This window comes from Chelonia mydas, chromosome 9 (genome assembly GCF_015237465.2).
Source record: "Chelonia mydas isolate rCheMyd1 chromosome 9, rCheMyd1.pri.v2, whole genome shotgun sequence".
In the NCBI taxonomy this organism is placed as follows: domain Eukaryota; kingdom Metazoa; phylum Chordata; order Testudines; family Cheloniidae; genus Chelonia; species Chelonia mydas.
Genome location: NC_057855.1, coordinates 62200320 through 62344498, shown reverse-complemented (window position 1 = coordinate 62344498; position 144179 = coordinate 62200320). Strand labels below are relative to the sequence as shown.

General features: G+C 44.8%; 1 protein-coding gene and 2 long non-coding RNA genes across 5 annotated transcripts; 2 read left to right on the top strand and 1 right to left on the bottom strand.

Annotated features, from left to right (window-relative positions):
- Window positions 1-60908: 60908 nt before the first annotated feature.
- Window positions 60909-103909, bottom strand: LOC114020396. Of its 3 annotated transcripts, none has more exons than XM_043522115.1 (12): window positions 103817-103909; window positions 91359-91445; window positions 87112-87456; window positions 85718-85987; window positions 82996-83124; window positions 80668-80769; window positions 79196-79318; window positions 77867-77962; window positions 77242-77334; window positions 75971-76026; window positions 64680-64804; window positions 60909-63664 (listed from the first exon to the last, which is right to left on the bottom strand). In XM_043522115.1, exons 2-11 carry the CDS (start codon window positions 91387-91389, stop codon window positions 64709-64711), a joined length of 1341 nt encoding a protein of 446 aa, XP_043378050.1. In that variant the 5' UTR covers window positions 91390-91445; window positions 103817-103909; the 3' UTR covers window positions 60909-63664; window positions 64680-64708. The 3 variants fall into 3 exon arrangements, with proteins under 3 accessions (XP_043378050.1, XP_037764879.1, XP_043378049.1); XM_037908951.2 differs by lacking the exon at window positions 60909-63664 and adding an exon at window positions 92336-92491 and having other exon boundaries at window positions 64679-64804; window positions 103817-103904; XM_043522114.1 differs by lacking the exon at window positions 60909-63664 and having other exon boundaries at window positions 64679-64804.
- Window positions 103910-110071: 6162 nt separating this feature from the next.
- On the top strand, window positions 110072-118921 carry LOC122461622. Its single transcript, XR_006283634.1, has 3 exons — window positions 110072-110487; window positions 115892-115969; window positions 118830-118921. It is a non-coding gene; the product is annotated as an uncharacterized LOC122461622 (long non-coding RNA).
- A 13443-nt stretch (window positions 118922-132364) lies between these two features.
- On the top strand, window positions 132365-140743 carry LOC122461620. Its single transcript, XR_006283632.1, has 3 exons — window positions 132365-132472; window positions 133453-133499; window positions 139915-140743. It is a non-coding gene; the product is annotated as an uncharacterized LOC122461620 (long non-coding RNA).
- The last annotated feature ends 3436 nt before the right edge of the window (window positions 140744-144179 follow it).

Here is a 144179-nt window from a genome sequence, read left to right as displayed (position 1 = left end):
AAGGAGCGGTGAGCAGAACAGGGAATGCAAGGACCCTGATTCTGCAGTAATTAGAACTCGGCAGCATTGTCACCACATTACTCATGCCCAGTTTGTTGGAATGCTAAAACTGTACTATAATGTTCAGCCAATAGGTGCCACCATGCATAACATATATTACCCAAGCTGGTAACAGCCATACCTGGGGTGCATTAACGTATCTTAGAGAACACATCTCTTGTATCTCTCTCCATGATGGAAGCTCTGTAGACTGACCTGCAACCTACCGTGTAAAAGGAGTACATGACACCCGGCAGCAGAGGGAAGCTACATGCCTGTTTTGCATGCTGAGGACCACATGGAGGTCCATGTCTCTCAGAGAGACCCATCCTTTCCCAGCACCCTTTCCTTTTTTCCACCATGCTCTCAAGAATGAGGGCACAGGCACAGAGGGGCTTGAAATTGACTTCCACACAGGGGTTGCTTATGCTCCCATTCATGTCAGTGGGAAAACATAAGAATAGCCATACTGGGTCAGACTAATGGTCCATCTAGCCCAGTATCCTATCTCTGACAATAGCCAGTGCCACGTGCAGGGACTGACAGAACAAGACAATTTCAAGTGATCCATCCCCTGTACTTGAGTCCCAACTTTTGGCAGCTGGAGGTGTAGGGACACCTGAAATGTGGGGTTGTGTCCCTGACCATCTTGGCTAACCACCATTGAGGGACCTCTCCTCCATGAACTTACGTAGTTCTTTTTGAACCCAGTTATACTTCTGGCTTTCATAACGTCTCCTGGCAATGAGTGCCACAGGCTGACTGTGTTGCATGAAGAAGTACTTTCTTTTGTTTGCTTTAAACGTGCAGCCTATTCATTTCATCGGGTGATCCCCTAGTTCTTGTGTTATGTAAAAAGGCAAATAACACTTCCTTATTCATTATCTCCATACCAGTCATGATTTTATAGACCTCCATCATATCCCTCTTCATTGTCTCTTTTCTAAGCTTTGTTATCTCTGTCTCCTCATACAGAAGTTGTTACATCCCCCTAATCATTGCTGTTGCTGATCTCTTCACCTTTTCCAATTCTAATATATCTTTTATGAGATGGGATGACCAGAACTGCATGCAGTATTCAAGGTGTGGCAGCACCATAAATCTATATAGTGGCATTATGATATTTTCTGTCTTATTATCTATCCTTTTCCTAATGGTTCCTAACAGTCTGTTGAATGCTGCTACACACTGAGCAGATACTTTCAAAGAAGTAGCCATGATAACTCCAAGATCTCTTTCTTGAGTGGTAACAGCTAATTTAGACCCCTTCATTCTGTATGATTTCCTACTGCTTTCCATGGCAGCAGGATCGTCTCCTCCATGTGTAGGGCTATGCTTTGTGTTTAATCTTATCTGTTCCCACGTGTAGCTGTCACTCAGGGTTGCACTGGAGCATGACAGCCATGTGCTCTCTGCTTCATGCTGTGCAAGGACTTACAGGATTAAGGCCACATGCAGACATGATCATTAAAGCCTAATTGTTAATGCACCTGACTAGGAGCCTCCGTGCACTGGTTCCATGAGCTCCTCAATAACTGTGGCTGGACAATCCTGGATTGGTGCAGTGCCTCAGAGACCAGCGAAGGAGACCTGACAGCTTCTGTGCTATCACGTACAAGCCACATTGCATCATCTGCCTTGTCCACTTTCCCACTGAGTACTAACGGGGTCTGCAGGGGGAATGCAAACCCCACACCACATAGGAAGGTGTAAAGAGCAGCTATGGGCTCAAGCAGCCCTGCCCCCCTGCACCTGCGAGGCATGTCAAGGAGTTCAATCTATTTGGCTTAACAAAGGGAAGGTTAAGGGGTGACTTCATCACACTCAATGAAGTGTTTGCTCCCCATGTAGATATTTAAAAATGGGCTCTTCAGTCTAGCAGAGGAAGGTCTAACATGATTCAATGGCTGGAAGCTGAAGCTAGACAAATTCAGACTGCAGATAAGGTGTACATTTTTAACTGTGGGATTAACCTTTGGAACAACCTCCCAAGAGTTTTGAGCAGAATCTTTCATGAGCTACAGCATCACTTCATCGGATGCATTCAGGGTTTTGGTGGATTCTCCATCACTGACTCTTTTAAAATCAAGACTGGATGTTTTTCTAAGAGATCTGCTCTGGGAATTATTGTCGGGCAGTTCTCTGGCCTGTGTTATACAGGAGGTCAGACTAGATGTTCACAGTGGTCCCTTCTGGTCTTGGAATCTATGAATCTATGTCAGGACTGGAGGAAGGGTCTTAAAAGGGGGAGGCCCAGAGCAGAAGAAAGCAGCACTGGGCGGAGAGGAGACTTCTCATCCATAGCTCCCAGAGAGGAATGTAGCAGAGGAAAAAGACTGCTCACATGACCATGGCCAGTTTGAGTCTCCTGAATGGAAGGTGGCCCAGGTCACAAGCGTCTGCTCTACAACTCCTAGGAGTGACTTGCCTGAGGGTGCTGAACTGTATGACTGCTGCCGGGGGCTCCTTCCCAGGAGACTGGTCCAGAGCCAGCTTCCATTAATTAGTTTGTTTTCTTTCTTTTGCCACTTTTGGAAATGTCAACTACAGATGGTCCAAGGCCACTGAGAGGAAAGTGGGCTACAAGCTCAACAATTAACTCAAGATGTTTTCTAGTAGCTCACTGAGGATGTGAAGCAGGCTGTGGCTCACTGGGGGCTCCCCAAAGGAAGGGAGGCCTGGGGTACATTTGGGACTGTTTGTTTTCCTTTCCTTTGTTTTTTCTCCTGAACCGTGGAAGGAGGAAGTTCCAGTGGAAACCAGCCAGAGGGCTGAGTTTCCATCTCCAGACCAGTATAGTGGACTGCCCGGACCTGGGTGACAAGGAACGGAGTGAGTATAGGACTCTGTCGTGCCCCAATGCAGTTCTGGGGAGGGACTAGACCCAGGTCATGGGGCCACAAACATTACCTGTCTGGGATCTACAATCAGTATCAAACCATAGTAGTGAAGGTGCCACTGACACAGTTAATCTGTCTTTATGGGTGTTAATACCTGTTGCCAGTTAATGGCTGGATCCTGGCCACATGAACATATGCAAGTCCCTTTGCAATCAGTGGATGTTGCCCGTGATTAGCTGGGGCAATGATTAACCCTATGTGGATTCAAATGAGTCCCTCATATCTTGTCAGAGAGGAGGGGACAATCAGAGCAAATCCAGGTGTGACAGTGTGAGATTATCCTTATCAAAGACAGGGCTGTAATAGTCCCAGCACCCGATCCTGCAAACACACATGCAAGCAGTTATTCTTACTGCTTACATGCCTAAGGGTTTTTCATGCCAGTTGCAGGATTATGCCCCAAAATGCTAGAGCTTACACAAGGATTCTGCAGTGATAGTCTGAAAATGGGAACCATTTTTTTTAGATTAGGCCAGACTGAAGGGCTTGGGAAGTTTCTGGCCAGCACGCTAGAGGGGTGTTGTCTGAGAGAGGTCTGGACAATTCCCAGCTGGTGATTTCATTCTCCCCAATGCCCAGCTCTGGGTTAGAAGGTGCTGTCAAAAGACAGTGCCGGGTTTACAATGGTGCTAGGCTGACCAGACAGCAAATGTGAAAAATCGGGATAGGGGGTGGGGGGTAATAGGAGCCTATATAAGAAAAAGACCAAAAATCAGGACTGTCCCTATAAAATCAGGACATCTGGTCACTCTAAATGGTGCCAGTGGCTCCATGGAGCCGGGCCCATGCTCAGAAGGGGTCCCGGGCTGCTCCCCTTGCACTGCACCCCCAGCCCACCACTTGCTTCTCTCAGCCTGCCTGCCAGCTGGCTGAGAGCTCCTCTCCGCCCCCTGGCCCCATTCCCCTGCTCCTCTCTTCCCCCTGGGAAGGCCCCAGTGCACCTCCGGCTCTGGGCAGTCTCTGCTTCCCACCTCCTGTGGGGCCCCGCCTGTCTCCCCAGAGCTGAGTCACCTGGGACTGGTGCAGAAGCCTGGCCAGTCTCAGCCAGTTGTGGGGGGCAGTGTGGGGGGCTTTGCTGGGCCTCTCCAGGCAAGTGCATCTTGAGGGAGCCAGGCTGGGGCAGGCCCTGGCCTGGCTGATCGCGCCCCTCCTGAGGGTCCGGAACGATTCCCTGCCCTGGCTGCGCTGCTTGCTCAGCCCAGCAGACACAGTTGCCTTCCAGCAGGGCTGGTGAGTGCGGCCGACTGGGAGGCAGAGTGTAGGGGAGTGGGTCTCTGAGGGGTCGGGGGTGGAGATGGGCTGTGAGGGGGTGGGGAAGATCTGGGTGTGTTGGGGCTCTAAGGACTGGGGTTCTGTGGGGGGTGCTGGGCAGTTGTGGTGGGGCTGTGGGCAGGGGTGGTGTTGCGCAGGGTGCTGTGCATTTGCGGGGCGGGGAGTCAGGGGGGCGCTGGGCATAGTGGGTCCAAGGGGGTTCTGGCCATAAGGAGTCGAGGTGGGGTCGGGCGGGGTTGGGTGACATGGCATGGGCCTGCCCCCAAGGGGAAGGGGCATGCTGGTAGCACAGGGCCGGGTGGGCCACTGTGCTTCTGGCAACTGCCGGTTTGTAAATAGTGCCCTCGCACTGGGCTGAACGGAGTGGGGATGCCCCTGCCATGACATGCCCCATTGCCTCTGGCTGGCCCCTCGGTCTTGGGACTGACGTCCTGGTGCCATGCTCCATTGCCTACATGCGGGCCCACAAATATGTTTGGCGCCGGGCCTATTAAAGGTTAATCCAGCCCTGTCAAAAGATAAGATGTCATTAACTAAGTGTCTCAGCCAATAGCTGTTGGGAAGTAGAGGCCTTAGGCCTAGGGCAGTGAGTGCGTCTGCAGATCTGTAGGAGAACTATCTTTCTGGAGACTACCTGGGGGTGGGCCACAATCCAGGAACAGGCCATGGCCTGTAAGGCCCCAGACTCCAGATCCTCCAGAGCAGAGAGAAAGGACTAGAACACAACCCGCTCCAGCTAAGCACATCAGTGGTTTAGGACGCGGGAGACGTCTGGTTAAGAGGCACCTGCTGCCCTCTGCACTGCAAGTAATGCTCAGCTCTGGCAAAGTCACCAAGACTCAGCAATTCATTTTTAAACCATAAGGTTGGGCAGGGTGGCACTAAAAGCTGTGGTAGAGAGACCCCAGGCTAGCACTTACCAGCCGCTGGCCAAGCTCTCCTGCTGAATAAAGACACTCTTGTTTCCAGCTGTACCCACGGCTGGCTGGCTGGGCAGAGATACCCTGCTCTAGTTTAGCCCAGCAGCTGGCCAGCGTCCCTGGCTGGGCAGCAGTGCCAAAGCTGAGGTTCTCTTGCAGCAGAGAGAACCTGCCCAGAGTGAGCTCAGAAATCCAGTATGAAGGCAGGATGCTCAACTGGCTCATTTAGCAAATCATCAGTGAGGCCTTTTTTATAGCATCCTGCCTCACAGGAAGAAATCGGGGCTTCGGATTAAGAGTTTACAGCATCTGGGTGCAGCTGGAATTAATCCCGGACTGAAGCTGTAAGGGAAGGGCACCCAGGAACCAACCCTGGAGAAGACACTCAGCTACACAGACCGGTGAGGAAGAGGAGGGTGGAGTGAGGGAGACAGCCCCTGGGAGGCAGGAGGCATGGTCACTGTAGTAATAAGATAAGGTGTGGGACGCTTTGGGGTTCAACCCAGACCAGTAAGGGGCTGTGTCACCATCTGCCTTGCAACTCAGGGTACCTTAAATGCTGGGCTACTGTGGCTCACAGCCCTGTCACCAACAGCCCATGTCCAACGCTGGCTTCCACCACCCAGTTATCTTTTTGCAGAGTGACACCAACAACTTCCCAGTCTTGAATTTCCCCTAAAACGTCTGCCCTGCAGTGTCCAGACCTTTCGCTGAACACTTACAGAAGCTATTATGTTTTTTGCCCTTTAAAGAGACAGTATCCAGCAGCTTGTTACTTTCACTGGTTAACAAACATCTGTTGTAATCAAAACCCTGAATTGGTTTCTAGTAAATGGAAAACAAGTTTATTAATCCAAAAGTCATAGGTTTAAGAGATACTGCATGTAAGGAATAAAGATAGAAAGGTTGACAAGCAAACCCAAGTAAAAATACGCTTCTAAGACTAAAACTTAATTTCAGCAAGTTACAATTGTAGCCTGAGCCAGTTTCTCCCCTATACTCACTTCCCAGAGACTTCAACTCCCTTGGCTGAAAGATCATCATTCTGTGATTTCCAGGGCTCTGGACCCTTTAACACCTTACGTGATGGATGCAAAAATGGCTTTTTCTCTCTCATTACGTCTTCCCAATCAATGTTCACTGACCCTGCTGTAAGAGAAAGGAAGGTTCCCTGGGGCTGCAGCTTCCACCTCCCCTGCCCCCCAACGATAGTGTCAAGTAGTTGTCTTTTCCCACTTACTCTCTTGATGGCTTTGTTTACCTTGCATGTAAACGTGCTTTTCTTTTTCTTTGGTCATACCTTGCATAATTTATAATGGAGACACATTCGAGCATAGACATACATTTTAGGAACATTATTGCAGCACATATCTCTAAAGTCCTTTGTAGGTTTGCCATCCATACATCATGCATGAATATTAATAAGTGAGTTAGTAGCTGTCCAGTGATATACGACATGCCACCTTTTGGGTATCTATCATGACAACAGTGTGCCAGCGGGCACTGCAGTGCTCCTAGGGTAAGTGAAATAGATGCCTTTGTTGATGAAGGAGATTTGGCTACTCACTGTAGTAATGAGAGAAGATGAGGCGGGTGGAGTGAGAGAGACTCCCCTGAGATGAAGGTGAAGCCACTAGGAATGAAGGAATGGAAGGGAACCAAATACCTTTCTTCTCCAGGTTAATAGAGACTGGTGTGAACCAATACACAGACGGACAGACAGTCAGACACACACTTTATAGAACATAAGCCCATTGATGCACTCATTTGCATCAAGTTTGGGGTGCATCCCAAGAAACATCTCACTGTGCCTCCTCCAGGCCAGCCTTGTGCACAGTGGTGCGATTGTAGTGGGCGGGGATCTGCTATGCTCTGGAGATGAATGCAGCAAACAGTTGTTTCACAGCCTGCCCAAACATGCCAAGGCCTGAAGGGGAAAGCACAGCCACCAGACTACATTCTGGACTCAGTTACATGAATGCAAAGCTGCAGTGTCTCCAATACCTTTCGTTCCTTTGGATTTACACTAGTGTAAAGGTTGGAGAATGTAGCCCACTGCCTCTGAGAAGTTACCCAGCCTTCCACTCCTGCAGACGGACAGCCCAGCCAGGGGCACAGACTTATAAAGGATTCCAAATGTCCTCGGAACTGCTACTGAGATGCCAGAGAGAGCTGAAAGCTCCCTGAAGCCTCCCTAGGCCCTGACATAGTAGATGCTCTGCAGCTTCCCTCCCTTCCCCCAACCCTGTTTCCCACATATCCCCATTTCCAGTTCAGCTGATCTTGAAACGAACAAGTCGTTGCAACTCCACTGCTCTTCACTAAAGTTCCTTCTGCCACTCCCTCCAGTTCATCCCAACGCTTCCTCTCCACTTGTCATCGCTGACAGGGGAACAGCTGCTGCCAGCCAAATCCTTACTTTAAAAACAAAATTAAAAATTGCTGCAAGAGGCACTTTTATGAAAATCAGTGGAAAGAAAACAAGCTTTTCCCATCGTCAATCTTCTTTTTCTTTTTACGTCTCAAAGACTCAGGTTAACCCTTTAAAGCTCAGAGCATGCATATGGAGCTGCATACCCTTACGGAGTGGTATGAATAGTGAACATTCATGACCAGCCCCTTAAAAGTTGGATGTCCAGCACATGGATCTACTAGAAGCAGGAGGGAGGGTATGATTAGGTTTCTTATTGCTCTGAGATGAGAGAAGTCAGATAATCGTTGTGGATGTTGGAGAATAGTCAAGGAGGTCAAGCTCCCAAGGAGCAGCTCTGTGTGGCAGCAGATCTGCAGCTGGAGTTCAGTCCATAGACTGAGGAGCAGGTAGATCTGATGAGGCCACCCCAGAACATTAGGGCAGAGGGAGTAGTGGGAGGAAGCCCAGGCATGAATTAGCATGGAAAGTGGACCCTTTTCCTTATCCCCAGGAGAGAGAGAGTAGTCACCAGTGGAGCAATGCTGGAAAACCTAGGACTGAATGAACATGGAGCCAACTACCCCTTCACCAGGAAATGGAGGGCTCGCCAGGGCAGAGTCCATTGGTGGATCAGTGCAGGGAGGTCACAGAATTAGCACAGAGAGGAATTCTCCATCTTACTGCAGTTAATAGTGATAGGCCCTCCAAAGCCGGGCTGGGGCCTATTGGTGGAGAAGAACAAACCTCTCAGCTGCTGATGGAGTGGTGGTCCCCCAGAAGAGATCAAGGTGCATAGACAGGTATGGACTTCTTTTGTATTCCCTCCGCACTGGCATCGCCCCTCCTGCTTCCTCAGCAATGCCTCATTCAGAACCTGGTGCAAATTCACGTTCTTGTTATTCATAGATTCCAAGGCCCAACGGGAACATTGTGATCATCCAATCTGACCTTCTGTATGACACAGGCCAGAGAACTTCCCCCAAAAGAATTCACAGAGCAGAGCTTTGAGAAAAACATCCAAACTTGATTTAAAAATCAGCAGTGACGGAAAATGTACTGTGACCCTTGGTTGATAATGTGTGGCTTATTTCCCTTCTGAATTTGTCTAGCTTCAACTTCCAGCCATTGGATAATGTTAGACCTTTCTCTGCTAGATTGAAGAACCCATTATTAAATATTTGTTCTCCATCTAGGTACTCATAGACTGTAATCAAGTCACCCCTTAACCTTCCTTTTGTTAATCTAAATAGCTTGGGTGCCTGGAGTCTATCATTATAAGGTGTGTTTTCTAATCCTTTAATCAGTCTCATGACTCTTCTCTGAGCCTTCTCCAATTCTATCAACATCCTTCTAGAAGTGTGGGCACCAGCAGAGGACACAGGATTTCAGCAGCAGCCGCACCAGTGCCAAATACAGAGGTAAAATATCCTCCCTACTCCTACTTGACATTCCCCTGTTTATGCATCCCAGGATTCATTCATCTCTGTGAAGCCCAACTAACTGCTAAAGCAGCAGAAACCCCTGAGCTGTGATGGCCGTGTGCTCCTGCGGAGGCGGTGCCTGCTTGCTGCCGCTGAAGACGAAGGATGGGTGCAGAGCAAAGCAGCCAGCGAAGGAGTGGCTGCTGCTGCTACTTCATGCCCAACTATTCCCAACCAGCCGGGAGCAGAGGAAAATGCTGCTGCTAACATCCCTTTGGTCTGTTTGCTGTAGTTAGGAAAGATAAAACTGCCCAGCTGCAAGCTGCCTGGGGAAAATCTCATCACAACTGTCTGGAGCTGGAGCTGGGCTCCGGCAATTTCAGGGCTGGATTTCAAATCACACCCTGAGGCAAGGGGTGTTCAGAGCTGGGGATTTGGTTCAGCTTGTTCTGCACAGAAGTAACAAATATTCACAGGGCAATGCAGAGCAAAAGGACAGGCGGAGATTTCTGAGAGCTGCTTTTGTTCATTGTGCCATCAGACATGCCCTGGTGTTTCTCCCTCCCTGGGAAAGTTATGGGGCCTGCAGGACATTTCCATTCCCCCCTGTGCATCTTCTGCTGGCACCAGTGAGATGTTTCCATTCAGCTCTGCATGCTCCTCTGCTTCCACTGTGCTGCAAGAGGGCAACTGCTGTCCCTTCCCCTCCTTTGGGCGCAGAAGGCCCTGAATGCTCCAGTAATGGGGCCATCCTGCTACATGATGGAGGAAGGTGTGGGGAGCCCATGCAGGGAGTCGTCACCCCCAGTGCACTGTGGAATACTGCTTTGTGGGGGCTTGACCAGTGCTAGCATGGAGGAGGGGTGGAGATAGGGCAGGCAAGGACAGGAGCTTAGCCGATGGGTCAGCAATGAGGCAAATCTACTGCAGGACCTCTCCATGCAGGAAATGGGGGGGTGGCGATTGCATCTCAGGGAGGCTCTGGGAGCCCTAAGGCAACAGTAGCAGCTGTGGAGCTGTTCCACGCCTGTTCAGCTGCAGGGTTGGGAAGATCCCATCTCCCTTCAGCCCCTGTGTACATCCCACTAAGGTGGTGCACGGGTCCCAGGATCTGGGCCTAAGCTCAGCTCACTGTTGCCCCAGAGAGGGATTTAGCAGCAAGATCCTGACACCCTCCATGCTGTATCCTTGGAATGCCTTGCCTCTCTCCCTAGGCACCATCACTAAACTGCCTCAACTCTGCCTAGCCAATGCACTCGCTCTCCCTGAGAGCAGGGAGACATTCGATTTCCATTCTCTGCACACAGTCCCCAGGATTCCTCTTTCCCCCTGCTGACAGTGCGTCTCGCCATGCAAATGGTGACTACGCCATCTGTCGAGAGAAGGGAAAGCTTCCCTCAGCCTTGGGAATCCTGCTGTGCTCTCAGGGTGCCATTTCCCAAAACTGCGCAGAGAGCATCCCCTGCTGGTACCAGTCACACACTTCAATTCTCCTTCAGACACAGGGATTCCACTGTCACTGCAGAAAGAGAGATTCCTTTCTTAATCTTTTCCTGAGAGAGGTGAATTAATGGCCGGGGTTTGTCTCCCGTTGGAGGAACAGTATGATTTCTTCCAAAATTTGGAGACCAGTCCTGTGGGAAAATATGTTCAGGCTTCCTCATCATAGTACAGGAGTGGGACCAGTACACAGCTGTGTAGATTTTCATAGTTGTCATTGACAGGCGCTTTAGATATGCTGAAATCAAAAAGCAGATCATTGTTTATTCCATAATAACAATAAACATCAATGGTAAAAATTGTATTTAGATACAGATATTCTCCACATGCACATGGCTGGGCAGATCATCAGCTGCTGTAAATCATCATCGCTCTCTTGAACTCTCCTGCCACCCAGAGCAAACCCAAGGTCTGAGTATCCCTAAACCTCTGACTGCCAGAAGCTGGAGCTGGACAACCGGGGGATGGATCACTCAATAAATTTCCCTGCTCTGTTCATTCCTTCTGAAGCATCTGGCACAGGCCACTGTTGGAAGACAGAAGACTGGGTTAGATAGACCATTGGTCTGATCTAATAGGGCCATTCTTATGTTCTTAAGTCTATGGAGCTACCTCATAATTTACCAGCTGAGAATCTCCCTCTGTGTTTTTTCTGGACTCCTCTACCTATGCACCATTGAAATCATGGGAGTTTTGCCAGTGATGTCAATGGAAGCCAAATCAGACCCAGGAAGTATATGTTTTTCACACTGTGTGTGTCACTTTTTTAGCCACTTACACAAGCCGCGTGCGATGTGAGGCTCTTCCAGTCCACCCTGTCCTGGTGATGCAAGTTGCTTAAAGGCAGTGATCTGTACGCTGCAGAAGGTGAGGGATCACCTGGGATGGTTTGCGTCATACTCCCAAGTGTGTGGTTTTCAGGGGATTTGGCTATGTAGCAGACTATTTTCTTTTAATTTCCCAGCTTTGGTTGTTGCCAAAAGTTATCCCTTCTGGAGATGTTTGCTAACTTCATCGCAAGGCAGGGCTGAAGACATGAGTCTTTCTCTTGCTCCTTACATTCTAGCTTCTTTTCCCATAGCTGTCACTGATGTCACCTCTGTGATGGTTATTTTCTCCCTCTTGTTTTGCATTCATCTATTTTTTAACCCTTAGGAACCAGTCTAATTTCCCTGTGTACGTCAGCTTGGGTGCTGGTTATTTCCCTAGGGCCCTGGGGTGCCATGAGGGAACATAATATTGAGAGAAAAGGAGAGATACACGTAGCATCTTAGGAGGGGAGGCTAGGTCAGGACTCTAGGATGAAGCATGTCCTATGCCCCACAACTGCCCTCTATAAGAAACTCCCTGTGACAGGTTGCGTCACAGAGACCCCCTTGGGACTGCCACCTGATGTGCTAAGACTACCTTTGAGTCCGTTTTCTCTGGCAGCTTGGGACTTCAGTGCCCTGTCTTGTTGAGCCAGACACGCCTGTCTGCTCCAGCATAGACCCAGGTCTGAACCATGTCCCCCAAAAGCTACAGACTTAACTGAAAACAGCTTAAGAAGTGCTCCTGTCTCTAGCACCCAGACACCCAGTTCCCAATGGGATCCAAACCCCAAATAAATTTGTTTTACTCTGTATAAAGCTTATACAGGGTAAACTCATAAATTGTCCGCCCTCTATAACACTGATAGAGAGATACGCACAGCTGTTTGCTCCCCCAGGAATTAATTACTTGCTCTGGATCAATTAATAAGCAAAAAGTGATTTTATTAAGTATAAAAAGTAGTATTTAAGTGGTTCCAAGTAGTAACAGACAGAACAAAGTAAATTACCAAGCAAAATAAAACAAAAACACGCAAGTCTAAGCCTCATACAGTAGGAAACTGAATACAGATGAAATCTCACCCTCAGAGATGTTCCAATAAGCTTTTTTCACAGACTAGATTCCTTTCTAGTCTGGGCCCAATCCTTTCCCCTAGTACAGTCCTTGTTCCAGTTCAGGTGGTAGCTAGGGGATTTCTCATGACTGCAGCCCCCTTTGTTCTGTTCCACCCCATTATAGATCTTTTGCCCAAGGTGGGAATCTTTTTTCCCTCTCTGGGTTCCCACCCCTCCTTCTAAATGGAAAAGCACCAGGTTAAAGATGGATTCCAGTTCAGGTGACATGATCACATGTCACTGTAAAACTTCATTACCCACTTGCCAGGACACATGTATACAGGAGACTTACAAGTAAACAGAGCCATTTACAACCAATTGTCCTGGTTAATGGGAGCCATCAAGATTCCAAGCCACCATTAATGGCCCACACTTTGCATAATTACAATAGGACCTCAGAGTTCTATTTCATATTTCTAGTTTCAAATACAAGAATGATACATGTATAGGAATTGGATGACCACACTCAGTAGATCATAAGCTTTGTAATGATACCTTACAAGAGATCTTTTGCATGAAGCATATTCCAGTTACATTATATTCACACTTGTTAGCATATTTTCATAAAATCATATAGAGTGCAACATCACACTCCCCTCCTTTCCCAGCCTCTTCTCTTGGGGCCAGGAACCAGGGGGAGAGATGGGTCACATGGGGAGGTTAGGCTAGGGTTTAGGAGAAAGGCAGGAAAGGAGCAGCATGAAGCCAGCATTGTGCCAGAGCAGAGAGGCACATCAGGCAGCCAAGAGGAGGCAGGATGGAGAATGAGGCTGCAGGCCAGTTGTGGGGAGGGCGGGGGTCACAGTACTTGGGGGGAGGAGTCTAGGGCTACAGAGGAGGGAGACAGGGAGAGTAGGAATGAGGAGGGAGGTGGCCTCCTCAGGTGTGGGGAGGAAGGGAGAGGAGGTAAGAGGCTGATGGTCAGAATGTTGCCCATCCCATGCTAAAGGGCAGCCAAATTTTGCCCTCAAGCAGGGTCTGGCTGAGCTCCCCGAGAAGTCAATAAGAATTTTGCCGTAGGCTTCAGCTGGAGTTGGATAAGCCCCTTGACTGCAGCAGCCCCGCTGGCATCTATGCGATGTGCTGCACAGGGATAACTGAGAACAGGGACTGGCCTGCTGAGTTGCCAGTGTTGTTGGACTTATCATAGAATCATAGAAGATTAGGGTTGGAAGAGACCTAAGGAGGTCATCTAGTCCAACCCCCTGCTCAAAGCAGGACCAACCCCAACTGAATCATCCCAGCCAGGCCTTAAAAACCTCTAAGGATGGAGATTCCACCCCTCCCTAGGTAACCCGTTCCAGTGCTTCACCACCCTCCTAGTGAAGTAGTTTTTCCTAATATCCAACCCAGACCTCCCCCGCTGCAACTTGAGACCATTGCCCTTTTTTCTGTCATCTGCCACCACTGAGAACAGCCGAACTCCTTCCTCTTTGGGACCCTCCTTCAGGTAGTTGAAGGCTGCTATCAAATTCCGCCTTACTCTTCTCTTCTGCAGACTAAATAAGCCCAGAAAATGGCTGTGGGAAAAGGCCTGCTGACAAGCTGAGGTAGGAAGAAGCCCAGGGAGATACCAGGGCTGAGTTTGACTAGATAGACTTTATCTGTGGGAACCCAGAGAAGAGGGAGTGCCTGGGTTTCCTACCTACCACCAGGTAAGGTAATGTGCAGCCCCTGGTATAAAGGGATAAGGACTTTTGAGAGCCCCGAGATAAGAGGGTGGAAGGATCATGGGCCCAGAGTCAGGGGCTGAAGACCTGACATAGGGACTTTGGACTCTTGTTTTTGGACTCTGTTATCTCAGAAGGGCTGGAATTAAACCATGATCTGGCAGGAAGGCTGAGTCCAAGAAAAGGCAGACTGCTGCAGGACTGGAAAATTAGGACTTGTCATTCACCCCCAGTACAGTTCTACTAGTACCAATGGTGGATGCTGTTGTGTAGACAAGACTCAGGATTAGACAACAGCAGTCAGTAAAAGAAAGAAAACATAAAATCATCACTGATAAAGCATTGGGGGCAGTGGTAAATAATGAAGAGGATTGGCCACTGATTCAGAGTGATCTGCATTGGTTGGTAAACTGGGTGCAAGCAAGCAATATGCATCTCAATACTGCTAAATGTAAATGTGTACATCTAGGAGAAATAATACAGGTAATACTTACAGGATGGGGGACTCTATCCTGGGAAGCAGTGACTCTGAAAAAGATTCGGGGGTTGTGGTGGATAATCAGCTGAACATGAGCTCCCAGCTGAACATGAGCTCCCAGTGTGACTCTGGGGCCAAAAGAACTAATGTGATTCTGGCGGAACCAGGGAATCTTGAGTAGGAGCAGAGAGGTTATTTTACCTCTATATTTGGTATTGATGTTACTGTTGCTGGAATGCTGTGTCTAGTTCTGGTGTCCATAATTCAAAAAGGAAGTATATAATTTGGAGAGGGTTCAGAGAAGAGCCATGAGAATGATCAAAGGATCAGAAAACCTGCCTTATAGTGTTAGACTCAAAATACACAATCTGTTTGGCTTAACAAAGAGAAGGTTAAGGGGTTACTTGATTACAATCTGTAAGTATCTACATGGGGAACAAATATTTAATAATGGGCTCTTCAATCTAGCAGAGAAAGATCTAACAATCCAATTGCTGGAAGCTGAAGCTAGGCAAATTCAGATTGGAAATAAGGTGTAAATTTTTAACTGTGAGAGTAATAAACCATTGGAATAATTTACCAAGGGTCTTGGTGTATCCTCCATCACTGACACTTTTTAAATCAAGGTTGGATGTTTTTTCTAAAAGATCTGCTCTGGGAATTATTTGGGGGCAGTTCTCTGGCCTGTGTTCTGCAGGAGATCAGATGAGGTGATCATAATGGTCCCTTCTGGCCTTGGAATCTATGAAAAATGTCTGAGTACTTAGATAATGTTTTTATTTCACGGTCCAAGAGACACAGACAAGGTTTTCATCTTGGAGCCAAAAGACTAAAAACTTCAAGACACTTGATCACGGCCTTTGATAGACCGAGAGACTACTTACACTTGACCATAGCTCCAAGGAGCCACTACAAGACTCTACCCTAACTTTCACCACTGGAGTTTTACTGGTGATGCATTGTGGGTAATAATTTTTTGAGTCTAGACACAAACTTACTTTTCCTTCCATTTTTTATGCTATTTATGACATCACCTACTTTGCAGGCCTAAACAGCACAGATGCTGTTTTATTAAATTACAGCAATCTTTACTTCTTTAAGCAACAGCTATCGTGTGAAATCTTAGCTAGCCTGGTGTCAAAGAAAGCTTTGCCGTTGACTTCAATGGGGCCAGACTTTCACCCGTAGACTTTCTCTTTTGAAATCCTACAAACATGGTTTTGCTCTTTGGTGGAAATGTCTCCCATATGCCTTTAAGTCTGTTATTAAAAAGTACCAATCTGTTTGAACACAGAAAATAATGTTTAAAATATGACCCGGAGGAGGGGTACTTGGATGGGGAATAAGAAGGTTTGCTCTATATAGAGACTGCTACACACAGAGTTGTAGCCTCAAGTGTATGTCTCTCACAGACAAGCTGATGTTTCATTCACAGGAGTTTATATAGGCTGCCGATAGACCCTTAACTGCAGCAGCACTGGTTAGTGTCTATAATCATGAAAGAGCTGATTGAAGGCGGAGCTATCACCTTAGTCACGGTAGGGGAACTATTACGAGGCAGGGGATCTTGATAAAGGAATAAAGTGCCCCCACTAGAAAATACCTGACCTAATTTTAGGAAGATGCCCAATTTTCTCCCTCTCCTGATGAAAGGAGATGGATACAGGCTTATTAATATTTATGCCCTTCAATCACCATTGGAGAGGAAATTGCTTTTGGGGAACCTCTGGCCTTTCCCATTGACATCTGGGATCCTGCTGTGTGGTGGTGATTTTAATGTAATGTAATTCAGCTGGGGTGGAGGAGGGGCTTCCGCCACAACAGTGAAATTCCCCTCCACATGAAATGTACTTAAACACGATTAGTGAGCAAGCTGCTTTAGGGGATGTATTGAGACAACGCAATCCTCCCAAATCTGGATTTACATGTGGAAAAGACACTTCAGGTAGTGGGGACCAAGGTAAGATCTGTTAAACCCAATTGTTTCTCCACAGTGACGTGAGGTTAGCTCTTGCTGGGTCGTCCGACCACTCTATCCCAAGTGTGATCTTGAATGAAAACAGTGAGTTGAAACCAGGAGACACTGGGCCTAGCAGCAGGAGCATTCCCTTTTGCAAGAGTCAGAAAGCCAGTGGAAATGCAGGGGAGAGGTTTGCTTTAAGAAAGCTGTAATTAGGCCTCTGACATGCATGGGGCTTGTTCATGGAAGAATGGGGTTTTGACTTTTATTATAATGCAGCAGACCACATACATTCACCCTTGCTACAGCACATATGAGAATCCCTCCCTGCTTCACCAAGGGTGCCTCATGTGCACAGAATTTTAGAGACATCTCATATAAATCTGGATGTGCTGTGGCATCCCCTTGGCAGCTTCAAGACCACATTTGGGTCTGCAAGACTGCGGAATAGCCCAGCAACTCCCGAGAGATATGCCCCTGACCCTTGATCATCTCAGCAACATGACACAGATATGAAATAAGGCCTTTCCTGGAAAGAGGAGCTTTCAGACAGGTGGATAAAGGGAACCAAATGCATTTATCTGCAAATCAGATTATATTCTGGGAGACTAGAGGAGCGAGAGAGGCGTTGTCTGGAATTTAAAATGAGATTTAAAAGAGTAATTAAGGGTTCTGCCACTGAACGACAGAGATGAACTGGGTGGGAATAAATCAAATTCCACTAGGAAGCGGGGAGCTGGAATATATTAACGTGCGTCCCTCAAAATCACCTCAGGGTGTCCTTGCATGGAGACAGTGAGGTCACCCTCACTGGAACTGAGACATGATCAACTATAAGATATTAATGGAGCCCAGCACTCAGAGAGCTTTGGAATCACTACGGTAACTCCCACTCCCAGAAAACTCTCTCTGGTTGGGCTAGAACAGCCCTGTTGACACAAATTTCCCTTTTGCTTGAAATCACACCCAAAATCTTTTATTAAAAAGCTCCTTGGATGAGTTAACAGCTGGGAGAAGCCAGAATGTGATTAATGTCTTGTGAATCAGCCCCGGGGGTGCTTTTTGGAACCGGGATTTACTCCATTTTTTTATGCAGCCTTGGCTCTGTTTTACATTTTTACTGAGGGTAGCAAATGTCAGCAGCTCCTCTCCACTCCAGTCCCTGCCCCCCACCTCAGAGGTACCAGCAGAACAGTCCATCTTGGCCAATGCATGAAGGAGACATCTCTGTTTAAAATAGACTTTGGACTGTGCAGCTAATTGAGTGATCTGGCTGGCTATAGCGCTTTATCACACAAAGTCGTAGAATCTGTCCTGACATTCAGGACATTATTACAAGTCATTAACAAAAAACTCACAGACAATGGGAAGGGACAAGACCAATTAGGCCAACCTGCAAATCCCCCCATCAACCAACACAAGATAGTTCCTGACAGGGCATGGTTCAGTACTCTTTGGGGGATTCAGAGCCTGACACCCTTACTCCAGCTATGTAGCCCCTTACTCCAGGAGTTGACTAATTTATTTCAAAATTTAAGTCTTTCTCCATAAGTTTATCCCTCCAGCCCCTTGATCACTGAAGTCTCACTAAATTGACATTATCTTCCTGGCACTGAGGAACCAACAACAGGCATGTGTTATTCTAACCCACATACACCCTTGTGCCAAATAGGCTGTCTCCACACTGCACAGTTAACCCAGGTGATCCACACCTGGGTCTGAGCACCTGGGTTAGCCTGGCCAAGGTGTGACCATTCCCACTGCAAGCCTCTGCCCAGCGTACTGTGTTCTCAGAGCTTTTGCACTCACCCATAGCCCAAGATTCTATGTGCTGAGACTCTCTAGGATTCATCTCCATCAACTGCGGGAGAACTTGTCTGTCCTGCAGGGGAGACTATGGGACGATCTTGGAGGGCTATCGCCACTCAAGTGATTTTTGTCTTGAGTCCTCACTGCCAAGTGGGTAGGTTCCAGCCCAAGTGAAAACAGAGCCTGAGTTCTAACTCAGCCCCCCAGTTGCATAAGTAAACCCTATCTTAAAGCACCTCCAAACCTAGGTAAGAGATTTCCTATGTGAATGGTAGGGTGCGTTGGGCAAAACCCAGGCAAGCACCTGGGTTAACTGTGCAGTGAAGACATGTCCATAATGGGAGGCCAATTTATGGAGACTTTTCAATGGTGGAGAACATTGGGCCATATTCATCCCAGATGGGATCCCATCAGACTCAATGCAGTAGCACCGGCGGTGATTTTATTCTGTTAATAGAAAAATAGCTATAGACTCTGATTTAGCTCAGGGAAAACTCTCCAGTTCTCACAAATTCAGTGTGGGAGGTGTGGTTCCAACTGCAGGAGGAGCACTAGACGATAAAACCAGTCTGAAGAATAAGGGCTGTATCTCCACATTTGCCTTGGTTCTGCAGCGAACATCAGAACAGGACAGTGACTTAGCCATTATGTTCAGTGCTGCCATGTGGGAAACCCAAGGCACATGGCAGGACTGGCTTTCATCCTGCATTATGCCGAGAATGCCTGATCCGGATATGGTAAGATAGGAGCAGTGCTGAAGAGGCTAGTGCTGTATAGACAACCCAGGTCTCTGGCTGGTACTAGCTGTTATTCCTGTGGGTGCAGTGGTGACAGCTGATGAGACTAGGATTCCAAATCTTGGACTTGGCTGGCGGAGTTTTACCTAGAGGTCTGATGCTGCTGTGCTAAGTAACACTTTACTCTATGGAGACTACTAACAAAGTACTCGGCCAGAGTCAGAGTGGCAGAAGCTAGCCCAATATTAATAATTAAGCCCACCAGCTAATTGATAAAATTATTAGTGCTAGGAGGATACTGTCAGACATTTTCTGAGAACATTAGTTTGAATTTGTAAGGAACTTGCTTCATCTGAGTTCACGTCCCTTCTGTGTTTGCTTTCCATGGATAGTCTCCATGTAAGTTTCCTGGCAGAAACAAGCATGGACGCAGTACATGTGGTTAGATAGTTATGCAAAGTAGGGCTGTTGAGGAAATTTGTCCCCACAAAAATTGTTGACAAAACAATTTGTTTTCCACTAAATTCTTCAGCTGCCAAAAAAGATACATTTTCAATGTTCAGGTTTTGGGGTTTTGTGATAAAAAAATGATTTTTTTGTTATGAAAACAACCTTTTTTTTGACAAAACTGTCCATTTTGTCAAAAATCCCATTTTCTTCCTGAAAACCATTTTGACAGCAAATTTCCAACCAACTATAGTGGAATTTTCACATTTGGAATTAAGAGTCTTCACTCCAGAAGCCTGATTCAAAGTTACATTCATCCAATCTTGGAACAGAAACGGTACCCTGTGATCTAAGGGACCAATCAAACCAGCTCACATATCATATACACAGAATGCACTGCTTGCAAACAAGCTACAGAGCAAGGATTACTCACTGGTGTTATGTGTTGAATGGTTTTGCGTGATGATTGAATCTGAGAATATCACATTCTGATTGTGGACAATTCACAAAAAAGGTGAAATTGTCCAATAACTGATTTGGTATAAATTATCCACGCACCTCTATAAACACTAAAGGAGAGTCCATGCAGAGAAAAATAGTGATGATCACACACTGCACTGAGAATATAAAATATATATATATAAAATGCAGACTAACTCCATCCTAGACTAACTGCAAACTGCTAGACTACTTACCATAGATGCTGGAACTAGGGGTGCTGGGGGGTGCTGCTGCATCCCCTGGCTTGAAGTGGTTTCCATCCTACACAGAGTTTACAGTTTGGTTCAATGGATCTCTGCACCCCCACTATAAAAATTGTTCCAGCGCCCTTGCTACTTACAATGTGCAAAGCACCATCTCTTTGCCAGTGTGATGTACCCTTTAGCCTTAATCACTGCTAACTGCTATTCATTGCCACGGACTCAGATACTGTTACTGGCCAAATGGACTTCGATGGTACAAACTGTCTTGTTCATCTGGGCACGGACTCAAATATACACGGACCAGGGCTCCTGCTGTGTCGCATCCCCATTACAATTGTGGCATTTTTCTCAGTGATTTTTTTGTTTTGTTTTGTATGTTAGTTCCATCTAGTGGTGAAAATGTGCATTACAGGTTAAATCGCAGTATCATTTCTTTCACGGGTGACATTTAAAAAAACCCAAATGAGATGAGGTTCTGTTATGCATATTTTCAGAGCTCCATAATATTTTCTGACTCTTGAGGAAGCAGTAAAGTGGCATTGAGGGTTCCTCTGCTCCTTAGGAAATGTAACTGTATTATATTTGCAAAAAGAAAAGGAGGACTTGTGGCACCTTAGAGACTAACCAATTTATTTGAGCATAAGCTTTCGTGAGCTACAGCTCACTTCATCAGATGCTGTAGCTCACGAAAGCTTATGCTCAAATAAATTGGTTAGTCTCTAAGGTGCCACAAGTAGTCCTTTTCTTTTTGCGAATACAGACTAACACGGCTGCTACTCTGAAACCTGTATTATATTTTGATATTTAAATACAGCTCTTTGAAGTAAATAGCAATTTCCAAAACAGGAGTAAATCACTTTATTAAATTTCATTACACCATAAGAAACTTAGAAGTGAAGTAAAACATGATTATTAAAGAGAAATAGCCAATGCCTGAACATAATGACCAAGGTGATCCATAGCATCTAGGAGCCTCATGAACCAGGACTCCATTGTACTCAGCACTGTATAAACAAACAACCAAAAAAACCTCTCCTTGTCCCAAAGAGCTTACAATCCAAGTATAAGAAAAGAGACCACAAATGAATGCAGAAAGGCTGGGGAGTACAAGGAAACACTGAGACAATACTGGCCAGTATTACCATGCATTGGCTGGTACCTGAGCTCAGTTCATAGGCTGAGATATCAGAGGTAACTCCCATCTTCTTTTCTTCCCTTCTTTCCCCTTATGACTGCCCTATGAACAGCTCATTGTTGAGTGGTATCAGAGTGATATGAAGGGTGTGTAATGGGGCGCCTGCCCCACACTGGGCTCTAGGGGGTTAATAGAGCCCTAGGGGAGACTGCACAGGAGGTAATCAATCAGAGAAGGGCTGAAGGGAGCAGCCAATCAGGGCCAAGAAGGCCAATATAAAAAGGAAGCTGCAGGGCAGAGGAGGGAAGGTCTCTGCTGGGACACCAGGGAGGAAGGACTATATCTCTGGACGGCTGAGAGAACTGCCAGCACCCTGCACAGAGCATGCTGTGAGCAGAGACCAGGGGAGCGAGAAACAGCTCCTGTCTGGCTGCTGGGATTTTCAGGCTGCGACAAAGGCAAAGAGGATGCTGGTGCCATGAGGAAGTGGCCAGACAATTTGCTGCAGTAGTCACTAAGGGACTGCAGGTCCCCTGGAAGTGGGGAGCACAGTGTGTGGTACAGCCAGAAGGCTGTGTTGCTGAAGCGGATGCTGCGGGCCTTGGAGAGACTTCTGCTCCCCAGCCCAAAAAAGTTCAACCCCCAAAACTTGAGGATTCACCCCAGAAACATTGAGCTCCATCTGAAAAGCACCAAGTGCCCCCCCCCAAAAGAAACAAAGATAAAAGCCCCTACCTGGGGAGTTTTCTGTACACATCAGCCCCACTAGAGACTCTCCCTCCAGACAAGACCCTTTTCTTCTCCTGCATTCCCACTAAAGTTTCTCTCTCATGTCCCCTATAGTTTCTTCCCTGAGTTCCCACTCAGCTCACCCTCTTTTGGTGTCCTCACACCATCTTCTGAGCTCACACTCCCTTGAGTTCTTTCTATTGTACTGTCCCTGGCTCCCAGTCTGCTTTCTTCATAGCTCTTTCTTTCTTTCACTCCCCACCCACGCTTTCTTTCTTCTAAGCGACCCTCTCTACTCCTGATCATCTCATAGGGAATAAGCCAACCAAGTAAATGAGGTCCCCCAGAAACAATCCCTCTTGCCTGAGGGTCCCAGAAACAAGCAGTTTCAACCTGGAGTAGCTTCCAGTGGCTTAGGAGGAAGGGGCATGCTGCAGAGGCAACATTGCCTAAATTTGTACCCTACCCCCACTCCAAATCTGCAAAAGCAGGCTCCCCTCTGTACAAGAAAACAGAGTGAGTCATGGGAGCCTTAGCTTATTCTATAGATCTCCATGTGATCTAGGTAAGAAGCCAAGTTTGAGTCTGCAGTTTTAAAGCCATATTTAAATGTTTCTCATGCATGTGCAGTAGAATTTCCTATTAGGAGGTTTCACTGATCTGAAGCTAGAGAAATCAGAAAACTGGAGTGCTGTGAAAGGCTTAAATTTGGAGGTGCTGTGAAATGCTGAGCTCCCTCCAGAATGCTTAGGGTACCTCTGCTGGTAGTATAACATTTTTCCACCCCTTGCTATTGTTTGTGCCTATAAGACATTATAGAACCCAGAACAAATATAGGGACAATGTATATTTATTTTTTATGGTGGAGCCAAAATTATAAACAGCCCCCTTTTGCAACAAGCCCTTAATAATGATTCTGAAATGACTTTCTTCCAAGACCAGCTAGTGTTAGAGCTCCCGCTGTGCCTCGTACCTTTCCATGCACACAAACACATTTTTCTCTTTAATTAGAATTCAATATACGTTTGCAAGAGTTGTCCTGATGTTTCCTCCTAATTCTGCCCCCTGCTCAGTCTCCATCCCAGGTGAGAGTGCATCCTGCCAGAGATATTTCATTTAAAAAAGAAGCAATACAGGATAGTGATCTACTGCTGCATAAACCTGTATAACAAAGCCTGGCTTTCCAAGGGTCTTAAGCATTGCAAAGGATCCCCTGTAACCTTGAAGTACATCCCAGAGGCACAGGGATGTGTTACTGAGATTCTATTAGCAGCTGGGCAAATAAATCTATGTAACACTCTGCAGACGTTTGTTGGAGTTACTCACCCAGGAAGCAAACAAGTGCTGACTTAATTAATTAGGTCAGAGAGGGCAAGCTGGACGGGGCTTTTGATGGATAAGTTGAACCATCAAGGTCCTGATGTTGAATTTCTAAAGTGAAATATCACAACATCTGCACGTCACTGCAATAAAGCAGAAGGGTTTAGAATGTTAATGTGCAAGCCTGATTGGCTGGTGCTATTGGAGCCATTGTTCATGTGGGTAAAATCGTCATGAGCTGTAACAGGAAGATGGACCACCCATGATGGAGATGACATACCACAAGTGATTTCTCTGGAGTAGCATTTTCCATTGCCTTGGTGACAATGTGGGTCTTTGATATAAGCCTGAACCAGGCTTCAGAGAGAGTTTTGCTTTGGTGAGGACTGGGCTAGTGGTTAGATAAAGAATTTTTGTATGTTAAAGATATATGAATATTTCAGTTTTTAATGTGACCCCAAATCCATTTCCTTATCTAGCTATTTCTAAGGCTCCTATCTCTCCCATAGAAAAGACTAAACATACTTTTTGATGAAAATAACAAAGGTCACCTGTATTTGCACTCTATTGTCAACACACTTCTGCATGCTGTACATGCCACCTATAAACTCTCCCTACCATCGCCAAGATTAATTTCCCAACTCAGATATTTTCCCAGTCAGACACTGAGATCTTTCAAGCACTGGAAAGAATCCTTTTATCTGTAGAAATATAAATGTGCACCAAGGCAGAGACCTGACCTTCATCCACACAGACAAAAATAGACCCAATCTTGCAAACTCTGACTCATGCAAGTCATTGTTATCTCCAGCTGCTTTCCCACTGAAGTCAATGGGAAAGACTACTTATCTGAGGGAAGGTTTATGGGAATGGTTCCTATATTTTCTTGCCACACTATAGAAGAAAGGAATAGCTTTGACTGTATTGTCAACGCAACTAGAAGGAAACCACGGATCTGTGTCTTTATGTGCATTGGTCTGTATCAATTTGATAAAAATAGGGGATTCCTGGGACAGATTTGCTTCATGTCAGCATGGTAGGCTTCATGTTTTCTTATGACATATGGTTAATTATGGCATAACAGATGTAGACATTAGCAAAATTAATGTGCTGATAGTCCAACTACACTCATATTTATCAAATCACAGCCATCTTGGTCTACACTTCACTAGATCACACCACCTAACAGCAAGCAACCATGCACATGGGGTCCTAGTCCATGTCTCAGCTTCCTAGGTGGTACAATGATACAAATAAAATAATAGTAATTAATAACAACACAAACTCCCAAAGAAATAATAGATGGACACAAAAATCAAAGAAACACCATGTAAACCCCAGACATAGGAAACCTAATTGATATTTTCATGAACAAACATGATGACCAAAGGACATCAACTTGCTGCACAAAGGCCAACACAGACTCTTCAACTGAACAGCAAATCAATTGCTAACCTCAGCACTGATGGAAAGAGGATTGCAGCTCAAAAGGAAAGAGAAGCCAGGAATGATTGTCTGATGCCAACTGAATTGAAAAGACAGGAAACTCTCCAGCTTAGAATACCAAGACTCACTTGACTCTGACCTTTGCTACAGCTGCTATGGTATACCTCAGAACAACAAAGAGAGACCTCCAAGTGCACGTTGCAGAAGCTTTATTATCCAGGCTGGGACCTCAGTTGCACTTTATGTCTTTAATACACGCCAGTTGAGTCAGGATTACTGAGGATGTTGTGGGAGCTAGAAAGAATACAGCTTGATTGTCAGATCCCATGGTGAGTTTGCAGGGCTGGCAGTGACTGAAAACTATAACTGTGGGTCTTCCCATGGGTAGTCGCTGTCCTTACATACGCACTCATGACAATTTGGAATTGAACAGTCCACTCCTGGAGTCTAGTGCCACTTGCTACCACTACAAATTCCAGGAGTCTTTGCACAGCTCTTCAAGAAGAGGCGTATGGGGATTGGGAAGCAGATGGCCATCATGCTCATGAAAAGCTTTGGATGGTGGAAACCCATGTCCCCTGTCTCAGAAATTATCAGTGGTGAGTAGGGCCCCAGGGTGTGTGAGGTTTTCGGGGGGCAGGGTCAGAGTCTGATTTCTGTTTCAGAAGTGGAATTTGTCCTTTTCTGGGTTTTGGATCTAAATCTTGGATGAGGTTCTGCATCTGGTGTTTTGGATCCAATCACCCCCAGAGAGTGGGACTGAGTTCCATTTGGGCCTAAATCCACCAGACATTATCAACGTTATGTAGGAGATGTTTATTCAGTGATTTTTTAATTCTCAAGAAGCAGGAGAGAGTGAGGAATGCTCTTCAGGTGGGGAGGCCTGGGTGAGATCTTGTCGAAGCAGGGAAGAGACAACAAAGACCCACATGGAAAAGCCTGTGGAGAAGGACAGACCCCAGGCAAGAGGTGCTGGGAAGCTGAAAGGCAGGTTCTCAGGGAGGTGAGGCTGTGCCCCGCTGAAAATAGGATGAAAATTGCGTCCCAGGAGGTGACTGTTTGAACCTACCTTTGAACTGAGTGAGTTGCTGAAGGGCTCTGAAGAAGTGGAAGGCAAACAGGGTGCTGTAGCACTACCTCTGGCCATGAAGGGATGGTTAGGAGGTTGCTGCCTGTCCCCCCTCAGGGTACTGATGGGAATTGTGTATTTATTATTATTGGCACTGCAAGGGTGCCTAGAGGCCCCAGTCAGGAACCAGGACTTCATTGTGCTAGGTGTGGACACATTCAGTGAAAGGACTGTCCCTGCCCTAATGACCTTCCTGCTAAGTGCCTTCTGTTTCTGAGGCTCTTTAAACCAAGAGCCTAGACTTAGGTGAGAAGGATCAGCATCAGGGAGCTGTAAAGACTAAAGCCTTCACCGTTTCTTTTAGCCTTTGCCTCAGAAGTCAGCTATTTTCCTCCATAAGATGGAATCTGCCTCATCTGATGGAATATTTTGTCGGATAGTCCAATACCTGCCCCCACCGGTGGCCTGATGCTCCAGAGGAATTTGGAAACCTCATAATGTGCTTGGAGAGCTGTGTAATGCTGTATATTACTCAGGGAAGATTCCTTCCTGACCCACACAGGTGATCATTGTTGAGTTTTCCTAACCCTCCACAATAGCCACTAATCCTTGCAGTGGGACCATTCCAGAGGACAGGTATGGTGCAAGTGATCTGAGCTGGTATCATACCTTACCCATGTAAAAGTATGCTTTTCCTCTGGCTCTGAGGACTGAACAGAGTTGCTTTTGCAAGCTTCCTTATTGCTTCTCCTTGCTGGCTGAGAATGCAGGGTCCATGTTGTACATGGGAGATTAAAGCCTGACCTCCAGCGCTCCCAGCCCTGTAGAATATACCATACACTCTCCACTACTTATTGTGGGAAGTTGGCTTCTTAGGTGCTTGTAGCACAGTGGTTACTGCCTGTTGAGTTCCTATCTTCCTCAGATGCAGCTTCTCACTTCCCACACTGCCCCAGACCCTGAAAGAGTAAGCCATGTGGTAGGAAAGTTGTAGGGTTTGGTTTATAAAGAGACCTTGTAGTTCTGTTCATAATGATCTTGGCTTCAGACTCTGCCACTTTCTATAATGCTCTGGCCACTATGTGAGTGTTGAGGGAATGATACGTGTGGATGTGTGACAGTATGTCAGCTCCTTGGACCAGCACATCTCTTTCTTGGGAGGGAGATTCCTGGTCCCACTGGTGGCCATTGGGTTTGTTTGGTGGATGCTCCTCTGACATGTTAGGGAGAACAGGCCAGAGAGGGCTCCCATTTCCCTGGAAGGATCATGATGTGGTTTGTCATCATGTTGAGGTGTGTGTGTGTACATGTGCTGGGACCAGATATAGTACACTAGGTTTCCTTTTGCTCACAATAGTACCTTGACATGTCTGTCACCATTCCCCTTCTGCCACTCAACTCTCTGCTGGCTGACAAAGGTGGAGTGTCACTAGTCTGTGGTCATATAGCCTTGCCCTGAAGTTATCCTATATGTGCAGGTACATATTGATTCTTCACTCTAGGGTTACTCACGAGTAATTTTATTATCACTTTCCTTAAAGCAAAGGACACTTCCTGTAAGCCAGGCTGAGAATCCTGCTCATTCTCAGAAGACTGAACTCCTCTTCTCCCCAACTCTGGCCATCATTTTCCTTAGGAAACCAGCCGATGGTTAAGGACCATTCATAAAATAACATTTCTCCTCAGAACTGTGGCTGATTGTTCCACAGATGGTCCACTGAAAAAATAAGACACTCCTCTTCAAGAGGTACACCCTACATATTCTAAACCCTAAATATTTTCTCTTCCAAAACTTACCCCTGTTCCCCATAGCTGATCTATATATTGAAACCAAAATTTGTCACTGGGGACTTCAGTTTTATGAAGTCGTCAGGTGTCTAACACCTGAGTGAAATTGGAGTCTACCTGGAGGACTTTTCATCCATGGGTTTAATTTCAAACTGGGTCAGTATCATTAGGCACATCTTTGTACCTTAAGTTAACAACAGGCAGCTAACTTGAGGTACAAAAGTCTTGTGAAGGGGAAACCGAGGCACCGTGGGGAAACCGAGGCACCGTGGTTGTGATTTGTTCAGTGTCACAGCAAGTCAGTGGGACAATTGGGAATAAAACTATGTCTCACCCTGTGCTCAGTTCACTAGTTCAAAGTTGCCCCTCTTAGTCTTAACCAAGACATCAGCAGTGCAAAGCCATGCCTTTCAGTGTAGCAACCAGCCATGTGTCTTGCCTCAATTCGTACCTTCAGCTTAAACACACAGGGAGTCAAGTTGGTGGGTGCTTAATCCAGTCTTTTATTCTTGGTTACCATCTTCCCGCCCCTTCTCCTTCAGCCTTCCCTCCCTTCTCTGGTACACATCCATGGTTCACCAAAGGGGCTGACAGTCTCTCTTGCCCTCTGCCAGCCCTGCGAAGGGGTGGGGGAGTTCAGTACTATTAACCTGCCTGCAGGAACAGTACAAACAATACAAACAGGGCAGTTTGCCAGGCAGCCAAAGCGAGCAGGGAGACTGATTTTTGGCTCCAGACTTCAACATAAACTATACAGAAAATGCAGGACATGATGTGTGGGGGCGGGGGCGGGGGCGGGGGGGGGGGGAGGGAGGAGCAAATCTGAAAGTCTGGCCTGCATTCCTTCATCTAATGCACTGTCATCCACAATAAACAATCTGAAGGCCAAATTAGTCTTGGGGATAACTGCAAACCCTCTTCACTTACAGGTCTTACAGTAGCTGTTGCATCTTCTGGAAAAACAAAAGCAGGCCAGAGATCTGAACAGCAAGTCAACCCCAATGCAAGAGAAAATATCCCATGCTGAGGGAAGGAGCCACCTAATCCTGTTTGGAGGGAGATTAGAACTGCTGAGATAGCAGGAACCTAGGACTCAAATTCTGCTTCCATTCAAGGCAATGGAAAAACTCCCATTCAGTGAAGTGATGCAGGACTATTTCCCAAGCTTGGTCCTCTCTCCCACCAACATAGCTACTGCTACTCGTTGGGGGTGCTTTGGAGTGGTTGCACGGAAGACTGTAGTATAGACATAGCCTTAGTTTAGCAAGGTATTCTCTTCGGAAGTAGTCTTAGGGCTGGGTCCTGCTGAGGATAAATATCAAACATCTTGAGCCAAAGTCTCACTTTAGTTTCACTTACCTCAGAAGAGCTACATCAGTTAATGCTGGCTGAAGGTCCCCTTCCCCCATGTAGTCATTGGTGTTGAAATAGTACACTTTAAAGAAATCTAACTTTATTGCATTGTTTGGAGTGATGCTAGGCCCTGGAGTGATGCCACAACTGAGGAAAACACAGTGGTAGTGGGGTCAACAAACTCTGAGCAGCCTATTTGTGTAAATTAGAGAATTTGCTCTGTATGACTAACACTTCCCAGAGGAAAGGAGTACTTGTGGCACCTTAGAGACTAACCAATTTATTTGAGCATGAGCTTTCATGAGCTACAGCTCACTTCATCGGATGTAGCTCACGAAAGCTCATGCTCAAATAAATTGGTTAGTCTCTAAGGTGCCACAAGCACTCCTTTTCTTTTTGCGAATACAGACTAACACGGCTGTTACTCTGAAACTTCCCAGAGGTGCGGGCTAGACAGCACAGAAACATGCTGTGTTCACTTCATCAGTGCATGCGCACCCAAGGGGAGAATTCAGCCCTGGATGATCTGTTCTCACTTTGCCACTTTCCTATGACGGAACATCCACCAGTTCCAACCACCGCAACTCAAATCACTTCCCAGGAGGCGGCAGAGTGCAGGATGACACACCGCTGGGGGAGGGAGGAAGCACTGTTGTTTTCACATGACAGCTAAATACTGATTGAGAGAGACTAAAATGCAATAGAACTGCCGCTCCAGGCAGGGGTGAAAGTAAGGTGGTAGGGGCCGGTATGGCGTACCGGTGAAAGGTAGCTGCCAGTACCGGCCCGTACCGCAGACTTTAAAGCGCTGCCTCTTTAACGTCGCTGCCCCTTTTGCACCCCCCATCGACGGCCCTGCCGGGTCCCTACCAGCGGGGCCACCAAAGGGGCAGCCACGGCCCGGCAGGGACACCGATGTGGGGCGCCCAAGGGGCAGCGACGTTAAAGCGCGGCCGCAGCTGCCCCTTTGGCGCCCCCGGCCTCCGACAAAAGAAGTAGCTGCCCCGGGGGTTGGGGGGAGCAAAGGGAGCAGCTGCCCCGGGGCCGCGATTTAAAAGGGCCCGGGGCTCCGGCCGCCGCAGCTGTTACCGCGGCAGCACCGACGGGAGCCCCGGGCCCTTTAAATCATTGCTGGAGCCCCACGCGGCGCGGGCCAGGGAGCGCAGACGGACTGGCGGGGGGTGCTGAACCCCAGCCCCGCCCCTTCTGCCTGAAGCCCCGCCCCTCCCGGGGGGTGCCAGAGGGGCCCTGCACCAGTAAGAGCTCCATTTTATTTCCCTCCCCGGTTCCAGGAGACCCCCCCCAATCAGGAGTCATGACTAACAGTATATGAGCTCCCAGAGTTGCCATGCAATGATTTACCTGTGCTTTTATACTAACATGGTTTGTCTACACTTAACATTTTGAAAGTTTAACCAGCCATCAACAGGAAACCTTCTGATCAATGGCTTGCAGGCTTTTCTATCTTCATTGTCCCTGGATCCCATGCTTTGAAGGAACCATTGCAATCCCTCATCCTACAAACAGTTACTAGCAGGTGGCATCCTTATTACCACGAGTACTTCTCTTGACATCAGTGGAACTATTTAGGGTGTGAGGGACTACCGTGGTAGTAAAGATTTGATGGTCAGCATCCCAATTCAGCATAAAATCAACTACACTAGCATACTTCTTGGAAAGGAAGCACACTACCACTGTATCCGGGCAGATTAGGAACAATAAGAAAGTAACATTATAATGAGATACTTATATCCTTTTATTTACTATACTAAAATTTGATTCATAGGACTGTGAAGAAACTTTAATTTGGAAAGATACTGTATGTATAATAGGACTAATAAATCTTCCTTAGACTAACAATGCACAATAGAAAGATACACTACAGAATTCCAAGAAAGTCTTATGGTAATGACGCAGATGGATTATCATACCAAAAGTGAGTTACTGAAGAACAAATGTTAATTATATATCATTAAAAATAAGTAACTCATCTTTTACTTATTTTTGTTTTTAAACTCCTTAAGCTTTGTAGGCTTAAACCAATGTGCCTGCTATCAGGAATGTTCCCATAATCAGACCTAGCGGGAGAGTCCCACGCAATATGTAGGCTACCAAAGACCTGTGAAGAGAATGAGTTAGGGGTGCATGTACATGCAGTTTGATAGAACTTTACCAAAGCAGCCACTTCTATAGCCCCACCTTTTAACAACTAGGCAATTGGTTAGGGTGACATCCAGCCCCATGCAGCAGGCTGTACAAGGTCCATACATCACTTAAAACCAAGCACTCAAAATGGTGGTGGATTTTACTTTTAGTTTACTAGTTTTTATTAAATTGTCCAGTATATTGTTCTCATTTTTATTTAATTTTTAATTCATTATTCAAATTGAACTATTAGTTGTGTATATTCATATTTACTTTATGCTTTTTTCTCTTTGCTATGTAGTGAAGTATCTCCATGTGAAACAAACTTAAAAATAAAGGGCCAAATCCTCAGCTGACTGCATTGAAGTCATGGAGCTAAGCCAATTTAAAACAGCTGAGGATTTGCCACACAACCAACCAAGTGCATTGGGCAATGGCTTCTATTGTTTCCAACTATTAGTACACAAAGTAATAATACATGGTGTCTTTTACTTAGCCTGAAAGTCGGGTAACCAGGTCTCTGATTATCTACAGAGCAAAGACCTGCTTGATGGTTGGTATTAACACTTTGCATCTTAACAGTATGTTCTTGTTCCTCATCAAAATATTTGTGCAGGATGCACTATTAAGCAGCTTTGAAGTGATCTATCCATGGTTATTTTAACAACACCGTAAAGCGTTTGAGGAAATCTTAAGCCAAAAGGCACTATAAAAATATAACGTGATATGAAGAAAAAGGCATTTCTTCACAGAATCACAGGTACTAAATGACAAATACAAGAAGCCCCCAAGACACTGCATTAATTTTCATGATTGTGATCATATCTCACTGCACCAAGCAGCTAGAGTCAGATGATGAGTCCGGTGTTGGCAGGCTGGTTGTGGGGTGAAACTGACATAGCATTTATTAAAAGTTAAACATAATAAAATGTGTAAAACCCCAGGTCTCTCAGATAAGTGTTTATAGCCTAAGAATGCTTAGTTTGCTGGCTATACCAAAACTTTGCCTTGTGTGACTTACTTCCTCAGGCCTTCAATAAAAGTAAGCAGCTTTAGTCTGCTACTTGGCTGCTAATTGTCCACTTGTGGTGCTCTGTCTCAGCTGGGTCTGCCTCTGCCCAAAGGCAGTTGTGTCCAGGCAAGTGCTGTTTGCACATGTAAACTGCTTCAGAATAAGAGTGGGTGGCTCCTGCTTTTCATGCAAGACTGATAGTGAGAAAAGGAGCACATACAAAGCCAAATGAAGAAATATGCCCAAAACAGGGCAGTCTCCTCTCTGCTCAGGGCTAGAGATTGAAAGGGAGCAGGAAATGGGATGGGATGGTGCTGCTATCTTCCTTTTGAGGCCTCTTACTCTCAGGGTTTCCCCTGGACAAAAAGAAAGCAGGGAAGGGAATTCTTTCCATTTTCTAGGTAGCAGCCTGGGAGTCTGGCTGCCTTCTCCAGACCCTAGGTAGGCAAAAAGGGAAACAAAAGAAGCCTAAACTAACAGGTTAATCTGACACATTTCACCAGTAACAGCCATCCCCTGCAAATGAGAAAGTGCTGAGCTCAAGTGTCTGAGGAAGAAACATCAAGAAAGAGCTACACAATAGGTTCAGCTCTCAAGCTGGGCAGGAACAGGATTTTCCATTTTGCAGGAAATGTCACCATTTCAAGCTTTTTTTTAATTTTTATTATTATTTCTGAAATGGACCAAAAATTTCTGAAATTTCCCATAAACCAAAATTCTAATAGCTGGGGTCAATGTTCCGTTTTGATAAAACTGAAATCCTTCATTCTGATTTTTACTATTATGTAATATACAGTTTTACAACGGAGCTATTTGTTTCAAAATGGAAAATCAAAATGCTACCTTTGGAAAGGTCAAAACAGAACACTTTGACCTTATTAAAATACTCTTGTAAATTTTTCTTTTGAAATGATGTTTTGTTGAAATTGTCAAAAGCAAGGAGTTTCACAGAAATGGATCAAGTTGGCACTTTCCAACAGAACAGTGTTCCATCCAAAAATTTCCAACCAGCTCTCGTCAGCACCAACTCTTCAACATAAGGCATCGGTCTCCTTTTTCACAGGGTGCTCTGAGGGTATGTCTTGAATTTATTTGCCCTCAAGCTCCTCCTCTCAAGTTAGCTGAGCCACACTTTGCACCTGAGCTGCTGAGTCCACAGTGGTGCTGGAGTCCCTTGGAATGTGTCCCCAGAAGTCTTAGCAACACACATGATTCCCTGTGCTGCAGTAAGATGAACTGCTCTGACTTCTTTCCCAGTGAACTGTGGGAACGCTTCTCTGTCAGTTCTGGCACATGGGGAATTGTGGGAAGGCCCTGGAGGACCAGTGACACCTAAGAGAGCTAACCTGCATCAACACAAGAGTGGCTGTGTTAGCAGCTGGTGAATTGTGCCAACTCAGGCTTTATCTTATGTAAGCAGAGTTAGGATGAGCTCCACTCTGACATCTGGTGGTGAGGTGTGGCAAGTTGTGGAAAAGAACTTCAGGGGCTGATCTCATTTGCATAGGCACCACCCACTCCACCTAGAATGAGGCCATAGCTGCCCAAGTCACTTTGGCTGCTGTGGGATCCCCAATGTCTCTGTTATTGGGGCAGGAAGAATAAATTGTTATTACCCTGATTATGGGAACTGTGCTTGGAACTGTACTGGGCCTTTTGTTATGATGGAGGGACTCGCCATCAACTAAGTAGCACTCGCTAGGCAAGGGACATGGGTGCCAAAACTCTGTGAATTGAGAGAGGCTGGGGATGGGTATTTATACTTGGTGGCATGGGCCCCCTGGTGAGGGCCTTATGTGCTAATTGCACTTCCTCCTCTCTCCACTGTGGAATATCAGAGCTAATGTTGATTCTATTAGGAGTCTAGTTACAGGCTGCTGAGCTGAATTCACTTTGGGCTAATAGTGCACCAGCGCTAAGGCTCCCCTACTACAAGCTGAAATCACAAAAGAGCTAAAAACTGATTAAGAGCTGAAATCACTGAGTGTTGTGTTAAGTAGTGGGGGAGCCTGACGATATATTGTGGAGTAGTTTGCGGGACGGCTGGAGCGGCTTGTGGACTGGCTGGTGGAGCAGTTCATGGGACGGCAGGAGCTGCTTGTGGGATGCGGAGTGCAGCGGAGCAGTTCATAGTCCGGCTAGTGGAGCCGTTCATGAGACGGTGGGAGCTGCTTATGGGACGCTGAGCGGAGCAGTTTGTGGACTGGCTGGCAGAGCGGAGCGAAGCGAAGCCCTATGGAGCTGTGGGGCAGTCAGCTTCAGATCATGTAAGGTGCCCCCTTACCTCTTCTCCCCCCCAGTCCCCCCATCTCCACCCAGGTTGGGAGGTAAAACTCTGCAGATAAACTTTCGAACTCTGGGGCTGCCCTGACCAGGGACAGAGACTTCTGGGCCGTTGGACTTTTGAGACTTTGGGTGATTTCAGGTTGCTGGATTCAAGAACCCAAGGGAAAGGACACGCCCCAATCTGCTTGGGGTGGGTTTTTTCTCATGGGTTGTGTTATGAATCCTGTTGGTGGTGTTTCCCCAACATAATGCCACATTGTTTATCTTTGTTATTAAAAGGCTTTTTGCTACACTCAGACTCTGTGCTTGCGAGAGGGGAAGTATTGCCTCTTGGAGGCGCCCAGTGGGGGTGGTGTATATTTGTCCCAGGTCACTGGGTGGGGACTCGAGCCGGTTTTGCATTGTGTTATTGGAATGGATCCCCTAGATACTGAGCCCGGCCCTTGTTGCTGCCAAATCTGATGGGCAGAAGGGTTACACTTATCCCCCTTGGTGGGCTAGCTAACTTGAGTTAAAAGCATCATGTGCTGGTTTTAACGGTGTGTGTGGATGGGACTTGAATTAGAGGCAACACTTTCGTTATAACTTGACTTGATTATGACTTTCTGGGCTCACCTTTCCTTGCAAAATCTACCTGCCACTTTCCCTCTGCTTGGGCCAGGAACTACCCTGTGCCCAGTCTATCCTTGATGTAGCATTCTGCTCTGGTGTGCTGGTATAGCTGTACTAGCTGACACAGTGTGAGGAGGGGAGGCAGACCCGCCGACTTGCTTGGTGGGAGAGGTAGCTGCTGCTTTTCCCCCTGCATGGCTGCGCCCAATCCAGGCAACTAGCCCAAGGGAGTAAGGGAAAGCTTTACACCTCAGCTTACTCCTGACACCAGTCACAAGCCAGGCCACAATCTGGCTCTTTGCTAATATCATTTGGTGTGATTCTACCTTTCTCTGCAGCCTGATGAAAATGTCCATGAACAGCAGGGTAGAGAGAGACACTGGCCCTTGAAGGGAGACAGTGAACCACACCCATTCTTCAACCCCTAGCAAAGAATAAAACACGTATCAGGATCCCTCCATGAAAAGAACCAAAAACCTTTAGTGATCATCATGGCTTATAGCACCAGACTGGTGAAGGTGAGCTGGTGTTTTGTAACATAACTTTTATATCAAATCATGGCTAAGCCATAGTGGTACAAAGCTCAGTGAGAAATTGTGACCCCTTTACACACACTGGTGAGCACCTATTTTCACAAGTTGTCCAATGAATAAGGAGATCGCAATCTGGCCCTTAACAGGTAACTTTATTAGACATAGTTCCATTAAGCTGAGCTCATGCCCTACTTAAAATATCTAATTGGTTGGATGTCAAACCATACACGTGCATAATTTGAATGCACATGGAGAATTTGATTCTTCTGATTTACCCCTTTGCAATCAGTGGCCTGAATTCTCAGTTACTGTGGGGTACCACTCTGGCTCTGTAAAAAGAACTTAAAGTGGACACAATTGCCCAAATAAATTGCCAAAGCAGTGTAAAGTTGCTTTGGAGTAACTGAGAATCAGGTTTGGTACCACAAAGTTCTAAACACAAATCCAGACTAAATCCAGTTTAAAAACGCCTTGACTGCTTGGAAACCCATACACAAGAATGTGTGTGTGGACCCTGCTCAGGGAGTGACAGGGTTAGCACTGCCAGGAGAGGAGAGCTGCCTGCACTATGTACTGGAGAGTTATAGATGGAAACATCATAAACTCAGAGCATAGCTACAGTGCAAATCAAATACTTCTTCAGCTGTGTCAGAAAACTAAAGATATGGGGAACTTGTAAGTGCTCCGTTAGCCATCAGAGGGAACCCTGGAATGTCATGACTGATCAAAACAGTGAATTTAGCAAGGAAACTGGAAAAACTCATGGCTGAATAAGAACTAAATACTTTCTCAACTAGCTACCAAACTTAGCATGAAAATGTACTATCTAATTTTCTGTTTCAATAATAATTTCTAGCAAAATGTCTCCCCAACACTACCAAATCTAGTAAAATGATTTTTATGTAGAATTCCAGTGTCTGTCTGTAGGAGGAAAATAGGGCTATTACATTGTAAGGGCTAGGTTGCTTTTTTGTGATAGAGACATGCATTTACATGAGTACTCCCTTTTGACCTGTGAGGAAGGTCACATTTGTAAGAGTAAGAGTTACACAGTTTAGACCCAAGCCTTTATTGGTACTTGGTCTGTAGTCCCAACATTAGCATCAGCCCTGGAGTGATCTGACCTTGCCTGTATCAGCTATTTTGGCTGGAACATAAATATAGCAATTGGCATTGAGTTTTTGATAATGCCTTATTTCTTTGGGGGGTGGATAGCTAAACAAGATTGCCACTTTCCCCCATTATTACATAGAATTTATGAGGAATTGTTGTATTTGATATCATTTAATCAGCCTGAGAACTACACTAATTTGATATCAACCCACTTTATTTTAACTTGATTTGTTTATGTGTATTTTTATATTATTCCCACAACATACAAAGGTGAGGTTTCTCACACGTGGCAGATCTAGGGTGCCTTAATTTCTGAGTGCCTAACTTGATACACCTTAATGGATCCTGGGTTTTAGAAAGCGCTGTTGCTTCTCCTCTAACCGCAGAGGCCAGAGGCAGACTCCTGGTGACAGATTATCCTTCTGTGGCAGCAGCACCAGCAGCCCCTGAATATGTGGGCTCCCAAGCCAGGCTGGGTCTGCCGAGGTTGAGATTTACTCCAGTGCCATCCACTTGAAGTTTCTCATCTGATTCCCTCCACTTGGCCCCGTGACTCCCCATCTTCTGACTTCCCTTGTGCCCCCTCACATCCCGCCCTTGACACTTCACCTCTCACTGTCCTCTGGCTCTTCCCCTCACAATATAAACCTGCTTTAGCGTCTCCCATCTTAAAACCAAACATCTTGACCCCATTTGCTCATTCAACCATCACTCCCTACCTCCCTTCTCCCTTCCATCTCTAAGCTCATTGAGCATGCTGTCTGGGGACCCTCTGTTTCAGTTTTGTTTTGGCTGTGCCCCTTGCACGCCACTGAAACTGTTCTCCCCAAAGTCTTTGATCTCTTCCAAGCCAGTCCTCCATCCTCATCCTCCCTAACCTGTCAGCTACCTTTAACTCTATGGACCATGCTCTTCTTGACATTTTGTCTTGCTGTAGTTTCTGTGACTCTATCCTCTCCTGGTTCTCCTCATACACTGAAGGAGTGATTAGACCGATATCCTTTGAAGGATCCTTCTATCCACCCTCCAACTTTCTGTGTTGACCTTGGTCCCCTCCTCTTCTTCAGCTTATCTCTGGGTAACCTCATCTAGAAACACAAATTCAGCTACCATATCTATGCTGATGGCTCGCAGATCTGCTCTACTCCATATCTGTCTCTGGTCCAAACTAAAATCTCAGCCTGTCTCTTTGACATCTTCTTGTGGATATCTAACCATCTGTTCAACCTCTGCTAAAACAGAGCTCTTAATCTCTCTTCACTCCCCATCCTCCCTGCTACCTCCTTTCTTCATCACTATGGGCACCACCACCATCCTGCATATCACTCAGGCCCATAACCTGGGCATCATCTTTGACTGTCTTTCTCTAGGACTTCTCATCCAGGTTATGTCTAAATCTTGCCAATTCTTTGTGTGACAAATCTAAAAAATGGCATTTCTTATATATCCACACAGCTAAAACTGTCGTCCAGGCTCTCATCTTCCATCTCAATTACTGCAACATCCTTTTCTCTTGCCTTGTTAATTACAGACTTGCCCTCACTCACATCCATTCAGAATGCTGCCGCAAAGACCATTTTCCAAGCCTGTCACTTTGACCACACTACCATGTCTGACTTCCCTTTCTCTATTGCATCAAACAGAAGCTACTGATCTTCACCTTCAAGGCCCTTCATGACCTATCTCCACCCCACCTATCATCTCTCATTCAGTATTGAGATGTCAACTCCCGTCTTTGATCAGCCCATGATGGCAGCCTCTGTCACCCACTTGGTCAAGTTTCAATCACCTTTGTGCTTTCTCCCATGCTGCACCTCATGCTTGGGAGGAGTTCCCCATAAATACTTGCAAAACTACCTCCTTGCCCTCCAAACCACTCCTTACAACTCTCCTTTGGTGCGATATCTACAAAAAACTTGACTTGGGTTAGGCCTCTTGTGTGCCTATCACTGTGACTGTAGGCCTTGCTGGAGCCCTAAGCATAAATACATGTATGAACCAAAGCTATGAACCAGAGTATCCCTGGCCTTTGCAAAATAGCAACACCCCAAATGTCAGCTAACTGAGTAAGCACATTCCTGACCAGAGAGGTCAATACAAAAACACACTGTTCTCTCAAGTAACTGTAAACACATTCCTACGAGGTGGTACAAGAACACATCGACACCTGGTAAGATGAGGGAGTGACAGGATAATGGATGAGGATGTCTTGTTCTAACTTGCAGGTACAAGGATAAGGGTGGTAACTAACAACATCTGACGTGCAATACCTAACTTGTTTGTATCAATGGATAAAAGGAGAAGTCATAGGAGGGGCATCTTTGTATTGGCTGAGGGGACAGGCTCCTGGTGTCCTGACTCAGACGTTACCTTGCCACAGGCATATATGTGTTAGTGTCCCTGTGACCCATTGAACAGACAGTAAACCTGGCTGAGTGCCTTCACCACCCAAACACGCCTGTGGTCTTTCTTTACAAATAACATGGCGGGCTGCTGAATTGCCATGCTGAGCTCTCTGCTACGGCAGCTGACATCCGAGCTCCACAAACAGCAGCACTTAGCAGCCTGGACATTGCAGCAGTAACAATGTTCTGCAGCACTAACAGTGACAAATATCTCCTTGTTTCTGCCTGTTGCCCCACCTGGTGTCTTGTCTTATATTTAAATAGTAAGTTACCTGGGGCAGGAATCACTGTTTGTCTTGTCTGTATATCACCTAGCAAAATGGGGTCAAGTGGCTAGGAGCTATGGTGGTGGTACCTTGAAGGCAGAAGGTCATGCTAGATGATCAAAACGGTCCCTTCGTTCATTAAAATCCATGACTTTAGATATCCTCAGGAAGGTTGCTTTTGAGAGTCACTGTAAAAGGCAGGATGTTGTGTATCATTCACTCCTGTGCGTGAGAGATACTGTTGGACACTCCTAGCTTCCTTGGTAAGGAAGCTTATTTCGTGTTTTGAGAGGGGCTTTCAATAAAAGGTTAAATGGTACGTGGCAGGTCAAACCAAATTTAAAACATACGTGTGTGTGATTACCAAATTCCCTTCCTCCCTCCCCCCGTATTTGTCTGCTTTGCAGGTGGTGTCTGTTTTAATTAGAAACTTCTTTGGCTGGGAATTTGAGACGTCTATTCTTGGCTTTCATTTTCATCTTGAAGTGTTTCTTCATTTTCTTTCCCCTCTCCCTCTGTCTCAGGGCTCTTGTCTTCCTGTCCACATCAGCATCATTAGCCTAAGACTGAACTGTCTTCTGGAGTTCAACTGCTGTAGAGTTGGAGACGTTGTTCATTTTCTTCTTATTTACATTTCTTATTTCCTGTATGAACTTGAACCAGTTCTGACTTCAATTCTTATACAGACATTGAAGCTCACTTGAAGAGTCACGTCTTTTCACTCCTTACTAAGACACAAACGTTGGCCGCTGCCCCAGAAAGGTTGGCTTAGTAACGTTTACTGTAAACGGGCAATCTTTGTTCCTGATCTTGCAAACATGCTCCTGAATCACTTGACTCATGTAGTTTCCGTGAACTCAGTGAGACTATGTACGAGAATAAAGTAACTTACTGCACTTACTGTATGTAAGAGTTCGCAGGAACAGGACTGTAGTTCATTTTTTCTCTTGAAAGAGAGGCCTTCCTCAGGAAGTTCTCTGCTAACATTATTTGGCTGAGATACAAGTATAACTGTCTGTGGGTGGTTTATTTTTGTTTGTTGTTCTTCTTTAAACATGTCATACAACACTTTAGCTATTCTGTGCTAAGTACACTAATGCAAGAGGTGGCTCATGGTCCTGCCCCCAAAGTAGAGCAGCTATAATTAACCCTGTCATAAATATAAAGGGAAGGGTAAAGCCCTTTAAAATCCCTCCTGGCCAGAGGAAATCTCCTCTCACCTGTAAAGGGTTAAGAAGCTAAAGGTAACCTTGCTGGCACCTGACCAAAATGACCAATGGGGAGACAAGATACTTTCAAAAGCTGGGAGGAGGGAGAGAAACAAAAAGGGTATGTGTGTCTGTCTATATTCTGTCTTTGCCGGAGATAGACCAGGAATGAAGCCTTAGAACTTTTAGTAAGTAATCTAGCTAGGTACGTGTTAGATTATGATTTCTTTAAATGGCTGAGAAAAGAACTGTGCTGAATAGAATAACTATTTCTGTCTGTGTATCTTTTTGTAACTTAAGGTTTTGCCTAGAGGGTTTCTCTATGTTTTGAATCTAATTACCCTGTAAGGTATCTACCATCCTGATTTTACAGGGGGGATTTCTTATTTCTAATTACTTCTATTTTTATTAAAAGTCTTCTTGTAAGAAAACTGAATGCTTTTTCATTGTTCTCAGATCCAGGGGTTTGGGTCTGTGGTCACCTATGCAAATTGGTGAGGCTTTTTATCCAACATTTCCCAGGAAAGGGAGGGTGCAAGTGTTGGGAGGATTGTTCATTGTTCTTAGGATCCAAGGGTCTGGGTCTGTAGTCACCTAGGCAAATTGGTGAGGCTTTTTTTTACTAAACCTTGTCCAGGAAGTGGGGGTGCAAGGTTTTGGGAAGTATTTTGGGGGGAAAGACGTGTCCAAACAGCTCTTCCCCAGTAACCAGTATTTGTTTGGTGGTGGTAGCGGCCAATCCAAGGACAAAGGGTGGAATATTTTGTACCTTGGGGAAGTTTTGACCTAAGCTGGTAAAGATAAGCTTAGGAGGTTTTTCATGCAGGTCCCCACATCTGTACCCTAGAGTTCAGAGTGGGGGAGGAACCTTGACAAACCCATAGTTGGGTACTGCCATGAAAATGGGAATGTCGGGGGTAATACCAGGATACACAGCACTGAAATGTATTTTAAATTATTTTGGAGGGTATAAACTCTGCTATGTAGTGAAAGCAAAATCGCTGCCTTGCATGCAACCTGTACTCATTTTACTGTTAACTGCATCCTTCCAGCTCCTGCCTCTACCAGCTGCATCTTGTCATCAGTGCAGATTGTAATCTCTGGCAGAGATTGTTTTACTTGTTTGTGGAGCACCGCTCCTTGGCATAACTGCAGTACTGGTAATCCATGTTAATCCTTATTTAAACTGGTAGGAATAGTGTCGATGGTTTGTATGACTGTGTTCTGACACTTGGTTCTGGCAGGAAGATGGAGCAGAAGACTTATTTAATTCTTTCCATCTCTGACTTTTATGACTCTAGGCAATGTATTATAACAAATCTCTGGCTGCCTAGGATTCTCAGTTATCACTTTGCTTCACATCATGCCATGTGGAACAAGGGACAGCTTTTTAAAAGTGCAGAAAGAACTCCTAACAATGAGACACTGAGCTGAATTACAGAGGAGAGGCATGAAAGCTCCCAGCATAATTCTTGGGTCCTGTAGGTACTTCCCTCTTACCCACAACCTTTTGCACTCTCCTGCATCCTTGAAGCCATATTTGTGAAGAAAATGTACCATCCCTTCACTCTTATTACAGAACTCTGGTTTAAATGGTAACATTTTATGTAACTCATTTGGAGATCAGTAAACTATTATTTTTTCTAACCACCAGTGAGGAGCAGTTAGCAGACTTCCAGTGTGAGCAGTGAGGGCAAGTAACCTAACTGGGTTTGGGATGGAGCTTTGAGTTTATACATGGGAGTGTATGATTAGGCTGCCTACGGTAACAGACCACTAGACTCAATGACCCAGGATGCACTTTCCCTGTCCTGTGTCATCATCTTAAATCTCACACTGAAGAAAATAAAACCACAGTACCGTTGTTCTATTTGGACACAGTTTATACCTGTGCACTCAAACTCGTCCAGTCTTCCAGGGTATAATCCAACCCTAAATCTCTATTTCATTTCCTAAATGGTTCTCTGACTCCATATGCAGAAAATGCTGTCACTTCATTACCCCTTTTCAATTAATTAATAAGGATAATATGCTTGATTCTGCTCTCATGTGCATTCATACAAGCCCACTGTCTAACAAATGAGCTTAATGGGACTTAGCACGTTTCCCCCTCCCCCGCAACATATTTAATGTAGGCATCCATAAATCTCTTCCAATTTCAGCAGTTAAATAGTCATGATGCATTTTTACAACAATTCCCTGAAACTATGTATCTTGCAGAATGGGGGAAACGTCAGAACTCCCCCATCCAAAATATCTGCTTGGTTCTTGGTACCATTTCTCTCCTGTAAATCAAAATAAGAGCTTTTAAAATTCTCTAGAAACCATGGATTATCATAAAGACAGAGAAACTACCTGCACTGTTTTTAGATTGTTTAACATTCCAATAAAGCTCAGAGCTTGCGGTAACAATAGGCTCATGGATAATCCTTTCCATTCTTTCATCAAGAAAAATGAATACATATTAATAAATTACAAAGCTTCACTATACCCTGAGCTAGTGCAGACAAATTAGAAAGAGATCCACCCCAAATCCAGATTGGTAGGGCAAGCTATCTGTCAACATTACCGATGATGACTTGAAACCCAGTTCAATTTTTATTGGGAGCTGCGGGTCTAAATCCCCTAGTAAACTTTGACAAATCTTAGCCCAAGGTATGAAAGCAACACTTATCTGAGAGGGTCAATTCAGTGAGATTTCCTGCCAGCTGACCTACTTGCATTGCAGGAGAAAGATCCATTATCTACTTTCCTTAGAGACAAAACATTGAGGTTTTCAAAAAGGTGGTAACATTTCTCCTGGGTAAGAGGCTTTCCATCCCTCTTCCTGATCCATGTTGCCCTCTAATACCAGACAAGATAACTCAGTGTCTGAACCTGCTGGTATGAGACTCAAATTGCTTTGGAGTTGAGGTTTGGACACAGGTTCTGTAAACAAAAATATTCAGCATGTTAAGATGCTTAATTGTAGACAGAATAAATTCTGCCCCAACTATACCAAGAATGTATGCATTTTTTAAAAACTATCAGATCTGTGGTATTTACAAGGTGACAATCACCTTGGTATCTAATCAACTCTTCTAGTAAGGCATTACACTGAACTATGAATAATTCTTTTGTAGCTTCGTACTGCAGTAAATGCCAAAAGCCATATTTTGGTAGCATGCCTTTAAACTTTTGTAGCCCACTATTTTCATTGTAGAAGTTACGCTGGACACAAGTATGAGGGGAAACGCTTATGGACCTAGGCCAGCACTGTTGTCTTTCTACCTTCCTTCATTTTTTTTATTTGTCTCCTTTCTCCTCCTCTTTCTTCCTAACCTTTTTGTCTCTATCGGTGTCTTTTTCTTACTTAAATTATAACCAGCAGCTGTAGAGGAGCTTGATGCTCCTACAATGAAATGCACTACCCAGAGCACCTTCTACGAATGAAATACTCTGCAATCACAATCATAATCAGTTTCACTCTCAGCATGTGCTACAGGTGAAGGACTCAGTTGTCAGTGGGATACTTTGCCATTCCTTAGGTGCCAGGAAAAACTGCACAGAGATACCTGTCAGAGAAAGAAGTTGGGCCCCATACCAAGAGCATCCTACATAGTGAACTTCTATTACAGCTAGTTAAATATATTTATATATAATAAAGTCAATGCAGGCCCATTGTCTTTTAAGTGTGACCATGCCATGGTGGCAGCTGTACACGTATTTTGCCTCTAACTTTTTTAAAAATCAAGATCTAAGGCCTGCTACAAGGAGGAGGGAGAAAAATTGTTCTCTTTAACCTCAGAGGATAGGACAAGAAGCAATGGGCTTAAATTGCAGCAAGGGAGGTTTAGGTTGGACATCAGCAAAAAACCCTCCTGTTAGGGTGGTTAAGCACTGGAATAAATTGCCAAGGAAGATTGTGAAATCTCTGTCGTTGGAGATTTTTAAGAGTAGGTTAGACAAAAGCCTGTCAGTGATGGTCTAGATAATACTTAGTTCTGCCTTAGGAACAGGGGACTGGACTAGAAGACCTCTTGAGGTCACTTCCAGTCCTATGATTCTGTTTGTTTTCTTAAATTCTATAGAACTTTTCCATAAGGGATTAGGAAAAAGAATGTGGAAACATTGGACCAAAGAGTTGGGTGTGCCCAGCAGTATTTGGCCCACTTGACTGGGGAGCAGGGGCAAAGGTGATATACCACAGCCTTTCAACCCTTCTGGCCCTGGGCAGGCAGATGTGAGAGGTTTCATTGTCTTCTTGCTCCCCATCCCGTGTTTAAGATAGGGTAACTTCTGAGGCTGTTACAAACTGGATCTGCCGCTGAGTGGAACTACACCAACTGGGATTGCCAGAGCACAGTGCACTCCATCCATACCCCTTCATCTCTTTGACATGATCCCACCACATCCTCCTACATTGTAGTAGGCTGAGGAAAAGTGGTATAGAGCTATCTATGCCACCTGAGAATTCCCCCTTGCAGGAGCAAGTCCTAGGACAGCTTTAAGTCTGCTTTATCCTCTTCCCTCCTTTGTCCTACAGAGCCAGCATGGCTGTAGGAAAGTAGCTCAATAGAGTTGCCTAGCCAAAACTGAGGGCAGAATTTGGAGATAGTAGGGTGGTTTAGGAGAAACTGAGGTTAGAGTGTGACCCACACAGTCTTTATTTCTGGTGATGATGTACTGCCCAGAAAAATACCAACTTGACTGACTCAAATTCTCAAACTCTTCAGGTTTGCAGGGCTGGCAGTTAAGAATATATTATAATCTGAGCAAATGTGATTTGGAATCACTGAGAGACAAGGGCCTAACCTCTTTTTACATCTATAATATGCATCTGTCTTGCTTTAGTGTTTGTATGTGCCTGCAATATTGTTGAAAAGTGATAGTTAAATAGAACCCCCTCACTGCTATTGATTTGCTCTTTCCCTTACTTGTGAGCTGCAAAAAGTTGTAGACACTATCTGCTTGCCATGGGCATATAAGCTATTTAGACTCTGGAATTCTCTAGATATACCAATCACCCAAAAGGTGTGTGTTGTGTTTCAGAGTGCCTCCATCTCTCCACACTTGGGGATGGGGAGAAGGTAATGCTTTCTTCAGTTAAAAAGAGTTTTCTGTATTGGGGTTTACTGTGTGTCAAATTGGATGATGAAATAGCAAATATGATGGAAAAATGTAATTTATCTTTGCTAATCAGAAGTCTTACAAGGTAGCTAGCCCTGTCCTCATAAGACGATCTTAGCACCTGCTCTGTACAGGTGTAAACTAAGGGTATGTCTACACTGTGAAATCAGGTCGAATTTATAGAAGTCGGTTTTGTAGAAAGCGTTTTTATACAGGCAATTGTGTGTGTCCCCACATAAATGCTCTAAGTGCATGTAGTCGGCAGAGTGTGTCCACAGTACCGAGGCAACCGTCGACTTCCGGAGTGTTGCACTGTGGGTGGCTATCCTACAGTTCCTGCATTCTCCGCCTCCCATTTGAATTCTGGGCAGAAATCCCAGTGCCTGATGGGGCTAAAACATTGTCGCGGGTGGTTCTGGGTACATATCGTCAGGCTCCCGTTCCCTCCCTCCCTCCCTCCATGAAAGCAAGGGCAGACAATCGTTTTGCGCCTTTTTTCTTGAGTTACCTCTGCAGACGCCATACCACGGCGAGCATGGAGCCCGCTCAGCTAACCATCACCGTATGTCTCCTGGGTGCTGGCAGACACAGTACTGCATGGCTACACAGCGGCAGTTTATTGCCGTTTGGCAGCGGACAGTGCAGTATGACTGGTTGCCGTCGTCGACGTAGTCCTGGGTGTTCTTTTAACCGACCTCGATGAGGTCAGGGGTGCCTGGACAAACATGGGAGTGACTCAGCCAGGTCATTTCCCTTTTAAGTTTCGTCTCATGGCGATTGAGTCCTACCAGCAGTGCACTGTCTTTTAATCAGCAGCCAGCGGAAGATGATGGCCAGCAGTCATACTGCACCGTCTTCTGCCAAGCACCCAGGAGATGACGATGGCTAGCAGTCGTACTGCACAGTTTGCTGCCAGCAAGATGTAAAAAGATAGATGAAGTGGATCAAAACAAGAAATAGACCAGATTTGTTTTGTATTCATTTTCTCCTCCCTCCCTCCATCAAATCAATGGCCTGCTAAACCCAGTTTTGAGTTCTATCCCTGAGGGGGCCATTCTGTTTCTCGCAAAGCCACCCCCTTTGTTGATTTTAATTCCCTGTAAGCCAACCCTGTAAGCCATGTTGTCAGTCGCCCCTCCCTCCATCAGGGCAACGGCAGACAATCGTTCCGCGCCTTTTTTCTGTGCAGACGCCATGCCACGGCAAGCATGGAGCCCGCTCAGATTACTTTGACAATTAGGAGCACATTAAACACCACACACATTATCCAGCAGTATGTGCAGCACCAGAACCTGGCAAAGCAAAACCGGGCGAGTAGGCGACGTCAGTGCAGTGACAAGAGTGATGAGGACATGGACACAGACTTCTCTCAAAGCACGGGCCCTGGCAATGTGGGCATCACAGTGCTAATGGGGCAGGTTCATGCGGTGGAACGCTGATTCTGGGCTCGGGAAACAAGCACAGACTGGTGGGACCGCATAGTGTTGCAGGTCTGGGACGATTCCCAGTGGCTGCGAAACTTTCGCATGCGTAAGAGCACTTTCATGGAACTTTGTGACTTGCTTTCCCCTGCCCTGAGGCACAAGTATACCAAGATGAGAGCAGCCCTCACAGTTGAGAAGCGAGTGGCAATAGCCCTGTGGAAGCTTGCAATGCCAGACAGCTACTGGTCAGTTGGGAATCAATTTGGAGTGGGCAAATCTATTGTGGGGGCTGCTGTGATGCAAGTAGCCAACGCAATCAGAGATCTGCTGATATCAAGGGTAGTGACCCTGGGAAATGTGCAGGTCATAGTGGATGGCTTTGCTGCAATGGGATTCCCTAAATATGGTGGGGCAATAGACTGAACCCATATCCCTATCTTGGCACTGGAGCACCAAGCCGGCGAGTACATAAACCGCAAGGGGTACTTTTCAATAGTGCTGCAAGCACTGGTGGATCACAAGGGACGTTTCATCAACATCAATGTGGGATGACCGGAAAAGGTACATGATGCTCGCATCTTCAGGAACTCTGGTCTGTTTCAAAAGCCGCAGGAAGGGACTTTATTCCCAAACCAGAAAATAACCATTGGGGATGTTGAAATGCCTGTAGCTATCCTTGGGGACCCAGCCTACCTCTTAACACCATGGCTCATGAAGCCGTACACAGGCAGCCTGGACAGTAGTCAGGAGCTGTTCAACTACAGGCTGAGCAAGTGCTGAATGGTGGTAGAATGTGCATTTGGATGTTTAAAAGCACGCTGGCGCAGTTTACTGACTTGGTTAGACCGCAGCGAAACCAATATTCCCACTGTTATTACTGCTTGCTGTGCGCTCCACAATATCTGTGAGCGTAAGGGGAAGATGTTTGTGGTGGGGTGGGAGGTTGAGGCAAATTGCCTGGCTCCTGGTTACGCACAGCCAGACACCAGGGAGGTTAGAAGAGCACAGGAGGGCGCGGTGCGCATCAGAGAAGCTTTGAAAATGAGTTTCGTGACTGCCAGGTTATGGTGTGAAAGTTCTGTTTGTTTCTCCTTGATGAAACCCCCTGCCCCCTGGTTCACTCTACTTCCCTGTAAGCTAAGCACCCTCCCCTCCTCCCTTCGATCACCGCTTGCAGAGGTAATAAAGTCATTGTTGCTTCACATTTGTGCATTCTTTATTAATTCATCACACAAATAGGGGGATAACTACCAAGGTAGCTCAGGAGGGGTGGTGGAGGAGAGAAGCACCAGGAGGGGTGGTGGAGGAGGGAAGGACAAGGCCACACAGCACTTTAAAAGTTTAAAACTTTAAAACTTATTGAATGCCAGCCTTCTGTTGCTTGGGCAATCCTCTGGGGTGGAGTGGCTGGGTGGCCGGAGGCCCCCCCACCGCGTTCTTGGGCATCTGGGTGAGGACGCTATGGAACTTGGGGAGGAGGGTGGTTGGTTACACAGGGGCTGTAGCGGCTGTCTGTGCTCCTGCTACCTTTCCTGCAGCTCAACCATGCACTGGTGCATATTAATTTGATCCTCCAGCAGCCTCAGCATTTAATCCTGCCTCCTCTCATCACGCTGCCACCACCTTTCAGCTTCAACCCGCCACTTACTCTCTTCAGCCCGCCACCTCTCTTCCTGGTCATTTTGTGCTTTCCTGCACTCTGACATTGTCTGCCTCCATGCATTCGTCTGTGCTCTGTCAGTGTGGGAGGACAGCATGAGCTCAGAGAACATTTCATTGCAAGTGCGTTTTTTTCACCTTCTAATCTTCACTAGCCTCTGGGAAGGAGAAGATCCTGTGATCCTTGAAACACATGCAGCTGGTGGAGGAAAAAAAAGGGGACAGTGGTATTTAAAAAGACACATTTTATAGAACAATAGGTACACTCTTTCACAGTAAACCTTGCTGTTAACATTACATACATAGCACATGTGCTTTCATTCCAAGGTCGCATTTTGCCTCCCCCCAGCACGTGGCTGGCCCCTCCACCCTTAAGAAAAGCACCCTATTTCAACCAGGTGACCATGAATGAGATCCCTCTCCTGAGGATAACACAGAGAGATAAAGAACGGATATTATTTGAACGCCAGCAAACATACACTGCAATGCTTTGTTCTACAATGATTCCCGAGTACATGCTGCTGGCCTGGAGTGGTAAAGTGTCCTACCACGGTGGATGGAATAAGGCTTCCCTCCCCAGAAACCTTTTGCAAAGGCTTTGGGAGTACATTCAGGAGAGCCGCGAATGCCAGGGCAAATTAATCATTAAACATGCTTGCTTTTAAACCATGTATAGTATTTTAAAAGATACACTCACCAGAGGTCCCTTCTCCGCCTGGCGGGTCCGGAAGACAGCCTTGGGTGTGTTTGGGGGGTACTGGCTCCAGGTCCAGGGTGAGAAACAGTTCCTGGCTGTCGGGAAAACTGGTTTCTCCGCTTGCTTGCTGTGAGCTATCTACAACTTCATCATCATCACCTTCCTCGTCCCCAAAACCTGCTTCCGTGTTGCCTGCATCTCCATTGAAGGAGTCAAACAAAATGGCTGGGGTAGTGGTGGCTGAACCCCCTAAAATGGCATGCAGCTCATCATAGAAGCGGCATGTTTGGGGCTCTGACCCGGAGCAGCCATTCACCTCTCTGGTTTTCTGGTAGGCTTCCCTCAGCTCCTTAAGTTTCACGCAGCACTACTTCGGGTCCCTGTTATGGCCTCTGTCCTTCATGCCCTGGGAGATTTTGACAAATGTTTTGGCATTTCGAAAACTGGAACGTAGTTCTGATAGCACGGATTCCTCTCCCCATACAGCGATCAGATCCCGTACCTCCCTCTCGGTCCATGCTGGAGCTCTTTTGTGATTCTGGGACTCCATCATGGTCACCTCTGCTGATGAGGGTAGCTTGCCACGCTGGCCAGACAGGAAATTGAAATTCAAAAGTTTGCGGGCCTTTTCCTGTCTACCTGGCCAGTGCATCTGAGTTGAGAGTGCTGTCCAGAGCGGTCACAATGGAGCACTCTGGGATAGCTCCCGGAGGCCAATACCATCTAATTGTGTCCACAGTACCCCAAATTCGACCCGGCAAGGCCAATTTCAGCACTAATCCCCTTGTCGGGGGTGGAGTAAGGAAATCGATTTTAAGAGCCCTTTAAGTCAAAAAAAAAGGGCTTTGTCGTGTGGATGGGTGCAGAGTTAAATCGATTTAATGCTGCTAAATTCGACCTCAACTCCTAGGGTAGACCAAGGCCTAGTCAAGTAATGACCAAAAAGGAAGTCAAAAGGATTACCATAAAGAGTTCTAGTAGCTCTGTGTGCAGAGTCTCCTGGACCAGTCGAAGGCCAGCCGAATGATACTACCTGGAGACCTGTCTAATACCTTACCCACTATGGGAGGTTTGAGAGGGGGAGTCACATGCAAGGCTAAAGCGCCATGGATGTCAGCTCACTGGCCAAGCTGCCCCTGTTCTTACCACTGGTGGTTGTCCACTTGGGAGTTCCCCTCTGTTGTCCTGTCAGGGAGACTGTCCCTCCACTGGGTATTCCTACCAAGCAGGTAAGAGCTATATGGTGGTTTCCCTTGTTTAGATCTCTCTGCGTGAAGGGACCTGATATAGTGCACTAGGTTTCTTTCTTTATTCTATATTACTTGCCCCTGTTCCTCCTGCTTGCTGCTGTAGGCAAGTGTATCTTGTAGTATTGTCAGCGGAAATTAAGGCTGGTTGAAATTTTTCTGACAAAACTTGGGTTTACAACTTATCAAAAATTTTTGTTAAAAGAATCTTTCTGCAAAAACTTACTTTCTCATTAAAAAGGAATGCCTGAAAATTGACATGTTTTGGCCAAAACTTGAAGTATTTTATTCAAAATGGTGGCTCCATGCCTTGTACAAATTTTAGTTTGGGTGCCTTCTGCTCCCATTCTCTTCTTTGGGGTCTCTATCTGGTCTATATATCCAACATTGCACAATGGTCCATGACTCCTATGATGCACCCACACTGCTCACCAAGAGGGGAAAAGGTGGTACATTATGGGAGATGTGATTTGAGATGAGATGTGACAGTCTGGCCCAGAGAAAATAATTGGGAGCATAAGGCCAACCTCCATGATATGGGATAGTGCCATTTTACATTCTAGTTTTACATTCTATATTCAAAACATTCTAGTTTTTGACCAAAATACTTTGATTTTCAATATTTTTGTGAAAAAGTCAACCTTTCCAATGAAAATTTAGATGAAAATGAAAAATGGATTTGCCAAAACCACAGGAGAAAAAGATCTATTTTTCCAAGCAGCTGTAATGTTCATAGAGGTTTGCCCTGAGGGTAGGAAATATTTGTGCTGTGTTACACTCCATTTCCTTCTGTAGGGTTGTTCGTGAATTATTTTACTTACTTGGAAGAAAGGAATGCCTTCTTTGGCCTAACAGCCAGCTGTGCTTCCAGAAGCTCTTAGCACCTCCTTAACTTTCCACTGGTTGTGAGTCAAAATATGAGGGGTTGCTTTAGGTGGAATTCTGTGGGTCTATGTCCCCTCTCTTACTCTTGGTTACTATTCCCTCACTCTCTTTTCTGATGCCCAACCACAATGCATCAAGTGGAAAGGAGCCAAGACACTCTTTCACCACATGCCAGCCAGGTGTGGAAGGGGAAAAGAAGCTCAATTGCACTGACCTACCTGCAGGAACAGTAAGTAACTTCCCAGACAGCCCCTGGAGCAACTTGGATGTCACATTACAACATAAACTAAGAAGAACTAAGGTTGTGATAGGAGCAGAGCATTCGCCCAGATGTTGTGTGGGTACCATGTATGGAACATGGGTAACATATGTTACATGTGCAGCTACTATCTATCATGGAGCAAGAGACTTTGGTTTGATGCCTCAAGGTCAAGCATAAAATCTTACACACAACAGGGATTAATGGTAATAGGTGTGGTCTGCATCTTGGGAAAGGCTCCTATGCTCCATTTTGGCTGGGTGGAGCCAGTTTTTTCCTGCAGTGTTACATGTATTCAAATGGATCTTATTTTAAATCTTTTTCTCAGACATGTTTGTGGTCAGATAGCAGTCGAGATTAATGATATACAAATGAAATAAAAGGCACCAAGTTATAAAAGTGAGAGTTTTTTATTGAGCCCAACTGGCAGTGAATTTATTGAGTCAAATTAGCAACAAATTAACTGAGTCAAACTGGCAAAGTATATTTTTAGTCCTGAGTAGTTCTCCTGAGAAAGGCAAAAACCCAGAGGGAAAATCCCTCTTTTTAAAGAGGGGAAAAATTCTGGGAAATTCCTTTCTGACCCTCTAGGCAGCGATCAGAAAAATGCCCAGGAGATCAAAACAAAAAACTAAAGTATTAAATGAAAAATACACATATAGTTGTGATAAGCAAAAGAGAGAGAGCAGAACAATTTAAAAAAAATGCCTTAGCAATACATAGACTGGGGTCCAGATTCTCAAAGGTGCCTAACTCCCATGACCTAAATGCCTTTGAGGATCTGGGCTTGGGTTACCAAAGATCAGCAGGTGACAAAGCAATGAGCAGTCATGTTTACCAAAATAGAAATTAGCAACCACTGTTTCTATTTATGGCAAGCCACAGTGATATGGCAATGGAAAGCAGGCTAAGGGGAACATATGCACTGCTTAGCTTTGAAAATAAAATCCACGCCAAGTCAGTATCTTTTCAAAAGATAAAAAGCTAAGTAATAAGATATCAAGAAGATTTTATATATAAAATATATATAAAAACCTCTGTATCAGAATTCCTTGGCTCCAGCTTTCGGGCTCTCCAGCTCATCTTCTATTATGCCATTAAGGAGTTTTCCACGCCTTTGTTTAAAATATCACAGAGCATTGTACCAAACAGCCCTACCCCCGCCGCACACACACAGTCACACACCAACATGCACACTCCTCCAACACACCATTGCACCATCCACATCTCTCACACACACCTTTGCACCATCAACACGCCAGCACACTTATAACACACCAACATGTTTTAGATGTTGTTCTAAAAGATGTGCTCCAGGAATTATTCTGGGGAAGTTCTAGGGCCTGTGTCATACAGGTGGTCAGACTAGACGATCACAATGGTCCCTTCTGGCCTTGGAATCTATTAATACACCATCGCACTATGCACCCACAAAAGACCATCTGTATAAGATTTTTTCTACCTTTCTGCCCAGCAAACAGTGAAGTAAGCCCCACCACTATCTCCTCCCTAATCCCTGCACTCAAATCCCCTTTTTCAAGACACACCTCATTCTAGCTGTTCACCTCTGTCCTCCCCTTCTAAATGATATGGGAAAGTTTCATTTTGTTTACTTCTGAATTGCATTTTTCATTTTGTTTTAGTTTTCAGCCACTGAAATAATACACTTGTTTTCAGACTTTTTCCCTCCCATTTCTATCACTTAAAAAACAAACACTTTCCCTACTTCCTCACTGGAAGAAGCGAGAAAAACAACTAAATACAAAATCCACCCCATACCTTTCCCCTTCTCTCTTTTTTCTCAAAAGTAAACTTTTTTAAAATTTGAGACTTCACGGTATCCACCCACTTTCTTTCTTGTTCCTAGGGTTGCCACTGACTGAAACAGAATGAATACCAAGATTTTGTTTTGAGAGGTTGTCGGTTTTTTTCACTTTTTCCATTTTTTTCCCTTTTGACACAACTTTTCTAAACTTCCTCATGGCTCCAATCCTACAAACACGTATGAATGTGCTAAACTTTACTACTCTGAATAGTTCCATTGAAATCATTGGATTACTCTCACTAGTAAAGTTAAGCATGTGAAAGATGTTTGCAGAATCAAGGCTGAAGTTCAGAAAAGTGGCAAAAAGAATAATTAAACTAGACCACTTCGTAACTTTTCACTTTTCCTTCTGCCATGCCATAACTTTTTGTAAAAGTTTGAGAAGTTTTGAAAAGTTACGGACTGGCAAAAGGAAAAAGGAGGGGGAGTAAAAAGAACACCCGCCCCCCCCCCAGCTCTCCTCAGATATTATTTAGTTTCTTGCACTCAGTGACGAGATAAGTGAGAGAAACCCTCCGACAATCAGAAATTTTGAAAGTCTATATAATAGGATTGTCATACCAGAGTCTACTCTGAGTCAGTGTGAAGCCATGGAAACAGCTGCAATCATGACTGAGAGCACGTTGTTCAGAATATCACCAGGATGAATAACCACTGAGTTTTGCAATCTGTCAATATCCCATTTTTAAGTTCTCAGCCATTTTGACTTTACAAATTATACGTGTGCAGTGTACAGCTACAGTATGGAATGTCTGTGCCATGCTAAGAGTCCTAGACCATTGTGATATCAGGGTAATCCAACCAATCACCACCCTTATTCTACAGCTAGTTTGCATGCAGTAATTTCATTGGTTGTATGGGGGAGACTGCACAGAAGATGGACCAACTGCCCAACCTGTGTGCCCAAATGTCATGGGTATAAAATACAAATCTCCCAGCCCAACTCTTTCTACATACAAATCAACACAACTAACACACACAGCCCCTCACCACAGCATACACCCTTCATTTATTACCTGCACAAACTAACACAACTGTTCCAACACAACACACACATTCTCCCACTCTCACTCATACTTACCATAAACTTGAGCAGCAAAGCTGCAGATCCATTTCTAGCTCAAATTGAGATTTTTTTTGGAGAAAACTGGACTATTTCTGACCCTGATCGAGATCAGTTGAGAGAAAGGTGTGAAAAAGATCAGGACTGAATGAATTTGGGGAATGAATTCTTCATTTACCTCAGTAGAGAAAGAATGAAGATGAAAAACTTATTCTGAAGAAAATATTTGGAAAGAAGTCTGAAGAAAACTTTTATATAAGTCTTCTAAACCCATTTGCCAGTGAAGCTGACAGGTAGTTTAGAGGTTTTTCCCACCTGATCTTCCAAATTCTCAAACCGTGAAATCTTGTACCTTCTATCAATCCATTACCAGCCCCTGGGGTACATTAAGCATGGTGAGCAGAACATGATTCTACTCTGAAAAGTCACTTTGACTCTCAGGGTACATCTACACTGCAATAAAAGACCCACAGCATGTCTTCAGCTGGCCCAGCTAAGCTGACTTGGGCTCGTGGGGCTCAGGCTGGAGCCTGGGCTCTGAAACACCATGAGAGGGTTGGGTCTCAGAGCCCAGACTCTCAATGTCTACACAGCTATTTGTAGCCCCGCAAGCTCAAGTCAATTTAGCTGGGCTCTGTGACACAGTACTGGGGGGGGGGGGGGTTATTGCAGTGTAGATGTAACTTCAGTGATTTCCTATCAAATGTGCTCAGTTTATAGGGAAAAAAGGCAAAACTGCTGAATAAAGGTGCTACTTTTATATAGTCTATTTTCAAGGTAGAACTACATTGTAAAGAACAACAAGCACATTGTAAAGGAGTTTAATTAGAATATATAGACTACTGCCTGTGATCAGGAAATTGTGCTTGTTAGGGGGCTTATTCCTTCACCCACTTACTTCCCTGGTCCTTCTCGCATGAACAGAGAGCAACAATACCCGAAGTCCAAAGGTGCAAACAATTCAATGTTTATTGGGGTGAACTTCCAGCAAGCATGATTCCAGTTTCCTTCCTTAGTATCCTCCTTCCCAGCTCTGACACCACAGAGCCTTACACTTGTGTCCCTGTTCCCATTCCTGCCCTTAGCCAAACATGATTCCAATTTCCTTACCTCCATTCCCTGTTCCGATCTCCCCCTTTAGCAAAACATGATTCCAGTTTCCTTACCCACATTCCCTGGTCCCATCTCCCCCACCCATACACCCACCCCCACACCCACTCACTTCCTGACTGACTGCAGACTATATAGTAAAACTTGAGTTCTGCTTTGCTATACCTTAACCAATCATTTTCCTGAAATTTAACTAACCAATCCTAACATATTGTAACATGATTATGTAACCAATTATATCCCACCACCTTAATTAGTTTACACCCAGCAAAATTAATTATACAGCAGACAGGGACAATCACAGAACCAGACAGAGATTATACAGACAAACAATAGCAAAGTGGGAACTATAATGACAAAACAATACAGAAGTGAGGATTTCACATCCCAGCTATTGATAAGTGAGTTCTTGCCAGACAGGATGCTATCAAACTAAGTTTCCTTTTACATTTTCTAGCCACTTCCCTTTCTCTGGAGGTGATAGGCACTATCAGGACAAGATTGTATTCCTAACAGCCCAATAGCACCTTATTTCAATGTGACTAGTTTGGAATGTGAGGATGTGACCATTCACTTCCCAGCTTATGGCTGCCTCTGCTGCTTAGCCAAAGGCCTTAGCCTAAGAACAGGGCCTCAGACTGTCACAGTAAGAGAAGACCCTTACACTGGCAGACAGTGATTTTGATTCTTTCTTTCTTTTATACCTCTATAACTAGCCAAGTGATAAGAATACACCTAAATTCTTAAAGTACAGGCCTTTACAGACAGGCCTGAATATCTATATCCTAACACTCCACCCCTTTTTTTTCCTTTTCTTTTGGGATCCTCCTGCCCAGGTATCCCTGGAAAAGCATAGGACATATGGCGACACATTTCCTGATAGGGCCAGGCATCAAGGTGGAACGTGTCGATATTCCATTTGTCCCACTGCCCCTTGTGTAGTATAGTGCCCTGCACCTTCTGTCGTATGAGCATACCACACCTATTCCAATTAGTGTTCCAGACTTCCCATTAGAGTGGGCCCGAGAAGATTGGGTCCGGGTTGTCTAGTACACTGCAGGGTTTGGAGGGCTTATTACATTACTTATAGGTTATCTCCCTATGCAACGTAACACAAGTACAGTTAACAATACAAAATCCACAGCAACACCGAGTCCTGACCACTGCAGTATGGTCCAACATCCGAGACACCCCCAAAACACTGCCTCTCCTCCTTTGACGGGGTCACGATCTTATGTGTCCAGTTGCTGGCAGTTGCAACAAGCTGCCCCTGCAGGTTTTGCTTGCTTTTGTCCATATCATAAGTCCATTGAATGTTCACAGAGAAATGGGATATTGTCCAAACCAGCTTGACCACTTGGTATGGAATCAGGCAGTAGGCACTGGCTTATTTACAGCAGTAAGATTCACAGATCCATTTGTGCACCAAAGTCCATATAGCAGCATGTAGATGTGTGTAGTTTGGTTATGAGCTGGTGTAATTGTGCCCCCAGTAATATGTACATTCCCAGCAAAACACCTTATACACAGTACACCCAATTGTCCACCCCCTGCATAGGCCATTGATCCTGCTCCTCTATAGTCATAGGAGAGGGGCACATCCAAACATCTTCTGTTGATTTACACTATTTTACACACCCCTCCATTGATTCCCAGTGAGCTCCTCCCCTTCTCATTATTTCCATAGGGCTGGTGGGGGCCACCTTAGTTGCCATTCCATTTCCAGGTACCACGGTAGCTATTACACCTAGCCTCCTAGTTGAGCATTTTGCATTCCCATACACATCTTCCCCCCCAAGGTCAGCCTTTTGAAGCCATTCACCACCCATGTCATGAGGTTTTCTGTTCATTAAAACACAACAATGCTAGCAACAAGACAAACACCACAGACAAACACAAAACACAGATCCATGGTATTCTGGGTTATTTTTTCTGCTGGCGCCAGCTTGCTTGTAGAGTGTCTGAAAAACAAAAGAAACAATTTCCGTCCCCATGGTGGGGACAGACTATTGCTTAATAATAATACCACTTTCTTTTACAAATTTCCTTGCTAATTGCAGGAAAAACAGAAGAATTACCTCCAGGCTGTCCTTATTTTGTTCTATAGTCAGACTAGTGAATTACCCCACTCACTGGTCATTTATGAAATTCATGAGGTGGTGTATCTCAGTTTCCCCTCTTGTACAACAGACCAAGTTTGCAATAGTTTCTCTGCTGTACCAAGCTTTAAGTTTATTCTCAGGTAATAGCTGAGACACAGCTTCAGATTTTAGCACTGTACACACACACACACCCCTTAAGGTTAACCTGTCCCCCTTATTTTCAGGCTTGACTTGTTTTTTTTTTCACCTCCCTTTCCCGGAGGGCCATAATCTGAGTCTTCTAGTAGCTTGTTTGCTGACCAGATGTATTCGTTATTTGCAGCTCCTTTGTGCCCATCAGCTAGGTAATTTGCATTTACACAGAGGCTTACGAGCTTGCTTCTGGATCCAAAGCTGTTGGCAGTTTAGAGAGTGTCTTAAAAGGGAAACATTCCACTTCCACTAGAGTTCTGATTACTTTCCACTTTCATCTCCTGCTCCAAAACACAGAGATCTGAAAAAGAAAGCACAACCTATTGTGGCTCCTTTTGGAGCCCTATTAGGATTTTAATGAAGCACCATGTTTTATTTGCATTTCTTTTACCCCTTCTCCAATATACACTGCACACGTCCCGGGAAAATGCAAATTCCTTCCATATAGTTTAGCCTCCATAACATTATATTAGCCAAATTAATTTTACACGAGGTGTAACTGCCTCCCCCATGCCCACAGAGTTTTCATGCACACCCACCAAAGCAACAATCTGATCCCCCAGAGCCACCCCAAGGCTCAGTGTTCCCATCATTCCTCCCCTTTTCCTTTACCACACAAAATTCTCTTTTGCCTAACATTTCTTGCACCGTGATTACTCTTTTTACACAACTGTACCCCGATTACATCTTGTACAACTATACACAACCAGGAGCAGCCAAGTTAAGTTCCGATAGAAACCCCTTACATCCTTTAGTGATTTTGATTACATTACCCAATAGTCGAATAATTTTGCTCAGATTCTTTCTCCGCCTGCTGCCTGCAGCAGTCCCTTATAGATCATTTCTGTGGGAAAAGGGCCCATTTTCCCTCAGAATAGCTGTAAAGGCTTCTGTGGACAGAAGCATAGTGGTGGTAGTAGCCACTCTACCTGACCCCCTTGGATAATTTAATTACCAAGCTTCCATCCAATGTGACTGCACAGAGTTGCACATACAGGTACATTTATATAATTGGATTTTATCATTAAACAAAAAGTTCCTTCTTGACATCTCACATAAGTATCCAAAGTACCTTCCATTAAAACTTCAGAAAAACAAAAGAGTGTGGAAAGGCAGGTTGCACTCTGAAACTTTTTTTTTTCCCCCTCCACTCCCCCAGGACCAAGTCTCAGATCCAGTCTCTAAAGGTTGTCTGTTAACTCTGCTTTTGACTTTAAACCCTGTTGTGCCAAATCATCTTTCACTACCCCTAACTAATTTACAACTCTTCAGCAGCCCTTGCTGAAGCAGCACCAAACTTGAAAGATTCCCGGCAGCTTCCCATAATGCTGCCCTTACTTCAAACCTCTCACAAGCGGACTGAAGTGCCTCCTTTCCCTGGAAGGCATTCATTCCCTGTGGGCATGGACCTTCTTCCACTACATCCCTCTGGGTCCCCTAACACTTCCGCCATTTCCTTTTTAATCTCATCCCAGGTTGACCCCTGCACCTGGTATGGGCCCTGGTTCTTCCTTATCCATTTATCCAAAAAATCCTTTACCCTGGCTTGCCAGAACCCTCAACTATCATCACGAGAGTTCGCGATACCCACTCCAAGCAGCTGCGTGGACTGTTGGGGAGGGGGACTTACAGGCTGCCACTCACCTATCCAATGCGATGCATCCGAGTCACGGCACCATGATGTTAGGGGGCTTATTCCTTCACCCACTTACTTTCCTGGTCCTTCTCGCATGAACAGAGAGCAACAATACCCGAAGTCCAAAGGTGCAAACAATTCGATGTTTACTGGGGTGAACTTCCAGCAAGCATGATTCCAGTTTCCTTCCTTAGTATCCTCCTTCCCAGCTCTGACACCACAGAGCCTTACACTTGTGTCCCTGTTCCCATTCCTGCCCTTAGCCAAACATGATTCCAATTTCCTTACCCCCATTTCCTGTTCCCATTTCCCCCTTTAGCAAAACATGATTCCAATTTCCTTACCCACATTCCCTGTTCCCATCTCCCCCACCCATACACCCACCCCCACACCCACTCACTTCCTGATTGACTGTAGACTATATAGTAAAACTTGAGTTCTGCTTTGCTATACCTTAACCAATCATTTTCCTGAAATTTAACTAACCAATCCTAACATATTGTAACATGATTATGTAACCAATTATATCCCACCACCTTAATTAGTTTACACCCAGCAAAATTAATTATACAGCAGACATGAACAATCACAGAACCAGACAGAGATTATACAGACAAACAATAGCAAAGTGGGAACTATAATGACAAAACAATACAGAAGTGAGGATTTCACATCCCAGCTATTGATAAGTGAGTTCTTGCCAGACAGGATGCTATCAAACTAAGTTTCCTTTTACATTTTCTAGGCACTTCCCTTTCTCTGGAGGTGATAGGCACTATCAGGACAGGACTGTATTCCTAACAGCCCAATAGCACCTTATTTCAATGTGACTAGTTTGGAATGTGAGGATGTGACCGTTCACTTCCCAGCTTATGGCTGCCTCTGCTGCTTAGCCAAAGGCCTTAGCCTAAGAACAGGGCCTCAGACTGTCACAGTAAGAGAAAGCCCTTACACCGGCAGACAGTGATTTTGATTCTTTCTTTCTTTTATATCTCTATAACTAGCCAAGTGATAAGAATACACCTAAATTCTTAAAGTACAGGCCTTTACAGACAGGCCCGAATATCTATATCCTAACAGTGCTTTGAACAACACATGCATTTCCTTGCCCTTGTTCTCAGCTTAGCAAACTTTTACAATGTAAGGCATGAGATCCCCAAGTGGAAACATGTTGGTTATTCAGTGCAAGCCTCAGCCTTCTACTGAATGACCAGGCCTAGCCACTTTAAATTCTTGAATACTTCTAAATACACAAATGACCCCTACGTATTTTTCTCCTCTTAGTTGTATCATCTCATGACTTACAAACATAGGGTGACCAGATGTCCCGATTTTATAGGGACAGTCCCGATTTTTGGGTCTTTTTCTTATATAGGCTCCTATTACCTTCCACCCCCGTCCCAATTTTTCACATTTGCTGTCTGGTCACCCTATACAGTCACTAATGGAGAATGACCCTCCAAAATTCTGAGCTCTGTCACAGGTACTTGCACCTTTAAGAGGGAGCAGTGACTAGTTCATCTGTGATTGGTCAGTTGATCCCTAGGTAGGTTGAAGAGAAGGCACCTGGGCCATATAAATGGGAAGAGAGTGAGACAGTGGAAGAGTCAGTCATGAAAGGGACAGGTGAGTACTCTGGAGGGAGGAAAAGAGAGGCCTGGAGAGAAACAAGCAACAGAGGAGAGCACCATCGTAAAGAACATTCTTGGTGATGTCTGGCCGGATCTGGGGAACCCCTGTTGACTTACAGGAGAGTTTGTGTAAAGGCCCCTAAGAACAAGCAGGAGAACCAGTGTGGTCAGGGGGAGCTGAGCCTGAACAAAAGGGTTGATGCTGGAGGGCAGATTCCAGCAGTAAGGGTAGGACGTACGAGGAGGAGGCCTGGGGAATGTACACTGCTGGAGTTCTTTCATGGGAGACCTGACATGGGGCTACAGGAGATGTGTCATGGGCAAGAAGTGAATCGGGGTGTGCTCAGGTGGATGGCCTGGATAGCGAAGGCATGGAACAAGGGCAGAAAGTCTGGGGACAGACTGATTAAAGACCCTCTTGGGAAGATGAGCTGGAAATGATGCCCCAGGATGGGGCAAGGAAAACTGCTGTGAACCTGTTGTATTTGGGGAGAATGGTGTGATCAGGAGCATTCTGTCGCCTGTTGAACTTGTACAGGAAGAAGTTATGCCTAGAAGTAGGCTTTTTAATTGGATATTAAGGGAAACTGTGTTCCTTTTATGGCTGGTCCAAAGAGAAAGTATTGCAGGTGCACCTGTCATGGTGCAGCCTGCTGGAGGGGGATCCTTGAGGTTGGGGCTGTGTTCTTCAGCATGCTTTTTCAATTTTTAGTCAAGCAAACTCCCTCTGGCTCCTAAACTCCAAATGAATCTCATAGGATGGGCAGGCCCCTGAAACACCAATATAGCCTACAGATAGGGAAACCGAGGCACTGAGATTAAGAACCAGATTTTCAAGTACGTGGCACCAACAATTGTGGCCAGATTTTCCATGGAGTTCAGCTCACGCTGAGGCACCTAATTTAAGGCCAGACTTGCAAAGTGCTCTGCAGCCAACCCCCTGAGCGCTTTGGAAAATCAGGCCCCACGTGGCTTCATCAAGGTCACTGAACTAGTTTGTGGCAGAGCCCAGAGTTGTACACAGCTCTTTGGAGTCCTAATCCAGTGTCTTAAACACACAGCCATCTTCCTTCCTGAATATCACAGTGATTGTGGGGGCAGGGTAGCTCTCCACACTCACCTCGGGACAGCAACAACTTTCAAAGTGCCGGCTTAACTTCCCCAGCGTCCTATAGAAAACCTGTGATATAGCCCAGAACAGGACCCAGCTCTTGTGGATCCCAGGCCACTGCTCTAACCATCTCTTCCTGCAGGCCTTTGCCTTGTTTGCTGTACTACACATCATATGCAATTATTAGTTTGGCCAATTCAGCTCTGTGTTCTCGGTGCTTTGTTGGTGAGTGTATGCAGTCAAGCACAGTGATTTGGCACATTCTTGAAGTTTTCTAGCTGTGAGAATAATGCTTAGGTGTGTCATAGGGCTGGTCTACACTACTGCTTAAGTTGCTGTAACTTACATTGCTCAGGGGTGTGAAAAAGACACACATCCCCGGACACGCAAGTTAGGGTACTCTAAGCACTGTCCATACCAGCACTGTGTCAGTGGGACATGCTCTCCCACCGACATAGCTTCCGCCTCTCATGGAGGTGGAGTAATTATGCTGATGGAAGAGCGCTCTCCTGTCGGCATAGCGCGTCTTCACCAGATCTGCCGTAGCTGCATCAGTGCAGCTGCACCCATGTAGCACTCTAGTGTAGACTTGCCCCTAGCAGAGACCTAGGGTGAAATCCTGAACCTAGTGGCAAAACTCCCCTTGACTTCAACAGAGCCAGGTTCTCACCTCTAGATTCTATTCCTCCTCCTACAGTAAGTGACTTTGGTCTAGGCAACAAAGTATTCTTGGGGGAGGAGAGATCACCTTCCCTCCAGGTATCTCTTCACATACAAAAACTAGCTTATTTTCATGGGTCCTGTTTTGAGGGTGGCTGTATGTCACAAACACATGGCTACGAGACTCTAAATCTGTATTACAAACTGTACCCTGGGTCTTGAATGAGCATTCCAAATTTCAGGCAGATCATTGTATCTTTGTTTGGAGGGAGCACTAAAAATTCAGTTTTAAACAGAAACCATGGTGCACCCTAAGCTCTGATACACTAAATACTGCCTTGTAATCCCACCTGAGAACCACTGACCTGGAGGATACATACCTTTCATTCCTGGCTTTCAGCTTCTGGAGCCTCATTTAACTCTGTTAGGGGGCTTATTCCTTCACGCACTTACTTCCCTGGTCCTTCTCAGATGAACAGAGAGCAACAATACCCGAAGTCCAAAGGTGCAAACAATTCAATGTTTATTGGGGTGAACTTCCAGCAAGCATGATTCCAGTTTCCTTCCTTAGTATCCTCCTTCCCAGCTCTGACACCACAGAGCCTTACACTTGTGTCCCTGTTCCCATTCCTGCCCTTAACCAAACATGATTCCAATTTCCTTACCCCCATTCCCTGTTCCCATCTCCCCCTTTAGCAAAACATGATTCCAGTTTCCTTACCCACATTCCCTGGTCCCATCTCCCCCACCCATACACCCACACCCACTCACTTCCTGATTGACTGCAGACTATATAGTAAAATTTGAGTTCTGCTTTGCTATACCTTAACCAATCATTTTCCTGAAATTTAACTAACCAATCCTAACATATTGTAACATGATTATGTAACCAATTATATCCCACCACCTTAATTAGTTTACACCCAGCAAAATTAATTATACAGCAGACAGGAACAATCACAGAACCAGACAGAGATTATACAGACAAACAATAGCAAAGTGGGAACTATAATGACAAAACAATACAGAAGTGAGGATTTCACATCCCAGCTATTGATAAGTGAGTTCTTGCCAGACAGGATGCTATCAAACTAAGTTTCCTTTTACATCTTCTAGGCACTTCCCTTTCTCTGGAGGTGATAGGCACTATCAGGACAGGATTGTTTTCCTAACAGCCCAATAGCACCTTATTTCAATGTGACTAGTTTGGAATGTGAGGATATGACCCCTCGCTTCCCAGCTTATGGCTGCCTCTGCTGCTTAGCCAAAGGCCTTAGCCTAAGAACAGGGTCTCAGACTGTCACAGTAAGAGAAGACCCTTACACTGGCAGACAGTGATTTTGATTCTTTTTTTTATACCTCTATAACTAGCCAAGTGATAAGAACACACCTAAATTCTTAAAGTATAGGCCTTTACAGACAGGCCTGAATATCTATATCCTAACATATCCTACATAGGAAAAGCAATGAAAATGTTTGAAATTTATTCTGCTATGTTAACTTTCGCCTCAAATGTCTCTTCAACCATGCTTGCTGGCTGGTCAGTTCTGCAGCTCTGGCCATCCAAGGACTGTAAAACCTAGAATAAGAATAAATAAAATTTGACATCATGATACACATTACAGCCTTTACATGAACACAAAGAAAAACCATGCACTAAAGATACCATAAATAGCTCCCGTTCCACCAATTTGTGGTGTTCAGGCAGCATCCCACATCAGAAATCTGCCCTGAAGTGCCAGGTGGGGCTTCCTCAGATGTAGAAGAATCCTCAGGTCTTTTAAAAGCTGGGATGGCCAGTTCTCTGCCACCTGCTCCACCTAAGGTGATGAAAATGGCAGGAGGGGATGGGGCTGGAGCACCTTGTGCTCCAGTGATCCCTGGCTGACAGAGTGGCTCTAGGGGATAAAGGCCAGATTAAGGCAATTCAGGTCCCTTTGGAGTCCCACCATGCCCCTGACCCTACTTGAGCTAATAGTGGCAGGTGTCACTCACGCAAGAGCAATCTGCTGGGCTGGTAGAGAGCCCACTACATCTCCTTTTCTGGCAGGATACAGCTTCCTCAGTCCCTGGATCACCACTCCCTCTGGGGCCTACCATTGCATGAGGGAAGGTTCATTCCCCACCCACTCAAGCATATATCCTGAGTATGAAGGCCTTGCCATCGCCCCCAGAACCATGCAAGGTGGCAGCAAAAAGGGGCCCCTGCACATCGGAATCCTCGGGTGATGTCAGCACAAGAACAGTGGATCTCAGAGTTAACACTCCACTGAGATGAACGGGGCAGTTCATGCCTGTCAGGTCTTGTCTAGACAAACAGTTTGTGCACAGCAAGCTGGGGTGTGATCCTAGCTTTTGCTAGCTGGCCAAACACTAACGGTCCCTATGGACCCTGTGGTTGCTCACTAACAGTTCCCTGGAGTGCTTTGGTGTACTCTGCTTTGGAACATGAGTAGGTCAATGGGCACCAGGGAAATTTTAGTGTGCAGTAGCACGGTCCGCACAGACACTTGATGGCCAGCAGGCTAGTGTGGGATAGATTTATGCCCTAACTTGCCACTAACTGATTATTCATCTAGACAAGTCCACAGGCCTATGGTTATAGGCTCTCTGCAAACTCAGGCAGGCATCACTGTATCAGTTACACTAGACTCATGTTTCAAGCTCTTCTTCACAACCATGAGGGATAGACATCTGTTTTTTAAAATACAACTGCTAAGATTCTGATGTTATCAGGTGTCTTCAGGAGCTGTGCCCTTCGGCGTGTATCTATTGTGCCAGTATCTTAACCTGCACTTGTAGGGGCATAATTCTTACTGGTATAATTTAAAGCCATCCTTATGCCACTCTAAATTATGCCAAGGACCAAAACATCCCCCAACATCCTACAGGATCAGGGGAGTTGAAAGGGGAATTAGAGCCACTTTTCCTGCCTACTCCCCTCAGTTATTCTGAGCAGAATTTAGCCACTGTCGGGGATCTGGCCATATGATTATATGGGGATGTGGTAATAGGAACAAATTCCTAAGAAGAGAAAGGTAGAGGAAATTTCAAAAGACTGTCTTCACGTTAACTAACACCTCTGCTCTCCAGTGAGTCCTGGGAACAAACAAGGACAGGGAGTAACTCAACAAAACATATTTCACAGAACAGCTCTATGGACCAACTTCTTTCTGAATGATTCTAACACTTCAGCGTTGTTATTCTCTAATACAATATGTACCATTTTCAATGTACCTTTCGCATTTATTTATGTAATAATGCGGTTTGAATGTGAGTCTTTATGATGAGCTAGAATTATTCCAGCAATTTAGGGAGCCCTGGGACTGAGCCACAACTGTATTCATCTCTCATTGGTGCAGTTCTCTGTAATCTGATTGGAAAAAATTGGCTAACATATCAGGAAGTTTGGGATTAGGGGGTGTCCCGTGTTGTAGGAGTACATGAGCAGAGAGTTCAGAGCAGAAGGATTCACAATAGCCACGCTGAGTGCTAGTTTGAGAGGAAAGAGTATAGCTCAGTATAATAAATTGTAATAATTTGAGATTGCTACCTGTTGACTGCATAATATTCAAGTTTGAAATGTATTTAGCCCAAGCCAGGATTCAGTTAATATCTCTCCAACAGGAAGCAATCTCAAGCCCTAAACTTCTAGGTGAATGGAACTTGCAATTTATCCAATGCCTCAGCTATCCTTTGACATTTAATCAAATTTGACACCATAAGCACTATTTCTTAATTCAATAAGTTGTTCGTTCCTTGCTTTAGATTATATTTATATTGCTGTTTTAGAAGTAGTTTTATCTTTTAAATTGAGTTCATATTTTTTAAAAATACTGATATCTTTCAATGCATGGTTTTAAAACCCTTTAGGTTAATTTTGTCACTAACAATATCACAGGAAGGTGACAGCATAGTTTGGCGGCAAATCAAATTAATCTCTTTCTGATAATGCAATATGATTTTTTGTGTGTTAATTGCTCTCCTGTGCTGCACCTTTGATTTCTTCACACCTGACCTCCAGGCCTGGACAACAAAGGGACATCTTCCAGGAGCCTATGTATGACACTTCCTCGGACAGCAGAGGGAACAAGAGTTCTTGATGAGAGCAGCTCCAGGAAGAAAACAGGTGCAGCCAGAACTAGCATTGGTGTTTCTGTATGGGATACAATTCCTTCCAAGACAAAGAGGCTATTACTGAATTGCAGGGGGCTGGGCAAGAAATCGAGTATTACCACCCTCTACAATCTAACCTGATGTCAGAATTGCACTGATGGCCAGGCATGGCATTGGAGACATTGTGTTCTTAGATGCCTTGTCATCCAGAGCAGATGGAAATTCAGAACTCCTCTCTGCCAGGTCATGAAAAATGCAGAGTGCCACTGGAAAAGCAGCAGATCCCACCATCCTGGCTGCAGTCCGTTCTTATTTCATTACATTTTGCTTCCAGAAAGTCTCAGCTTTTCAATAGCATGTGAAATTCTTCCCTTCCTGGCCTAAAGAGATGTGGTGTTTTACTGTGAAATGTTAAACAATAGTCCTGTTTGTGTGTAACTCTATATATTTACACAAGCAGTTGTAAAGTGTTTTGAAGTATTGGAAGCTCAAAAAAGTTCTGGTTGAATTGAGGGATCTCTCAGTTTTTGTTGTACTATGGGGAACCAATGAGAATATTTTCAAAGTCCAGTGAAAATATTTTCTGGAGTAAAGTGTTGGATCATATTAAAGAAGTTCTGTATTAAAATCACAAATGAGTTTGATTCCCCATAGTTTAAATTACAGGGTATTACTAATTAAGAGGTCTCTTGGTTTTTGGTACAGTTTCTCTCCCTCTATGTGTGAAACTTGCAAGCTGCTAATTGTATTACTACATTCTAAGACAGAGTCTGTTCTCAAAGCAATTCTTTGTAACAACAACTACTCACAGAGAGAGAGAGACTCAAAGCAATACGCTGTAACAACAGAAACAGCTCCCAGAGACTCCCCGCCCTTTTGTTGTATTCATCTCACTTTGTTAACAATTGTGATTAAAATAGAGATAGAGGATGTATGTGGATGGATGCTTGGTGTGGATAATAACTGAATGATCAGGGAGGTGCCAGCCTAAGAATCCAGTGTCCATCGGCTGAAGAAGGCATCAAGTGGAAATAACCAGAGGACCCCCGGTGGGCAGACTGGAATCCACCCAACAACCTCAAGAATGGGAGAAGCAAAGAACAAGATAACATCTGGCAGCATGGAGCCATCATCTGCTGATTGATTCAGCAACAGCATGATGAAGCAATTCCCATAGACTGGCATAGGAAGAAATTCCTATAAAAATGGACTCTAGAAAGTGAGAACTTTGGGGTCTGATTCTGCAAACCAACTTCCAGGAGCATCTGATGAGCATCTGACAAGGCCCTGCTCCCTCCTCATGTCCAGGCCACCTGGCCAGTGGCTTGGCATGAGCAACTCTAAGATTGGTAACTATGGTAACAACCTTGCAGAACCTGTGTGTGTGTATATGAATGAATGTGTGAATAAATATGAAATTGAATGGAATGTCATAGCTATAACTAACTGCTTACTATGATTCTTTCTGTATTCACAATAAATGTGGCATTTTGCCTTTTCCCCTTTAATAAGATCCTGCTGGTTTTTATTTTATTGGTATAACATTTTGGTGGAGAATTGCGAAAGGGGGGATACTGGTAAAAATCCTCAGTTATTGTAAATATTGGTGTGCACACCGCCAGCTCTATTGAGCTAGGCATTTCTATTACGTTAACCAGACCTGCTGGCCTCCGGGAAGGTAGCAGGAAAAAGCAGGTTAACCAGACCTGCTGGCCTCCAGGAAGGTAGCAGGGGAAAGCGTATAGATTAAGCTACGATTACTAAACCTAAGTCCTATTGTTCACTGAGGTATCAGGGGCAGCAAGAAGGTCCACGGGCCAGGCTAAGCTACTCGCCGAAATAAGGAGTAGCAGGTTCAGGGAATCTAGGCTGTGTCACCCGCTGAGTAAAACCAGGGGAGACAAAGAAGCCACTCGCTGAACAAAATCAGGAGTGACACAGAAGTTAAAAATTTGTTAGAATGTTAAAAAAAAACAGGGTAAAGCAGGTGCACAGGGAGGAATGAAGCCAAAAGGAGCTCCAGCCTCACCTTTCATTTAAAAAAAAAATTACACCTTTTAAACAAATCCTTCAAAAATTTGGCACAGTCCTTGGACTAAACAAGCCCTAGCTGATGTTTGCACTATTTTGGACCTAGAGGATAGATTGGCTCAGTATATCCTCATATACAAACCTTCTAGTGCTGCCAAAAGAGATGCAGCAGCAATTTGGTTGTTGTGGGAGGCATGTAAGGATTCTTACCTCCGCTTGTCTTCATGTAAAGAGGAAAAGGCACAAGCGGAAAAGGGAGCAGACAATTGGAAGGTGCTGGCTACAAATACCCAAAGTCAGCTGAAAATAGTGAAAGAGGCACTCCAGGAATGCAAAAAGAGAGAAAGATTCCTGGCAGACCAAGCTAAAGCCTCTGAGAAAATTGAAAGAGAGAATCATGTGCTCCAAGGTATGGTAAAGAAATTAACCTTGAAGCAGGGCAGAGCATCTGCAAATCATAGTCGTGAATCACTAATTAAGAGTCTGAGACAAAAATTGGGCTTTGTCCCTAAACAGGTAGCAGCCATTACTGCAGGTGAAGGGGGAGAAGGTCTGATGTACGGCACTCCCAAGCATAATTACAAAGAGAAAAGAGAGTGAAAAAGTTAACTCTGCAGAGGCTGGAGGGAATTAAGCAGCTAAACTTTGTGAAAATGTTAAAAAGGAAAAAAGTGTTAGAGAAAGAGGATTCTTGGTTTCTTTGCAGCCATTCTGAAGGAAAAATGGGCCCTTTTCCAAAGGAATGTCTGTAAATTAGCCAGGCAAAAATAAACTATCTGATTAAAATCATTTGACTGGACAATTTAGTCAAATTTGCTAAAAGAACATAAGGGGGTTCTACTGGAACTTAACTGCCTCAAATGTATAAAGGGAATGTACGATGTAAAAAACAGAGCAGTATGGAAGGGATGTTAAGGAAAAGAAAATGTGTATATATCTATCTGTGTGTGTGTAAAGATGTAAAGTTCTAAGGACCAATTGGTTTTGTTTTTATTTTAAATAATGCCACTAAAAATCCATTTGACTCTTTAATTCAAAGTTGCAAAACTGACAGTCCTTTTTGCTAGACACAGATAATTAGTGTTGTTTGGTTTTGGGATTTGGCATTTAACCCTTAAAAGGTAACTCAATGCTTTACAAAATTTAAAATGTTTTTAAGTTGTGGCTGCAGCAGGGCAGTCAAAATCAGGAGAATAGAAAAAAAATTCTGGATTCTTTTTGTTTGTTTGTTTTGTTTTTGTACCAAAATAGCAGATGAGAGCTGTAGTAAAAATAAATAAATAAGAAATTAAAAAAGACAGTGCCCTTCTGAAGCAAGAGCAGGGGTGAGGTGCACAAAACAAAAAGAAGCAATGTTCGAAACACTGAGTCTTAAAATGACTCTGAGTAATCAGACTGTCACTTTGATAAAGGTACATGAAAACTCTGTAAGCAAACAAAGAAATAGTTACACCTTATGTAAAAATGGATATGGATAATGTTATAGAAGTTAAACTATGGAAGGAATGTGCATTTGCCCCAGAACATGTGCAGGGTATATTGTAGAAGGGGCAAAAGAAATGCAAACATACCATGCTGCTTAATTAAAATGCTATTAGGGCTCCAAAGGGAGCCAGAATAGGTTGGGTTTTCTTTTTCAGATTGCTGTGTGTTTTGGAAGCAGGAGTTAAAAAAGTGATCAAAACTCTGGTGAAAGTTGATTGTGTCCCTTTTAAGACAGAGTCTCTGAGCTGCTGATGGCTTTAAATCCAAAAGCAGGAAGCGTCTGTGAAAATGCAAATTACTTAAATGATAAAGGAAGGAAAGAACTAGCAGCACAAAGGAGCTGCAGGTAAAGGACACACCTGGTCAGCAAACAAATTGTCTAAATAAAAGGCATGGGATAACAAGATAATTTTAAGAAATTTAATGATAATAAGTACCCCTGTAACAATGTATAGTGTGTATGATTTTTGGAAAAATCCTTTAAGGTCATATAGTAATGATGCTTCTCAGCTATTACCTGTAAATAAACTTAAAGCTTAACACAGCAGGAAAAACATTATAAACTTGGTCTGCTGTATAAGAAGGGAAACTGAGGTACCCAACCTCAGGGATTTAATGACTAAACAGTGGGATAATTTCCCCATAACCCTTAAAAGATAAAAGCCATTGAAACCTGACCTGCCTATAGAACAAACACAGGAAAATATGGGGGTAATTCCTCTGTTTTGCCATTCAATCAGCAAGAGTATTTGTAAAAGAAATATTTTAAGCAATAATCTGCCACCCCAAAAGGGGTAGAAACATGTTCTTTTTGTCTTTCAGAAAATCAGGAAAAGCTGATGCCAGCTGAAGAGCAACCCAATACCATGAATCTACTGTCACAATAGAAATTGTTTTCAGAGTAGCAGCCATGTTAGTCTGTATTCGCAAAAAGAACAGGAGTACTTGGGGCACCTTAGAGACTAACAAATTTATTTGAGCATAAGCTTTCGTGAGCTACAGCTCACTTCATCGGATTGAATAGAGACTGGGAGTGGATGGGTCATTACACAAAATAAAACTATTTCCCCATGTTTATTTCTCCCCTGCACCCCACACTGTTCCTCAGACATTCTTGTCAACTGCTGGAAATGGCTCACCTTGATTATCACTACAAAAGGTTCCCCCCCCCCACCCCTGGCGCCCCGCTCTCTTGCTGGTAATCGCTCACCTTAAGTGATCACTCTCCTAACAGTGTGTATGGTAACACCCATTGTTTCATGTTCTCTATGTATATAAATCTCCCCACTGTATTTTCCACTGAATGCATCCAATGAAGTGACCTGTAGCTCACGAAAGCTTATGCTCAAATAAATTTGTTAGTCTCTAGGGTGCCACAAGTCCTCCTTTTCTTTTTGCGAACACAGACTAACATGGCTGCTATTCGGAAACCTTCTTTAATATGATCCAGCATAATCCCCCTTTTGACACTAAGATTTATAATCGTCAGTGTCACTTTCTATGTAGCCTGTTCAAGAGAAGGTACTGCGAGGCAATTTGAGTTTGTGATTCCAATTCATCCCACATACATGATCCTAGTGATGTATCTTTACTACAAGGTTCTGGGGCAACAGGCAAGGTGAGGCACACCCACTTTTGAGGAGTCAATTCGGTACAACCTCTAGTGTCCAATAGCTTCCCTCCCTCCCCAGCCCACTGGCTCGAGGTCCAGGGTAGCCAGAAGGATCCCATGTGTAATATGGGGAGTGGGTTAACCTTCAATACCTTTGCCTCCAGGGACTGTTGGGGTGCAATTTTGACAACAATTTCTCCCATTAACAAGTCTGGTTTTACAATACTGGAAACGTATTGCATCCATTCATATTGATAAGTGTCAAACAATGATCTCTTTCTTTGTTTTAACAAATGCATCAAACCCTTAATATTTCCCAATATGACCCAGAACATTTCGTTTTCCAAAGTAGCTAGGGCAAGTATCTGCATTTCAGTGCATCCCATAGCTATGGCTGTGTAGTTTCCTATTTCTAACTTTTTTCTTATGCATAAGCCATGTGGTAGTATTAAGCCATTGCCAAAGATTCCATCGGCCTTTTAGGTTACCCAGACCAATTTGGACCAAGTCTACGTCGGCATGTACTTGTTTTTGTATCAGGCTGTCCTGTAGCTGGGACAGAGAGCTTAATTTATTTTTAAGTACCTGCAGGTCTGCAGTATTTTTTTTTAAACACACAACAGTGCTAGCAACAAGACAAAACACAACACAAAGCACAATATCTATTAAAAAGAAAAGGAGGACTTGTGGCACCTTAGAGACTAACAAATTTATTTGAGCATAAGCTTTCGTGAGCTACAGCTCACTTCATCGGATGCATTCAGTGGAAAATACAGTGGGGAGATTTATATACAAAGAGAACATGAAACAATGGGTGTTACCATACACACTGTAATGAGAGTGATCACTTAAGGTGAGCTATTACCAGCAGGTGAGCGGGGGGGGGGGGGGGGGGGGGAAACCTTTTGTAGTGATAATCAAGGTGGGCCATTTCCAGCAGTTGACAAGAACGTCTGAGGAACAGTGTGGGGTGGAGGGGGGAAATAAACATGGGGAAATAGTTTTACTTTGTGTAATGAACCATCCACTCCCAGTCTTTATTCAAGCCTAAGTTAATTGTATCCAGTCTGCAAATTAATTCCAATTCAGCAGTCTCTCGTTGGAGTCTGTTTTTGAAGTTTTTTTGTTGAAGAATTGCAACTTTTAGGTCTGTAATCGAGTGACCAGAGAGATTGAAGTGTTCTCCAACTGGTTTTTGAATGCTATAATTCTTGGTGTCTGATTTGTGTCCATTTATTCTTTTACGTAGAGACTGTCCAGTTTGACCAATGTACATGGCAGAGGGGCATTGCTGGCACATGATGGCATATATCACATTGGTAGATGTGCAGGTGAACGAGCCTCTGATAGTGTGGCTGATATGATTAGGCCCTATGATGGTGTCCCCTGAATAGATATGTGGACACAGCTGGCAACGGGCTTTGTTGCAAGGATAGGTTCCTGGTTTAGTGGTTCTGGTGTGTGGTTGCTGGTGAGTATTTGCTTCAGGTTGGGGGGATGTCTGTAAGCAAGGACTGGCCTGTCTCCTAAGACCTGTGAGAGTGATGGGTCGTCCTTCAGGATAGGTTGTAGATCCTTGATGATGCGTTGGAGAGATTTTAGTTGGGGGCTGAAGGTGATGGCTAGTGGCAATCTGTTATTTTCTTTGTTGGGCCTGTCCTGTAGTAGGTGACTTCAGGGTACTCTTTTGGCTCTGTCAATCTGTTTCTTCACTTCAGCAGGTGGGTATTGTAGTTGTAAGAATGCTTGATAGAGATCTTGTAGGTGTTTGTCTCTGTCTGAGGGGTTGGAGCAAATGCGGTTGTATCGTAGAGCTTGGCTGTAGACAATGGATCGTGTGGTGTGGTCTGGATGAAAGCTGGAGGCATGTAGGTAGGAATAGCGGTCAGTAGGTTTCTGGTATAGGCTGGTGTTTATGTGACCATCGCTTATTAGCACCGTAGTGTCCAGGAAGTGGATCTCTTGTGTGGACTGGTCCAGGCTGAGGTTGATGGTGGGATGGAAATTGTTGAAATCATGGTGGAATTCCTCAAGGGCTTCTTTTCCATGGGTTCAGATGATGAAGATGTCATCAATGTAGCGCAAGTAGAGTAGGGGCGTTAGGGGACAAGAGCTGAGGAAGCGTTGTTCTAAGTCAGCCATAAAAATGTTGGCATACTGTGGGGCCATGCAGGTACCCATAGCAGTGCCGCTGATTTGAAGGTATACATTGTCCCCAAATGTGAAATAGTTATGGGTGAGGACAAAGTCACAAAGTTCAGCCACCAGGTTTGCCATGACATTATCAGGGATACTGTTCCTGATGGCTTGTAGTCCATCTTTGTGTGGAATGTTGGTGTAGAGGGCTTCTGCATCCATAGTGGCCAGGATGGTGTTTTCAGGAAGATCACCGTTGGATTGTAGTTTCCTCAGGAAGTCAGTGGTGTCTCGAAGATAGCTGGGAGTGCTGGTAGCGTAGGGCCTGAGGAGGGAGTCTACATAGCCAGACAATCCTGCTGTCAGGGTGCCAATGCCTGAGATGATGGGGCATCCAGGATTTCCAGGTTTATGGATATTAAAGAAATTCTGTATTAAAATCACAAATGAGTTTGATTCCCTATAGTTTAAATTACAGGGTATTACTAATTAAGAGGTCTCTTGGTTTTTGGTACAGTTTCTCTCCCTCTATGTGTGAAACTTGCAAGCTGCTAATTGTGTTACTACATTCTAAGACAGAGTCTGTTCTCAAAGCAATTCTTTGTAACAACAACTACTCACACAGAGAGAGACTCAAAGCAATACGCTGTAACAACAGAAACAGCTCCCAGAGACTCCCCGCCCTTTTGTTGTATTCATCTCGCTTTGTTAACAATTGTGATTAAAATAGAGATAGAGGATGTATGTGGGTGGATGCTTGGTGTGGACAATAACTGAATGATCAGGGAGGTGCCAGCCTAAGAATCCAGTGTCCATCGGCTGAAGAAGGCATCAAGTGGAAATAACCAGAGGACCCCCGGAGGGCAGACTGGAATCCACTCAACAACCTCAAGAATGGGAGAAGCAAAGAACAAGATAACATCTGGCAGCATGGAGCCATCATCTGCTGATTGATTCAGCAACAGCATGATGAAGCAATTCCCATAGACTGGCATAGGAAGAAATTCCTATAAAAATGGACTCTAGAAAGTGAGAACTTTGGGGTCTGATTCTGCAAACCAACTTCCAGGAGCATCAGATGAGCATCTGACAAGGCCCTGCTCCCTCCTCATGTCCAGGCCACCTGGCCAGTGGCTTGGCATGAGCAACTCTAAGGTTGGTAACTATGATAACAACCTTGCAGAACCTGTGTGTGTGTATGAATGAATGTGTGAATAAATATGAAATTGAATGGAATGTTATAGCTATAACTAACTGCTTACTATGATTCTTTCTGTATTCACAATAAATGTGGCATTTTGCCTTTTCCCCTTTAATAAGATTCTGCTGGTTTTTATTTTATTGGTATAACAAGTGCATCCTTACTTCTGCATGCTGTCCTTCTTGCTGATCCTTTCCTGGGCTTTTTTTCTTCCTGTGATCTGGAAAGCATAGACAGATTAACCCCTGCTTAGTGTTTTATTTAAACGTCAAACCCAGTGGAAAGAAAAGATGTTACACTGAGAAAGTCACTGGAGCCTCTATGGTATGAGATTGAAACTAGAACCCTTCAGAAAATGGGATCTGAGCGTGGTTCTCTGATCCAAATTCCAGGAGACTATTGTCTTTCCGCAATACTAGAGAAAACAGTAAAATTTGCAAAACATTTTTGTAAAGAAGAGGTATGGCTGAAGTGATTTGGTTTTGGCATTTTGGTGTAATCAAAGTCATATTTGCCTGCGTCTCCTTTATTATTTCCCTGTTCCGATAAAATGAAGTCTATATGCTTTGAAGCTAGAGGATTTATATCATCATAAAAACATGTATTAGCAGCTCTGGCAATAAAATCATTTTGTGCTGGAAGAGATCCGACCCCTCCCATCACAACAGGATCAACAGCAATCTCTCCTAGTCCCTCCCAAAGGAAATCATAACCAACAGCACCAGCACACCATGTAATTGTCACCAATCTCTTTTTTCCCCTTCGCTATTGCCTCTCTTTGCCCATCAGCTGGCTCTTCCCACCGTGATCCAGTGTTCCCCTCAGTTCTTTCTCTCCCAGAATTGCTTTGTAATTACTGGTTCGATCTCCCTCATGCCATGGCCTCTTCCTGGGGGTGAAATGTGCTGCCTTAGGACTGGGAAGCAGCTGTACTGGCCTCCTACCCCTGCATACTGTGCTGCATTGAGGCATGGGGGAGTGAGGGTGTAAGCAGAAGGAGCTGTAAGGAGGGAAGGTGAAGGAAAAAGCCTGGACTGCCCAGCTCTGGGAATAGTTGGGAGTTAGAGCTACAGGGCCTAAGTGGGACATCAGTGACACATACATAGACCCTGCTGCTAGCTCTGCATGAGGTGAATCTCACTTTAGGGGAGGCCTGAGATATGTATAAAAATATATTTATAATTTTAACCCCAAAGAAGATTCCAAGTTAAAAAGATATTTGCCATCCCACCTCGCACTAAATGATGGTAGATGGGCTGTATAGTTCATCTACTTCCCCTTGCCTTCTAATTTACTTTATAAAGTTATCCTTTTTCTCTATAACTCCCAGAGGAAATAAGGAATATTTAAAATGGATGGTGCAATATGCTGTAACAGTGATATTTGTTCTAAAAATCTTTAAAATATGCATGAAATGAGCAGGGTTGATACTTACACCATACAAAGGACACTAGAAGAATAAGGAGAGAAATTGCAGCAGAGATATGGGTGGCAGCTCTGCTGTCAAAAAATGGTGAGCAGCCTTGTCCTGGAGGTCAAAAGAAGAAAGGAATGAAACACCATGTCACTAGTTTATTTGCTCGGGGGAAGTTTCACAAGGGCCGGGACTCGGGGGCTGTAAAAGCCCTGCAGCTGGCAGAGAAGAATTCTCCTGATGCAGCAGTGCATATGTAACACCAACAGACTCTGGTCGTTAAGATCAAACCAGGGACCTCTGGAGCTTCGTGCATGAGACTCTACCACGTGAGCTAAAAGCCGCCTGGCTTTAACTCTCTCTGAGAGGTCTTGGTGCCACTAGATGGGACAGAACACCACACCCTCTTTGCAAGCCCTGGCATAGAAGGCTGGCTGGGGACAGGGCTGGAGATGGGGAGGACACGCTGTGCCCAAAGTTCCCTGTAGTATTTAGTGCTATGGAGATTCTCAGCCTCTTGGGCTGCAGGGGGAACTTGAAATCTCTATTTTGCACCAAATATAAATAAATTCCCTTTTTTAAAAAAATGCATTTTTGCAAGAAAACACACAGTACAAATTTTAATCCGTGAAGGACGGGGGCTTACTTTGGAGTTGCTGGATGTTCTGTATAAGGAAGATGGCAAACACCACAACCAGAATCACTCCCCCAAGAGCTGCAGTATCCAGAATGACGCGGTACACTTGGAAAGAGAAAAGAAATAATAAAATGCTGCCATATTTGATTGACACAATTGAATGTAGATCGAGATTGTTTTTTTCTTCTCTTTGTATGTAGAATCATTCCTGCTTTCTGTTCAATTGCAAAAGCCTTTGAAACCTGATTCTAGAGGTGACCCATGGTGAGTCTCCGCTCGCTCATGAGACTTCAGTGCAGCAAGTTTCAACAGGAGTTAACAGGTCTGCAATGGTTTATTGAGTTTTATAACATTTTATGTGATGTTAAGCGCTCTGTACATATGTTTTCTTTGTTTAACATTTTAAGGCAAAGCAGTTATGGGCAAACGTTACTAAGTATCAGCCAACAAGGGGGAAAGGTACAAAGTGCACTTCATCTGCTGCCAAATACTAGCAGCTGCTCAGGAAGTGTTATGCTGTAACAGTCAGATTTGTTTTAAAAGTCTTTAAACTATGCATGAAATGAGCGGGTTTATACTTACACCACACAAAGGGTGCTAGAAGAATAAGGAGAGAAATTGCAGCGTCACAGTCCTGCTGGCTATGGGATTCTGCAGGCACGCTAGCCAACTGCACAGCTTATTGCTGGGTCAGTATTGCGTCTGGCTCCTTTAAAGATGAGGGGTTGGGGGAAAATTTTCCTTGTTCCTTCTTCTCTCTTTAGCCGCACTCACGGACAGCCAAAACTTCGCTCTCAACATATAGGCTACATCTACACTCTGAGTTGGAGGTGAGATTCCCAACTTGAGGAGACAGACCTACACTAGCTCTCATTGTGCTACCATGATAAAAGTAGTAACGCAGCCGTGGGAGAGGCAAGTCGGCCGGAGTACGTACCTAGCATCTCTGGCGGGCACGCAGAAGTCTGTTACCTTCCACAGGTAGAGCACAGTGTTAAGCTCATATGAGGACAATTGGAATTGGAAAAAACCAGGCCTAAGGCCACTAACTGGGGGAGTCTAGTTGTCACGCTTCAGGCCAACTGTGCCAACAAAGCTCAGCATTTCAAGAAATGTATCGTGTAACCAATGATAATCACTATAATACATTACAGCTACACCACTCACTCTGAGAATCATAGACGTGTAGGGCTGGAAGAGGCCTTGAGATCCTCTTGTCCATCTGCCCGCACTGAGGCAGGAATAACTACAATTATGCCATCCCGGACAGATGTTGTTCTAACCTTTTCTTAAATGTCACAAATATATAGGTACATGCACAAATAACCTCTTACTTACTTGTTTTCTTTTTAAATATCCCAAGGTGTTGGGGACAAATTGCCAAGACCACACTTATGAGAAGTGTTACCATGATCACCAATGTGAGGAAAAACATATACAATACAAGGGCTGTGGTGAGACCTGTGGAGAAATAGGGAATGAAACTAGAATTGCTGTACCTACAGTTAGGCTCTGCTTCTGCAAATCACTCTGCCTGGGCAGACCCCTGCAACCACAAGGAGTCCCCTTGGAGATCTGCCAAGATGGAGACTGGGTCTTAGTTATGATGACAGAAGGGCTGTTTTGGTTAATTCTGTTTCATTGTGGTTTAATAACTGCCAGCCAAAACATGTTAAGCTGGAGTTAAGGATGAGAATATGTATCATAATAAACATCCCATCCTCAAAAGCTTTATAGACCCAAGAGATTCCTACTTAAAGCTAGATGTAAAACAACCAAACACGATAGAGTGTGGAAACATACAGTTAAAGCACCCAACCAACCTTAATTCCACCCTGCAGGGATGTAATAAGGGAAAAAAAGTTACTGAAAAAATGTTAATCTATCTTTAAAAGTCTGTTTAAGCTAATAAGGGACCGACAGAACCAAAGTTTCTTGTTATTAATTGTGTGGCATGACCACGGTGCAGGTTTAAGGAATGGGGGTCCCAAGCAGGTGTGGTGGTATGGAAGGGGTCAGAGAGATGCCAGTTTACAAAAGGACTTAGGCACATATTTAGCTTTAAATACAAGTTTAAGTCCCGCTTACTTCAGTGGGATTTAAGTACACATTTGAAGTTGTGTTTAAGTGCTGACCAGAATATTGATACTGTCCTGCTTTGGGGCCAGAACGGCAACATGGGAAGGGCTGGAACTGATTTTCTTTCTCTTCCTTCCTTCCTTCTGGTTTTTATTATAAAATTGGAGACCTGGGCACTTATCTTAGGGGCATATCTCTCTACCCCAGCGGGGAAGCCAGGTTTATTTACGAGTGGCTCTTTGACTCTATTTCAGGACATGGGAGGGGCCTATGAGTGCTGTCATTTATACCCTCATGTAGCCCCATCTATGTTACGGAAACAGCTTAGAAAAGTTTGGATCATTGGCTGCAGTAAGATGAAGGAGGCACCTCGGGATGAAAAAGTGGTTGCCATCTTCTGGAAGTAAGTGCTGGTTAGAGCTTTAATTTGTATGGAGCTTTAATTTCAAATCTCCCATCTCGGATATGTACAGTGGCCTCCTGCCTTTTCTGCCCTTTCTCCCCTTTTGCTGATTTTATGATTCTATAGTCCATATAACCCATGCTATAACGACAGGGTGACATCCTGCCTCTGAATCTTCCAGGTATGAGATTAATAAGGTGCTTTTGCTTTTTGTGTCTAGTGCTGAACCTGCTCCTTTGACTAAGAGTATGTTTCCTTCTGCAATCTGTTCCATCTGCTTCGTTCACTGCATGTATACCCTTTAGTATGAGAACCAAGGTGGGCCTACCTTCTTCCCATATCCAGAAGACAGCAGCAGTGAACATCAGGATGGCCGAGACACACACAAGCCCATGGATGAATACGACAGGCCATCTCCACAGCTCTCCCGCTACGAAAGCAACAGATACATTAGTGAGTGACATCACCACCCCCATCGCCAGTGGACCTGCTGTACAACATGGTGTCCTCTATCCAAGATCATGATCCATGATCATGTAGAGCAAAATGGCATCCTCCACACAGCATGACCTTGCATGCACTGTACATGCAAGGTCATGCTGCATGGAAGATGCCATTTTATAGAGCACATATGTCCATATATGGCCCTTGGAGGTGCCCCAAAACTAGCATGTGGCCTCAAGCGCTGAAAAGGTTGGACCAGATTCTAAAATAAGGCAAAACCTTGCAGCTCAGAAGAGATCTCATTTATCAAAGGGATGAATGGAGATAGTTCAGTATACACACACACGCAAGAGGAGAGTGGTGCCAGTTCATATTAAAAAGAACTTCTATTAACACAGCCTAATTAGTTACAGATCTCCCAATCTATTAGTCAGTTATAGGAGAATTAAAGAGGAAAGGACCTTAAAATATTGCTGTGCCCATGCCTCTCACTTTGTAAAGAAGTGAGGACATAGTTATAGCCTAGTATGCGTGTAATTAAAAAGACATCTGGAAGTGGGGCAGGTTTACGGGACCTCCATGCCATACTAGGAATAAGCTCTGTATTTTGTTGAGAGGCCTGGGGTGAAAGTTGCTTCATACCATCATGAGGTGGAGTAGCCCATCCGCTAAAGAGAAACCCAGAGGAGTTTGATACTAAAATGAGCTGGGAAAGAGAGGAAGAGAGAGAAAGGAAAGGCTGATCAGTATTTAACATAAGTTAAAGCAACAGGATCTGGTGGATAGGGCATTGGCATGGGAGTCATAAAGGCCTCATCAGAAGATCTCAAAGGACTACCAAGGAGATCCGTATCATCATCATCATAAGATATCACAAAAACTAAGTGATTGGGCAACAAAATGGCAAATGAAATTTTATGTGGATAAATGTAAAGTAATACACATTGGAAAAAATAACCCCAACTACACATACAATATGAGGGGGGCTAATTTAGCTACAACTAATCAGGAGAAAGATCTTGGAGTCATCATGGACAGTTTTCTGAAGACGTCCATGCAGTGTGCAGCGGGGCAGTCAAAAAAGCAAACAGGATGTTAGGAATCATTAAAAAAGGGATAGAGAATAAGACTGAGAATATCTTATTGCCCTTAAATAAATCCATGGTATGCCCATATCTTGAATACTGCATACAGATGTGGTCCTCTCATCTCAAAAAAGATCTACTGGCATTAGAAAGGTTCAGAAAAGAGCAACTAAAATGATTAGGGGTTTGGAACGGGTCCCATATGAGGAGAGATTAAAGAGGCTATGACTTTTCAGCGTGGGAAAGAGGAGACTAAGGGGGGATATGACAGAGGTATATAAAATCATGAGTGATGTGGAGAAAGTGAATAAGGAAAAGTTATTTACTTGTTCCCATAATATAAGAACGAGGGGCCACCAAATGAAATTAATGGGCTGCAGGTTTAAAACAAATAAAAGGAAATTCTTCTTCATTCAGCACACAGTCAACCTGTGGAACTCCTTGCCTGAGGAGGTTGTGAAGGCTAGGACTATAACAGGGTTTAAAAAGAGAACAGGATAAATTCATGGAGGTTAAGTCCATTAATGGCTATTAGCCAGGATGGGTAAGGAATGGTGTCCCTAGCATCTATTTGTCAGAGGGTGGAGATGGATGGCAGGAGAGAGATCACTTGATCATTACCTGTTAGGTTCACTCCCTCTGGGGCACCTGGCATTGGCCACTGTCGGTAGACAGGATCCTGGGCTGGATGGACCTTTGGTCGGACCCAGTATGGCCATTCTTATGTTCTTATAAGAAAGCAACACAGGTTCTACTGACATCAGTAGGAGCTGCTGGCTGCTCTGCACTAATGACAGAAAATCGGGTCACTCATTTAGGTGCCTCCACATGGATTTCAGACCCTGGGGTTAGGAGCCCAGGTTGGGAAATGTTGGCCTTGGAATACTGAAGATACCCAGGAGCTTTGGAATTTCTCAGAGAAATCTAATCAGATGTGAACATGAAAACTGACATATAGTGAAGATAACTGAAGTATCCTGCTACAGGCGTAAGACCACATACCTTTTTGCCTTCAACTCCACTCCGTCACCTACGTTTTCATACACGGAAGAAATTAAGCACATTTTAGGTTTATTTGCTATTTACATGCTGTCAAAGATTCAAGGGAAATGAGCTGAAATACTTACTAATTTTTTTCTTTTCTGATTGACAGCACAAGATAATGAAGCCCAATCCAGATCCAGCAGCCAATGTTGTTGCAATAACAAGAACAACAGTAGAAATTTTCAGTGCATGCTTCAGTGAAGGCATGATACCTACAATATGGACACACAAATCCAAACCATCACTTGAAAGCTGAGAACAGAAGGGGCTCAGGAGGACTGAAAGCTGTTCTGTTTTCCCTGCTCTTTCTTTCTGCTTGAAGGACAGTGCAAGTATAACACTGATAGACCCTGGTTGTGAGCAGGCAGGACTGAACCTGGGACTTCTGGAGTTTAGTGCATGAGCCTCTACTGCATGAGCTAAAAGCCATACAGCTGTTAACTAAGGCTGTAAAGCAGACTCATTAATCTTTCTGTAAGTGGTCTTGGTGCCACTAGATGGGACAGAACACCACACCCAGAAGGTGTGTGGGTTACCTAAGTACAATTTCCTTTTTGTCTGCAGTTCAGTTCAGTGTCCCAAAGACTAAAATGGGGGTGAATCTTCTAGCCCGGATTTGAGATACAATGAAAAGTAACAGAGTGGTAGCCGTGTTAGTCTGTATCAGCAAAAACAACGAGGAGTCCTTGTGGCGCCTTAGAGACTAACACATTTATTTGGGCATAAGCTTTCGTGGGCTAGAACCCACTTCATCAGATGCATGGAGTGGAAAATATAGGAGCACATATAAATACATGAAAGGGTGGGGGTTGCCTTACCAAGTGTGAGGTCAGTCTAACGAGATAAATCAATTAAGAGCAGGATACCAAGAGAGGAAAAATAACTTTTGAAGTGGTAATGAGTGTGGCACCAGGCCCCCCGCTAACCCTCCAGGCTGCCCTGGACCCCCACATCCCCCTGAAGCATGGAGCCCCCCAAAGTGCGGTGCCCGGGACGGTTGCTCTGGTCTGTCCTATGAACAGGACGGCTCTGCTTGGACCCATTCTGGGCACCACCAAAAATTATACAAACCTGGCACCCATGCTGACAATCAATCACTTGATTTAGGTGTTTAGATATGGATTTAGGGCCTAGATTCACAAAGGTATTAGTTTACTAAATCCCAGATTTAGGGGCCTAAGTCCTATTTTTAGGCTCCCTTACTGCCCACAAAACTCCCACTGAACCTTGTAGACACTTAAATTCACTTGGCACCTACATTTTCATGGTCAAAGTATCCTGGATGCCTAAGTTTCTGCCTCTGGGAACATGCATGGGTGCCGCCTCCTAGTCGTCGAGGTGCCTGTCTTCCACCGCAACTCCAGTGGGATTCATGAGCCAGGGAAGTTAGGTGTTTGCCACCTAACTCACCTGTGGGGCCCAATCATGTAGGCGTGCTCTGAGGCTGCCTACCAGATTGGGTTCTGTTCAAAATCTGTCTGGAGGAAGAGGTGGTGCTACTCAGCTTGTAACTTTTAGCCCAGTGGTTAGAACACATATCTGGGATGTGGGAGACCTAGGTTCAATCCCCCCATCAGGCAGAGAGAGAATTTGAACAGGGATCTCCCACCTCTGAGTGCTCGAACCATTGAGCTACGGGATGTTCTGATGTGGGGCTCTGTCATTCTCTCCTGTTGAAACTGTTCCACTGTGATTAGACAGAGTCACTGGACCAGAGAGAGTGAGAATGACTAACTCTGGAGCCTGATGGTTAGAGGTGGCAGACCCAGGATCCACGCCCCCAGCTCCAATAAGTCCAGGAGAGGGGTTCCCAGCTGGGAATCACAAGCAGGGCTTGGTACCTCCCTGTAGCCTGGACTCAGGTGCTTATGTCTGTGAGAGGGGAGAGACTTGGAGGAGCCTCCTCTTGTTGGCATATTCCATTGGCTAGCTTTGGTGGCTCCCCGCCTACTGTGCTGGCTTTTGTGAACTGGATTCTTGAGTGCACATCTCTCCCCATCCATTGTATAGGGAGATGAGGTGCCTAATGCAGCCTGTGTGTGTCCCGGTGTTTTGTTCCTGTGATTTCACTAGGGGTCTAAAAGTTATCCTTTGTGATGCTGAGTGTTACAACACCTCATCCGTTTGTGAATCTAAGCCTAGGTGCCTCACTTTGGGTACCTAAACTTGTAAATTTCAACCGTAAGTTTTAAATGTATGTAACGCTTTGGAAAACAGTATGAGGTATTGTAGAAAATAGAGCTGGATGTCTCATGCAAACGTTGGAAGCTCTTAAAGATGCCAAGTGCAGGGGTCCACAACAGGTGTGAAGATTAAATCAATTACATGTCTCAGACTTTCATCCTTCCTATGACTGTCTGTATGAGCCCTTGCATAAGTCAGGAAGCATCAACATGTACGTTTCGCTGGGCCTGATTCACCATTGCATTGCTCCAGTTTTGTGTTGAGGTAACTCATTGATTTCAGAGGAGTTACATGCTGTTTCAAAACTGGCATCCTGCAGCAGTGAGTCGGGCCTTCTGTATGCAGTGTTGCTACCACATAGCAAAAGACTTGTAACGTTATCCGAAGAGGATCTTCTAACATCACTTTATGCAATTTTACTTTCTAAGGTTGTGTTATTTGCATGGATGGTTAATAGAATTAAGCCTAGGAACTGTGAAAGGGGGAGAAGAATATGAGAGATTAGCATTTCATTAATCTAATCTGCAACCTGAAGAGGGTAACATGTGGCACCACTAAGCATCAAGTTTGGCACTAGCCATGGCAAGTGTTTGCAGTCGAAGATGCTAATACAACACTTACCTTCAATGGTCAAATTCACTGAGGTTTCCTGCCAGTTTATATCACTGCTGGCATTACAAGAAAAGGATCCACAATCTGATTTCTGTGCTTCTGGTATGTACAAAAGACTGAAGTTTTCAGAGAGCCAGTAACATCTGTTCCTGGGTAGGGGCTTCCCATCTTTCTTCCAATCAATAGCTTGCACTTTGCCAACCAGCACCTTGCAGGATAATTCAATAGATGAACCGGCCACAGTAGAATTTATCTGTAGCTGAGTTTTGGAGATAGGCTCTTGGGGGGGAAAAGAGAGATTATATACACATTTAAAAGTCCTGCTTGAAATGTACAAACTCGGGTATCTAAAGTTAGGCATCTAAATCAAACAATTAAATCTGCTTATCTATATGATAGAAGATGATTTCACAAGTTTTAGGAATACATCTAACATCCAGTGATGTAGGATTGATTAATAGCTCAGTAGACGTCAAAAGCCAAATTCTAGCAGCTCACGTCTAAACTTTCATAGCCTAGGTAATCCTCAGTACAAGAGTTCTGATATAAGGAGTCTTGAGGGTTGTTGTTGTTTTTTTAACACCATTGTCTTTCAACCTTATTAATTTTTGTTTGTCTCCTTGCTCCTTTGCTCGAACCCACTTAGAAATTTCTTGTTCTCAAATGATATCGTCCTTATAGAATCATAAATAACCTTGTCAGTCAATTCTTAGGGACCTGTGTAGGGCTATTCCCTGCAATATATTTCAGTACATTCTCCAGTCTAGTTATATAGTTTACCAGAGATGGCATCTCCACCACTTTTAGAAGACTATTTCTCAGTGTCATATACAAAAATAAAGGACGTTATGACTATATGTTACAGAACCTTAATGTGCAACTCAGTGAAATCAAAATTGGTATTTCTTGCTCAGGTCAAGATGCACACGTGTAGTGTGGCTAGAACCAGAGTCTCTCTGTTCTTCAGCCACACCATCTTGAGTTGTGCTTTCATAAGTTAATCAGGGTCAAGTCAGGATGGCTTTGATGCGAGACCTCCAAGAAAATAATGGTAGTGATATGAGAGTTGGCATTTTGCCTGTAAAGGCAGAATTGACTAAATAGAGTGAACAGATCTCATAATAAAACTTTTTTCCCTCTGATATCCAGCTTATTTTTCATTTTTTAGAAGTTTCCTCCCCCTTGTCAAACGTAATGGATTCTTGTCCAGACTTACAGGGGTAAATGTTTTATAAATGACTTCAGGGCTGTTTTATGTGCTCAACAGGTTGTGCAGCTGCTTCCTTGAAACATGCACACGCACAGCCTCTGTTCACATTAGTGATCTATTCAGTACAAAAAATTTGTGTGCTGCCAGTTGTTTTAATGTACTGTTTTATAAATACTTCTGCTCTTTCACTTACCTAAGACGAGCAGTGTAGTTTCCCTGGCTTCAATTTTGTTCAAATTGATGGTAGCTCTGTAGGTCCCGCTGTCTGTCTCTTGTACGTTTTTCAACAAGAGGGAGCCGTTGGAATAGAAAATGATTCTCTCTTCATATGGTTTATAGATCGTAGGTTTGCTTCCAGTTCTATAGTAATCCACAATATCGGAAACTGTGCTATTTATGTATTCCCACTGTATATGGTCTATGACTGTTTGGTCATCGGTGGGCAATGCAGTCAGCAGCACTGAAGACCCCACACCAACGGTTCTATGTTCGTGGGCTTCTGCTGTTTTTAGAGCCCAATGGAAAACCAGCAGCAGCGCTAGAGAGAAAGGGAAGCTAGGAAGAGTCAGGCTAGACAGTATTATGCAGTATTTATCCCAGATCTACAAAAAAAATGTTCATTTGGGGATCTAGGACAGGGGAATGGTAATGGGGACCTATTCATCAGGGACGTTAATGTGACTCTGGACCAGAAAGGCTGTGATGAAACATTAACCTTTCTGATGGTGGTTGGTTGGCATATGTTTAAGCAGTTGGTGCTCTCTGTGCATTTCCTACTGGACAGGTGGCTGAATCACCTCATCTATGCTGGTGGCGTGTAGGGTATGTGTAGCTACATGCCACAGGGAAAATCAGGCTGCATTCACACTGCGGTGTATAGCTACATGTGGCAGTGAAAGGCTCTGGCAGAGGGGAGGCACCAGGGAAAGATTCTGGCAGCTCTCTGCAGTGGGCGAAAGGCTCTGGCGGTGAGCACGTGGGGAACACTGCAGCATAGATGGGGGAGGCACGGCTTGGGTATGCAGAGACATGCGGGGTACCTACCCACTGGATCTCTTCTCCGCTTGCCTAAGCAGTGCCTAACTATCTACACAGTTATTTACACCTGTACTAGGGTTGTGTGCAGTGAATGTACTCTACACACCGCGGTAAGTGTCAACATATCCTTAGAGAGGCTTGAGCCAGAATCCCAAAGTCAGACGTCCCTGGACTCTGGTGCTGTGGGCAGGGGAGGGAGCTGAAATCTGAACCTGCATCTGAACCTGTGTAGCCTGGGCCCATCGCCATTTGCAATGGACACTCTTGCTCCATAGATTGCTAGGCCAGAGGGGGTCACTACAATCATCTCGGCTGGCCTGGGGTATAGCACAGGGCCCAGGGCTTCTCTGAAATAATTCCTGGTTGAACTAGAGCATCTATTTTTAGAAAAAGACACCCAGTCTTGATTTGAAAATTGCCAGTCCTGGCGAATCTCCCGCAGCCCTTGGTAAATTGTTCCAGTGGTAAAGCAGAAGATTCAGCCCCATACATGCAGAGAACAAGGGATTAGCAGTCCATTGCCTTTACCACTCAGCCACTTCATCTCGGAGGCTGGCAGCCTCAGAAGGGTGGCCAAGAATGGAACAGGCATAGAAGGGGTGCATCCTGACAGGGTTGGGGCATGTTGGAAAGGGCTAACGTAGAAAGTTTTCATTGCTGCTGTTCCCCATTCTATGCTCATTGTAGGCCTCATTTTGAGGGGCCAGTTCAACTTTCAGGGTAGCTTAGAGCAGCTTTGAGGGATACCCTAACTTGTGTCCTGTCTGCCATGGGACTGACTACAAGCTGGAACTAGCCATGGCATAGGGATGCTGCGGCCACACCTCATCTCACTCATTCTTCTGGGAGCTCCACCAAAGGGAGTGGAGAGTTAATAAAGCTACCTCTGCGCCTGGCAGGCCCCTTACCAGAATGGACAGTGGGGAGAGGACTCAGCTGGTCAGCTGCTTTGTGGCCAGTTTTCAGGCCAGAAAGCACTAGTGAATAAGGCCCTCACTGAGCAAACTGAGGACTTCTCTCTCATGTACTCTCCACCCAGCACTTTTCGTGGGCACTCGGGGCTGGCCTTGGGTCAAAATGCACCCTGAGAGAGCCAAAATTTGGGGTCCCAAAGTAAGTGGTGGTAATTATTCACCTACAATTCCAGTGGTGCATTGGCCACTGTCAGAAGACAGGATACTGGGCTAGATGGATCATTGGTCTGACCCAGTGTGGCCGTTCTTATGTTCTTAATACCCAGGTAAGTCTCAACAATGTTATCGCTCAGTAAAACAGAGTGGAATGCCAAAGGCTGGGCTTGAGCTATTGCAGATAATGTAATGCTTACAGAGGCTGCACCAGCAGGTACTGATTCTCACTCACACGTAGGTTAATTTGTGCTGTTCTGGCAACATAAGGTGGCCTTAATGGGGTGGAAATGAGTCCCTGAGGATACTCTTCATGCAGAGGATCTCCACAGCCAAAGAATCATAGAATCATAGAATATCAGGGTTGGAAGTCATCTAGTCTAACCCCCTGCTCAAGCAGGACCAATCCCCAACTAAATCATCCCAGCGAGGGCTTTGTCAAGCCTAACCTTAAAAACTTCTAAGGAAGGAGATTCCACCACCTCCCGAGGTAACGCATTCCAGTGTTTCACCACCCTCCTAGTGAAAAAGTTTTTCCTAATATCCAACCTAAACCTCCCCTACTGCAACTTGAGACCATTACTCCTTGTTCTGTCATCTGCTACCACTGAGAACAGTCTAGAGCCATCCTCTTTGGAACCCCCTTTCAGGTAGTTGAAAGCAGCTATCAAATCCCCCCTCATTCTTCTCTTCCGCAGACTAAACAATCCCAGTTCCCTCAGCCTCTCCTCATAAGTCATGTATTCCAGTCCCCTAATCATTTTTGTTGCCCTCCGCTGGACGTTTTCCAATTTTTCCACATCCTTCTTATAGTGTGGAGCCCAAAATTGGACACAGTACTCCAGATGAGGCCTCACCAGTGTCGAATAGAGAGGAACGATCACGTCCCTCGATCTGCTGGCAATGCCCCTACTTATACATCCCAAAATGCCATTGGCCTTCTTGGCAACAAGGGCACACTGTTGACTCATATCCAGCTTCTCGTCCACTGTAACCCCTAGGTCCTTTTCTGCAGAACTGCTGCCTAGCCATTCGGTCCCTAGTCTGTAGCGGTGCACGGGATTCTTCCATCCTAAGTGCAGGACTCTGCACTTCTCCTTGTTGAACCTCATCAGATTTCTTTTGGCCCAATCCTCTAATTTGTCTAGGTCCCTCTGTATCTTATCCCTACCCTCCAGCGTATCTACCTCTCCTCCCAGTTTAGTGTCATCTGCAAACTTGCTGAGGGTGCAATCCACACCATCCTCCAGATCATTTATGAAGATATTGAACAAAACCAGCCCCAGGACCGATCCTTGGGTCACTCCACTTGATACCGGCTGCCAACTAGACATGGAGCCATTGATCACTAAGAGAAGAGCTGGAGTAAGGGGTCTGCGTATAGCTGCACTGCAATATGAGGGTGCAATTGTAGCACAGATAGGCATTAGAAATCTTGCCTCATAGTGATAGGCTCAAGGAGCTCAATCTAGTCAGCTTATAGAGGAGGTTAAGGTGGGGGCGGGGGGAGCTTGATCATATCTATAGGCAGCTACATGGGAAAAATATTTGATCATGGGCTCTTCAATCTAGCACAGAAAGGTCTAACACAATCCAATGGTTGGAAGTTGAAGCTAGACGAATTCAGATTGGAAATACAGTATAATTTTTTAAATGTGAGGTAATTTAACCCTTGGAACAATGTACCAACCAATGGTTGTGGTGGATTCTCCATCAGTGGCAATTTTAAAATCAAAATTGGATGATGTTTTTCTAAAAGCTCTGCTCTAGGAATTATTTTGGGGCAGTTCTCTGGCCTGTGTTACATTGAAGATCAGACTAGATGAGCAGAATGGTCCCTTCTGGCCATGGACTCTACAAATACCAGTGCTAGCTTTAATGTAGCTAACACGGGTAACAATGGTAGTGAAGACATGGGGGCACAGATTAGCTGCCTGAGTACAAGCTGAAGTGTATACTCATGTTGCTAGTACATGCTGAAGCCTGTGCTACCACATCGACGCTACTACTGTTGGGATTGAAAAGCACCATGGCCAAACTGCCCTGCACTGCTGCTATTTTTAGTTTGCTAAGGCCTTGTGGGCCATGGGAAGCAGAGCATAAGTTGGAGCAGCCCTGAGGTTGATCTAGATTACACAAGGGGTCAGACAGGTCCTGGCTGCTCCAGAACACAGGGGGTGCAAAAAGGGCTTAAAACAGAGATTGACGCACATTTCAGTGTCCAACTAATACTATTCTGAGATATGTTTCAGTAGTGGAAGGAATTTATACATACTCAGGCACTGGCTCATCATTCTGTAACTCATCCTGCCAAGGAAGCCTGCACTAGCAGGTAACGTTTTGGTACAATGCCAGGAGGACCCTGTGGAAACATACAGTAAAAATCAGCAACACGCATGGTAATGACAGGATCAATGCAATCACTACAAGTGACCTGCAGTTCCAGACGAATCCCTCCCATAGGCGAATGCGAAGGCTGCACAGTTAGCATATGGCCCGGTCAGACCTAAGGTCGTATTTGTCCTAGGGCTGACCCAAGGAGAGGCTGTGGTAGGAGCTGCATGTTGCTCTCCTGTCTAGGAGTGTCTTAATGCAACATAGGACATTCGGGGCTGTGAAAGATGTTGGAGAAAGGGGAGGAGAGGAATTGTGGAGCTGCCGGGGATCTGACGACCTCCTGGGGAAATTTTGTTTTGCAGCAGCAATAACTAGTAATTGTCCCCAAAGGTTACCAGTGGTCTGAGCACTGGATTAAAGGCCAGGAACCCCAGGATCTAATTCCAACTAAAACTGACAGCCCCTGAGTTAAGTCACTGAGACAGAGGTGAAATCGAGGGATAATTTCCCTACCTAACTCAGAAGTGTTGTGAGAATCAGTAATGTTTAATGGCATCCTTCATGCCATTCCCGTACCCACCTCAGTCCCCTCCCAAGGGATTCCTGTGTTGGAGAAACACAAGAATTGTTCTCTCCTCTCCTACCCCCCAAAAAGCAGAAATGACACCAAAAGGGGTGGGGAGAAGCATGGCCATGGCTTTATTCCCCAATGCACTTATCTGTGAGGCGGGATGGATTCACAGGGTCCTACGGGGTGGGGGCAGAGTGTATGTGGGTTCACCTTGCATACTGCAAGTGTGTGTGTCCCAAAGCAGCATAACTCCACACTTCCCCCTCCAGATGAGCCAGTGTAATAGTCCCAGACTCTGGCCCTACATATGTGCTAAGAATTATTAGAAACTTATATCCACATACCTGCCCCAACACGAGAGCTTCAGACCCCCTGCCCATGACTGAAATTCCATTTTTAAGTGTTGTATTTAGGGGTCCACTGCAGTCAAGGGAAAGATTCCCATTCATGAACTTTGAATCAGGCCCTTAGTAAACAGATGACTGTGTTTCCCCCATTACCTGAAGGAGAAAGTCAGCTTGAAACTGGATTTAAGGCTGCAACAGCTGCATTTAGAAATTGTATGGATCTGTTCAACAAAACTTTATTACAGTACTACAATAGATATACTTGTGTCTGGCAGGTGGAGTCTAACCTGGAAATACCCTTTTCTTTAGATGCCTGGCACCTGCTTTTTAATCCCCTGTGACCTTGAACTTCAGGCTTTAATTTCTTTAGTATCATCTGTGTTATCTGAAACCTAAACCTGAAGCAATATAAACCACCTGCTGCTAGAATTTCTCCTCAGGGATTTAGTTTGTTAATTCATCATCATCATCCTGGAAAATCCCAAAATGTCATGGCCCCCTCTCAGGCTGAGTGCCACTTGGATTGATATCTGATGAAGTCTTTAAGCTGGTCTGGTTGGATAGTCAGTTTCTGTCAATCACTAGCAATCTTATCGTGCCACAGAACGATAATCTAGGAGGCTGTTTTCAGATTTCCCCATCCTTTTATCCTATCGACACCCCCCTCCTACTTTTGCCCCACCCTCTATTACCAGCAATCACAACCCCTGGCCAGTAGGTTTTCCAGGAATACATCTGCTGGTGAAAGTCTTTCCTTCACTACAGTAAAGAAGGGCAGGCCCTGCACAAGAGAGAAGGAATTGCCAGAATCTATTGGGAATTAAATGATTTTATATGTTACAGTAAATGCCAAGGCAGAAATGTCTAGTCACTGATATTAGTAACTTACCGTGTCACACACAAAAACTCCTAACCTTGGGCCTCATCCAAAGCCCATTGAAGTCAATGAAAAGAGTCCCATTGAACTTAAGAGCGGCCATACTGGGTCAGTCCAAAGGTCCATCTAGCCCAGTATCCTGTCTTCCGACAGCGGCCAATGGCAGGTACCCAAGAGGGAATGAACAGAACAGGTAATCATCAAGTGATCCATCCCCTGTCACCCACTCCCAGCTTCTGGCAAACAGAGGCTAGGGACACCATCCCTGCCCCTCCTGGCTAATAGCCATTGATGGACGTATCCTCCATGAACTTAGCTAGCTTTTTTTTGACCCCTGTTACAGTCTTGGCCTTCACATCAATCTCTGGCAAAGAGTTCCAGAGACTGACTGTGTGTTGTGTGAAGAAATACTTCCTTTTGTTTGTTTTAAACCTGCTGCCTATTAGTTTCATTTGATGATCCCTAGTTTTTGTGTTAAGAGAAGGAGTAAATAACACGTCCTTATTTACTTTCTCCACACCAGTCATGATTTTATAGACTTCAATCATATCCCCCCTTAGTCGTCTCTTTTCCAAGCTGAAAAGTCCTAATCTTATTAATCTCTCCTCATATGGAAGCTGTTCCATACCGCTAATCATTTTGTTGCCCTTTATTGAACCTTTTCCAATTTCAATATATCTTTTTTGAGATGGGGTAACATCTGCATGCAATATTCAAGATGTGGGTGTACCATGGATTTATATAAAGGCAATATGATATTTTCTGTCATTGACTTCAAAGGAGTTGAAAACATGCCCCTAGAGCAAGGGTGGGCAAACTTTTTGGCCTGAGAGCCACATCAGGGCTCCAAAACTGTATGGAGGGCCAGGCCTCCCCAAACAGCCTGGCACCCACGCCCTATTTGCCCCCTCCCACTTCCCACCCCCTGACTGCCCCCCTCAGAACCTCTGACCCATCCAGCTCCTTGTCCGCTGACTGCTCCCTCCCTGGACCCTCCCACACCTAACTGCCCCCCCAGGACCCCACCCACTATCCAAATCCCCCTGCTCCCTGTCCCCTGGCTGCCCCAACCCCTGTCCACACCCCTGCCCACTGATAGGTCCCCCGGGACTCCCACGCCTAACCAACTCCGCCTGTTCCCCATCCCCTGACGCCCCCACAGGATCCTCTGCCCCTTATCCAACGCCCCCCCAACTCCCCGCCCCCTTACCATGTGGCTCAGAGCAGCAGGACTGGCAGCCGCGCTACCCAGCCAGAGCCAGCCACACCGCCACGCTGCCTGGCAGGAGGTCGCAGCCCCACTGCCCAGAGTGCTGGCAGCACAGCAAGCTGAGGCTGCGGGGGAGGGGGGAAAGCAGGGGAGGGCCCAGGGGCTAGCCTCCCCAGCTGGGAGCTCAAGGGCCAGGCAGGACGGTCCCGCGGGCCAGATGTGGCTCACAGGCTGTAGTTTGCCCTCCTCTACCCTAGAGAAAGGCTATTTTAGAAGGTTGGGGTGGGTGGGTGCTGATTAGTCTGGATATGTGTGGAGCTGAAAACGGTAATGGATGGATAAATATGCATGACCCTAGAATGGTCCCTTTACAGTGGCCACTGAGGTACGTCTACCCAGCGAGCAGCAGCAAGTCTCAGAGCCTGGGTTGACAGAAAATAGCTGCCCAGATATTGTGGCTCAGGCAGGAGCTCCGACTCTTAATCCTACGGGGGGGGGGGGGGGGGGGGGGCTCCAGCCCGAGCTGCTATGTCTCTACAGCTAGTTGTTGCTGAAGTCCGTCGACCCAGGCTCTGAGCCTTGCTGCTGTGGGCTTTATAGACGTACTCTGACTTAGCTACATGGCACTGATGAATCACGCACATGACACTTACTTCTAACTTAATTTTAAAAAACAAACCTCATAGTGAATGGCTGAGTATCATCACTATTGGGGCAGGAAAGGTCCTTGGGTGTTATCCGCTCCAGCTCCCTGTATCTAGTGCCTGTTACGCTATTAGTTGCCTCCTTTTGACCTTCTCCATTCCGCCCTCCTATCTCCCCTCCACACGCAGTGTGTCTGCTACTCTCACGAGCTCTTTCTTAGCAGATGTTCCCCTCTCTAATGTCGTTACTGTTTACAGGATGTGCTAGCCGTTTATGATTTAATAGCTTGGAAGCTTTCTCTTGGACATTTTCCATTTAACCCTTTGAGCACTGAGAATTGTACTAACTAAATCATAGCTCTTCAATTCCACAATCCTCAACTGCTAATGCCTGATTTACCCTTCCTGTTAGTGACCCAACTGCACTAAGCCCCCTTATCCATCCCCAAACCTCCTGGAAAGTTCTCCAACCAGCTATACGTGGTTTCCTCATTTTCTCCAGCACGCCTTCGTTTGTTGCCCAACCGCTTTGACATTGCACTCCATACATGTGAATATGATGTAACTGGAATATGCTTTATGCAAAAGGTCTCTTGTAAGGTATCATTACAAAGCTTATAATGTACTGGGTCTGTTCATCCCATTTGTTTGCATGTATTATTTCTATTTCTGAAGTTAGGAGAATAAGATATAAACTTGTATTACTGATGTAAACATATTGAGTAGAAAGAAAAGGAGTACTTGTGGCACCTTAGAGACTAACCAATTTATTTGAGCATGAGCTTTCGTGAGCTACAGCTCTGTGAGCTACATACTGTGGAAACAGTATGCATCCGATGAAGTGAGCTGTAGCTCACGAAAGCTCATGCTCAAATAAATTGGTTAGTCTCTAAGGTGCCACAAGTACTCCTTTTCTTTTTGCGAATACAGACTAACACGGCTGTTACTCTGAAACCTGTCATATTGAGTAGAAGCCATTAAGGGTACTTCAGAATCAATGAACTGTAAATGGCTCTGTTTACTTGCAAACCTTCCTGTGTATGTGTTGGCCAGCCCAGGAAGAATGGAGGCTGACCATGTCACCTGATAATTAAATCCATCTTAAATTTGGTACTTTTCCATTTAGAACGAGGGGTGGGGACCCAGAGAGATAAAAGATGTGCCAAGGCTATAAAAAGGGGTGGAGCAGGACAGAAAGGGCTGCAAGTCATGAGAACACCTCTGCTTACCACCTAAGATGTCTGCCAGAAATAACAAGGACTGTACCAGGGAAAGGATTGGGCCCAGACTAGGAAGGAGTCTAGTCTGTGAAAAGTTTCAGAGTAGCAGCCGTGTTAGTCTGTATCCACAAAAAGAAAAGGAATACTTGTGGCAACTTAGAGACTAAAATTTATTTGAGCAAAAGCTTTCGTAAGCTACAGCTCACTTCATTGGATGCATGCAGTGGAAAATACAGTGGGGAGATTTACATACACAGAGAACATGAAACAATGGGTGTTACCATACACACTGTCACAAGAGTGATCAGGTACATTGGCCAAACTGGACAAGAATAAATGGACACAAATCAAACATCAAGAATTATAACATTCAAAAACCAGACAGAGAACACTTCAATCTCTTTGGTCACTCGATTACAGACCTAAAACTTGCAATTCTTCAACAAAAAAACTTCAAAAACAGACTCCAACGAGAGACTGCTGAATTGGAATTAATTTGCAAACTGGATACAATTAACTTAGGCTTGAATAAAGACTGGGAGTGGATGTGTCATTACACAAAGTAAAACTATTTCCGCATGTTTATTTCCCCCCCTACTGTTCCTCAGACATTCTTGTCAACTGCTGGAAATGGCCCACCTTGATTATCACTACAAAAGGTCCCCCCCACACCCTCCAGCTCTCCTGCTGGTAATAGCTCACCTTAAGTGATCACTCTCCTTACAGTGTTTATGATAACACCCATTTTTTCATGTTCTGTGTGTATATAAATCTCCCCACTGTATTTTCCACCGCATGTATCCGATGAAATGAGCTATAGATCACGAAAGCTTATGCTCAAATAAATTTGTTAGTCTCTAAGGTGCCACAAGTACTCCTTTTCTTTTAGTCTGTGAAAGAAGCTTATTGGAACATCTCTGAGGGTGAGATATTTCCTGTAATCAGTTTCTTAATGTATTAGGTTTAGACTTGTGTGGTTTTGCTTTATTTTGCTTGGTAACTTACTTTGTTCTGTCTGTTATTATTTGAAACCACTTAAATCCTACTTTTTATACTTAATAAAGTCACTTTTATTTATTAATGAATCCAGAGTAAGTGATTAATACAAAGCGAACAGCTGTGCATCTCTCTCTATCAGTGTTATAGAGGGCGGAAAATGTATGAGTTTACCCTGTATAAGCTTTATACAGAGTAAAACGGATTTATTTGGGGTTTGGATCCCATTGGGAACTGGGTGTCTGGATGCAGGAGAGGTAATCTGCTGAGCTGTTTTTGGTTAAAATCTGCAGCTTTGGGAGTGTTGCCCAGGCCCTGAGTCTGTGTTGCAGCAGGCTAGTGTGTCTGGCTGAACAAGGCAGGGTTCTGGAGTTACAAGCTGGCAGGGAAAACGGGCTCAGAAGTAATTTCAGCACATCAGGAGACAGTCCTCAGGGGGCCGCTGTGACACTCCCCACCCCCTGACCCATCACAGTCCTTTTGTTGCTCAACCACTTCCTATCAGCCAGCTTTGGTCTAACTGGTCTTTGCCCTCCTGTGCCCAAATTTCACTATTAGATTCTCTGGCATTGGGAAGAGTTGACTATCTATTTCCATTTCCCTTGCTGTTTACACTCATTATTGTATCTTGTCTTAAATTAGATTTTAAACTCTTTGGGACAGGGGCTGTCCTTTTAACTCTGTTTGTACAGAGCCTATCACAATAGAGTTTTATCTTGCTCCTGCAATATTAATTAATAAATACAGAACAGTGGACAAAAAAGCAAAAGAAATATTAGGTTATATAAAGAACATGATATAAAACAATACTGAAAATGCAATGCCATTATAAATTGCTGGTACTCTCTCACCTGGAATACTGCAGGTTAGAGACTGCATTAGCATGACTCTCACTGACAGCTTTTGTATAACCATCCACACAGGGGACAGAGGCAAGCAGGACCCCTATCTCCTTCATAAAACAGGAACGAAGCATCTCCTTATCATGCACCTGTTGTCAGAAATGACACAGGTAGATATCCCAGAGGGTCAAATGTTTTTGTGTAAAAACTTTTCTGACAAAAGTATCCTTTTTGAATATGAACATCTGCATTTAAAAAATTGAATCATTTTTTTTCCTGATTTCTCACTCAAATTTTAAAAAATCATTTTGATTGAGTGGGACTCAACATTTTTTCCCCATTTTTCTTCTCCCTCCCCCATTCTTACTCCTTCCCTCCCCCCTCCTCTGCAAACAAAAATGATTAGGGGTCTGGAACACATGACTTATGAGGAGAGGCTGAGGGAACTGGGATTGTTTAGTCTGCAGAAGAGAAGAATGAGGGGGGATTTGATAGCTGCTTTCAACTACCTGAGAGGTGGTTCCAGAGAGGATGGTTCTAGACTATTCTCAGTGGTAGAAGAGGACAGGACAAGGAGTAATGGTCTCAAGTTGCAGTGGGGGAGGTTTAGGTTGGATATTAGGAAAAACTTTTTCACTAGGAGGGTGGTGAAACACTGGAATGCATTACCTAGGGAGGTGGTAGAATCTCCTTCCTTGGAAGTTTTTAAGGTCAGGCTTGACAAAGCCTTGGCTGGGATGATTTGATTGGGGATTGGTCCTGCTTTGAGCAGGGGGTTGGACTAGATGACCTCCTGAGGTCCCTTCCAACCCTGATATTCTATGATTCCTCTTGTCCACTGAAAACAAATCATAGACGTGTAGCACTGGAAGGGACCTTGAGAGGTCATCTAGTCCAGTCCTCAGTACTCAAGGAAGGACTAAGTAATAACTAGACCATTCCTGACAGTGGTTTGTCTAACCTGATCTTAAAAACCTCCAATTACAGATTCCACAAACTCCTTAGGCACTTTGATCCAGTGTTTAACTACCCTGACAGTTAGGAAGTTTTTTCCTAATGTTCAACCTAAACCGCCTTTGCTGCAATTTAAGCCCATTACTTCTTATCCTATCCTCAAAGGTTAAAGAGAACAATTCTTTACCCTCCTCGTAACAACCTCTGATGTACTTGAAAACTGTTATCATGTTCCCCCTCAGTCTTCTCTTCTCCAAACTAAACAAACACAATTTTTTCAATCTTCCCTCATAGGTCATGTTTTCTAGACCTTTCATCATTTTTGTTGCTCTTCTCTGGACTTTCTCCAATTTGTCCAAATCTTTCCTGAAATGTGGCGCCTAGAACTGGACACAATACTCCAGCTGGGGCCTTATCAGTGTGGAGTAGAGTGGAAGAATTACTTCTCATGTCTTGCTTACAACACTCCTGCTAATACCGCCCAGAAGGACGTTTGGTTTTTTTGTGGGTTTTTTTTTTTTGCAACATTGTGACACTGACTCATATTTAGCTTGTGATCCACTAGAACCCCCAGATCCCTTTCTGCAGTACTCCATCTTAGGCAGTCATTTACCATTCTGTGTGTGCGCAACTGATTGTTCCTTCTTAAGTGGAGTACTTTATATTTGTCATTGGATTTCATTCTGTTTACTTCAGATAATTTCTTCAGTTGTCCAGATCATTTTGAATTTTAATCCTATCCTCCAAAGCGCTTGCAACCCCTCCCAGCTTGGTATCATCTGCAAACCTTGTAAGTGTACTCTCCATGCCAGGGGTGGGCAAATTACGGTGTACGGGCCACATCCAGCCCACCAGGCGATTTAATCCAGCCCTCGAGCTCCTGCTGGGGAGTGGGGTCTGGGGCTTGCCCCACTCCTGCACTCCAGCTGGGGAGCGGGGTTGGGGGCTGCTCCACACACATGTGCCATGCCTCCCGGAAGCAGCAGCATGTCTCCCTTCCAGCTCCTACATGAAGGGGCAGCCCGGGGGCTCTGCATGCTGCCCCCACCCCAAGCACCGCCCCCGGAGCTCCCATTGGCTGGGAACTGCAGCCAATGGGAGCTGCAGGGGTGGCGCCTGTGGATGGTGGACATGCTGCTGTTTTTGGTTGCTGCTTGAGGTAAGCACTGCCCAGAGCCTGCACCCCTGAACCCCTCCACAACCCCCTGCCCAAGCCCTGATCCCCCTCCCACCCTCCAAACCCCTCAGTCCCAGCCTGGAGCACCCTCTTACATCCCAAACCCCTCATCCCCAGAGCCTGCACCCCCAGATGCCCTCACACACACCCATGCCCCAACCCCCTGCCTCAGCCCTGATCCCCCTCCTGCCCTCCAAACCCTTTGGTCTCAGCCTGGCGCACCCTCCGGCACCCCAAACCCCTCATCCCCAGCCCCATCCCAGAGCCCACACCTCCATCCAGAGCCCTCACCCACCCCCTGACTCAGCCCAGAGCCCCCTCCCGCACCCTAAGCTTCTCATTTCTGGCTGCACCCCCAGTCAGAGCCCTCACCCCCTCCTGGATCCCAACCCCAATTTCATGAGCATTCATGGCCTGTGTCAAGGTTCTTTCCCCACTTTGAACTCTCGGGTACAGATGTGGGGACCTGCATGAAAACCTCCTAAGCTTATTTTTACCAGCTTAGGTTAAAACTTCCCCAAGGTACAAACTATTTTACCTTTTGCCCTTGGACTTTATTCCTGCCACCACCAAGCATCTAACGAATATATAAAAGGGAAAGAGCCTGCTTGGAAACGTCTTTCCCCCCCAAATCCTCCCCAAACCCTAAACCCCCTTTCCTGGGGAAGGCTTGATAAAAATCCTCACCAATTTGCATAGGTGACCACAGACCCAAACCCTTGGATGTTGAGAACAATGAAAAAACAATCAGGTTCTTAAAAGAAGAATTTTAATAGAAGAAAAAGTAAAAGAATCACCTCTGTAAAATCAGGATGGTAAATAGCTTACAGGGTAATCAGATTCAAAACATAGAGAATCCCTCTAGGCAAAACCTTAAGTTACAAAAAGACACAAAAACAGGAATATCCGTTCCATTCAGCACAGCTTATTTTATCAGCCATTTAAACAAAACAAAATCTAATGCATATCTAGCTAGATTACTTACTAAGTTCTAAGACTCCATTCCTGTTCTGTTCCTGGCAAAAGCCTCACACAGACAGAGAGAACCTTTGTTTCTCCCCCCTCCAGCTTTGAAAGTATCTTGTCTCCTCATTGGTCATTTTGGTCAGGTGCCAGCGAGGTTATCCTAGCTTCTTAACCCTTTACAGGTGAAAGGGTTTTTCCTCTGGCCAGGAGGGATTTTAAAGGTGTTTACCCTTCCCTTTATATTCATGACAGCCTGCCATACAATTTCCACACCCAGATGTGGCCGTTGGGCCAAAAAGTTTGCCCATCCCTGCTCTATGCCATTATCTAAACCATTGATGAAGATATTGAAGAGAACTGGAGCAGGACTGATCCCTGCTGGACCCCACTTGATATGCCCTTCCAGCTTGACTGTGAACCACTGATAACTACTCTCTGGGAATGGTTTTCCAACCAGTTATTCACCCATCTTATAGTAGCTCCAACTAGGCTATATTTCCCTAGTTTGTTTATGAATAAGTCATGCAAGACAGTATCAAAAGCAGTGGTGGGCAACCTGGGGCCTGCAGTTTGCGGTTCCTGGCCAATGGGAGCTGTGGGAAGCGGTGCAGGCCACAGGGACATACTGGTTGCCGCTTCCCGCAGCTACCATCGGCCGGGAACGGCGGGCTGCTATGCAAATGTAAACAAACTGTGTGGTGGCCCACCAGCAGATCAAAAGCATTACTAAAGTCAAGATATACCCCGTCTACCACTTCTCCCCTAACCGCAAGGCTTGTTATCCTGTGAAAGAAAGCTAACGGGTTCGTTTGACATGATTTGTTGTTGACAATTCCATGTTGACTGTTACTTATCACCTGATTATCTTCTAGGTGTTTACAAGTTGATTGCTTGATTATTTGCTCCATTATCTTTCTGGCTACTGAACTTTAGCTGACTAGTCTAATTCCTCAGGCTCTCCTTATTCCTTTTTCTATAGATTGGCACAATATTTGCCATCTTCCAGGCCACTGGAATTTCTACAATTTTCCATGTTCACTATGTTAGATGTCTGATCGCTAACCTTTCCGGTGAAAACTGAAACAAAGAAGGCATTTAGCTCATCTGCCGTTTCCACATTTTCTGTTACTGTCTTTCCCCACTCATTGAGTAATGGGCTACTCTATCATTGGTATTCCTCTTGATTCAAATGTATTTGCAGAATGTTTTCCTGTTACCCTTTATGTCTCTAGTTTATTTAATCTCATTTTGTGCTTTGGCCTTTTAAATTTGTCCCTATACGCTTGTGGGTTTGTTTTTTTAATATTCATCCTTCATAATTTGATCTAGTTTCCACCTTTTGTAGGACTCCTTTCCATTTTCAGATCATTGAAGATCTCTGGTTAAGACAGTGTGGTCTCTTGCCATACTTCCTATTTTTCCTATGAAGTAAAATAGTTTGCTCTTGGGCCCTTAATAATGTCTGTCTGAAAAACTGCCAGTTCTCTCAAACTGTTTTTCGCCTTAGACTTGCTTCCCATGGGATCTTCCCTACCAACTCCCTGAGTTTGCTAAAGTCTGCCTTCTTGAAATCCATTATCTTTATTCTGCTATTTTCTCTCCTACCATTCCTTAGAATCAGGAACTCTACCATTTCATGATCATGTTCACCCAAGCTGCCTTCCACTTTCCAATTCTCAATCAGTTCCTTCCTATTTGTCAAAATTAAATCTAGAACCGTCTCTCCCCTAGGTGCTTTCTCCACCTTCTGAAATAAAAAAAATCTCCTATGCATTCCAAGAACTTGTTGGATAATCTGTGCCCTGCTGTACTATCTTCCCAACAGATGTTTGGGTAGCTGAAGTCCACTATCACCGCCAAGTCCTGTGCTTTGGATGATTTTGTTAGTTGTTTAAAACAACCTCATCTGTCTCTGGCGGAGAAAAGGAAAGATACCAGGGGGAGGGGGAATAAATTCCAAACATATTTCATTTCAGTTTGCACCACGGCTTTTTAAAAAGCCTTTTGATAGAAAAACCTGAAACATTTTCTGAGGTATTTTTGAACAAAGTAAAACCAGTTTTGTTTCCTTTAAAAATTTTCACTGAAAAGAACTGCCTTTTTTCACCAGCTCTACTATTGAACTTTAGTTCCATTCTAATATATTTCTCTCCTATACTGCCCAGACCTGAGTCTGCTCAATATTCACACTTCAAATGCAGCTTAAAATTTGTGAAATGCCCCCAGGCTTACATCTGAGCGGTGCCAACACCTTCTCTGCTTATGCTTAAAACAAGGTGATCTATTATGTACTGGGACTACAATTTAAATAATTTTTCCCAGCTATTGAGGAGCAGTAGATCTGCATGTAATACACATGCTTTGATAATGTCTTCAAAAGTGCAGTCAGAGTGTTATTGTGAAGGCATTTATTTTGCACTATTTAGAAAGCAAAAATAATCTAGGCTGAAAATAAAATAAATTTTACAGAAACTAACAATACAGCTTTGCAACAGCATAAACAAAGTAGTAGAATAGTAATGCTAGTAGGAATTTTATGTTACGTAGGAATTTTATGTTACAAAGGAAAAGCAAAGAGGTGGTTTCACTTACCAGCAGTTGCCTGTGACAGCTCACCCAGCTCTCTTTACATCCTGAGCTAACGATGGAGACTGCCATATGACCTTTTACCCTGTCGCTCCTCTCTTTAACGGTCATGTTTGCCTGATTGGTTATTTTGAATAACTTGAATAAATACAAGCCATAACAAGCAGATTCCAAATCCCCTCAGTCAGTGTTTGTGACAGGAAAGCAAAATAAGTGAGCATTCAGTGCAAGGAAACTGACTCATCAACACTCCTTTGTGCATTAACTGCCAGACATTGTATAAAGAAAAGGAGGACTTGTGGCACCTTAGAGACTAACCAATTTATTTGAGCATGAGCTTTCGTGAGCTAACAGCTCATGCTCAAATAAATTGGTTAGTCTCTAAGGTGCCACAAGTACTCCTTTTCTTTTTGCGAATACAGACTAACACGGCTGTTACTCTGAAAGCAGACATTGTATGACATTTTAAGCAAAGTATCCAATACATTAATGTGCATATTAACAAATGTTCAAATTACCCTAAACTTCATTTTAAAAAGCTTTACGGATAGAAACAGAGGTCAATGGAATGGGACAAAGGAAACAAAAGCATAGATCTGGGTAGAGGCAAAGTGTGTGAGTGTCATGTACCCTCCCCCCGATTTTACACCTTCCATTTAGCAACAGCTTCAGAGGTTTTCAAGCTGGGGTGCACTCCACTCAGGGGGCTTGGAGGAATGTTTTTTTCGGGGGGGGCAGGGGAGGAGCAGTGATGTCAGGCGGCTCAAGTCAGTTCCACATGGTGGGGCTCAGGGAGGGAGCACCAGCTCCACCCCCAACTCACCTCAGCGGGCTATCCAGCCTGTCTGGCTTGGGGGAACTTTCTGAGCTGAGCCCCACCCCACACTTGGAGTTACAGTTTTTGGCTGAGTCGGGGGTGGAGGTGGTGCTCTCTCCCCGAGCCCTGTGGCATTGCTGCTTCCCCCCCCCCCACCCACAAACATTCCTCTGTGCCCCTCTTGGGGCATGCCTCACAGTTTGAAAACCTCTGTTCTAGATTCAGAGGCAATGCCTGGGGTTGTCATGACCCCCCCCCCCCCCCCAACCTTTAAATTGTGCCCACCCCCCACTACCAACAGTTACATATTGCCTCTGGGTCTAGGGAGTGGGTCAAGCAGATAACAGAGGTTGCCTGTGCAAGGACACCAAGCAGAGACCCCTGGATGATGCCCCCTGCTCAGAGTCCCGTGCTCCCCAGTGGAATTCCGTCTGGATACAGGAACAACCAATGCAAGGAATTCAAGCAGAGAGAGCCTTGCAATGAATGAGCTTCCTCTTCCTAGCCTCTTACACAGCCAGTTTGGCCAAGGCCAGGAAGAGATTTACATGGATTGCTTGGGACATTGTGGAGTGAACAAAAGGAAAAAAATGGGGAAGGAGTGCAGCCAGAACTTCAACAAGAGGTTCTGGAGGAGCTGAAGTAGGGGCTGCAATCTGCTATGCACCAAGGCCTTTTTCCTCTACAGAGAGGACAGGCCCCAGAACCTTCCAGTCTTGCCAACCCTGTGGAATGGCTGGAATGGAAACAAAGATTTTCTTAGGCATTGTGACAGGGCTTGACTCAACACTGTAGCACCTCCTGCTGGCTGTCCTGGGGATTAGCTCTGTATGCCAGTGCAGTCTCCTCTGGTGAGGTCTTGCCACCATCACTTCTGCTTCAGGGACCCATGTTACTCCCACAACCACAGCATCCTCTTCGTTACACAGCCCACCGGCTGTGCCACACTCCATGTTCCCCCATTCTAGGGGACAGTATTGCCATCCCTCACTCCAGCCACTTCCTCAGTGGCAAGTGGGGGCAGAGGGGAACCTGGGCCCACCCACTACCCTGGTCCCAGCCACTCTAGATGGCCTCCACTTGCTGCATCCCCTCTGACTCTTCTGTAAATCTTTCTGGGCCACTTCCCCACAGTCCCAGCACTCCCCCTTGCTCTTGCCCTTATTTCAGGGCCTCAGCCTACAGATCTCTGCAGCCCGCTAGGAACTGCCATTAGCTCCCCAGGTCTCTGCCTGCACCACTGTTCAGTTGCAGGTGCTTACCGCCCTCTACCTGCAAGGCAGCCAGTCCTCATCCCTCTTCAAGCTCCAGAGAGTGACTGAAGCGACTCTGTACTGCAGCTCTTCTTATATGGGCCTGCCCAGCCTTGATTGGCTACTCCTATAAGCCCTTCTGTGATTGGCTGCCTCCCATCCAGCCTCCCTAGGGCTCTATTAACCCCTTATGAGCCAGTGTGGGTCAGATGCCTCATCACAGGCATCTACACAGCTGAGCAAACAGGTAGGAGACAGCCAAATACGTTCATCATCTATGACATGGGAAGTGAAATGCAGCATGTTTTAGCTCCTTCTCTTTCACCAACTTTGACAACGAGAAGGATTAGGATGAAGTTCTCCAGGAAGACTACTACAGCATGAGTGGTAGCAATAGTATAGTTCAAATTTCACAATAGTTCTGTTACAATCCCATTTTTTCAGTCTTCCCTTCCCAGCGCTGTTGTCCTACCCTCTGTTTTACAGAGCAACTTCCATTCAAACAATGGTAAATGAGCTGGCAGAACTGTATCTTCACATCCTGGAAACCCACTCTCTCTCACTGGCTGGTGTTACCAGCTTTGCCCGTTACTTTGGGGTATGCTAATTTATTAGGGTTACTCTTCTGGGGGGGGGGGTGTTCTGTAATTCTATCCATGTACTGCTTGTGTCACTTGTGTTCTCCTACAGAGCTCGACTTTTCCCTGCTGCAAGTCCCCTCCCAATGGAGCTATCCTGCAGGACCTACTTCACCAGGGCTGGGTTCTTCCAGCCCCAGAATCAGATGAAAACACACACACACACACACACATTGACAGAGCGCGTCTGAGAGGACCGGGTTAATCAGCACTCCCAAGCTGACCCCTTATATGTCCCTGGGCTCAGCAGGCTGGGTCAAGCAGCAGCTCCAAGCTGTCTCCCTCATACGCCACGGGCACCGTATCGGAATAGAGCACGCTGGAGCAGGCTGGATAGAGCAGCACTTCCAAGCTGCCTCCCTCCTATGTCCCAGGTTCAGCACGTCCCTATCCCCACTTTCACATTACAATTGTTCTGGTAGTAACCCACTTGATGAGCAAACCCCACAGGAGTTTTGGGTGCTGCAGGGATCTTTTAGCTTAGGAATGAGGAGCGTTGCTGCGGAGCGAATAAGGAAACCAAAAAACACCCAAGGGGAGGCGGGGGGAAGAGAGAGAGAGAGACAGAGACAGAGACAGAGAGAGAGAGAAGCAACCAGCTTAACCATGAAAGTTATTTATTGCCAGGTAATAGCCACAGGGGAGCCAAACAAACAAAACAGTTATAATATTAAATCTAACTTAAATTTGATTATAAATTTAGAAAACTATAACTGATCACACAAGTCAGGTTTAGAAAACTATAACTGATCACACAAGTCAGGGTCAGAAGGCTACACCTAGAGAGAGAGAGATGAATTCTCACCACTCCGTGAAGCTTGAATCAATCGGGGGTCCCAGGTGGTGGTGGTAGTTGAGGGTCCAGGGTGCAGGAGACAGGCAGAGCCCCCAGCACGATCAGTCAGGAGAAGATGAAGTCCCAATAGAACTGATGCAGATTTTGGATCCAGGCGTCAGAACACTTACTTGAGCGTGGGTAGGGGTTTTTGCAGAGAAACAATAATGGCTCAAGGGAGAACACTAGATTTGTTTATGTGTAAACTGATGGCTCAAGGGAGTAAACCAAAGTTGTTTTGTTCAGGCTAGACAATGGGAGCTGATCATTCCTGGCTATGGGCAGTGTTCCTTCGAGGGAGCTCACAATGCAATTAGGGAGCTTCACTATTTTGGATATCAATAAAGGATTTATTACTAGAATTGGTCTGATAACTACTGAGCTGGGTGTGTGCAGGTGTGGGTTCATTAACATCTGGAGCAGAGATCCCCCATCATGCAGTGCTTCCCTGCTTTTCTGGTCCCAGAGTTCCGTGCGGTTCTTGCCTTGGAATCTCTGTTCTCCATTCTGTATGCTAATGGAGATGCTTCCTTGTCCCATCTTTGATGCAAATAAGGCTAGAGGAGTTTCCTTAATCCTGTCATCCTTATCACAGGGGTTTAGGTGTGTCTCCCACGGCCTTTTCATTGCTTTTTGTAAGTCTTTCTTCTGATCCGTTTTGGTTCAAGCAGAGGCTGCGGGGGGTGGAGGTCTTTCGTGAGTCAGACAGGCTGGGTACTGCACCCTGGTTCCCCAGGAACACAGAGCAGATAGGTAACACTGGGTTTTGTAAAGGTTCAGTAGTTGAATAAACCAGCAAAAGATTCATATTAGATCTTCCATGGCAAAAGCCATTCCACTAGACCTGGGGTACTAAACATATGACCCCCAGGCCAGATCAGGGCATAGTGATGTATTTAGGTGACTTATATGACATATTTAGATTGTGAAGAACCTAAGTTTTCATTTACAAATAAAAGTAAGTGTCTAGTCCTCCTGGCTGCACACAGAACCTTCCAAATGTGACCTGAGCGTAAAGTGACGGCATGTCTGCCTGGGTCTGCAGATAGTCTGAAACAATGACTCAAGAGTTTACCCCTTGATCGCTTTGCAAGTCTCCCTCTTATGTCAGGGGGTAATTCCCTGGGGACAAAGGGTAATATAAAGTCCTGAATTTATATCCTGGCCCATGAACCAAAATTAAACATGGAATCCAGCCTTCTTCCTAGTGAATTTTACATTGCTGCATTAAACCCTGAATGGGCTACCGTAACAGTATTCTCGGACCATAGGAGAGTGGCTGGTCTGCATTCATTTTATGCAACTCTAAAAAATTCTAAGAACAAATAAACTTGGTATTTAGCCAAGTTTGAAGTTGAGATGGGTCGGGGGTGAGGGGCAAGAGAGAGAGACAACCTCAAACCTCTGAACCTTGTGGGTTTCAAAATCCCGATCCCTATTTTGTGGCTTGACCCCATTTCTGCTGTACACAAAATGAAATTTTCTTTGCAAAAATATATGTGCTATGGGTCTTGTCAACTTTTATCCTACCTCCCTGAATAAAACAACATGACTATAGGAAAAGAAACTGATGAAAAAGATTCTCTCATGCCTTGCAGCAGCATTCATTAACCCACAGAGGGAGCTCTTAAACAAGTTACAGATTAAATCTTGCCCCAAGTATTTTATTTCACTGCTATAGATAACTTTAGTGTGGTGACTATATTAATGGCTTTTCACTGCACTATTAACATAAGGATGTTAATATAATGTCTATTAAGCACAACCTCAAATAGGGGATGATGGAGGGCCATGCTGGCCTAGCAGAAGCAATAAATCTGTGAAATGGGAATAATGATTGCGACATCCTTTGTAAAGTTCTTTGAGATCTGATGACATAAAGGGCTAGATAAGAGCTCAGCTAGCTATTATTATTATTATTATGTATTGTTGATGTTTCTATCTAGGAACTTATCTGACCCTGGAATCTGAGTGGTTCCCAAAAATTTAAACTACAAAATAATACTCTCCTTTTCTTTTTCTCCCTTCCCAATGTGTCGGGGAAGTAGCTTGATCACTTTATGGTTTGTGTATGTGTCTGCGTGTGAGCAAGTGAATGGTGGGTGTGAAAAACTTAATCAGGGAAAGCGAAGTGGAAGAGATGAGTTTCTGTTCTGAACATGGTGAGTCCCATGGTTATTCCTTTGTCCTGTGGCAGAGAGTTCCATAGTCTAGATCCAGCTCCTATGAAGCTTCTGCCTCCCTTATTCAAGAGCTTCCCCTATTATTTGACAATATCATGTGTTCCAGTGGAACATATCTGTCATGGGAGCACAGAGGGAGATCCCTCGGGTACCTAAGGCCAATCCTAGGGCTTGGAATAACCTCCTTTTGAAAAGAGCTCTGTGTTCCGTGAGGAGCTAGTGCAGAAACTGGAGTGCTAAGTAGTCGTGCTTGAGCTCAACTGTGTCCTATGCAGATGAGTTGCTACATTTTGTACCAGTTGGAACTTTTCTGAAGAGTTTGGTCTCTTTCCTAGATATAATGATTTGCAATAATTAAGCCTGGAGATCATGAATGCATGGATCTCTGTGGCCAGGTCTGTGTCTTGTAAGCCCTGTGGCCTGAAGCTCTGAAGAGACAGGAACTCACTACTACTATCTGTTGCTGAACAGAGGAAAGAGCAGCCCAGAGCTGCTTGAGAACTTCAGGTGGACAGAGGATCCACAGGGAAGAGAGCTCTCTGCTGACATCTGTTGGTGAGCTGTGGAAAATGACTGACTAGGCCAGGCCTCATTTGCATTTCTGCTATGTGAAGGCTTAGGCAATTTTGTTCAAAATTCAGTTAAGTTTTTTTGCGGGGTGAGGGTAATAAAAAGTTGTTGTTCCTGTTGCGTAACAAAAGAGCAAGAGAACGACACCAAATGTGCCTGGGGTGACAGGTCACCCTGACCAATACTGCAGTCTGGCAAAGTTGGGTAGCAGAGCCTGGCCAAAGTCAAAGAAAGAGATTTTTATTTTTTTTGGTATGAGTGTACTCTAGCTGGTGTGAACTCTGTTCAGGGTCCTATATGCTACTGATAATTCTCTGAAGAGTTTGTGGAGAGGCAACTTTGCTGTGTAGCAGCTGCATTGTGATCTGAAGCAGTATGAAGGTGGTTTTTGGTGAAGCTGTAAAGGACAGCAACAGCATAACTGAGGAACCCCCTGATGTCTACTTAGCATTATTAGAGCTGAAATTGCCATAGCTGTATTAGATGGTGGGGGCCCGAGAGCAGACCAGCCCGTGTTTCACTTAGAGGCTGGAGATGGATGTGCCTGAACTCTGGCCTTCACTAGCTCTAGACAACAAACAGTGAGTGGGGGTGCAGTGGAAGAGAGGGGGTGGACTGGCTATTGAAGGAACATTGCCTGTTTGGGTGTTTAGACCACTCGTGGAACACTGAGTCTAAAGGCTATTACCAAAGACACTGCTGGGCTGGGGGATAGGAGTTTTACCTAATAGTCATATATAGAGATATTTGTGGTTTATTTTTTGCTGGTTTCCTCCAAGGTGTTTCTGTGTCTCCTTTTCCCCTTCTAATACAATGTTCCTTGCGTCATGCACAGACTCAGTGCTTGCAAGTGGGGAATTATTGCCTATGGAGGGTGCCAAGGGGATGTATTTAGTTTTCCCAGGTTTCAGGGAGGGGGGCTTGAGCTGCTGGTGTCTGATAATTGTGAAAGGAAATACCAACGAGATGAACCTGATCCTTGTTGCTGTCAACAAAACCTGTCAGAAGGGTGGCAGTCTGCTAGAACAGCACACAACCTTCTAGCCAGTTGCAGATAGAAATGGTGTCTTCATTTCTGTAGGTATTTGGGTGTTCAACAGCACTGAGTCCAAGAGGACCCCAAGGCTGTGGACTGCCTTAACATTCTGGGGGCACATGCTCTCAATAACGAGGATAGTTATAGAGGAAGAAAGTTCTTCAAAGCACTTCCTTCTTTCTACCAGCATGACCTCAGTCATGTCCATGTTCAGCTTTAACCTGCTGGTTTTCCTCCAGGTGCTTATTTGGCTAACTAACCATTGAGATTACTGGCAGAGGGTGCTGTTTGCAGTTGACATGAAGGAGTTGTAGACCTGGGTGTTTGCAAATTACTGGCTCTGCAACCTGTGTTGCCTTATTTGGTCCCTTGTGGCTTCAGTTAGATGCTGAATAATAAGCTGGGGGTGGACTGCACCGTGTGTAAGCAAGAGACAAGTAGGTGCTATAACAACACTGGGGAGGTCTGATGCAACTCTGAGTTCTCATGGTGCAGAGGGACCATAGTCATTGCTACCCCCTTTAAGAGGGTGCAACCGGCCCCCACAATGACAGGGAATGATTGAGTGAGATATATACAGATAATCCTGGCAAGTGACCTGCACCTACATGCTGCAGAAAAAAGATAAAAACCCTCAAGCTCACTGCCAGTCTGACCCAGGGAAAAATTCCTTCTCCACCCCACACATATGGTGATCAGTTAGAGCACACGGTCATCAACCAGCCAGCCAAATATCTAAGAAAGAGAATGCTTGGTGCCACCTCAGAGTCCTGGACTTCCCTGTCCAGTGTCCCATCTCCAGCTGTGACCATCCCCGATGCTTCAGACAAAGAAGATTTAAAAAATCCTCCCACAATACATTAGGGGGTCCCTTCCTGATCCTTGTCAATGCTGGCTCAAACCCTGAAGAATGAACTTTAGGAACAATTATATATAACCAAAGAGAGCCTCAGGATGGCTGCGCCCTGCCCCCTACCATCACATACAACCCTGTTATACAACTGCACTCAAAAATTTTTGTCCAGCTCTCTCTCCAAACTAATTAAATTGTCTTGTTCCACAACTCCTAGCGGAAGACTGTTCCAGAACTTCACCCTTCTGATGTTTAGAAACCTTCTTCTAATTTCCAGCCTGAATTTGTTCACGGCCATTTTATATCCATTTGTTCTTGTGCCAGCATTGTCCTTAAGCTTAAATAGCTCTTCACTCTCCCTTGTATTTACCCTCCTAATGAATTTATACAAAGGAATATTATCCCCCTCTGCCTTCTTGTTGCTAGACTAAACAGTCCAAGCTCTTAGAGTCTCCTCTCATAAGATATGCCCTCCATTCTCCTGATCATCCTAGTAGCTCATCTCTGCACCTGTTCCAGTTTAAATTAATTTTCCTTGGACCTGAGTGACCAGAACTGTACACAGCATTCCAAGTGAGGTCTTACCAGTGCCTTGTACAGTGGCATTAAAACTGCTGTCTCTACTGGAATGCCTCACCTCATACATCCTAGGATCACATTTGTCTTTTTCACAGCTGCATCACAGTAGTGACTCGTAGTCATCCTGTGATCAACCCACACACCCAGGTAGCTCCTCCTCTGTAATTTCTAATGTGTGTTCTACAGCCTTGCATACTTCTGAGGTTAATTTAACAGGTCTGTAATTGTCCGGATCACTTTCCTCTCCACCCCCTTCTTAAATAGAGGTACCACACTAGCTATTCTCTAGTCATATGGTACAACCCCCAAATAGATTTATTAAAAATTCTTGCTACTGAACTAGCAATGTGCCAGTTCTTTCAATATTCTGGGACAGAAGTTAGCTAGTCCCCCTGATTTTTGAGCACATTAAGCTCTTTACGTTTTTCTTCTACTTCAGATGTGGTAATTTCCACTTCTAAACATGTATTTCCATCAGCCATATTGCCTTCATGCACACGTTCCATATTATTATCCTAATTGAATACCAAGGCAAAATATTCATTTAGTTTTTGGATTATATTTAGATTATTTTTCATCTTCTTCCCAACCACACTGCATAGTGGCCCAACCTCATCCTTCCTTATCTCTTTTCATTTATAGAACTAAAACACCTCTTCAGATTTATTTTAATTTCCTTGAGAAGAGCAAATTCAGCTTGATTTTTAGCAATTCTCATTTATGCCTACATTTTCTAACCTTCACAATGTAGTTTTATTTGCTGATCACCTTTTTTCATTCTCTACAGGCTTTCTAACTTGGGATGCATATTTGATAGGTTTTGTGCAGTTGACCTGAAGAAATTTCAAACCTCCTCTATTTTTAAGTCCTTCCACTCTTCAGTCCAGCTGAATTTTTTAGCTAATTCCCTTAATTTCCCAAAGTCTGCCCTTTTGAAATCATAGATAAACAGATAATGCATGTTCCAAAAGTGGATCAAACAATTTTGGTGCCAAATTCCACCCCCAGTTTTAGTGCAGTTGTTAACGCTGGGTATAAATTGTACAGATAGAACAACTAATACTCAATTGTTTTTATACTTACATTGTAAGTTTTTCAGGGCAGGGACCCTCTCTTTGCACAAGGTCTAGCATAATGGAACCCTTATCAATGGTTGGGGATCTACATGTTACTGTAATCCAAATAATAATAATAAAGAGTTACCTGTTTTGATTTATTTAAGCACAATCTAAACCAGATGCTCAGTACTTTAGAGGAAGTATAATTTTATTTTCATTTCTAAATTGTGGACATAATATTGAAGGATGGAAAAGGACCAATTGCCTAGGAGGCTGTTGCTTTCTAGACATTTCATTCTTAGCAAATACAAGTATAAAGTGACCATTGGTCAAATTACATTGCAGTTGCACACTGATTGAATACAATGCCACTGCGTAGAACAGAGCTTTAAACACATACATACAATTCTCTTCTCATGTGCTACAACAACATGAATTACTACCATTTAGGTTTGCTAACTTTCTACTTGCATAGAACCAAACACCCTTGCTCTGCTCTGCCCCTCCTCTGAGGCCGTGCCCCCACTTTTCTGGGGCTCTGCCCCTGATCTCTCCATCCCCCCCTTCCTCTGTCAATCACTCTCCCCACCCTCACTCACTCGCTCATTTTTGCTGGGCTGTCTCAGGAGGTTGGGGTGTGGGAAGGGGTGAGGAGTGCGGGCTCTGGGGTGGGGCCAGATATGAGGAGTTTACGGTGCAGGAGGGGGCTCCAGCCTGAGGCAGTGGGTTGGAATGCGAGGAGGGATGAGGGCTCTGGCTGGGGGTGCAGACTCTGGGGTGGGACCAGAGATGAGGGGTTTGGGCTGCAGGAGGGGCTCTGGACTGGGAGGTGGAGCCGAGGGGTTCCGCTTATGGGAGGGGACTCTGGGCTGAGGCAGGAGGTTAAGGTGTGGTAGGGAGTATGGTAGGGGGTATGGGCTCTGGGCTGGGGGTAGGGGTTCTGGGGTGGGGCCATAAATGAGGGTTTCAGGGTGCGGGAGGGGGCTCCAGGCTGGGGCAGGGGGTTGGGGTATATGGGTGGGGGTGAGAGCTCCGGTTGGAGGTGCAGGCTCTGGTGTGGGGCCGAGAATGAGGGATTTGGGGTGTAGGAGGGTGCTCCAAGCTGGGACTGAGGGGTTTGGAGGGCAGGAGGGGGATCAGGGCTGGGGCAGGGGGTTGGGGTGTGGGAGGGAGTGACGGGTGCAGGCTCCGGGCAGCACTTACCTCAAGCAGCTCCTGGAAACAGCAGCATGGCCCCCCTCCAACTCTTACACAGAGGTGTTGCCAGGCGGCTCTGCATGCTGCTGCATCTGCAGGTGTCGCCCCCTCTTGGGGTGGGGGCAGCACGCGGAGCCTCTTGGCTGCTCCTACATGTAGGAGGCAGAGGGAGGACATGCAGCTGCTTCCAGGAGCCGCGCAGAGCCACGACAAGCAGAGAGCCTGCCTTAGCCCTGCAGTGCCTCCGACTGGACTCTTAATGGCTTGGTCAGTGGTGCTGACTGGAGCCACCAAGGTCCCTTTTTGACCGGGCATTCCGATCGAAATCCAGACACCTAGCAACCCTACCACCGTTGCACTACACAACTTTTCAGTGATCCAGTTCAACACACTCCTGTCACAATCACTGAACATTTACATTAAATTCTCAAACAGTAGCTAAGCTTCTAATAGTGTAGTAACAGAGAGAACTATACTTACTTCCTAAAATGGTTACCCCCCTCCCCAAAAAAAACCCATCAAAAGTGCTATATTTCTTCCTATTTGGCCCAGTTAACATGGCTATCCACCCTCAGCTGTCCAACAATTAAACCTGAATATGCTGCAAGGGTACTGGTCATTTCAAGAGACCTTAAACTATTAAACCCCAGTGTGCTGAGCAGAGCTGGTTGATCTATTTGCTACAAAGAACATTAGATAAGAATATGACTTCCATTTTGGTTAGCAAATCTATTGAGAACTGTTCCTGATGTCTGCATGCATTTAGCATTCAGCATGGGTGTGGTATGAGTGGTTGCCTAAGTTGCATGGTATTGTTGCTGTGCTCTGACTTGATGGTTTAAAGGTTTTAAATATAACTTTTGTAACAGGTTTTTGGATAAATAATCATGGGGACTAAATTTTGGGAAATTCCTGGCACTTGCAAGCGTTATCAGAAATTCCCAGCAGTCGACTAAATATTTGCAAGTGGTGGATAACAGGACCTCACAAATCACATTGAACTGAACTAGACAAAGCAATTTGCTAATCAGTGTGTTTGGTTTTTATGTCTTTCTGTTTAAGGATTTAACCAGCTTTGCACCCAGTGCACTCAGCAGACACTTCAGACTGGAGAGAATGTTTGCTTCAGAAAATATTAAGGTTAGTCAACAAATATGTTTCTTTATTTTAAAAGGAGAGAATAAAAAAATAAGAGCAAAAAAGTCCGTGTAAACACTCTGCTTGAGCTCATTTCATGCACATATACCCGTATACTATTCTGAAGAGCCGACCCATTACCACATGCGCTCTGTCTACTAGCTGCTACTTGTGCGTGGGCTGAATTTGTGGCATCTATTATGACCACAACATATTTGCCGCTGCTGCTTTGAATGGCTCTCTGCATGTTTGTCACCTTCAGGCTGCTGCCCCAGAAGTTGTATCGGTGTAGCTGAATTTACTGTTTTGTACAACTGTAATTATTTACAGAAATGTGAGGGGGTTTTAAAGGCACAAGGTACAAATTTCAGAGACTCTATTCAAAATGATAAGACCAGAATGAGAGGAATTGAGGGAGAAGTGGAAGTCCCATTTCCATTCTCTCATTTGCTCACTGAAAGCAGCCCTATTTCACTGGCCTAGTCCCTTGCTGGGAAAGAAGGCTCAATCAAGTGTCAGTTTATAGTATGAGGCAGTGTACGCCCCAGAATGAAATTGTGATTATTTTCATGAAGTTTCACAGATTGTTGGGTGTATTTTCCACAAAGCCCTACGGGATGTCCATCTAGCTGGCCTCGGCATGGGATGAGACGGGAAAATGTGACAGAACATGAGTTCTGAAACTCTTAATTATGATAGCTCAGAGTTAATCCCTTTGTTATCTTCAGTACTATTTATTGCATAGCAATATTACAGATGTAATATGTTCTGAGGGAGAGAATATCCATTCTCCTCCCTTCACACGCCTCTTCATCAGAGCCTTGTCTACAGTACATTACTTGTAATGCCCAGTAAGTGCAGCCCCACCACTGGTACCAACGGTGGATGCTACAGCATCAACGATATGCAGGCATTTTTACTACCTTCCCTGAGCAGATCTAGATGACGCAACTGGAAAAAATGCATGTGCCATCTCCAAACCACCCACCTCTGCCATTTCCACCACCAGTCAGTCTGCATCTGTTGGGAATAATTATGGGTAAGACAAAAACTCAAATGCAGACACAACCTAGATGTGAACTAGTGGAGGGATAAAACCCATTCTTCAACCAATACTAAATGTAGGTTTATATTTGGCTTCACTATGCCTGGTGGGATATTTGGAGGTTTAAGGTTATGTTCTGCTCTCAGTACTCTGGAGGAATGCCATGGAAGTCACTGGAATTACTCCAGAGTATGTAAGAGCAGAACCGGACCTGAATCTGTTACTGCAATAATAATGTAGGTTTGTGTGGGGGATAATAGAATACGTCTTTGTAGGCCCCAGTGCAATGTAATACAAATGCATTGTGTAAAAGAACAGGCTTTGTCACATAGCTATGTTCACTGGCCACAGTAGTGACTAAGATTGGGTTAGGTGTTAAGAGGGCTTTCTCTTTAAAACACCTGGTGGTCACAGCTCTGTGAAAACACAAGAAGAGAAAGCCCCACCTTTTCTCAGTCTCAAGACCAGTGAAGCAGGAAACTGGAGTCACTTTAGCTAAAGCAGCGTTATCATTGTGGTTAGCATGAGCTCTTGAAGGGCCGTGTGTCTGACTGAGGGGGCAAACATGTTGTCTACAGGGGGTTGTCTCGTATATACAGAATTCCACAGGAAATATTTATTGTCTTTAATATTCAGTACACTGAATTATATTTAAATTGTTGTGTTGCCTATGTCCCTTTCTGGTGATATGGAGTTTCCTCTTGGAACAACAAGAAGTCTCTGTGCATGGGTTGATGTTGCACCATTTCGTTCACCCCATGCAACTACGAGTTTTTGCTTGAGTCTCGTAGTAACTGGGCCAAATTCCACTGTCAGTTAGAACTTGTAAGCTTGTTGAAGCCTATAGGGTAGCACTCCTTAACTGATAGCAGAATTTACTCCTCTAATTGACCCCTGTCAGTTCTATTTAAAAATGATGTCTCCTTCTCTTTTGAATCAGTTTTGTGTCATCTGATGTGACCAGTTATAGATACCAATGGCCAAGGAAAATTACAAACAGGGTTTCAGCTCCATGGGGATGAGGATATGCCTTGACTGTTAGTTAGATGGGTGGATGGATGGACGGACAGAATATTAATTTATCCCCTACCAAATGTACTCTCATATTTATATATTCTTAATGTATTTATTGGAAGCAGGACTGGTAGAAATTCTTAGAAACCTGGGGTTTGACTGTTTTTTATAGTGCCTTCTCAATATTTATTTGGGCCCAGAGAGACACTGAAGTTAACACCTCACTAACACTGGGAAGTTTACCGGACTTCATGATAGGGTTATTTGAAAAATTTCTATTAAATGTTTTTTGGACAGTTTTGGAACAATTCAATTTTTCACCAAAAATGTCTGCTTTTCTCAGAAAAAAAAGGTTGTTAGAAACATGAAAATGGAAAATATTTTGATTTTCAGTTGAATTGGTTGGGAAGTGAACAATAGTCAGTATCTTTTTGTGTGGAATTAAGAGTAAAATTGAAGGGATTTTTTCATCATGGTTATGGAGAAGGACACTTGAGTAACAGACCCTGAAAATTCCGCGCCTAGTTATGAACAATGTTTTGGCTTTTGGTGAAGTGTGACACATCTCAAGTAACTCGGAGGGGAGATACCCAAGAACAACTTGCGAGAGAGTAAATTTCTTTTGAACTGGTGTTACTGAAAGAAAACAAAATGATAGCATTGATATCTTTTTTCAAAATGGTTGGATGGATTATTGGCATTAGGCAAAGTACATTCATTCAACTTTTGTGATGATTTGACTCTTTGTCAGTAAGTCATCAGCTATGGCACATGACTGATATTAACTACTGGTGTTTCTCCTAGGAACAGAATTCTTGAAGGAGCTATACTGGCTAATATACCAGAATACAGAAGGACTCACATAGGTACTGTAAAGGATGTGTTCTGAGATGTGGGTCTAAATACTGTTGTGCTCTATCCTTCCACACATGTGAAGATCTGGGTATTTAATTTTTTGTGGCTGCTAATTCTATTTGTGTAAAACTGAGGAATTGCTAGAGATACGGACTCCAATATGTTAGATAGGTTTAGTATAACATCGACTAATTTTAGGTTAGGTAATCCTTGTGCTGAAAGTAGCATGGAGGTGTCTCTGCTAAACCATGAGAGATTTGTAAATATGTATTAGGCCCAGAAAATTAAGACCTAAATGAAAGTATTTTCCCATCTGTATAAGCATACGTCCATTAAACACTATTTAGGTACATTTTCCCCGCTTCCTTCCTTTCCCCCCCACCCTCACTTTCTCCCAAGTTTTCTGATTAATTACTGGTCTTATGTAGTCTTTCTCCTGAATTAAGTTTGAGGATCCAGCTATTTTTTTCTTTAAGTACTTTCTCTAATTATTTTGAAATCTATGAAGTGATACATTCTAGAATGGGACCCGAGCTAAAACCTATTTTAGGCCATGATTCCAGAATACTTAGGTTCCAGTCCTGCAAAACTTGCTCACATGCTGCTTAACTTTGAGCACTGTAAATAAATCTGTTGAAGTGTTGGGATTATTTACAGTGGGTAAAGTTAATCACATGAGCAACTTTTGCAGAATTGGAACTTTAATCATGTACTTAGATCCCATTAACTTCTTTTGAAGGTAAGCACAGTGCTTACAGTTAACCATGTGCTTAAATACTTTCCTGATACTAAGGATGCTTTCCTAAATCAGAGTCTTCAAATGTAACTTACTGGTATTTTTTAATAATTTGCATTGTGAGGCAAGGTAGGAATTTTAAATCATAGTTGCTGCTGTGTTAGGAATTTTTAAATATCTGAGCTAAGAGAAAATGGTGTTTATGGGATTTTGTGCTTCTTTTTATAGGAGGTCTGATTTTTTTTTCCTGCTTGTTTTTGTATATTAGAAGGCCTGGTCTTATCTGCTTTGTTTTTCCTCCAAGAATCTGTGAAAACTGGAAATAGAATTATGACATCAAGGCTACCAAAGAAGTGTAACCAGGTTGAGTGGGAAAGTGATTTTTATTCAAGACTGTTTAAAACTTTGTTTTACTGTTGCATCTATTAAATACAAATGCCCTGCCACAGATTAAAACAGAGTCTCTTTGTTAGAGAACACTGCCTCTTCAGATAAAGTTTGAAAAGCGTTATGGTTGATCTCCTCTGTGGGTATGTCTACACTACGAAATTAGGTCGAATTTATAGAAGTCGGTTTTGTAGAAAGCGTTTTTATACAGTTGATTGTGTGTGTCCCCACACAAATGCTCTAAGTGCATGTAGTCTGCAGAGTGTGTCCACAGTACCGAGGCAACCGTCGACTTCCGGAGCGTTGCACTGTGGGTGGCTATTCCACAGTTCCTGCAGTCTCCGCTGCCCATTTGAATTCTGGGTAGAAATCCCAGTGCCTGATGGGCCTAAAACATTGTTGCGGGTGGTTCTGGGTACATATCGTCAGGCCCCCGTTCCCTCCCTCCCTCCGTGAAAGCAAGGGCAGACAATCATTTTGCGCCTTTTTTCCTGAGTTACCTGTGCAGACACCATACCACAGTAAGCATGGAGCCCGCTCAGGTAACCGTCACTGTACGTCTCCTGGGTGCTGGCAGACGTGGTACTGCATTGCTACACAGCAGCAGCAACCCATTGCCTTGTGGCAGCAGATGATGCAATAGGCCTGAAAACCATTGTCATCATGTCCGAGGTGCTCCTGGCCGCCTTGGTAAGGTCGGTCAGGAGCGCCTGGGCAGATATGGGTGCAGGGACTAGAGTGACTTGACCAGGTCATTCTCTTTAGTCCTGCAGGCAGTCCTATTGTACCATCTTATGATGAGCAGGCATGAGATGAGGATGGCTAGCAGTCCTATTGCACCATCTTCTGCCGAACAGCCAGGAGATGTGGATGGCTTGCAGTCCTACTGCACCGTCTGCTGCCAGCCAAAGGTGTAAAAGATAGATGGAGTGAATCAAAACAAGAAATAGACCAGATTTGTTTTGTATTCATTTACTCCACCCCCCCCCCCCCCCCCCCGCTCCCTCCCTCCATGAAGTCCTGCCTGAAATACCAGAGGGCAGGATAGCTTAGTGGATTGAGCATTGGCCTGCTAAACCCAGGGGTTTGAGTTCAATCCTTGAGGGGGCCATTCTGTGTGACAAGTGTTTTTGTTTCTCCTTGATGTAGAGCCACCCCCTTTGTTGATTTTAATTCCCTGTAAGCCAACCCTGTAAGCCATTTCATCAGTTGCCCCTCCCTCCGTCAGGGCAATGGCAGACAATCGTTCCGCTCCTTTTTTCTGTGCAGACGCCATACCACGGCAAGCATGGAGCCTGCTCAGATCAGTTTGGCAATTAGGAGCACATTAAACACCACACGCATTATCCAACAGTATATGCAGCACCAGAATCTGGCAAAGCAAAACCGGGCGAGTAGGCGATGTCAGCACGGTGACGAGAGTGATGAGGACGTGGACACAGACGTCTCTCAAAGCACGGGCCCTGGCAATGTGGGCGCTAATGGAGCAGGTTCATGCGGTGGAACTGGGCTTGGGAAACAAGCAGACTGGTGCAACCGCATAGTGTTGCAGGTCTGGGACGATTCCCAGTCGCTGCGAAACTTTCACATGCGTAAGGGCACTTTCATGGAACTTTGTGACTTGCTTTTCCTTGCCCTGAGGCGCATGAATACCAAGATGAGAGCAGCCCTCACAGTTGAGAAGCGAGTGGCAATAGCCCTGTGGAAGCTTGCAATGCCAGACAGCTACCAGTCAGTTGGGAATCAATTTGAAGTGGGCAAATCTACTGTGGGGGCTGCTGTGATGCAAGTAGCCAATGCAATCAAAGATCTGCTGATATCAAGGGTAGTGACCCTGAGAAATGTGCAGGTCATAGTGGATGGCTTTGCTGCAGTGGTATTCCCTAACTGTGGTGGGGCGATAGACGGAACCCATATCCCTATCTTGGCACCGGAGCACCAAGCCGCTGAGTACATAAACCGCAAGGGGTACTTTTCAATGGTGCTGCAAGCACTGGTGGATCACAAGGGACGTTTCACCAAGATCAACGTGGGATGGCCGGGAAAGGTACATGACGCTCGCATCTTCAGGAACTCTGGTCTGTTTCAAAAGCTGCAGGAAGGGACTTTATTCCCAGACCAGAAAATAACCTTTGGGGATACTGAAATGCCTATAGTTATCCTTGGAGACCCAGCCTACCCCTGAATGGCGCAGTTTACTTACTCGGTTAGACCTCAGCGAAACCAATATTCCCACTGTTATTACTGCTTGCTGTGCTCTCCACAATATCTGTGAGAGTAAGGGGGAGACGTTTATGGCAGGGTGGGAGGTTGAGGCAAATCGCCTGGCCCCTGGTTACGCACAGCCAGACACCAGGGCGGTTAGAAGAGCACAGGAGAGCGCGGTGCGCATCAGAGAAGCTTTGAAAACCAGTTTCATGACTGGCCAGGCTACGGTGTGAAAGTTCTGTTTGTTTCTCCTTGATAAAACCCCCTGCCCCTTGGTACACTCTACTTCCCTTTAAGCTAACCACCCTCCTCTCCTCCCTTCGATCACCACTTGCAGAGGCAATAAAGTCATTGTTGCTTCACATTCATGCATTCTTTATTAATTCATCACACAAATAGGGGGATAACTGCCAAGGTAGCCCGGGAGGGGTGGTGGAAGAGAGAAGCACCGGGAGGGGTGGTGGAGGAGGGAAGGACAAGGCCACACAGCACTTTAAAAGTTTAAAACTTTAAAACTTATTGAATGCCAGCCTTCCGTTGCTTGGGCAATCCTCTGGGGTGGAGTGGCTGGGTGAGGACGCTTTCTTGGGCGTCTGGGTGAGGACGCTATGGGACTTGAGGAGGAGGGCGGTTGGTTACACAGGGGCTGTAGCGGCAGTCTGAGCTCCTGCTGCCTTTCCTGCAGCAAAACCATACGCTGGAGCATATTAGTTTGATCCTCGAGCAGCCTCAGCATTGAATCCCGCCTCCTCTCATCACGCTGCCGCCACCTTTCAGCTTCAGCCCTCTCTTCAGCCCACCACTTACTCTCCTCAGCCCGCCGCCTCTCCTCCCGGTCATTTTGTGCTTTCCTGCACTCTGACATTGTCTGCCTCCACGCATTCGTCTGTGCTCTGTCAGTGTAGGAGGACAGCATGAGCTCAGAGAACATTTCATCATGAGTGCGTTTTTTTTTGCCTTCTAATCTTCACTAGCCTCTGGGAAGGAGAAGATCCTGTGATCCTTGAAACATATGCAGCTGGTGGAGAAAAAAAAAGGGACAGTGGTATTTAAAAAGACACATTTTATAGAACAATGGGTACACTCTTTCACGGTAAACCTTGCTGTTAACATTACATACATAGCACATGTGCTTTCGTTCCAAGGTCGCATTTTGCCTCCTAGCCCCTCCACCCTCCCCGTGGCTAACAGTGGGGAACATTTCTGTTCAGCCACAGGCAAACAGCCCAGCAGGAATGGGCACCTCTGAATGTCCCCTTAAGAAAAGCACCCTATTTCAACCAGGTGACCATGAATGATATCACTCTCCTGAGGATAACACAGAGAGATAAAGAACGGATGTTGTTTGAATGCTAGCAAACATACACTGCAATGCTTTGTTCTACGATGATTCCCGAGTATGTGCTACTGGCCTGGTGTGGTAAAGTGTCCTACCATGGTGGATGGAATAAGGCTGCCCTCCCCAGAAACCTTTTGCAAAGGCCTTGGGAGTACATCCAGGAGAGCCGCAAATGCCAGGGCAAATTAATCATTAAACATGCTTGCTTTTAAACCATGTATAGTATTTTAAAAGGTATACTCACCAGAGGTCCCTTCTCCGCCTGGTGGGTCTGGGAGGCAGCCTTGGGTGGTTTGGGGGGTACTGGCTCCAGGTCCAGGGTGAGAAACAGTTCCTGGCTGTTGGGAAAACCGGTTTCTCCGCTTGCTTGCTGTGAGCTATCTACAACTTCATCATCATCATCTTCCTCATCCCCAAAACCTGCTTCCGTGTTGCCTCCATCTCCATTGAAGGAGTCAAACAAAATGGCTGGGGTAGTGGTGGCTGAACCCCGTAAAATGGCATGCAGCTCATCATAGAAGCGGCATGTTTGGGGCTTGACTCAGAGCGGCCCTTTGCCTCTCTGGTTTTCTGGTCGGCTTGCCTCAGCTCCTTAAGTTTCACACGGCACTGCTTCGGGTCCCTGTTATGGCCTCTGTCCTTCATGCCCTGGGAGATTTTGACAAATGTTTTGGCATTTCGAAAACTGGAACGTAGTTCTGATAGCATAGATTCCTCTCCCCATACAGCGATCAGATCCCGTACCTCCCGTTCGGTCCATGCTGGAGCTCTTTTGCGATTCTGGGACTCCATCATGGTCACCTCTGCTGATGAGCTCTGCAGCTTGCCACGCTGGCCAGACAGGAAATTGAAATTCAAAAGTTCGCTGGCCTTTTCCTGTCTACCTGGCCAGTGCATCTGAGTTGAGAGTGCTTTGTCCAGAGTGGTCACAATGGAGCACTCTGGGGTAGCTCCCGGAGGCCAATACTGTCTAATTGCGTCCACAATACCCCAAATTCGACCCAGTAAGCCGATTTCAGTGCTAATCCCCTTGTCGGGGGTGGAGTAAGGAAATCGATTTTAAGAGCCCTTTAAGTCAAAAAAAGGGCTTCGTCGTGTGGACGGGTGCAAGGTTAAATCGATTTAACGCTGCTAAATTCAACCTCAACTCCTAGTGTGGACCAGGGCTCAGAGGTAGCTATGCAATACAGAGCTTGAGCCCAGTGGGTGAGGAATTATGAGCAAAGGGCCAGTTTATGCTCTTCTACTCCAATGTAAATCCATTGACTTCAGTGGAGTTACTGTGGATTTATACCAGTGTATCTGAGAACAGAATTTGGCCCACAATGAGGTTCAGCCCTTACTTTAGTAAGTACTAACTTTAGGAAGCAATCAGCTAGATTCTATTTCAAAACTTCTACAATTTTGCATACTTGTTTCAAGTGATGGGGGCAAACAGCTGAATCTTTTACGTTTATAAATAAAGCCCTCTGCCTACTGTAGAGACCCTGAGAGCGTCAGTAACTTCCTTCCTGGCTGAGATGATATTTCAGAGACGTTCACTTGGACTATGAGGTTAGTAACGAGGGGCTCCCCCTGCACTATCTCTGCTGCAGACACATATACTGATTCTGAAGAGACATGAAGTCACGCGGGAGCTGCTGGTCTATCCTGCTGTTCCTCGGTAAGTACGGGAAGGGATGAGAGCTGAAAATGCCTCATTGGAAATGTCCTAACTTGAACTTGATGAACAGGCTCTGCATCGTTTCTAAATTGTAATCAGCACTTACATAGTTTCACATCATGTGAGGAAAAGGGAACTGGTTGGTACTGTCCAAAAAGGTTTTCTGTTTGAATTTGATTTAATTTAATAGCCTGTAATGGTTTGATTTTATTAATCAGTTAAGCCTTGCGAGCACAGTGAGTATGCAAGGTGCAGCATATGATAAGGTATTATTGTACAGGCCTCCTTTCTGAATGGGTTCATTTGCTGTTAACTACTACAACATACCTTATCTTTATTTCCCTGTAGATTAGTGTGAACGTTGTTTGAATCCCACTGATTTCTGTTGGTACGGAGCTCACACAGTGTGGGCTGGGTTCACAGCAGTAGGCAGAGGTCTGTCACATGCACCATCACTGAGAGGATGAAGTTTGATTAACTTGAACTTCCAAGGAGAAAGCCCTCTCCCCGGCACCTCCTAGCCCAGTCCCTCCTTTCCTCCTTTCAATGTCTTTGGAAGGGAGTGACCCATCCCCCACTAACCTAGTCCTAAGCAACCTCCTCCCTCTCCCCTGTGGGGTCTCCAGGGTGTACCAAGGGGTTTCTGCACCAAGCAAGGTCTTTGGGGCTGGCTTGGTACAAGGCATTACATCTCCAAGTCCTTAAAGGGTCTTCTGAAAGGCAGGAGTCAGCTGGACTTCACCCTCCCTCTTTCTCCCAGTGCAGATGCCAAGAGAGTAACCCATCAGCCCTTACTCTTTTTTTATTAAATGAGTAAAAACGAAACATTCTTGAGAGCTCTTTTGGTTATTTTAAGAGAGCCTATTTCCCAAAATGATGGAACCGCATTTCTCGCTATTACGGTCATGACCCTGCCCATTGTTGGTTCATTCATTGAAACCCTGGAAACAGCTTTATTCTAAGAGATTTCATGGGGTCCAACCATCTCCTCAGATGCATATGCACAATTTCCACCGGCTTCAGTTGGAGCAGCCCCAGATGTCTCTGGGGATGAGTGTAGCCCTGGAGATTTGTTGTTCAGCATGAACCAAGGTTGCTGCCTTCTCCTCACATACAGATTTCATTGTGTTCAAATTTTGCAGCCCAGTGTACCCCGGAAAGAAATGTTCTTGGAGCTACAGTATTGATGGTGTAACCATGATTGGATTGGAATATAATAAAACGTGACACATGCAGCTAGAGTTTACCTCAGTGTGCCCAGTTTTGGTGCAGTTTGTAATGCTGCATATTTTGTGGGAAGCTGTCTTTACCTATAGCATTAGGTTATTATTTTCCTACAGACACTATGAATTATTATAAGGGGAAAGTTTTCTCTGGTGTCAGGTGCAGGTGATTTGCTGATCTGTCTGTGTGTTTTCTGCAGGTTTCTCCCACGCTCTTCTCATTGACATTCCTCAGGATTCAGTCAATGGAACTGTCGGTCATTCTGTCCTTCTGCCCGTCTCCTACAGGCTCCAGGAACCATTTCCTTTTCCTCTGTCCATTCAGTGGCATTTCAGTAACTTCCCTAATCCGCTCACCGTGTACACAGTGACTAACTGCTCTGTCAGTGCTGAGGGGATTCCCATCCACTGCTCTGGAAATAATTTTATACATTCCGAATACCAAGGCCGGACTGTATTTTTCCCTGAAAATGCATCTTTGCTCCTTCAGAAGCTACAGTTCAGCGACAGCGGAGTCTATCGCGTCACCTTCAAAGTAACACAGCAAACCAGAAACATCACATTAACTGTATCTGAACCTCATTTCAACCATGGAAATGCAGATGATGGTATGTATGTAACTTACAATACACACAGCACTGAGGAAGTCTGTACGTCCATTGGTGACAGTGACAAGCAGATCCCTCCAATGGGCATCATTTTGTGCTTATGTACATTAAACCTCATCTACTATATCGTTACCCAGTCATCTAATTTAGCTAAATCTGTCAGCAGTTCTTCAGTCGTCTCTAATTGTGACTAAACTAAATATCTTGTATCGTCTGCTAATTTGGCCACTCACTTCCCGGTTGACTCCCTTCTCCAGATCATTAATACATAAACATCGGTCCTGGTGTGGATCCTTCAGGCACTACCGAAGCAGATGCCATCCGTCTTGAGTGTTTGAAGCATGCCTAATATATATTGGACACTTCCATTAATAATATTAACCATCTATACCACATACTGAAGAGTTGTGCTGGCACTTTGTTGATTTTATTTTTTAACCAGTTTCCAATATATGGCAGAACTTTACTTCTCACCCCTTCACTACTTGCCATAATAGCCACTTGTGAAGGACTTTACAAAGGATTTTGGAAAGTACAAGTAACTAATAACAAATATTATTTTATTGATGCCCTGGGAGAATTCTAGCAGAGTCAAGAGGCAAATGTTCCTTCCCAAATGCCAAACTGGTTGTTCTCTCTCAGATCATGTTAATTATATCAAAGGTAATTTCATCATAGAGCAGCTGTTGCCTCAGTTTCCCCTTTCCCATTAGGGTAGTGTAGTCCTTTGGCCAAACCCCAAAGATCCTTTCCGACTGGGATAAAAGAAAGAGTGCAAACAAACAAAACTGAGTTACCTCCAGAAAGCTGTGATGGAGACTCATAATCAGCTATTGATCTCTCCAGGTTTCCCCCAGTCTCTGTTTTCTAGCCCAAAACAAAATTCTTTGTCAAATTGCTTTACGAAGTCCCTCTAGCCAGCATGCCCCCCCCCCCGGCCAAGTTTTTTTTAAACCCTTATTGGGCCTTTTGCTTGGAGAAACCAATAACAGGTCTTATTTCCTTCAGGTAAAGACAATCAACATAGAGCCTGGCTTTTCCCTAGTGTCTCTCTCTTACTAGAGCAAAAGAAGTTATTTCATATTCCTGCCCCTTTACCCAGGATACATTGCTCCCCAGTCTCCTATTCTCATTGTCCCTTTGGATTACAAGGCCCAGAATGCCACAGTCTTGGGATCAGGACCAGGGACCAGGAATTGACAGCTAGGACTGGAGCAGGGCTAGAGTTGGACCTCGAACCCCTTTTATAGGACCAGCTCACCCAAAAGACTCATCTAGGTGTCTTATAACATTCTATATTTAGCAATTCCATCAGTTTACCTGATACTGGAGTAAGGCAAATTTAACTCTAATTTAAAGGATCATCTGTATTGCATCTTTTAAAATAGGTACAAAATTGGCTATCTTCTGTTACTCTGTAGTAGTAATAACATTTAGCATTTATTAATAAATACATTAATAAATAGTTAGCTTTCCATAGCTCAATAGCTCATTTAATGATACAATTAGCTGGCTTTAATCATGATTTTTAGCAGCTCAGCCACTTCATTCTTAAGATCTTTTAGCAGGGGTAACAACAATGTACATGTGGTGGCAGAGGCTAGCAACTTGAGTGCGTACCTAGGCTCCTGGGTGGGTTTGTGCCACCATGTCCTCACCATTATTGTAACCCATGATAGCTAGTTTAAAGCTAGCATGGGTATGCCTACCTGTGCTACAGTCACACTTTCTCTTGCAGTGTAGACATACCCCATGAGCCCAGTCTGTCAATGGTCTGGTCAAAGACCATCTTCTATCCACCTCCATTAACATATTGGTCCTAAATATCCCTTTCCTCTCCATTACCCACACAGATTGTCATGGTTTACTGATAAACAGTGACCAATGAAATGTGAGAACAGGAGGCTTGATCACCAGTGGTGGAAGATCCACATGGAATTTGACCAACTATGGTGTAAGGAATATATAATCCTAGACCATGATTGGGAAGGAAACAGGGACCTTTCTTCTCTAAAGCAATAGCATCTGGCAAATTTTGGCCAAAAGAACAGTTCTAGACAATGACCATGGTCAATTCAGACTGCCTTGTGCCTACCACAGACCTGAGCACCTTCTGCTGTGAGGAGCTCTCCTCATACTTTGCGGAGAAAACTTCACACATCCAAGACAGCCTCTCACCCCTTGAGTTTTTACCTTGAATTTTGTGTTCAAATGAAACCAATTCAAAATCATCACATTTCATTTTGTTTTGCATCAGAGCCATGTGGAACTTTGCATGACCTCAGAGCAAAGCCATAAGTTCACCTAGGTTTTCTGGAAAGGTATGTGAACCTTCTGAGGAACCCAGTCTGAGTTTCCAGGTTGTAACAAAACCCAAAAATAGCTGAATTTTGTGCAGTTTCTAATTTCATTGCAAACATTTTGCACAGTGCCAATACTAAATCAAACTAATTAGTACTGAATGTAAGTCTTTTTTTGCTCAGTATGATTCCAAGAGGCTGTTAAACTTTAAAAGACAAATTCGTCTTCTTTTGATAAAACTGGATGTAGGTCCAGCCTGCAAAATTTTAATCTGGATCCCAACTTCCCCAATATCTGAAGTTGTTTGGATTTGGGTTTTTGGTCTGGCCCACTATTTGGAGAGCACCCAACATTTGGGGGTATTCATATGTATGGTTTAGTTTCAGTCTCATCTCTAGATAAAAGTGAATTAAGTCTAAGGCTAGCTGGATGGTTCTCTTTCTCAGGCCGTGTGCACGCTACAAAGTTAAGTCAAGGTAACTTACTTCATCATACAGCCACTGCAGTAATTACATCACTTGTGCATGTCTAGACTTTGCTCCTTGTGTTGGCGGTGTGTGTCTTCACCAGGAGCGCTTGTATCGATAGTACTGTCAGTGAGTGGCATTGTGGGATGGCTCCTTAAAGCCAGTAACAGTCGATGTAAGTAACACAATGTCTACGTTGACACTGCATAGACCTCATTATGTTGACTTTGACGCTATGCCTCTCACAGAGGTAGAGTTATTAAATCAGTGTAGCGGGGCAATTATATTGGTGAGAGTGAAATGTAAGTGTAGGCACTTCCATAGTTTGGTTGATGTAAGCTGCCTTGCGTCAACCTAACTGTAGTGTAGACCAGGCATCAGTTTTGTTGTTGTGTCAAGTAAAAACCAAAATAAAACATAGAAGCAAAAATCAAAATTAGCCTGTGGCTGTTACACAACAACGGGAAGTAAATATATGGAATCCAGACAATGTGTAATAATAATCTTCTCTGAGGCACAGTACTGCTCACTAATGACTCCCCACTTCCTGTTTTGTATTGTTGTGTGCCATTCATTAATACAGGTGTGCTTGTGCCAGCTAAGGTTAAATTTCTATTCTTAGTTCTGATAACTTTCGAAAACTTTCATTGACCAAGTTGAAATTTTCATGGTGTAGTGTCTGATCAGAGGTTACTTGTTTTGGAAAGACTGAGCAAAAACAGTTCAGCAATTCTGGAATATGGAAAAATATACTTTCTTCATGATCAAAAGTTTTTTACAGTCTACTTTTAATAGCTCTGGAGCCAAAAGAGTTAGGGATAGAAAGCTGAAATTGGCAGGGAGCTAGTGCTCATTGAGGAGAAATGCTTTTAAACATGCCAGTGAACACTGGGTATAATTTGATGGAGTTACAATCCTTTGGACATTGCATTTTGTGCAAGCATAGAATGATCAGCATGATTTTTAGCACTTTTTTGGCAATTATCTGAGTAAACTTAGGATACAATACACATGTGAACTTGGCTGCCTAGTGAAACACTTTTGAGCATAAATATCTTTTCTGGGCTCAGGGAATGGCACAGAGATCTAAGGTCTGATCCTCCAAGCATCTGCTGTGAAGTGCTTACTGCTCTGAATTCCCACTAAGCTGGGTGAATGTCTTTGGACAAATAGTTTAGTCATCAAAAAATGACATTTTGGTTGACCAAAAACTATTTGCAAATTTGACATGCATAGTTTAAGACAGAACAAAATAAACAAAATTGGGATGCGGGGGTCTAGATTCAAAAAACAGCTGGAGGAGGAGGAGGAGTTGCTACTGCTTACCTTTATAACCTTTAGCATAGTGGTTAGGGCACTCACTTGAGGCATAGGAGACCCAAACTTCAATCGTTGCTTTAGACCAGAGATGTGAATAAAGATCTCCCCTCCCCCTGGAGAGGGCCCTGACTTCCAGGCTACAGACTATTCTGGGGTGACACTCTCTTCTCTGTTGAAGCTGTTCCACTTTGTGTTAAATACTTGAATGGTCTCTGGGCCAGAGAGCAAGAGAGAATGACTCTCGCACTCACCCGGAGGGGGGGTGACACAAGTTCAAGTCTCTGCTCCAATGAATAGTCAATACAAAGTCTAACAGCTTCAGCAGGGGAGTTTGAGAGCCTCACCCCAGAATAGCCAATTGCCTGGTGGTTAGGGCACTTGGCTAGGAGGGGGAACTGCTGGGTTCAGATCCCTGCCCCAAAGAGGGGATATGAACCTGGGTCTCTGCCATCCCAAGTGAGTGCCTTCACCACTGGCCTAGAAGTCCTAAGGTGGGCCATAAACTGAGAAATCCATTATTTGCCCAGCTGAATCCCTCTTCCTGTATCTCCTAAGCGTGCAGTGAATGAGGCAGGGCTCTGCAGAAGCCCTGAGTGCACATCTTTCAAGGTGTAGGGGGGAGCTAGGGCTCCACAGCTGCATAGTCATCCAGGTAGCAAGAGACATTATCTGAAATCATCACTTATGCCAGTGGTTCTCAACCAGGGGTACGTGTACCCCTGGGGGTACACAGAGGTCTTCCAGGGGGTACATCAACTCATCTAGCTATTTGCCTAGTTTTACAACAGGCTACATAAAAAGCACTAGCAAAGTCAGTACACACTAAAATTTTATACGGACAATGAGTTGTTTATACTGCTCTATACACTGAAATGTAAGTACAATATTTATACTGTATTCCAATTGATTTATTTTATAATTATATGGTAAAAATCAGAAGGAAACAATTTCTCAGTAATAGTGTGCTGGGATACCTTTGTATTTCTATGTCTCATTTTTGTAAGCAAGTCGTTTTTAAATGAGGTGAAACTTGGGGGTACACAAGACAAATCAGACTCCTGAAAGGGGTACAGTCGTCTGGAAAGGTTGAGAACCACTGACTTATGCTGCCTGAGTTCAGCTCAATCCTGTAACCTACCAAGACCTTCTCTGAAAAATATACATTAGCCATTAGTTATTTCTTTATAAAATACTCAGACAACTTATTTCCTTTTATATGTCAAGAACAGGAAATGAAATGAATCCACCTCTTGTCATTCTCCTCGGACTCTTGATCACCGGAGGCTTAAGTTTTCTCCTGCTCCTCCTGTTGCTGTTCTTCTGCTGCAGATGGCATAAGGGTGAGTGGTCTTGCTCGTACACCTCACTCGCTGCTGTTGGTGCTTTAGATTCTTCAAAAATACCTTTTAACAAACAAATCCAAGTGACCTTGACTCGCTTCTGGGAAGTCCATGTGCTGCCCTCCCAGCCAGAGTGAAGCTTTCCCATTACATTGTGTCCTGAAATGGGCAGGATGCTCCTGCTCCACTGGGAAACCATGGGGAAGTTGTCACAAAACAACTAAAGGGACATGGATTTATTTAGGGTTAGCTGACATAGTGTCAGGATAAAGACTCACAGATTGACTCCAGGGCATCTGTATATAAAGACATTGTGCTGATGCAATGCAATATTGCAACACATTGTCTCCATGCGGTGACTCAAGATGTAAATGGAGTGTTTGCAGCTCAAAATCAGGGCACTACAATATATTGTCCCATATCACAAATAATCGTAGGTGATGTCTCCAGGGCAATATGGAGCCTTTGAGGGTGGAAGGATGGGAAGTTGTGGGCGACACTTTAGGACCTCCCCCTAAACGAAATGTCACAGGGAGACACCAGTATTTTGGAGGGATATGTATCTAAAATACTATCGTTAATCTAAATGATTGAACCTAAAGGCCCGATTCTCTTCTGACTTATACCAGTGGAAATCAGAAGTCATGCCACTGAAGCTGCTGCGGACACATACTGTAAAACTGGTTTTAGTGAGGAGAGAATCAGTCCCATAAACTTTAGCCACTTTCCAATGGATCTTTCAGGAATGTGAGGTTAATTATTTGTAAATAAATTTTCCCTTTTTGCTCCCAGAACACACACACAAATCTCTAACTCAAGGACAAAAATCAGTTTCTCTTTGTGTCACTGATGGATGTCTTCAGTTTCAAAAGCACAGTGTGACAAGAGTTAACAAATCTGCATAGATGCAAGTGTTTTATCTGAAGCACAGAATGTCTACAGTCCCTGTAAAATATTAACTATTCAAACAACTTTCACAGGTGCAGTTCAGCAGAGGAGGACAATAATCATAAAGCAACAAGAAGAGGTACTATAAAACATCATAAAACACAGGGATATGGTCTCTCCAGACATAAATTGCACTGGTTTAACTAAAATCAGATTTTAAGCAGAGTTAATTAAACTGATGTAAGTTCCTGTGTGGACACTCTTAGATCAGTTTACAACTTTAGATTAATTCATTAACTGACCAAATTAAGCTAAATCAGTTAAAAAGCCAGTTGATTCCAATGGAACACTGCTGATTTAGACCAGTAAGAGATTTGGCTCATAAGCAAGTTTGGGAGAATATTTAAAGAAGGCAAATTTTGAACAAACAAATATAAGCATTTGCACCAGAAGCCTGGTTCTATAAGTGACATCATCCATGTATCCAATCAAGAATTTTGAATACTTGTAACAAGCTGTTTGCAAACAATCTGCACACCCAGAGTTACTTCCCAACAATATACATCATTCACAGGACATAAGAGAAAAAGACAATTTCTAAAAATGATTACAGATGAAATATTTGCTCAGCTCTAAAACTAACTAAGGGAATTAGTAATAATAATTATAGGTTGCATTAGTGAGCTATTTCTACTTGTTACGTGCTTACATGATCAGCTGTACATTTTTATTTAGATTTTGGGGAATCACAAAAATAGCTAAATATGCAAATACATTATCATAGGGCTGTAAATGTGAAATTCAAACACAAACACTGAAATGACAAGAAAATGGGCTACAATAATTCCTCACAGCTCCAGCTTCCTCTGCTGCTCTTCTAATGCAGCATCATTCCCAATGCAGTCCGCTAGCCTGACTCTTCTATGTTGACAGCTGCTTTTATGAGACTGTAGGCTCTTCCTTGCAATGAATGTGACCAGCAGCCAGCTCTCCAAGATATTGCTGACAACATTTTGGGACTCTGACCTAACATTCTCACAGCAAAACTCATTACAGAGATTGAAACACCAAGAACTAAGCAAATGCATAATCAAACACTAACCACAGTAAATGCAAACGGCATCATGCCCTGCAAGGCACTAGACTCTGGCCCTGATGGACTGCAGAGGTAGCGGTTGCCTTTGATTTGCCCCTTTCTATGAGTCATTCTTGGCCTGTTTCACAGAAGACGCTTATTTAGATGTTCTCCTTTATGATCATTCACATCCCCTTTTCTTGTTGTTCTACCCCTCCCACACGCCGAAACCTCTGACCACTCTGCATACAAGCAGAAGTATTTTCATTTTGCATATCCACGGATTATCTCATTAGCATAAATTAGATAATTGTACTCTGCCTCTTTCACTTATCTTCTGCCTCTCACCTATTTATCGAGTAATTTACATCACTGCATATATCACTCCGGAGCTGTGCTCATGGCTACTGGAAATGATAGAGCTATTTTTAAATTAATCTAGGAGACAGACAGAGACAAATGATAGGCTGCTGTCAGGGTGCTCCTAATTAGTAATGCCTATTTTCTGTACGGTACTTATTGGGATATGATTCTGCAACCCTTGTGCACAGTGGCTCTGTCTAGATTGGGAAAATAGGTGTTTAAAGCAGGGGTGGGCAAACTATGGCCCACAGGCCACATTTGGCCCGCCAGCTGATTTAATCTGGCCCTTGAGTTCCAGCTGGATAATGGGGTCTGGGGCATGCCCCACTCCCACACTCCAGCCAGGGAGTGGGGTCAGGGGCCGGTCTGCACACATGTATCCTGGCCCCCGGAAGCAGCAGCATGTCCCCCATCCGGCTCCTATGCATAGGGGCAGCCAGGGGGCTCTGTACGTTGCCCCTGCCCCAAGCACCGCCCACGGAAGTCCCATTGGCCTGGAACTGAGGCCAATGGGAGCTGCAGGGGTGGCGCCTGTGGACAGGGCAGCACGCAGAGCCGCCTGGCCACGGCCTCCACATAGGAGCCAGAGGGCAGACACGCCGCTGCTTCCACAAGCTGCTTGAGGTAAGCGTCACCCAGAGCCTGCACCCCTGAGCCTCTCCCGCGCCCCAACCCCCTGCCCCAGCCCTGATTTTCTCCCCCCCACCCCACTCCGAACCCCTTGATCCCAGCCTGGAGCACCCTCCTGCATCCCAAACCCCTCATCCCCCCGCCCCATCCCAGAGCCTGCACCTCAAGCTGGAGCCCTCACCTCCCCCCCCACCCCCGCCCCAGCCTGGAGCGGCCTCCCACAGCCTGAACTTCTCATTTCTGGCCGCACCCCCAGCCAGAGCCCTCACCCCCTCCTGTACCCCAACCCCAATTTTGTGAGCATTCGTGGCCTGCCATACAATTTCCATACCGAGATGTAGCCCTCGGGCCAAAAAGTTTGCCCACCCCTGGTTTCAAGTATTTTAAACACCACTTAGCGTAGACTGGGTTTAACACATTTAAAACATTAGTGGGAAGCTGATGGTTGACCATGAAGACAGAGCACATTTTTAAATATGCTAAACCCTATTTACACTAATATGTTGGCTAACACATTCTGAACCATGACCTGTTTTCCTCGTCTAGACATGCCCATTGAATAGTACATACAACATCTGCAAGCCTCATACAATTTTGCATTACGTGAGTGCTGAGATGTAGGAGGCCTGACATCAGCTGTTAACACTCCTCCCTGCCCCAGACATGGCGGCAGATACTGGAGGTTGGGCCTTTGGGGAAGAGGAGCACTTGACTTTCGTGTAGGCTATTAAAACCGGGCTGCTGAAACTGTGGGTTTTGTGGCCCTGGAGGCCTCGTCAGCAAACCCTGCAGCCTTCCTCTCCCAGCTGGCTGGCCAGAGCAAGCATGAGCCCACAGGGGCTGAGCTCTGACACTGCTCCAAAATCATTAACTGGTTTGTTGCAGCATTTCTCTGAGCGAGCAAAAGTGAATTCACTATAGAAGGACACAGATATGAATGGGAATTAGCATTTGTAAAAGGGAAGGAGAGTTGTTAATCTGAGAGGGAGGTCAAATCTGTTCTGTGATGCCTGGATAATGGTGGTAATGGTTGATTATTATTTAGTATTAATATCATGGTAGCACCTATCAGATATCCAGACCCCATTTGCCAGGCACGATGTTCAAACTCCCCATTAGCTCTCTCAGCATTACAGGAGTTCTCCTTCTCAGTCTTTCTGACTCTGATCACATTCCTCAGCAGGGACACTCTTGCAGCCCCTGACATTGGTCCTTCTGGGTGGTTGCAGGCTAACTCAGTGAGGAGGACGGGATAGCTCAGTGGTTTGAGCATAGGCCTGCTAAACCCAGGGTAGTGAGTTCAATCCTTGAGGGGGCCATTTAGGGATCTGGGGCAAAAATTGGGGATTGGTCCGGGGTTGGACTTAGTGACCTCCAGAGGTCCCTTCTATGAAATTCCAGAGGCAGCCTGGGTCTCAGCCTGGTGTTTGCCCTCCTGTTAGGGGTGAGCCACGAAGAGCACAGGGCTGGAATGATTTCGGGGCTGTCTGTGTGCTGCAGACACCCCAGGTAAAGTCCTCTGTGGGGAGGGATAGCTCAGTGGTTTGAGCATTGGCCTGCTAAACCTAGGGTTGTGAGTTCAATCCTTCAGGGGGCCATTTAGGGATCGGGGGCAAAAATTGGGGATTGGTCCTGCTTTGAGCAAGGGGGTTGGACTAGATGACCTTCTGAGGTCCCTTCCAACCCTGATAGTCTATGATTCAGTGTGGTTTCATGATTTTCTTGCAGCAATAGCAAGGGTTGCTATAGCTCTGCATGGTGTGGTTTTCTGTGCTTCTCCTACATACCCTGGTGACGCTTGTCTTTGCAAGACTAAGTTATCTGCTGCTGGGGATGGAGGAACCAGCTCACTTTAAAACCAAAGCTGCATGAACCACCATGCACGTGCTAAACACAAACTTGTATAAAGCTAGGTTTCAGAGTAGCAGCCATGTTAGTCTGTATTCACAAAAAGAAAAGGAGTACTTCTGGCACCTTAGAGACTAACAAATTTATTTGAGCATAAGCTTTCGTGAGCTACAGCTCACTTCATCAGATGCATTCAGTGGAAAATACAGTGGGGAGATTTATATACACAGAGAACATGAAACAATGGGTGTTACCATACACACTGTAAGGAGAGTGATCACTTAAGATGAGCTAATACCAGCAGGAGAGCGGGGGGAAGAAACCTTTTGTAGTGATAATCAAGGTGGGCCATTTCCAGCAGTTGACAAGAATGTCTGAGGAACAGTGCGGGGGGTGTGTGTGGGGGAATAAACATGGGGAAATAGTTTTACTTTCTGTAATAACACATCCACTCCCAGTCTCTATTCAAGCCTAAATTAATTGTATCCAGTTTGCAAATTAATTCCAATTCAGCAGTCTCTCGTTGGAGTCTGTTTTTGAAGTTATTTCGTTGAAGAATTGCAACTTTTAGGTCTGTAATCGAGTGACCAAAGAGATTGAAGTGTTCTCCGACTGGTTTTTGAATGTTATAATTCTTGACGTCTGATTTGTGTCCATTTATTCTTTTACGTAGAGACTGTCCAGTTTGACCAATGTACATGGCAGAAGGGCATTGCTGGCACATGATGCCATATATCACATTGGTAGATGTGCAGGTGAACGAGCCTCTGATAGTGTGGCTGATATGATTAGGCCCTATGATGGTGTCCCCTGAATAGATATGTGGACACAGTTGGCAACGGGCTTTGTTGCAAGGATAGGTTCCTGGGTTAGTGGTTCTGGTGTGTGGTTGCTGGTGAGTATTTGCTTCAGGTTGGGGGGCTGTCTGTAAGCAAGGACTGGCCTGTCTCCCAAGATCTGTGAGAGTGATGGGTCGTCCTTCAGGATAGGTTGTAGATCCTTGATGATGCGTTGGAGAGGTTTTAGTTGGGGGCTGAAGGTGATGGCTAGTGGCGTTCTGTTATTTTCTTTGTTGGGCCTGTCCTGTAGTAGGTGACTTCTGGGTACTCTTCTGGCTCTGTCAATCTGTTTCTTCACTTCAGCAGATGGGTATTGTAGTTGTAAGAATGCTTGATAGAGATCTTGTAGGTGTTTGTCTGAGGGGTTGGAGCAAATGCGGTTGTATCATAGAGCTTGGCTGTAGACAATGGATTGTGTGGTGTGGTCTGGATGAAAGCTGGAGGCATGTAGGTAGGCATAGCGGTCAGTAGGTTTCCGGTATAGGGTGGTGTTTATGTGACCATCGCTTATTAGCACTGTAGTGTCCAGGAAGTGGATCTCTTGTGTGGACTGGTCCAGGCTGAGGTTGATGGTGGGATGGAAATTGTTGAAATCATGGTGGAATTCCTCAAGGGCTTCTTTTCCATGGGTCCAGATGATGAAGATGTCATCAATGTAGCGCAAGTAGAGTAGGGGCATTAGGGGACAAGAGCTGAGGAAGCGCTGTTCTAAGTCAGCCATAAAAATGTTGGCATACTGTGGGGCCATGCGAGTGATCACTCTTGTTACAGTGTGTATGGTAACACCCATTGTTTCATGTTCTCTATGTATATAAATCTCCCCACTGTATTTTCCACTGAATGCATCCAATGAAGTGAGCTGTAGCTCACGAAAGCTTATGCTCAAATAAATTTGTTAGTTGCTAAGGTGCCACAAGTACTCCTTTTCTTTTTGTATAAAGCTGAGATCAGTGTGGATACTGGGTCCCACATATGTCACCACCTCCATCCCCCAGCTCTCTCTGCCTGTGCTTCCCTCTCCCCAATCCTTACCTCCCACCAAGCTCTGCATGGCTGACTCTCATCCTTCCCACTACTACCACTTTGCTCCCTGTGACATCCACTACAGACAAAAGCCCAGACAGTTCCACTGACCCACAAACCAACAGGCCCATGTCTAGAGCTGAGTGAACAACTCAACTTGAGTCACAAATGAGCTTGACCTCAGTCCTGACCTCAGACTGCCTCAGCCAATCAGCACTGCTCTGCTCTGCTCTTACTGTGGTAGCTTCTGTGATCTCTCCATAAAAGGCTTTTTGCAAATGTTTACCTCTCTTTGGATATTTGTGTTCTGCACCAATCTGCTGTGCAAGGCGTGTCCCGAGTTTGGGCCTGGTCTTTAGGGATAGGTCCATGGGGTAAGCACGTGGGAGAAAGATCATGTTATTTCTACCATGTGATTTGAGCCATGTCCCTGATTGGCTGAACCTGTTTTGTATACATTGATTGGTCCAGGGCACTAGATGACAGTACTTTTGAAGTATGTCACAATGTCAGTCTTGGCCTCTGTAAACCTAATTTGTCCCTGATTTTATTGTTTTCAATTGCAGTCAGTAGTTCCTGGCCCAACTTTAAGCTCAAGGGAGGAGGATGGAGAAGGAACAGCTGCTGAACCAATTGTTGCTCCTTGGTGTTATATGATAAAGAGATATAAATAGATAAAGAGATACATAAATATAACAAGAAATCTCTTTTTAATCAAGATTGATCCCCATGAACAAGTTTCTTAACTCGGGGGCGGGTTGTTTGTTTTTATCTAGGTCCCAAATCATGAGGAATCTCACATGGAAAGCTCGTCACCAAGGACGGTATCAACAATTTATGCAAGGATTGGAGCGGACACTGGGCAGAGGCAGCGCAGATGAGAGTCACTGACTAAATATGCCTCTACAAGCTTCTCTTAACAGCAACTGTAACCCCAACATGTGGAGCTGATTTTAGACATAATCAGCATATGCAGTTACTCTGGGAGCCATGCAGTTCAGGAGTGCTGCTGTAAATAATCAAATTATCCTATTTAATTGGAACGGCACAGAAATGGCAATATTGCTTAGATGGTTTTTCCAGACTTCCCAACTCTTCAGAAGAGTGTATTCTACACATGGAAATGGATGATGGATTAAATCCAAACCCACTGATGTCACTTATCTTTGTGAACTCAGGACTCATCTGTTTTAGGTGCAGCTTGAGGCACTGAAACCTGTAGATTATCATTATTGTCTCTTCGTACTGGAGTAGAGCCTGGAAGCCCCAGTCAGGGATCAGGATACCATTGTGCCAAGCAATGTACAAACACAACATAAAGATGGTTCCAGCCCCAAAGCATATGGGACATCTTAAGCACTAATATGTTTTCCATTGACATGTACCCTGGGTGTCCCTGCTCCACTACCTCTCTGGGTGCCTATGATATGTAGTATGTGTAGCATTTGGACTTTCAAGAATCATGCTAAGCAATCCTCTCCGTAAGGAAGGGTTTTTGTTTCTAAGTCTTGTTACACCATCTATATGAGACTTACTTGACAGATGACGCTTTAAGAAATCCAGCTACCATACATCGTTCCACATTCTTCCTGTTGAAAATTCTCCCGAAGCTCTGGCATCTCAACAAGATACACAAACCGCTCCGTTGTCCTCATCATATGTGAACATTTCACGAAGTTTAACAAGCATTACACTATGTGACTTTGGTTTAACTGTCTCTATAGTCTCATCTAGCCTTCCAGATTTAAATGAAGTCGCTGTTCTTTTACGCTTTAGACCTCTAGACAGTGACATTTTGGGATTGATTTTTTACCAGATTGGTTTATTTAAAATTAATACTTTTATTATATGGCTACTATTTCAATGCGCTTAACAGCGTGACTCGACAAAAGGGCAAACGGGAGATCATTCAGATCAGGATACCGGAAGTTTGTGCATAGCTCCAATCATGTCCATGCATCTGCAGCAAAAAAACATGGGGAAATGGTAAAACATCATGATTAAATGTATGAAGTCCAATGCCTTTGAAAGATTTCAATCACAAAAAGAACACTTACCTTTGTTAATTTTTGGGAAATCTTTGCAGTTCCTTAGCAACTACGGCCAGGCATTTTGACTTATTTGCACGTACTTGAGTTTGTACACAGCCAAATGAACAGACTACAAGGAGATGTGTGGGTCCTGACCGTCCCAATGTGATCAACATTCCATGTTCAAAATGCTGGCGGGGAGGGGTATGATTCATTGCCCTCCTTTCCCTTTCCCCCCTTTGCCAGCTAGTAGAATCTGGCTGTGTTGATAGATGGCGGGTGAACAATGTCAAAAGTCGCCCGTAAATGATATTTTGGCCTGGCTCCAATGTAGTATTTCATTTTTTGTGCGCGCGGTGTTTCGTCGTGTGCGTGGGGTTTCGGGTGTGTGCACACGCACACAGCTTAGAGGGCACAGTGGTGCTGTCCCCTTTTAGCTCCTATTGAAGGCACCTAAGTTTGAAAATATTGGCACTAGTATCTAGATACAGTTGTCTAATAGAAGAAAAAAATACAATGGCATTTGGTCATGTGCAGTAGTTTTAATAAATATACTCCTAATGGTCCTGTACACTACTAGATTACTTATTCACTTATCTATCTACTTAATCATCTTTGTCATCTATGACGTATCACATTTCTAGAATTTTTTTAATTCTATTTTTGCTTTCTCTCTATTTTTACTTAATTTGCTTTGAATTAATTTATAGCATTCTATCTAGACGCTTATTAGATCTCTCTAGCACCTGAGTGTCTCACATACATCAATGAATATTACCTCAGAGGGGTGCTGTGAGGTAGAGGGTACAATACATTTTATGTTCATCTATAATATGCATTTGTCTTGCTTTAGTGTTTGTATGTGCCTGCAATATTGTTGAAAAGTGATAGTTAAATAGAACCCCCCTTGCTGCTGTTGATTTGCTCTTTCCCTTACTTGTGAGCTGCAAAAGTTGTAGACGCTATCTGCTTGCCATGGGCATATAAGCTATTTAGACTCTGGAATACTCTAGATTGGTATAGCTGTTGGATAGAAAACAACCAATCACCCAAAAGGTAGTTCAGAGTGCCTCCGTCTCGCCACATGTGGGGATGGGGAGAAGGTAATGTTTTCTTCAGTTAAAAAGACAGTTTTCTGTATTGGGGTTTACTGTGTACCAAATTGGATGATGAAATAGCAAATATAATGGAAAAATGTAATTTCTCTGTGCTAACCAGATGTCTTACAAGGTAGCTAGCCCTGTCTTCATAAGATGATCTTAGCACCTGCTTTGTACAGATGTAAGCTAAGTCAAGTAATGACCAAAAAGGAAGTCAAAAGGATTACTGTAAAGAGTTCTGGTAGCTCTGTGTGCAGAGTCTCCTGGACCAGTCTAAGGCCACCAGAATGATACTACCTGGAGATCTGTCTAATACCTTACCCACTATGGGAGGTTTGACAGGGGGAGTCACATGCAAGGCTAAAGTGCCATGGATGTCAGCTCACTATTTTTCTAAAAAAACTTGGGTTTTCAACTTATCAAAATTTTTTGCTAAAATAATCTTTCTGCAAAAGCTTACTTTCCCATTAAAAAGGAATGCCTGAAAATTGACATGTTTGGGCCAAAACCTGAAGTATTTTATTCAAAATGGTGGCTCTGTGCCTTGTATAAGTTGTAGTTTGGGTGCCTTCTGCTCCCACTCTCTTCTTTGGGGTCTCTATCTGGACTACATATCCCATGTGGCACCATGGTCCATGACTCCTATGATGAACCCACACTGCTCACCAAGAGGGGAAAAAGAGGTGCATTATGGGAGGTGTGATTTGGCCCAACAGTCTGGCCCAAAGAAAAGAATGGGAGCGTAAAACCAACCTCCATGATATGAGACAGTGACACTTTGAATCAACATTCTAGTTTTTGACCAAAATACTTTGATTTTCAATATTTTTGCAAGAAAGTCAACCTTTTCCAATGAAAAATTAGATTAAAATGAAAAATGGATTTGCTAAAACCACAGGAGAAAAAGACCTGTTTTTCCAAGCAGCTGTAATGTTCATAGAGGTTTGCCCTTAGGGTAGGAAATATTTGTGCTGTGTTATACACCATTTTTTTCTGTAGGGTTGTTTGTGAATTATTTTACTTACTTGGAAGAAAGGAATGCCTTCTTTGGCCTAACAGCCAGCTGTGCTTCCAGAAGCACTTAGCACCTCCTTAACTTTCCACTGGTTGTGAGTCAAAATACGAGGGGTTGGTTTAGGTGGAATCCTGTGGGTCTATGTCCCCACTCTTACTCTTGGTTACCATTCCCTCACTCTCTTTTCTGATGCCCAACCACAATGCATCAAGTGGAAGGGAGCCAAGACACTCTTTCACCACATGCCAGCCAGGTGTGGAAGGGGAAAAGAAGCTCAATTGCACTGACCTACCTGCAGGAACAGTAAGTAACTTCCCAGACAGCCCCTGGAGCAACTTGGATGTCACATTACAACATAAACTAAGAAGAAAACACTGGTTGTGATAGGAGCAGAGCATTCGCCCAGATGTTGTGTGAGTACCGTGTATGGAACATGGGTAACATATGTTACATGTGCAGCTACCACCTATCATGGAGCAAGAGACTTTGGTTTGATGCCTCAAGGTCAAGCATAAAATTTTACACACAACAGGGATTAATGGTAATAGGTGTGGTCTGCATCTTGGGAAAGGCTCCTCTGCTCCATTTTGGCTGGGTGGAGCCAGTTTTTTCCTGCAGTGTTGCATGTATTCAAATGGATCTTATGTTAAATCTTTTTCTCAGACATGTTTGTGGTCAGACAGCAGTCAAGGGATTAATGATATACAAATGAAATAAAAGGCACCAAGTTATAAAAGTGAAAGTTTTTTATTGAGCCCAACTGGCAGTGAATTTATTGAGTCAAATTAGCAACAAATTAACTGAGTCAAACTGGCAAAGTATATTTTTAGTCCTGAGTAGTTCTCCTGAGAAAGGCAAAAACCCAGAGGGAAAACCCCTCTTTTTAAAGAGGGGAA

Bases quoted from the DNA above. Each gene is read 5' to 3' on its own strand.
- LOC114020396 (XM_043522115.1), bottom strand. From the start codon at position 91,389: ATGAGTTACAGAATGATGAGCCAGTGCCTGA. The intron at 79,319-80,667 runs GTAGGCCCACCT...ATTTCTCCACAG, and splicing joins CTTCTGGATATGGGAAGAAG to GTCTCACCACAGCCCTTGTA. The intron at 76,027-77,241 runs GTAAGTATCAAC...TATGCTTTCCAG, and splicing joins TCTAGTGTCCTTTGTATGGT to ATCACAGGAAGAAAAAAAGC.